Raw genomic sequence first — 144,179 nt, 5'->3', positions numbered from 1 at the left:
AGCTAAATGGCCAGTTGATTGTCAAAATGGTGAAGCTGTCGATGAACTGATTGACCAATCAGTTCCACACTTAAGTTGTTCTGGTTGTACTACTCATTGTGATTTAAAGCTTTTCCAACACAGACAGAAAGTAACTGAATTTAAATAAAAGTATTTATCTATCTAAAGCTTTTACTTTCCATATTCCAAGTGTTTCCTCAGCAACTCAACCCTAGTTTCTAAGTTAAGACTCACTCTGTGCACATGGTACACTGCTGACAGTTTTGTGTGATGTTCTGCTTGTCAGAGTTTTCAGAAAGAGGTGAGCAACCATCAGAAACTGACCGCCTGTGTCCTGCACAGTGGACAGCTGCTCCTCACTTGTGTCAACACCACCTCTCCAGGTAAGTGTCTCTGGTTTCACACTACCATGTATCAGCAAATATTGTTACTACTGTATTGCATAGAAAACATCAAAATTAATCTCAGGGTTTCTGTTTTGTGTCCTCTCTCCTCCTGTCCAGTTTTAAGAGATACACTTCTGTTGATTGAGAAGCAGTCTAGAGCTCTGGAGAGCCACAGGGAACACTTCTTCTCCTCCATCCAGGCTGCCATGGACAGTCTGGCCCAGCCCAGCAAGGTGGAGGACCTAGACCCTATGGGGCTGCAGAGGTCAACCCTGTGAACACTCAGTACGAGTGCAGTACATGTCTGTGTGCAGGGATATGATTCAATTCACTTATTTATATCTTTATTTTCCTACTTGCTCCCAAAGATTGTTTTTTAAAACTTTAATTTATGCATCGCAAAAGTCTGTTTTATACACACTAAGGATGTCCTTAAAAGTTTCATGAGAAAAAGATTCAGGACCAGTATATTATCTAAAGTAAACTAATCACTTAGAATACTGCAGGACCTTAAAGTGCTGAAATGATGTGTGAGGGATTAAGTTTTTTCCTATCATGTCTTGATATTGTTAGTGATATAATGCACTGTTTGTCTTAGTCACACTTATTGTCAGTGTTGACCCTGACCAATTTTAATTATTTTTAATGTACATTCCTTGTATGTGCTCATGTTATAAACACACAGTGCAGCATTAAGAATGAACTGGAGTCATCACTGCAGTAGCTGAAGAAATTGTCTTTCCTGATCTTTTGTTAATTATGGAGTCAGCACTGTAAAAAAAATAAAAGTTCAAAAAACAAAAAAAACATTCCAATCCACATGACAGTTTTCTTACACTGTATCACACTGAAAATCACAAAATACATTTTATTGTTTCAACTGTTTTTGTTGAGTTTTACCATTTAAATTAACTGTTATATCAAGGCACACAAGTATGCACATTTAAAAAGATAGTTCAAGATAATAGAATGTTTTAAATAAAAAAGTGAATTAATTAATTAAATAATAAATTATAATAATACAGATAAGATCGATAACAGTTGTGACATCAGTGTCCACGCATAAATAAAATAAAGGGAGACAGAAACGGGAGGGGGGGGGGGTTGGGTATATGGTGGTTCTCATTTAGTCAAGCTGTTCTAAGGTACTCTGAGAAAGATTGCCATACCTTGTAGTATTTTTAGGGACCGAGCCGAAAGGCAAGAGGGCGAGGACTCCAGAAGGGAGTCCTGCCCTTGCCTGGAGGCAAGGACCCTATTGTATTTGTGTCGTTTTTTATTATTATTCTACCGCCTCTTTGAGCCTTAATTTGTCCCCCTAAACCTGCTCCAAAACTCACCAAATTTGGAACGCACATCAGGTCTGGTGAAAAATTTGATAAAATGTAAAAACAAACAACGGCGAAATCTATAGCGCCACCTAGAAACACTAAAATGGGCACTACGCCTGATAGGAATGTCGTAGAAAGATCAAACCAAACCCATTTTTTTGTCTTATCAAGACCTACAAATCACGCGCTGACACCACTGACCTAAATCCAACAGGAAGTGCACAGTTTGCCGTTACATGTGGGATTTTCGATGATTATTCAGGCTTTTCAAAATATATATATTATTCCTGCATACTTTCAGTTACAGTCTCCATTCAAATGTCAAAATGTAGCCACAAGTCTCATCTATAGATGTGTGTAATTTGGTCTGGCTATGTTTTATACTTTTTGATCTGCGGCCCCACATGTGCACCCTGTTCCTCTCCCATTCAATCCTGAATCTCCATTCTGTCTCTGCAGGCTCTGTTGTCATGCTCTCCAGTCGTTAACTACCATGGCAACGACTGTGTGTGTGTGTGCAGCTGGCTCAGCCAGGTTCATTTGTGGTCTTAGTGTGCCACCCAGTGGAAAAAACTTGTCATGATACCTGATAAGGAAAAGGTGCCTCAGTTTTCTGTTTCTAGTTCAAGTTTATTGACTGTATTATTATGATTTTAGATATCTGTGCAGTCTGTCAACTATTTCACTGACATTGCTGTCAAAGTCTAGATCAAACACGAATTACATGAGCATGAACTACAAACATATCTACAGGTTTCACTGGAAATAAGTTCCTCTCCTGTTTGACTCATCAAAGTGTTGGAGGTTCATTTCAGTTGCTCAGTCTAAATGTAAGGTCTACAGATTGAAAAGAAATGTTAGGTCAGATTAATTCAATGTTTCAAAGGTTTAAGTTTAGACCATTTTTTTTGGCAATTCATAAATGATCTGGGCAAACATCTGCTTCAGTTTTCGTATGGAAGCATGCTGGTGGTGTTGGTTGTGGTGCCAGAAAGAACATCAAATTTGGATCAATTTATTGACTCCCAGTGCAATACAGAATCAAGTTGAATAGATCACAAGATACATTTGGGATGGCAGAATCTACAAATACATACTACAGTGAAAAACAGCAGTGTGTGGTACAAAATGTAGTGAAAGAAGATGCTGCTGGATAAGGAGATTGGTAGGCTATCATATGTGGATGAGCATATATAGACAGGTAGGAGATGTCCTTTGTCATTTGAGGGTTTGGCCAGCAAAAAAAAAAAAAAAAAAAAAATATATATATATATATATATAAATATATATATATATTTATATATATATGTATATATATATATAAATATATATAAATATATATATATATATTTATATATATATGTATATATATATATATATAAATATATATAAATATATATATATACATATATATATATATATACACACATATATATATATATATATATACATATATATACATATATATATGTATATATATATACATATATATATATATACATATATATATATATACATATATATATATATATACATATATATATACATATATATATATATATATACATATATATATATACATATATATATATATACATATATATATATATATATATATATACATATACATATATATACATATATATATATATATACTTTTCCATGATTTCTTTCTTCTTCTTTTGAATTTTTTTAAACCAATTCGTACATTGAGACATTAAACTACTTAAATTTTCATTTAAAACATTGGAAAAATCAAGGTGTTTCAAACAGGACTTTTGACACACATATGCATAGTACTGTGCAAAGAATTTAGGCACTAAAAAGGATTCTTTCAAAAATAATGTTATGAGTAGTTTTTATTGATCAGTTGACCTGATCCAAAGTTGAGTAAATAGCAGAATTTGGGCTCCGGGTGTTAAAATGTTCTCCTCTTCATGGATTAGAAGCTTAACATCTGAAGTGCCTAAAACTTTTATACAGCACTGTATGTACAGTACCAGTCATATGTTTGGACACACTTTCTCATTCAAGGGAATGGAAAGATATGTCCAAGGTATGACTGATACTGTTGTATATGTGTGTGTACCTTACTGCCTATGCTGGTGTTTGCGGCTGTGGCTCAGGAGGTAGAGCGGTCATCCACCAATTGAAAGATTGGCAGTTCGATTCCCGGCTCCTTTGGACATTTAAAATCACTTTGCATTGTGCACTTCATATAAGTGTAATAGTTGTCTACTTTGTATATCCCCTGGTGATCAATGTGCCATTGATGATTACTTGACCAAGTGTTGAAAAGGAGAGGTGTATCAGTCAGTTGTATCAATTAGCCAGAGCACCAAAGCTTCAAGACGCTGCTGATGCAGTTTCTGCAAGTTGCCAACAGAGGTTGAGACAAACACTCTAATTTCTCTTTTTCCTTCAAATTTTCTTCCTTCCTTCAATTATCTCTTGTCCCATCTTTTGTATTTCCCGCTTTCTTCCAGCCTACTATTCTTTGTTCCCCTTAACTATTTCCCATCCCATGTTTTGTATATTCTTTATCTTTTTCTCTCGTCCTGTTTTTCGCTTTTTGTGTCTCTCATTTCTTCCATTGCTCTTGCCTTGACTTTTTCATCTTTTCACTATGTTTGTCCATTCTTCTTTTCTGTTTTACGCAAGTAAATTTACTTTACCTGAGCATAGTTCTAACATTCTTGTACTTTACTTGGGTATTTCCATTTTATGCTACTTTATACTTCCACTCCACTACATTTATCTGAAAGCTGGTGTTAATGGTTCCGAACAGTACATAAAATTGTTGCATCACCTCCACCACATACATAGAAATACTGCTGTTAATGTTAATGCATTAGCAAATAATGGAATATCTTTAACAAGGGCCACGCTGATTTATAGTGTGCACTGGGGATCAGACCAGAGGCCTGTACTACTAAACAGGATTTGGGGTTAGCGAGGTAACTTCAGGTTCAACTCGGGGTTCTCAGTACTACGACGGTGGTTTACTTCTTACCGAGGTAAATCACCATGGTAACTGATGCTGAACGGCTAACCTGCTCCGGAGCAGGTTAAATTCAAGATTAAGATCCAAACCTGTCAAAACCTTGTCCTCTGACCAATCACATCACTGGAAAAAAAAAGTCATCATTCCTACAGGATCCCGACATGGACAAAAGTCCTGAGTTTACAATAAAGCAACAAGTTAAAAAAAAAAGATAAATATAGGCTAGCTAAATTTTTATAGGTCATTAGAAACATCGAGGCTTTTAATTTCCACTCAGCAGAGCTTCTAACAAACAGAGATCATTATTACTGTAGCTACACTAAACACATAATGATGATTTGAGCTGCATTTTAATTGTGCAAAGTATAGTTTATCCCCAGTCTGAAGCTCATTATGGATGACTATAGACTCCGATTTATCACTGCAGCTCAGAATAACATGAAAAAACGGTGTGATGATCACTGGAAATAATGAAAGATCCTCTTTTATTTAAAAAAAATCAACACTATTAATGTTCTTCAGTGGTTATAAATGCAACATTTGGATCAGATAGATCTCATTAACTACGTTTCCTCTCTTTGCTTCAGCAGCAGATACAGTCTGACATTATGTAGGCTATATTTTATTCTTATGTGAGATATTCAGAATGATTCATTCATTATCAAACCAAATAGCTAAAAATACTCACTCTGATGAATATTTTAATTCACACTTATTCCTGTTCCTTGTGCCCTAAACTACTTATAATATTTGGAAATCCAAATTTTCTGATTCCAGCTTCTTAAATATGAACATATTAATATTTTCTGTTTTTTCTAGTCTATGACAGTAAAGTGAAGATCTTTGGGTTGTGGACTGTTGTTTTGTACAAAACAAGACATTTGAGGACGTCTTCTTGGGCTTTGGGGAACAGTGATGTGATCAACATTTTTCACTATTTTATAGACCAAAAGCCGAAGACATTGATTGTTTTAGTTACTTTCTGTATTAGTAGCAGCCACATATCACCAGCAAAGTTGATTAAAAGATGTATACACTGAATGCATGTTCATCACCTCCATTTATATCAATTAACTCAAAAGTATACATTTAACTGAGTTGATCAGTGAGCCCACCAGAGTTGACGTCAGATCTAAATCATTACTAGACTGGATCCTCGTAACTCACCCTCATAGAATTATTAGATCTGGCGTTCTCTCTGACTGCTTCAGTGATCACTCAACCATCTTCTGTGTATGGAAAATTAAATCTCCTCGCCTTCCCCCAAAATGCATTAAAGTAAGACAAAGTAAGAATATCATCTTTGACAACTTCTTACATGATTTGATTGGGACAGATTTCAATTTATACCATACATTGAAGACGGCTGGAATTATTTTTATTCTGAACTCACACGTTATTGATAAACACGCCCCATGGAAAGAAATGAAGGTCAAAGGTCAACACTTACCCTGGATCAGTTCTGATCTGATTAACCTTTTTAAACAACGGGATAAAGCCTGGAAGAGCTACAGAGAAGCTAAGGATCAGTGGTGGCTGGTGACAAAAATGTTTGGGGGGGCGCAGTTTGATGGTTGGTGGTCCTAGGGTTAGTGTCAAATAAGCCGTAGCACCACTTCATACCGCAGCAAAAAAATAAAAATAAGAAAGGAAAACTAATCTAAAAACAACACAACACACTATAATGTCCCCTGGTTTGTCCCAGTATAGTATCTCTGACCCACAGAGAGAGGAATAAAAAATTATAATTAGACATGATAAAATGCCCATTTCACTCACATCACTTAAAGTTACCAGCAGTTAAAGCAGAGTTACCAATAAGGTAATATGCTTAAAAAGAGACACCACCTATATTTTAGTTATTGTGTCTTCAGTCCTGATTTCACTGTAATCTGTTAGTTGTTGCAATACCTAAACATGACAATAGATGGCGCATTAAGCACTATACACTGCTGTGATTAATCATAATTTATTTAATTTATTTTAATAATGAAATGTACCCCAAATCAACTGTAATAGTCAAATTACTTCCATCATTTCTTATCCTGCATTTATGCATTTTAGTTTTTTACACTTCATAGTTATGTCTTTTATAAAGAATATTAATAACAGCAATGCAGCTACTACCTGATCTTTAGTATGTCCTGTTGGAGCTGCTGGATGCAGCCACTGACTGAATCTATGTTCCTCTTCTGGAGCTTGGCATAGCAGAGGTCTACATGTGGCCAGATGTGGTGAAACAGCTGCAGAAAGAGCTCAGCAATGCTAAGTCTGCTAAAAACAACTTAGCTCCATGCTATTGTCTCGATGGCTGCAGCTTTCTGTTTGATTTTTTTCAGAGAGATGTTTTAGGTCTCGTTCCCCTGTCGTTGTCCACAACGTTTCGGTGCTGACACTTTGAAACAGCAAACAGATAAAGCAATAAAAGGAATAACTCACACTGCATCCAGCTAGCCAGCTCCGTTTATCATAACAGCAGCAGGAGAAACTCTCAGCTCCTCCATCACCTGCTGCTGCTTTATCCTCTTTCTCTCTTCTAGTGAAAGTCTTGTGAAATTATGTTTTTGTAAAGAAAATACAAATACTTCTTTAATTTCCGCGGCTCCACTTTAACGTCATCTCCTGAACCTACCGTCAGCAGGAGTTTGGGTGACAGCAGCTGACGGGAGGGCGTGAATGACAGCCAGAACTGTCCAATCACAGTAGATTAAAAAACATGAAACAACAACAATTCGCTGCCAATAAAAGTGGGCGTGTCCGGGGCGCACTGAGCTGCGCCCCGTGGGAAACGTGACGCAGGCCAATGAGAGAGCAGCCTCATGTCAAGTTTGAGGGCTTGCATTGACTCCCATTAGGCCGGCGCCCCGCATACAGGAAGTACATATAGAAATTAATAAAATACAATTTGGAATCGATTTATAATGAATGCTGAAAGGTGCTGAGAGACTAACAGGCGCATTTTACAAGCAAATACTTTTTATTTCATAATGATTTAGCTTTATCTAATTAATTTATATTTAATATGTTTAAGTAGACTTTCTCTAGATTATTGGATGGGGCGGCGCCCCAGCGCCCCGCAGTGACCAGCCGCCACTGGTTAGATGGTTACTCTCGTTTATGTTTTGCCTCATTGCATGCGACTTTTTTGCGGTGCGTAAAGCATACTTTCGTCCGCGCGTTTCCTCTCATATCATAGGCTACAGGTGTGTACAGTCACGGTGCTGATTTCTGTCGGTCGTAATTAACAACTCCAGATGTCCAATGTTTGGTTTAGTGAAGCCGGGTAACTGAAAGTTACCCTGGGTATGTTGAACTTGCTTCGTAGTACAGGCCTCAGGTTTTACTGACTGGAACTTCCTCTGTGGAAAGTTACACAGGAGGAGCCAAACTTGTTGTGAAGGTTTCTGGGAAGTCTGATCAGATCAGTGTTTTATTTATTACACAATATATAACAATTAGGACATCCTCTTTTAGAGAAGTGCTGACTCAAATGCTTCTTCTCTCCTGAAGTTCTACCAGCAAATTACTGAAAACATTGAAACTATGAGGGATTTCCAGAGTAATGCAGCACTTCTGTCCAGTAGAAACTAGGTCACACACTGGCAATTTAGGTAGAGGTTAACTAGCTAATGTAAGCACACATATAGCCACTGTGTAGTGGCCTAACCTTCACATAGTTGAGCTGTACAATACTTATCCATACAGCAAACACTGGTCCCAGAGTTCCTTTCAAAATGAATTCAGTTGCCTTTATTATGAAAACAAGAGAACATTGTATTTTATATCTGCAATTCTGTACTGAGATTACACAGCAATTTGTAAACAGACCCAATGTAACTGGCAGTAGTTTTGCCAAATAAAAGTAGAATAAATAATTAAAACAGGTATTCTACACATCTCACCAAGAATCGCAGACAGGTCTTTTCATTTCATACAGTCTGGTAGTACAATATTTATTTTCAGTTGAAGTGTTACATGTTGAGCAACAAACTTACAGTTGTCTTCAGCCACAAATTTAATGCAGAGATAAAGAGTCAAGACTATCCCAAGAATGTATTGAGGACTACAGAACTGGCAAATCAGATTTTACTTATATATATATACATAACATTTATGTACATATATTGTTGCACTAGATGCTGGACAGTGAGACACACTGTGGTGCAGAAAATAAAACACACTTTGAAATAAGGACAGAGCGAGACACACATGCTGATACAAACAGCAACAAAATCATTGAAGGAAAAGAGAAACAACAGAAAAGATCCATACAAACAGAACCCCCCACCACCACCACCACACACACACACACACACACACAGACAGACAGACAGACAGACAGACAGACAGACAGACAGACAGACAGACAGACAGACAGACAGACAGACAGACAGACAGACAGACAGACAGACAGACAGACAGACAGTTCTCATGAATCTGCATTCAGAGGGCCAAATAAAAGAATAGTCTCTGAGATGGATGATGGGGAATAAGGACTGGATCAAATGATCTGTAGAACTTGTCATCAATAACAGGACAGAATGACAACAAGGATGCTTCATTTATTTTTGGTAGTGCGGCTACATTATGTACAGTACAAATACAGGCAACTTCATCTTACACACAAACACATCTCACATACACATGTTGTGACTCATGTATTCCCTGTCCTGTCTAGTTGTGATGGGCCTTTGCTGGGACATAGTGGAATTTAGAGGAGGGTGGTGGCCAGGTTGACAGGCCTGCAGAGGGGGAGGCAGGGAGGGAGGATCAAAGTGGAAGCGGCTTCTCTCAGCAGCACCCTCCTGATGAAGGCTTGACAGTAGTGCCGGGGGTCAGCTTCACATTGGGCTTCTCCCCTCCACCAGCTGTGGCCCCAGGGCCCATCCTCTTCTTTATTTCAGCAGCCATGGTCATGAAGGCCTGCTCCACATTGGTGGCATTCTTGGCACTGGTTTCCAAGAATGGGATACCCAGAGAGTCTGCAAACTCCTTGACACAATGGAAGAAAGATGGCTGTATTACTGGCAGAGAAACTCTAAACATAAGATGACATCAAAGTGGACAACAGACGAAAAACACTGTCAGACATACTGTAGTGTAAATCTGAAGAAGTAGAGAAGTCAAATGATAAGTTGAGAGTGGAACCAGAGTACTGTGAGCTGATGTTGGAGTCTGTGTGTCAGTACATACTGGAGATGTAAAGCATAAAACAAGATACAGAGAATGGATCAAATTAAAATAACAACTGTTTGCTGACTTATGTTTTGGTGTTTTAATGTCCTTTTACACCTCTTTGATTCATGATTATCAGCGAGATCAAAAGTTAACATCCTGACGATGGCTGTGTTTAATAACGGCTAATTAGTCTGCATCCTGTGGCTTTGGGTAATAATTGTTTGGAGAGCCGCTCAAACCATGTAAGTTAGGAGTGGCCTCCTGCTTCATATGGATCATGATTTCAACTGGAAGTTGGCCACAGAGACAATATCCAGCGTCACACATGATTTGCAGCGCTCATCTCCAGATGCGCTGTTTATTATTAACAGGGATTTTAATCATTGCTCTCTCTCTGCCACCGTCCCCTCCTTCAAACAAATGGTGACAAACGAGGGGTGACAACAATTGACTTGTACTATATAAACATTAAGGAGAGCTTTGTTGGTCAATCGGATCAATCTCTTACGTCCAGATATTCGCCTGCGGTTCAGAAGCAGGCGAGCATGACCAAATCTGTTTGTGTGGTCGGAGAACACTTGTGAAACTTTAAGGGGGTGCTTTGACTGTACCGACTGGGCTGTGTTTTTAGATGATGGCAATGATATGGACAGCATCTCTGAAAAAGTCACTTGTTATATTAATTTTTGTGTTGAGTCTGTCTTTCCCTGCAAACATTTAAAAAACGTACCCTAAATAAACCCTGGCTGACAGGGGAGGTTAAAAGCTGCTATTAATAGGAAAACGGCTGAGACAAAGACACAATTAAAGCTATGAAAGCAATGATCAAAAAGGGTCAATGTAAATATAAGGAGAAAGTTGAAGGACAGATGTCCAATAGGAACACTAAGGGTCTTTGGAAAGGAATGAAAACTATTTCTGGCAATGGGACCAGTAATGTTAGTAAATGAGGCTAACCAATTCTTTGTCAGGTTTGACAAAGTTGATTTCTCTGCTTCTCATGAGAGCATCCACTCATCTCTTGAACAGAATAGTCATGAGGACTGTAGCCCAGCTATTTTTTCAGTGTGGATGAGGTCCCACAGCAGTGAAAGTGCCTTAATCCCAACAAGTCGGCAGGCCCAGATGGTGTTCATCCGCACACTCTGAAATTCTGTGCTGACCAGTTGTCCTTAGTCTTGCATTCTATTTTTTATATGTCTTTGTCTTCATCTAAAAACCCATTATTGTGGAAGACATCATTCATTGTTCCGATTCTCAATAAATCCAATGTGAGCAGTTCTCTTTCTAATCTGGGACCCATAGCCCTGACTTCTCATATAATGAAATGCTTTGAAAGGCTTGTCCTGGGTCACCTGAGTAGACCAGTCTCAGTATCCCTTGCAATTTGCCTATAGGAAGGGTGTGGGAGTGGATGATGCATTACTGTACATGCTGCATAACATCTACAGCCACCTGGAAACTACGGCTAGTTCTGTTAGCATTATGTTTTTTGATTTTTCTAGTGCTTTTAATACTATTAAGCCACATATTTTACTTAATCAATTAATTAATTCTAAACTGTATAACACAACTACAGCTTGGATTTTAGACTATCTCTTGTCTCATCCTCAGTATGTCAAACTTGATAATAAACAGTCTGACATCATTTTAACCAATACAGGAGCTCCACAGGGTACAGTTTTATCTTCTTTTTTATTCACACTGACTATAGGCACAGTCAAAAGTTATCAGATGACACTGCTCTTGTGGGTCTGCTTACTCAAGGCAATGACCTTGCCTCCAAAAGAGGTTGAATCATTCGTCAGCTGGTGTGATGCAAACTTTCTAAAACTGAATGTAGGAAAGTTGTTGAAACCTACAAATATCTTAAATATATATTAAGATATATTTTATAAATATTAAATTTGAAAAAAAACACTGAGGCAGTTTTCAAGAAGGCTCAGTCAAGACTCTTCTTCTGGAGGAAACTGAGATCCTTTAACATTAACAAGAACCTTTGACATGTGTTCTATCAGGGAATCTTGGCTAGTGTCCTTTTTTTATGCTGTGCTTTGCTGGGGAGGCAGAATCTGTGTTGATGACAAAAACCGAATCAACAAGCTGATCAAAAAGGCTGGCTCTGTGATTGGCATTAACCCAGACTCACTTCAAGTCCTTCTTGAAAAGAGAACGAGGTCCAAATTAAAAACTGTTTTACCCCTTGAAGGCCATCCTTCACAGTCTTTAACAGCCTAAAAAGCTCCCTCAGTGAACAACTTGTGATGCCTCAGTGTTCTGCTGAACGTTTTAGAAGGTCTTTTGTTCCAGCAGCAGTCAGATTTTTTAATGAACACTTGTAGTTGTTGTTCTGACACAATGCTGTAGATCTAGTTTCTAATGCGTTTCATTTATTTATTTACTTGATTGTATTGTCCGTATTGTTGTTTGTATGAGCTGCTGTTAGTGGAGGGGATAGCTTTTCTAATCTAATCTCATTTTCATTTTGCTTTGTTACGGACAACACATCACCACCTCTAGTAGGGCCTAACTTGTTCTAATAGTTTTTTGACATACTTTTACTCTCAAAATGATTCCTTTGGCACCAGTTACCCCAAGTCATATGTCACGATCAAGCCATTCTGCTTTTTTGTGCCGACGTTAATGTTTTTCAAAAAAATGAAACTGATTTTGCAGCAACTGCAGAGTTGTGCAGACGTGTATGGGGGGTGTGAGCGTATTTATTTGTCCTGTTGAACCTAACTACTGTGAAACAATCAGAAAATTTAATTTTTTACTGGTCTTGTTCACCCTGTCCTACCATGCCAGCGTTGATCTGGCTCTGTGACTATACCTCTGCAGCCAGCTCTGTACCTTTTATACAGAACAGTGAGGCAGAATAAAGACACAGCATTCCCACCTTGAATGGCCCACACAATGATTTATTGTAGTGTTTTTGTTTCTTTGTTTCTTTCTTCACTACACACAGCATGTTGGCCATGTCAGAACCAGGTGCTGTCTTCCTTTTTTTCTTCATAGTACACATAGCATGGCTATTTCAGCAAGGCACAGTCCACTACCTGTGGCCTCTTGTTAAAAAAATAAATTCCGAAAAAGTTAATCAGAAAAATATGGTGGGCCAGTTATTATTGCCACTGCTCTAACAGCATCTGAACAATATTTTCCCACATGTGACTTGCAGCACTGTATCACACAATTGTTATTACTTTCCAAAACAGACAATCAGGTGTGGAGGTGTCAGAGTAGGTATGGTTTTCACTCTCTTTGCTCAAGGCTTCCCTGAAAAGGCCCTACAACTAAAATAAGGAAATAATTCAAATATAAAAACTGTTAAAAGCATAAAAAGCCTATATACCACACCATATAGTTGGGACCAAAGGCCCAGGGGCCTTACCTTCGCTGTTGTGTAATCCACCACCTTCTTTGTTGTCAGGTCACACTTGTTCCCAACCAAAAGCTTGTTGACATTTTCACTGGCGTAGCGGTCAATCTCCTGTAGCCACTGTTTGACATTGTTGAAGGACTCCTGTTACAGGAAACAGACAAACATTAACACAGGAGGTTAAATATCTACTAAAGAATATCAGTGGGTTTCACACACACTAATTTAAGGCAGCTGTATATTTATGTTAAGGCATCGTTTATTAGCTCGACACTCTTTTTAAAAAATCATTCTGCCACTCAATTGAGTCACAGCTGGTGCCCCATTATTTTCTGTTCTGTTTGTTGCAGTAAGCTAATGTTGCTGCATAAAGGTACTGTTGATACCAGCTGAACACAACAAATGCCTTCATTTAAAGCAGTGTTAGGCCTTCATTGTGAAACAACCTTAGGACTACCTGACAGTGCCAGTGAGCTATGGTAACATTTTTAAACATTTTAGCACTTTTTGAAATGCAGCAAGGACACAGCAGGATAAAAACAGAACAGATAAGAAAACACTGAGGAGCAGTGTCACAACTTTACTTACAGTAAAACAAACAGCACTACACAAGAGACTGATGTTAGGTTCTGGTTTGTGAGAAAAGAAAAAGCTGGATCCATGCACAGGTGAAGTAGTCAGATGAATGGATGCCAAAGCATCATATAGCATTATACAGTGTGGTCAAACTTTCAATATGAAGTGAAGTGGAGCCATTAAACCTACATGGGGACCTGTAAATGCCCTCATGTCAGGATACAGGAACAATTTAACTGCAGTTTAAGTGAAGTTCCACGGCAGAAAATCGCTGTTTACATAAACAATCAAAATGCAGTGCAAAGGGGTTGAGAACACCCGCTTTTTTATTAACAACTAGACCACATTACAGGTACAAATCAACCTCCTAAGACAAGTATCAACTGACAGTGGGTCAAGTCCACCACCCGTAAGTTTTCTCCATGTGCACTGTTTTCGCAAAGCCAACGGCTTCTGAAGTGACACGCCACACAGCGTTACTTTAGGTAAGATATACGGTCAGTAGACTTAATTATAAAGTTGTGTAGTCAATGTGCACATCCGGATTAAAAAAGCAGGAGCTGGACCAAATAACTAAATCTGTAACAGCAGAAAAGAAGTCTGCACACTGCTGCTCCCAATGTGCTCCCCAGGTATACTCAAGTCTCTGAAGAAGAGCAGGAGGCTCGAAACGTCACTTGTGATATCCTATTAAATGATACCTGCATTGGGAGCTGCAGTGTGCCGACTTTTTTCTGCTAGTACACTTCAGGGTTCGTGTGCTAGTTTGCTAACTTTTCCCTGTAACTAGCAACTTTCAGTAGAATGTGTCTGTGGCTGTTGTTAAGGCAGCTGTATGTATATGTGTATGCACATACTCATACACACATACATGGATTTATAAGTGTGTGCGACGTATGCTGTGACCCACTTGCTGATTTTGAGCATATTAACAATATTATTAATAATTTGAAGAATTTCAAAATGCATTTGTGTAATCAAAATCATTTAGATGTGGAGGAGTGGTGGCATTTTATGCAATTTAATGCTTCTATTCACATGATGGGTATCAAATGAAGTTATCAATTGGTGTTGGTATCACTTAAAGGTTCTTGGATTGGTAGTGGTATCATTATTTTTTAAACAATACCCAGCCCTATGGATGTCACGATGTCAGATTTTAGTGTCACTATTATTGTGAGAGGAAAAATCACAAATATCACGATTATTTACACCAATGAAGGAAACACTGAGCATTTTTTAATTAAATGTTTTATTCACACACTGCAAATAAAAGACTTCAAGCCTACTTTATAGTACAAATCAAAAAGTCACGCGTCATCGCGTTTGGTCTGAACGTAGCTTATGACTGTATAAAAATAAGGTGTTGCTGCGATGTCTCTGGTTTCACAGTACCTAGCTGGGTAGGTGACAGTGTTGGTGTGCTCTCAGCATGGATATAAAGTCACACAACTGACAGACTGTTAACCTAGCATGCTAATCCTACAGTCTACCTGTACTAACAATGCAGGTGTTACTTTATTGTCAGGCCTTCACCCAGCTGATGTACCAAATGATTGAGACCAATATGTTGCCAATTAGTGTGATAAGCTCTGTTTCCACTGCAGGAACTTCAGGGTAATTTTACAGGGCTAGGGCCGTTGGTGCGTGTCTCCATTGCAAGAGTCCCTGCCTCAGGGTAGGTACTCCGGTCGCCTCTGTGACGTCACGGTCAGAGTCTGGTGGGTCCTATTTGAGTCCTACTCTGCTATGGAAACATAACAGCTGAAAGGACCAAGTGAGAGGACGTTCCTGTAAAGGTCCCGCCTCCTAGATTTTACCAGGAACATCTTGTTCAGTACCTTAAGTCCAGGTATGTTATACCATGGACAGCTACTGTGACTGAACACATTGAGGTGAGGAAGGATGAGCTAAAGGTCAAGCTAACCATGGCAGACAAGCTAGGTTTGACTACCAACAGTTGGATAGTGCTCACAAATGAAAGCTACATCACAACCTTTCTTGCAAATTAACCGGTTAGTTACCAGTTGATGGGTGTTGGTCTATCGAAAGCAAAATTAACCCAAACTAACATCCCTACCCATGGTATACCTCTGCACCCAGCCATGACTGAAAAAAACAAGTAGAATCCTCTTCTCTGAGGGAGGGATCCAGTAAGCCTCAAACAAACTCAGGAATGGTTTGTTTCACAGAAATGAACATGTCTTCCCACATGGGGGTTCCTGGGGCAAAATCTCATCGGCTAGTGTAGAACTGTATTAAACACAGAGTTTGAATGGGCAAGAGGTGGTGTGTTACACTGACCTGGTCTGTGACGTCATACACTACAATGATACCATGAGCACCTCTGTAGTAGCTGGACGTGATTGTACGAAACCTCTCTTGACCCGCCGTATCCCACTGTCAAAGGAAAAAGAGGGAGCACAGTTTATGACTTGCTGTCTGCTTACATTGAGGAAGACAAAATAAATATCCCTAGATATTACGCAAATTTAAATTTGACCATTTCACTGGACATGCATCGAATAAGATAAGATGAGATATTCCTTTATTAGTCCTTATTAGTCCTATTGGTCCTTACCTAAACGGTGAGGAAATGTGCATAATTGCAGCAGCAAGTGGATAGTAAAAATAGAAAGAGCATCAGTAGAAAGAATAAAGAACATTAAATAATAAGTACACAAGCAATAAGAGAAAACAATAGTAGTAAAAAAATATATAGTTAAAAAAGGAAATTCAAGTTTTTAGTGCTTCCTCATACAGGGCTGATAGTGGAAAAAAATTCTGAGCCTGAACTTTTTTCCGTGCTCTAGGAGGTGGGGAGGGTTGGGGGGTGCTATGCATGCGGCACCATTTTAACACAACATATATAACATTATTTGAAAATTACCCTTTTAACCATCTCGCCATTTATCTGCCATATTGTCACATTGCTCTTAGCATACTCTGACTACAGATTATACTACAGCAATACAAAGAAAGGTCAGTAGGTGGCAATTAGGGGTCCAACGGTACAGGTAACCCACGGTAAGGTCCGTACCTCGGTTTTTGGGCCACGGTTTTGGTACGTGTTTTGTGCGTAAAGAGAACAACTTTTTTTCTCCCAAAATGATCTCTTTATTTTGCTTGTCAGCAAAAACTGCATTTCGCAGTAAACAAATTCTAGTATCACCGATGTACTGAATAATGTAACACTTTTCTTTCAAGTTAACAGTGACTAAACACAACACTTTCAAATGGCAAACTGCCTCTTATGCCTTGACTACTTGTACACACTATACAGTAGTATAAAATATGTATGAAAAATTAAAACACTGGGTGTCGGGGAAGGGGGGGTGCGGGATCGGGGGTGGTCTGGTGGGGGGTGCAATTAGTCTAATGAGCTGCAACACAGAGCTATAAGGACGTTGTGCTCTCACACGCACTGCATTGATAGTCACGCACAAATTGCAAAACCGAAAACCTGCGGACCGATCGGTTCAATATTTTACCGAGTACCGTTGCAACCCTAGTGGCAATAGTACTCCAAAGTAGAAAAAGATTTGATTAGTAGCCTAACCATTGACTTAAGGGCATGAACAAGGACACTGATTCACTTTTTTAAACATAAGTGCAAAATATGCACCATTTAATTTAAATACAGTTTTGAAACAGTTACAGTGCAACAGTGAACTGTAGATAATACTGTAATCCTAAAGTTGTTTCTTCAAAACAACTAAAAGTTAAGTAAATGACAGGAAATCTACAAATATCTAAAAATAGAAAACTAACAAATATAGTTTACGACCATTCAGTTCCATTAATAATAACATCTTTGGTGTCTTCCCCTGGTTTTATAAACTTGCGGTCCATCCTGTGAGTTGTGGTGCGTCACTAGAATTGGGATCACTTTCTCTTTTTTTCCGGCATAGACACATTTATTGACAGTATAGAGACAGGAAATCATGGGAGAGAGGGGGTTTGACATCGAACCGGGGTCTGCTGTGTACATGGTATGTGCTCTTAACCACTCGACCACCTGCGCGCCTAATAGGGATCACTTTCGATTATCAAGATCCAAGTCCTGCCCCCGCCCTACTTCTGATTGGCTATTGGCCTATTGTTTGTGTGGTTGAGAGTGAAAGCTGCGCTTCTCTTGGATCCAGAGTCAGCCACGCCGGTACGCTGGAGATCCAGCACGGTGCCATAATACTATCAGCCATGCTAATAGTATTTTATTCTTGTAAGAGTCTAAATGCCTCCCAGGGTGTTCAAATTCTCCACTAAGAGCCTTGATAACAACTACTTAATGCAGCATTCATAGTTCATCACAATAATGTACTGTCTTTACAGTCTTATTCCTATTAGTTCTAAAGGAGGTGTCTGGCCATATTCTATGTTTTTCTTATTGAACACAAATCCTATGTGCTGACTCAGACCAACAATTAATTGATCTAACAAGTATTGTGTGTGTATCAAAGCCAGATATGTTTCATTCCTCTGTGCCATAGAGCTCCACTGTTGTCCAAACCCACATCAGTGAGCCACACTGGGCGACGTGTTCCTTCATCACTATCAATAGTTTATTTTGACTCAATACCACACACCTTCTGCCGGAGCACCAAATATGGATTCATCTGCTACTGAAAATAGTCACCCAAAAATGCACTATTTAATCCTAATTCCTAATTGTTTTAGGAAATTATTGAGCCTTTTATATTTGTGAACCATTTTTTAAGATCTATATATTTGGGCTTGGAGATGAAAGTCACATACAGGCCAGGGAAGTTAGAAGGTATTACAAGGCAGACTAACACATTGCTGATTTTGGTCTCTTGCTAGGGTTCGTTGATAATAAGAAAACTATAGAATACAGCCAGACTGATCCTTTGTATGTTTAGAAGGAAAGAAGACCTGGCTGTCTGGGTGAGCCAATGTTACAGAGGGACAAAATTGAAATCATATGTTACTTACAATCTGAAGTTTAATGGTCTTTCCATCTAGTTCTATAGTTCGTATTTTGAAGTCCACACCAATAGTGCTAATGTAACTTTCTGTGTATGTGTCATCCTGGAGAGAGAAACACAGTCAGAGTTAGAAAGCTCACACATCCTGTTCCCTTCCTGCTTCACTATACACACACATGAACAGTACCATCAGTCATTACTAACACTAGTGGGAAACAGCCACATTGTTGGTAGACTCAAGGTTTTAATAGTATACCAAACCGGTCAATGATTTTGTTATAGGCAAGTTAACAGCTTGAGTTTGCACATGTGAGCAATATATCATCTGAACAATAAACTGAATAGTTTCTTATTCAGATAGTAAGAAACCCGGTTAAGATAGTGAAAATATAGCGGTGACTACTGAGTGCTGTCTGCTTGGGATGGAAGATAGAGACATTCTTATATTTTAAAGAATTACACATTGAAGCCCATTACACAACACAGACAATTTAGGTGAAACTTACTGCAAATCGGAGAAGGAGGCAAGACTTTCCAACACCAGAGTCACCAATCAGGAGCAGCTTGAATAAATAGTCACTGCAAGGGAATGGCACGGGTTAGCAAAGTTACAAATTACCCATTTGACTTCATAAATAGCTGCCATAGTGACAACCTGAGAACACACAGGCACTATACACTTCAGGCCACTTGAGTCTAAAACCTTATACTTCTTAGATATAATGTCTGTTTCAGTAAGACACAAATGCAGATGCTCATTACATCATTTGTCTGCATTTTACAAGAAAAAGAAAACAGTCAGGACAACAAACACTGCTGAGCTCAGCCACATTTTCAGAAGGAAGTGCAGGAAGCTGGCAGGTCATGTCATTGGACACATGAGGCGGAGTTGGAAGAATGCAGAGGTTTTCTTTTCTTGGCCATATGTGGTGCCCCTCTACTCCAGTTCTGAGTTTAGTCTGATCCATGTTTACTGAATAACAGCTATTATTAAGTAGGAAATTCAACTGGATTTTAATCACAGAGGCTTGCAGTGGTTTCAGTTTTCGCCAGTTTTGTTCGTTTCTGTTTCTGCATCCCTAAAAGTCTGTGCTCCTCATGTGGTACTTCCCAGCAACCCAAACACAAGGGCTGATCATTTCTAATATCAATATTACGATCCAAAATGGAAATTTTGTCCATCTGTTGTGTGTCCCACTTCCTGACTAGTCTTTTTGTGATGAGTCATCAAGAGAGGAGAAAAGAACAAAATGTCATTTTAGTTTGCTGATTGTTTCAAAATAGTTTCTGACAAAAACCCTGTAACGGCTTTTAAACATCAGCCACAAAACTGTGTGGGATCTCATTTGAGCAAAAGTTAGGTCTCAGACAGCTAAGGTTGCAAAGCGGCGGAAACATTTCTGGAAACTTTCCATGGGAAATTACTAGGGAATTTTAGAAATATTCCCACTTTCCATAGGAATTATGGGAATATATGGGAATTTATGGGCATTAACTGGAAATTTGGGGTAATTTATACAAACTGTATCAACTGTATACAAACATTCCAGCAACCCAAATATATATATATAGATCTGAAGCCTGGACGATCCGCTAACTTTGTTTTTTTTACATTATAATAGAAAACAAAGTTTCAGCATCTTTGTATATAAAGACTGACAAACCTATCTAAAGAAATCACCTCTGGCTGTCATTCTGCTCCAATTTACAGCGCGTCAGTCCGTGGTGAGAGAGGAGCAAAGCTGCATTCAAATAAATAGTCATCTGTCTGTTTCCAAAATGAAAATTATATTTGCACTTTTGCAGAAGTTTTACTGGAAATGTCAGGCTGGATACAGATTTTGCCTTAACTCTCTTATGTTGGCTCAGCACTGATGACATCGCAAAATGAGACAAGGGATGTCTTTTTAAATTGTATTATTATTCTTGTCTACCTCAGCAGCTAATTCTCTGATCTGAGCTTTCTTTTCTTTCTTTCACCTCCTTTACTAGTTTCTTTGGCTCTAATTTGTGCCAATAATGAAGATTGAATACGTAGTTTCCGGTAAGCGTATTCCGTCACTTCCTGTTACCGTCTGTGTTACTGTTTACTGTTAGCGTTAGTGTCTCTGCTCTCTACTCCGCTAACTTTTATATATTCTTAATTCCTGTTGATACTTATTAATTGTACACTTAAGCATACGCTTGTTTGGTTTAAAGCGCTTCTTGCTTTTCCGATCTCTTAAAACCCACAGTTTTAAACTTCTGTTGCTTTAGCTCTATTGTTAGCTCCGGTTAGCTCCACAGCTAATCTTGGTTAGCGGTTAGCCATGGCTTCTCTCCCCTCTTCTCACTCTTCTGCTCTATCTTGCTCGGTGTGTCACATGTTTAGCTACTCCTCTGCCTCCTTTGACGGTAATGATACTTGTACTAAGTGTAGTCTGTTTGCAGTCTTGGAGGCGAGGCTTAGTGAGTTAGAAACGCGGCTCCGCACCAAGGATAGCCAGTTAGCTCCAGTTATTAGCCAGGCCCCAGTAACCGGTGCGAGCCGTCCTGCAGCCAGTGTTAGCATAACTGCTAATCCCCCGGTAGTTCTCAAGCAGCTGGGAAACCAGGGCAGGTGGGTGACTAATCGAAGGAAGCATAGCCCCAAACAGAAGCCCACGGTTCACCACCAACCACTTCATGTTTCAAACAGATTCTCCCCACTCAGCAACACACCTGCTGAGGAACAGACTCTGATCATTGGTAGCTCCATAGTCAGAAACGTGAAATTAGCGACACCAGGGACCATAGTCAAATGTATTCCTGGGGCCAGAGCGGGCGACATAGAGTCAACTTTAAAACTGCTGGCTAAGGATAAACATAGGTACAGTAAGATTATCATTCATGCCGGTGGAAATGACACCCGATTACGCCAATCGGAGGTCACTAAAATTAATGTTGAGTCGGTGTGTACATTTGCCAAAACAATGTCGGACTCCGTAGTTTTCTCTGGGCCCCTGCCTAATTTGATCAGTGATGACATGTATAGCCGCATGTCATCATTTAACCGCTGGTTGTCGAGGTGGTGTCCAGATAATGATGTGGGCTTCGTTGATAATTGGCAAACTTTTTGGGGAAGACCTGGTCTGATTAGGAGAGACGGCATACATCCCACTTTGGACGGAGCTGCTCTCATATCTAGAAATATGGCCGAATTCATTGACCCAAATCCATGACAACCCAGAGTCCAGACCAGGAGACAGAGCTGCAGTCTTACACGCTTCTCTGTGCTTCCACTAGAGCAGTTACCCACCCAATTACATATAGAGACTGTGTCTGTCCCCCGACCTCCTAAACCAATTAAAACAGCTTTTAATAGAAGAGCGATACATAAAAACCTGACCAAAATTAATACCACTCCAGTAATGGACCATCAAAATAAGAGAGTTAAATGTGGACTCTTAAACACTAGATCTCTCTCCTCTAAAGGTGTATTAATCAATGATATAATATCAGATCATCATATTGACTTATTCTGTCTTACTGAAACCTGGCTGCGTCAGGATGAATATGTCAGTCTAAATGAATCCACTCCTCCCAGTCATATCAATACCCACATCCCTCGAGACACCGGCCGAGGAGGTGGAGTTGCAGCCATTTTTAACTCAGACCTAAAAATCAACCCTAGACCTAAACTTAATTATAAATCATTTGAAAGTCTTGTTCTCAGCCTTTCTCACCCAGCCTGGAAAACTTTACAGCCTGTCTTATTTGTTGTAATCTACCGTCCTCCTGGCCCGTACGCCCAATTTTTATCTGACTTCTCAGAGCTTTTATCAAATTTAGTCCTTAGCACTGATAAGATAATTATAGTAGGTGACTTTAACATTCATGTGGATGTTGAGAATGATAGCCTTAACACTGCATTTATTGCATTATTAGATTCAATTGGCTTCTCTCAAAATGTGAATGAGCCAACTCACTGTTATAACCACACCCTCGACCTTGTTCTGACATATGGTATTGAGGTTGAACATTTAATAGTTTTCCCTCATAATCCTTCTTTATCAGACCACTACTTAATAACATTTGAATTTTTATTACTGGACTATACACCACTGGACAGACATGTTCTTACTAGATGTCTGACTGATGGTGCTGTCACTAAATTTAAAGAAAAAATTCCATCAATGTTGAGCTCAATGCCATGTATCAATACAACAGAGATGACTTATTCTGATTTCAGTCCCCCCCAGATTGACTGTATTGTTGATAGCGCTGCAGACTTACTGAGAACAACTCTGGACTCCATCGCTCCTTTAAAAAAGAAGATAATTAAACAACGGAAAACAGCTCCTTGGTATAATTCCCAAACTCGACAATTAAAACAAATTTTACGAAAACTAGAAAGAATATGGCGTTCCACCAAATCAGAAGAATCTCACCTAACCTGGCAAGACAGTCTTAAAACATATAAGAAGGCCCTCCGTAACACCAGAGCTGCCTACTATTCATCACTAATAGAGGAGAATAAAAATAGTCCAAGGTTTCTTTTCAGTACTTTGGCTAAACTGACAAAGAGTCATAACACTACTGATCCATGTATTCCTTTAACTCTCAGTAGTGATGACTTCATGAGTTTCTTTAATGACAAAATCTTAACTATTAGGGACACAATTAATCACCTCTTGCCCTCAATAAGCACTGATTCATCCTCTAACATAGGAAACTCAGAAACTGCTTTTAAACCTGATATTTATTTAGACTGTTTCTCTCCAGTTGACCTTATAGAATTAACCTCAATGATCACTTCCTCTAAACCATCAACCTGTCTTTTAGACCCGATTCCAACTAGGCTGCTTAAGGAAGTCCTTCCCTCTGTTAGTACTTCCTTATTAAATATGATCAATCTGTCTTTAGTGACAGGATATGTACCACAGTCTTTTAAAGTAGCTGTCATTAAACCACTTCTTAAGAAGCCTACTCTTGATTCAGAGGTTTTAGCTAACTATAGGCCCATATCGAACCTCCCCTTTCTCTCTAAGATCCTCGAGAAAGCAGTTGCTAATCAGCTGTGTAACTTTCTAAATAATAACAGCTTATTTGAGGATTTTCAGTCTGGATTTAGAGCTCATCATAGTACAGAAACTGCACTGGTAAAAGTTACAAATGAGCTCTTAACTTCATCAGACAATGGACTTCTCTCTGTCCTCGTCCTGTTAGATCTTAGTGCTGCCTTCGATACTATTGATCATCAAATCCTGTTAAAGAGACTTGAACATTTAATTGGTATTAAAGGAACAGCATTAAACTGGTTTAAATCCTATCTGTCAGATAGATTTCAGTTTGTAAATGTCAATGATAAATCCTCCATGCAAACAAAAGTAAAACACGGTGTTCCTCAGGGTTCAGTGCTTGGACCAATACTATTCTCCTTATATATGCTTCCTTTAGGAAATATTATTCGGAAACACTCAATAAATTTTCATTGTTATGCAGATGATACTCAATTATATCTATCAATAAAGCCTAATGAAATCAACCAGTTAACTAAACTACAAACATGCATCAAGGACATAAAGGCCTGGATGACCTGTAACTTCCTGCTGTTAAACTCAGAAAAAACTGAAGTTATTGTGCTTGGCCCTAAACACCTCAGAAACACATTATCCAATGATATAACTACTCTGGATGGCATTACTTTGGCCTCCAGTACTACTGTAAGGAACCTAGGAGTTATATTTGACCAGGATCTGTCCTTTAATTCCCACATAAAACAAATGTCAAGGACTGCCTATTTTCATCTGCGTAACATTTCAAAAATCAGACATATTCTGTCTCAAAATGATGCTGAAAAACTAATCCATGCATTTGTTACTTCTAGGCTGGATTATTGTAATTCATTATTATCAGGCTGCCCTAACAAGTCTCTAAAGACTCTCCAGCTGGTCCAGAATGCAGCTGCACGCGTTCTGACAAAAACTAGAAAGAGAGATCACATTACTCCTATTTTAGCTTCACTGCATTGGCTTCCCATAAAATCAAGAATAGAATTTAAAATCCTTCTCCTCACTTTTAAAGCTCTTACTGGTCAGGCTCCATCATATCTTAAAGAGCTCATAGTACCTTATGTACCTACCAGAACACTGCGCTCCCAGAACGCAGGCCTACTTGTGGTTCCTAGTATCTCTAAAAGTAGAATGGGAGGCAGAGCCTTCAGTTATCAGGCTCCTCTCCTGTGGAACCATCTCCCAGATTCGGTCCGGAGGGCAGACACCCTCTCTACTTTTAAGAGTAGGCTTAAAACTTTCCTTTTTGATAGAGCTTATAGTTAGCCAGCTCCTAGTTTATGCTGCTATAGGCTTAGACTGCCGGGGGACTCCTACCTCCATGATGCACTGAGCTCCTCTCTCCTCCTCTCTCTCTCTATCCATCCATCTATATCCAATAACATTCATGTACTATTAATGCATTCAGTAACCTACACTTCTTCCCCGGAGTTGTCTGTGCTTTCTCATCTCACAGGCAATCTGGGCCTGTAGACGTCCGGATGACAGATTCCAGTCCCGGACCTTCTAGCTTCAATGTTTATTTTCTATGTGCTTCTCTCTCTCTCCTATTCTTCCTCTCTCTCCCCTCTACCCCAACCGGTCGAGGCAGATGGCCGCCCACTTTGAGCCTGGTTCTGCCTGAGGTTTCTTCCTGTTAAAAGGGAGTTTTTTCTTGCCATTGTCGCTAAATGCTGCTCATGTGGGAATGTTGGGTCTCTTTATAAATTAAAACTTGAAGAGTACGGTTTAGACCTGCTCTATGTGTAAAGTGCCTTGAGATAACTTTGTTGTGATTTGGCGCTATACAAATAAAGATTGATTGAGATTGATTGATTGAATATTAACCTTCTTTTCACATTCAGAAGGGCTTTGCGAAGTTTTCAACATGCAATGTATTACAGTCATGTGGTTCTGAACTGAATAAAATAAAATACTTGTTCCCTGGTCTTTGATCAAATATATCTATTTGAAGGTAAGCAATGCCACATTTGTAGGATTGATTTATGTTAATTTATGTCTACTTTAAACAAAGAACTGTATCAGATTACATCATATCCCATCAAATCATACTGAATCGAATCGTATCATATCGAAATCCTATCAAATCACACCGAATCATTCAATTTTAAAATGTATCGTTTCTGAATGGTATCGTACTCCATGTATCTAGATACGTATCAGATCGTCTTATATTGGAGAGATGCGCAGACATGCATGAAAACTAAAACAATTAAAAAACAACGTCATTTTGACTGATTAGAATTTTAATCAATTCTTTCATTGAACAACAAAAAAATGAATGTTTAGTAAAATAAACATATTTCCTTCTAGAAATCATGTGTGCATGTGATGGAGGAATACCCCTGCAGTAAGTAATGTGCTATGTGCATGTGATTGAGGGATAGGGGAGATATTCAACTGGATTTGCACTCAATTTGGTTGTTTTAACCTAGATTATGCTGCAAAATGGGGTTTTACATTAAATTACATTTAAGTTCCTGGTTATAGGCTAACATGCAGTTTGGTAAATTTCCAGTTTAATTCCGTTAATTTTCACGGAAAGTTTCCAACTTTGCAAACCTACAGACAGCACACTTTTGAGCGTTTGCCAGTCTAAAATATGCTTCATATCCACAGTTGTTGGGATGCTGGGAACCCCAAGCTTTTTGTTTCTCGGACTGAAACTTTGGGATTTCACAGTCTGACATTGTATTCTACTATGAGAGATGCTTCTGTAAGAGCACTGTTCAGGTATAGGACAACTCACATACAGATAGCATACACCAAGCACACAACTAGCATTAAGTCAGGGCATTCTGAATTACATTCAGATTAATCACCCCAACGACCCACTTTAACACATCCTGCAAAAAGGCAAGCATAAGCAGCCTACAGCCTGCAAAACAGCTCTAAACTACATCCTGCTCCACTTGCAATTATACCCACATAAAAATAGGCAATATAATGATAACACTTAACCTCCCAAAAACATACAGAGGCTACAGCTCCTGTTGAATATCTAGTTTGTCAAGTGTTCAGCCTTCTTCTGTATCTAACTGTTGCTACTGATTCTCTGCAGTTCTACACTCTGATAAACGAATACTAAGCAGAGGTCTAAAACAACAGGTAATACCATTTTCTCTCTATCTCAAGGACATCTCCTGCAAGTTATGGTATCCTGGAGTGAAACCCTGAGCAAGGACATAGACCTCTTGTGAAAATGGAAATATATTGTACAGCATTCTATGTAAACAGGTAGTTACTTGTTTACATAGAACGCTGGTGTCCTGCTTAACAGATCCCAGAAAGGAAACTTAATATTCTACTTCATTAACACACAGCCTGACAATGACCCATGTCTTTCCATCTGTAATAACTGTGCAGCAGAAATCCTACTAATGTGCATCACAAGCAGAGGAACAGCAGCAATTTGCAACTTTATTCTCATGCATCAGCTGAGCCGGGAAGCCTTATCCTGCCTCCCTAAACTGTCCCCAGTTCCTCTTCTTTTCACTGTAACAAATTCCAGTCATGCCCCATTCGTTAAGCCTATGACTGTGGACAATGGCTGTCCCTGTGCAAGGCTGACAGCTCACTGCTCAACAGAACTCTGACAACAATATCAAGTTGACCAAAAATAAGAATACTTTAAAAATCTGGGATTCAGCATAATCAAAGAGTCAAGTCTTTGTTAACTTAAATGAGATGTGATGCCATGTGTTTCTCTGACCTCTAAGGCCTTGTTCAGACTGCCAGCACAAATCCTTTTTTTGCATATCCAGATTGAGTTTAGAGATTCTGGACAGCAAGATAAAAAAAACAACATGAAGTGCAATGTTTGTAAATCAAATCCAAGTTACATTTGGAGGTGCTTTCAAATGCTATTCCAATCGGATTTCTACAGATGCATGTCAATCTGGACGCATTGGATTTCAAAGTGTCTTCTGTGTCTGAGCAGAATCAATGCTGCTTTCAGATTGATAAGGAGGAAAACACAGAGAACAACAGCCCATGCTGGCACTTTAGGGGGGGGGGGGGGCTTCTGTACAGGTGAAGCAGGAATTTCTAATGCTTCCATGTTGGAAAGCTGCATCACAAGTGTAAGTAGTTACTGACGACTACATTGTTACTATAACGACACATACAGATAGGTGATGAGACACACATCTCATCTGATCACTTGCAAATGATGTCTGTCCTAAAGATCTGATTTGAGAATCAAATCTGATTTGCCTGCAGTCCAAAAAAGTCCAAGCAATTTAGAAATTCATACAGACACACAATGAATTGCTCATAATGTCAAATATAAGTGTATTATTTAGCATACAGAACTCTGCTCCAAATATAACGTGGGATAAAGAAAGCCAACATTTGATTTAAACACTGACTCTCATGGAGCAAAAAGGTCTTGGACCTTGCCATGAGTACCAATGAATTATTCATATTTAACATTTGTAGCTTAAAGTATAGCACTGTGAAACAGCTTCCCAAATCAGAAAAAAGTCTACTCCAAAACTAGAGTCCACTCATCAATGTATTAATGGAAAGCCACAGAAAGATAGTAAGCTGAATTAAGTGATTACTCAACATTGCTATGGTGAAATCGTGCGTTTGTCCTGTGGCATGTGACCTACACATGACTAAGAGGGGCTGCTTTAGCTCTACAGGACAACAATGTGACTAAAAACTGAGTCATGCTCAACTTCAGGTAATGCATAAACCCAGTTACCTGGTCGCAAACAACGGGCCACTGCCGCTCCATTATCTGTTTGCTAACACAGGGGCTATCAAATGAACCCCCACATAATAAACCATCACCACCAACCAAATGATTAAGATGTCATCAATCAACATTTCTGATGAAGGGATCCGTGATGACTCGGTCATATTCATTATAATATTATGAATTCAATCAGCCAAGTCTAACTTCTAACTTGTAGCTGATTATATACAGAAATCAAAGGCTGAGCACAAAGACAGAGAGACTCGTAATAACAGATACAGACAGCATTAGCAGTGAGCAAAGTGTCTTTGTCTTGTATTTACATTTAAGCCGCTGCCCAACAGCTGCCCAACAGCTGGCTAACAATGTTCCTCAAGAGGACTGGAGGTACACTTCGAAACGTTAGTTTATAAAAACACAGCTATCGGCTGATTACTGTTCAACACCAACATACAAGTGCTATACCGAGATGTTCACAGCAAGTTATCTCAAGCAGGCATGAGGCTAACGTCAGCTGATGCTAGCAGTTGACTTAGCTCAACTGCTAATATTAAGTTGTTTGCCAATAGCTAATTTACCTATTAGCACATAGCAAACCTCAACTAGCTAGTCAAAATCTATCCATGTTCTTTATAGCGATACTTACTATTCAGGATTCATTGTTGATTCGTTGTATAGTGGATCCTGTCTCGTGGAATGTCTCTTGTCCTGTGTCTGCAGATAAACAGCGCTGCCTAGCTAACACTGCTCCCAGAAACAGAACCTGAACCACAAACACGGCCGCCGGCTGGTTGTTGCTCAGTTAAAATCCAAAATGGCTGCAGCTCCAACCAGGAAACAGCTACCATTAGCTAGATGGTTAGCCGAAGCAGGAATAACACAAAATACGCGGCTATATTTAACAGACGCCTAGTCTTTCAGAAGAGACCGTGTAGTCGCTCTCTAGCCGTAACCCGTCAGCGGATAACCAGGGATGTCAGTGGACGTTTCCCTCTCGCCAAGTGTGTCGTTACTGCAGACAGCGACCTGTCAAACCCTCACAGGGATTACGTCATTTAGTGAAACGTGGCAGATAGGAGTCAGCGGGCGCCCTATGTCAAGTTACACACAACCCACAACTTCTGGTTAAATACTTCAATATAAACCACACGTGTGTTCTTAGCAATCCACGTATGCTTACAAGCGACTCTTTTATTTTTAAGACATGAGCACATTTTCCGGTCATGTTGTATGCATGAAACATTTGCTGAGTAAGGTAGTTCACCAACCCAGCTTCACTGTTACTGATGGGTACCTAAATGACAATACATTGGTCCGTAATCCCTAACAACAGATATGAGTGTAAATCAAATACTTCATTAGAGATAGTATAACACTCCAAACAAGTGGGCAATACATCCAGAAACTTCTGTCCTGAGTTCATGTCATGAATCATGTTCTTGTCACCAATAGGCCTACTCTAAGGAAATTCTGATAAGGGCGACATGGGCAGCCGCCCAGGGCGGCATGTTACCTGGGCGGCACAGAGTGTGCACACCAAAACACATACACTGGTGAGTAGGAACGCTGGTTGCTGAAGTCAGCACATGTAAACAGGTACACATATCATGAGTCATGAGTCAGTCTGATCAACGGTAGCACTGTTTTTTTGTTTTTTTTTTAAACATCCCACACACTGCCATTTGTTTTATTTAGTCACAATAATTCCAGTCTACCTGACCTTCATGTCTGATAAACGTCACTTTTTTTTAAATTTTTTATTGCACTTTCCTCCTACACACCTGCCACTACTCAGGTGGGCTGGGATTTATTTCTTTAATTTTTGGAGCAAATTATTTTTTTCAATAATACCTAAATAGTTGGTAGATAACAAAACATTGTTCCAAAGATGTGAGCAAGTTTTTTTTTCTCTGTTGTTGTTGTTTTTTTTCAGTTGAAAAGTGCTCCAAAGCATCTTCATGTGGAGAAGTTTTCTCAAGGGCCTCTGTGAGCCAGACTCAGTGAACAGCCTGGCAGCAACAACTTAGTGATAGGTTATAAATTGATAAGTAAAGAATAAATAAGATTTCTTTTTGGCCTTAGATATAGGCCTAGTAGCATATGACAAGACACTGAGGCTCCCATCAAGTCTATTCCCTAAGCCAATACTGAGGTTTGTGTGTGGATCCTATGTAAGATAAGTGGTTTATAAAATGGAATGAAATTTATATGTTTACAGGAAGAGGGAAATATAGTAGAGGTGGGATAAAGTAATTGTTTTACAAGTTACTCGTAACTGACATGTAGGCTAGTCAAGACAGTAGACAGTTAAGTCCCAAGTTAAGTCCTAAACTTTGCATTTGGAGTCCTAAATAAATCATTATGCACCCTTCACTAAATTTAATGCATGCAGTTTTTTTGTAATTTTTGTAAACAGAAAACAGATTAACATTTCCAAGTAAAATAATCAGGTGTGCTTCCAAATGATACATTATTGTAACAGAGTCACAAGAATAACACACCTGAGCTGAATGTTTTTTTGTCAGCCACAGTGGAATCTTTATATCCAAATATATAATCTGAGGTTACATCTTCTGATGTCTGTCTGTGCTGGTCTACAATGAAAAACACACCTCAGCCTCCTGCTCTGCAACATGGCTGCTGTCTCTGTGATTCAAAGTATACCTGACTTTTTGAATTACTTGAGGGGGATATCGAGTCATTCCAAGTCAGAAGGCCAATGTCCAGGTGTTGTCGTAAGTCATTGGTGTCAAAATCCAGTTGGAAACAGTTTTAATTTTGTTAAGTCAAGTCTTAAGTCATCAGATGCATGACTCAAGGCTGACTCAATTGTTGTACCCGAATCCATACATACTGTCATACTGTCATACTGTCATACTGTCGAGACAGTACAGGTAAGAAGTGCTCATGTTTGTGTGTTTATGTGTTGAATGTCTCAATATGAATGTGCAAGGGAGAAGAGAAAAAGAAAAGGAGACAAATGAAAGAAAAATAGTTCAAATGAGTGTGTAATAGTGTAATAGATGGCCAGAGGGCATCTGACTCCAAATCTCCAAAGCATCACCACAGCATGCCCAGAATTGTGAATTGCACTTGGGTTTTTTCAATTGCTTAAGCACTATTTTGAAAACAGTGTTCATTTGTCAAAACGCCAAACACAATTCACACAACCACAACCAGCAGTAGCAGAACACCTCAGATCTTTTGCAAAATTAAACACTTCATTCAAAACTATACGATAAGTTATAAAAACCCAATATGGCACACACATGCTTCATTTGAAATGATTCTGTTTGAACCAGTAACAAACTGCTACGCTCAATATTAAACACTTTTAACATTTCTTTTTTTCTAATTATATAGAGATATTATGTATCTGTATTAGTACATGAATAAGTGACCAAATTCAAGACCAGCACTGCACACTGCACACATTTATTTCTCTCCCCATAGTAAAATCAGTCAATATATCCATGCATTTCCAAATGTTGCATTTTCCAGTGAAAATCAAAGCCGAACATATTGTATTTAGAATATTTGTGGTGACAAAAAAGAATACCACCTAACTGGATCTGGCCGTAGCACTAACAGATTCTTCCCCCACGGCCCTCTCACAAGACGGTGAGGGAAGAATTTTCTTGAAATGCTAATCCATCCTTGCACAGATACATTTGTCCCAGATGACAATGTATCTCATCTGCTCTGCATACATTTGGTCTTGCTGTGACGATGTTGTGTAGTCTGTCTAAAACACATTGAGTATGTGGGGCGTGTTGTAAGGGTCTAGGTTGGCATGGTGTTGAAAAACCCCATTCTGCAAGATAGATAGATAGATAGATAGATAGATAGATAGATAGATAGATAGATAGATAGATAGATAGATAGATAGATAGATAGATAGATAGATAGATAGATAAACCCAAAGGAAATTAAGGCATTCAGTAGCCAGTATTAAGTCAGGTCGTACACTCAGTCATTCCAAAAAAGAAGAAAAGTCAGTCATCCCTCTCCTACAGTGTAGAGTTATAAAGCTGGATGGCCCTGGGGACAAAGGACCTCCTCAACCTGTCTGTTGAGCATGACAGCGTCCAGTTAAAGTGCTGTGCAGGGGGTGGCAGTTACAGTCCATTATTGACAGCAGCTTGCTCAGGGTCCTCTTTTCTGCCACTGATGTCAGGGACTCCAGCGCAATGCAAACAACAGAGCCAGCCTTCTTCAATTGCCCAGCGTCCCTCTTCCTAGTGCTGCCTCCCCATATAGTAATTTACCATCATGATGGCCCAGAACATTCAAACTAGCTCTGTGGCCAGTGCTTTTTCTCCCTCTTCTTGTTAACACAGCCTCATCTATGAAGATAAATTCATGTGGGATTGCATCAGCATCAATTTGCAAAACTCTCTGAAACACACAATATCGTTCAATATTGACCAAATTTACATGTAAATGGTTCTGTGTGCAGTGCAGTGAATTATACAATATTTACCCTGGATTATGCATCCAGGGTCCATGGATGCAGGACCCTGGATTATGGTTAGGTCCCTGTCCAGACCAGAAGGGGCGGTAATGAAAGCTGAAAAAAAGGAAGCAGTAGAACACTTTACTGCGCATGTGTAAACGTCTGTAGTTTCGGGCGCGCTGATTCAAAACATGAACAAGATGGAGTTGACTTCTGCGCTGCAGTCTCTGAAATTAAATGAAATTCCTGCAGGTAAGATTGTTATTCATTATACTGTGATAATGAATTGTACGGTCAAAATAAATTCTGATATTTTAGGCCGCTAACGTATCTAACTTTATGTTACCTGCTAATATCCTGGCTACTAACCATATGACAACCAAGATGCTCTGCCCGTGTAACACAATCCGCCTCGTGTATTTTGTTTAACATAATACATGATGCAACTCCCTGTTTTATTATCAGAGAAAGGTGAAAAGAGTAATGTGTTGTCATCAGCGGCTATCATTACATTCTATGAAAACGGATTAAAATAATCAACTCTGTGACGTAAGTGTGGCAGTTGGTACAGACTTGACATGGCTCTGTATTGTTTTCAACCACTTTTTCTATTTTAGTAGCCTCTTAAACGTGAGTTTAATGACAGCTCTCCCTGCAGCTCCTCACATTAGGTTAAGGCACATTGAGCAACTCTGATAAAAAAAAAAAAACATTGTTGCAATAAGGAATCTAACATTTCATCCTGAAAAACGTTTACCAGTTTTTATTTTCTCCAGTTTGTGAACACGGTCTGTGTGACTCCAGATCACTCCAGTTGATGTAATATCTGTGTTGTGATTTCCAGCCTGGGTGGATGCAATGTGGGATCTGGAATTCACAGAGAGCAAGCCACTGGATGATCCCATAGAAGACGAACTCATGGCCACTGGAGACCAGGTCTTCAGTAACGTGTACCAGAGTTTACTGGCTCATGCTAATGACCAACAATCTGCAGGCACAGATAAAGCTTCACAGGTAAAACTGATCTACACTCTGCTCTCCTGCTGCGGGGAAGAAAATAAATTGCAGAGTGGCTGTACTAATAATTCAACATGGACTAGTGTAAGAAGTTTAAATCAAGTATACTTTTTTATTACTGTCTATTTTTGAAGACATGCTGTACATTTCTAGACTGTTCCTGGTGTCATTTTTTCCCAGTTCACTGTAAATTCTACTTAAAGGCAAATAACTTAAGCACCTTTTTAACTCATGCTGATCTATCTTTATTTATTTATTATTAAAATTAAAATGAGTATATAGCAAAAGTTTTAGGCACAAAAACTGAAGTGAGGATGCTTTACGGATAATGTAACAAGTAGTTTTCATTAAACAATTAAATTGAGAACCAAAGAAAACTTGAATCAGTATTTGCTGTGAGCATGCTTTGCCTGCACACAGTTTTTCAAATACTTAGCAGGTTGGTTGTTCCTTCATCTTAGAGAAGTTGACACAGTTCGTGTGTGGGTTCAGGTGTCACAACCTGAATTTTTATAAGCGAAGATGCAAGTATGCAGAGGGCCAACCCTGGGCTCCGGCTGGGCCAAATAACTTCAACGTGAACCGATTAATCAGCGAGATTCCATGTGGCTTTACCGAGCGACCAAACGGTTCATAAGAAGCTAGTATAGTAAAATACTTACTCACTTTACTCATTGTGACAAGGGAAACCAGCACAGGAATGACAATTACCAACAAAACCCATATGTATTAAAAAACCTAAATCATAGAGAAACATTTGAATTTTGGGAAAAAAACTTAACAGCAAATTGATAAGTGTGAGAGTAGGCTACCACTCAGCAGTAGTGCCAGTGCTCAACAGAGTTTCAGCCATCTGCACCTCATTAAGACATATTTACGCTTGTGCATGAATGACGCCAGACTGTCTAATCTCACTTTGCTGTGTCTGGAGCAGGACATAAATACTGACAAGAACAAAGTGGTTGGCAGGTTTGCCACCATGAAGGCAAACCTGCCTCTCCTTCATCCTCCTCATCCTCCTCTCCTTCATGATATGTACATAGTTTTTTAACTGAGAAACTGAGAAAGTGCACTTGGCTGTTCAACACCACCACTGTCAATCAGCTGTCCCTCTCTGCCTGTCAGCACAGTGCTGTCTTTGGTGCTTTATATGGTGCCTTATGAAACTTCAGTTTTTTTTAGATTTGTTGGCTTATGAAATGGCAGTTCCCATTCTTGCCCAGGCAACAGAACTCGTGCATAAACTATTTGATAGCACCTCATATTTTCCATTACTTTCAAGGAAAGTGTGTTCGTGCCAATAAAATATAATCTTTGTGATATAATGGCTCATAGGAATGGCCCTGGGTATATGTATCATGAGTTGTGATTGAGGTCTTCCATACTGTATATTTTACATTATTTTGTAAAAGCCAGTTACATGTTGGCTGTTGGTTTTGTTTTTGCAGCTTGTTCCACTGCTCTAGTAGCCAGGATAAATTCATTTTGAAATGGTAATGGTTTAATGATAACTCTAGTAACATTACATTCATAAGAAGCTGGGGTCACCTGTGTTTGAGCAGTAAGTGTCCATTCAAGTTGAAACATGGTTGGGCAATTACCTTTTGATTGTTCATTCTTTAATCAAGCAATTGAACTTGAGTTAGTGTCACTAAATCTTGAAACAAGTGTTTTTATAGTGAAAAAGATTGATTCTGGAGGTATTGCAACTTGTTTTTACCAATAAATAATTGAATGTAAGATTTCCTGACTTATTAAGGCATTACGACATATCCATGCTAAATTTAAGAATATACAGACTCAAAGATTCAAAGTTCAAAGGTAGAAACTGGTAAATAACTTTTAAAACAAGATAAGTAATCTCATATTTCCTGATCTTAGATTTTAAATCTTGGCAAGAACAGAAATAATTGCAGTGTGTAGTCCAGTAATAAGAATTAAAAAGTTATAAAGTAATGGTTTAATACAATAGGATTATTTGGAAAAACAATTACATTTTCAATTTTGATACCGTATGCCAGAACAAGGTTGAGGGTGTGGTTAAGACAGTGAGTGGGTTCATTTACACCATAAAAGAGGTTTGATAAAAAACTTTTAGAAGTCAGATAATAATTCAGAGTACAGGCCAAGTGTGATGTGGGAACTTGAAGCCTGTAGTACACATGTCCAGCAGTCCGACTTCAGAAGTGAAAAATATTTGCATATTCATTATTTTTTATTGAGGGAGAGGAGGATCTTAAAGAGGCTATTGATTTCTTGTGTGTGGCAAAAACATATCAGACACAACAATTATTTTAGTATATTATAAAACGTGTCTGGAGGACTTTGTCTGTCTTACCTTGAGATTTAAGGAGATGTCTTTAGCTTCCTATTTCTCCTGCTTTTCTTCACTTTTAATTCACACATATGTAGTTGCAAGTTTATCTGCATGTGTGTATTATGTACAAATAATAGTTGTATTGTTAATGTGGAAATGTGACCAGTAACCCCTGACTGTTTCCCATGTTGCACTGCAGAGTATCTGGGCAATGCTGGTGGAAAATGGGGTTTCTGTCAAGTCTCTGGTAGCCGCGCTGTCCTTCTTTGTCCTGGCGGGGAAAGCCAAAACGGCCAACATCCAGCAGAGGGTGAACGGCCTGCATGCAGCCTCGCTCTACCTGCTGCTGCTGGGAATCCCTGGTAAGAATGTGCTTGTAAATCTGGGGAAAACACATGGAGGGAAGTCTGCTCAGCTTCAAAGTGTATGTTTACAGTTGATGAAAAATACTTAAACAAAAAAAGTCAGTTTTGAGGATATTAGGTGTATTTCATTAAAGCAAATTGGATTCAACTATTCATTTGAATAGTAACAATATTATATTAGTAACTGTGAGTGGAATGAGCTTAGAACTTTATTCATTCCCAGTGGGTAAATTCATATGTTACAACAGGAAACAAACCAGTCTAAAGAGGCAGGAGATAGATAAAGAGCTCAAATTATACATACAGCAAAATAAATAAATGTAAGCAAATGACTTAGAAAAGCTATAGTATTTTTTTGTGTGAGAACATAATGCAATAATACTGTATATGTGTATGTTGCCTCCAGGAAGCATTGCTAACAAGGTTCTACATGAGATATTGTTGGACACCTGTTTGGATATGACCTCTCACTGCTGGCCTCAGGACTCTGGAAAGAAGCGCAAGAAGGACAACCTGAAGAGTTCTCAGGCAGATGGCAAACGCTCAAAACCACACCGAAAAGAAGCCCCAGAGGTATCAGAAATCACCATAGCAATATCATAGGATATGATTATAACTGAGTTGCAAATTTAAAAGAAAACAGTAAGAGGTGAGCAGCTATCACTGTAACCACTAGTATCTATGTATTTCTTTAAGTAACAAAATGTAACTTCACTTGCTTGGCTTGAACGTTTTCTTGATAAAGGTTAGCTGTAGTAGTCAGGGTATCTGGAAATGAAGGTGACTGAGTGTTGCCCTCAGATAGAAGTGGAGGAGGACGAGGAGGACGAAGAGGAACTTCATTTCTCTGGTCCGGACCTGATGAGGATGAGAGACGCTGTGGTTCTCCTGGTTCAAAGCATCCTCAGACTCCTGCAGACATTTCCACTTAAAAAAAGACCACAGAGTGCCAGCAGCTGCACCCAGGTACTTACTGGCTCCATCGTTTTACCCGTTCTATACCTTACTGCAAAATTCTGCCTTCATATCTGACCTGTTTGTTTTTTGCTGAAGATTTTCAGTAAGCTGCTTTACTTTGAGCCGGCCATTGGAGAACTAACCTTTTCTGCTGGACAGTGAGTTTAAGTGTTTTTGCTTTTCTCTCTGTGTTGATGAAAAATGTATCCAGGAGGTGGAAGAGCTGACAGTTGTATTGTTTCTGTTCAGGGATTTCACCAAGCTGAGGAGCGTTCCTGAGATGGCTTTCTATGGCCTGCAGCTACTCTACTCACCAAAACATGGAGACCAGAAAGAGGTACTTCCAAAACCTCTTGCTCAATGCAGTAATGAATAATCCTGGTCCATGGCGGTCTAGTAGCAATGTCTTAATTTAAACTGATGTGTCTGTTGTCTAGTCCTTGCAGAGGATTTTCCACCGGCTCCTCTACGTGATCCTGATGATGAATAAAGGCAACAGAAGCAAACCCACCCTCCTTATACCCAGCCAAGCCATCCTTGCTATCCGCAACCAGGCCATCCATTTTGTTATGTAAACAGTGTTTTTATCAAATGTCAAACCAACTAGTAGATTTTTCCCCCCTAAATCTTAAGATGGTGTATAGAGATTTTTAACAATATAAAAGTTGAGAGTGGTGTTCATTCTCGACCTTTTGAATTTTAGTTCATGAAAATAATCTTAACCTAAGGCTCATTTACTATTTTTTTTACAGAGCTTTCGACTGCATCTCATGGTCGTAGTCTGTGAATAGAACTGAATCAGGTGTCATCATTATCCTTTTAGTCACAATGTTTAATGTATTAACAAGAAGGATTCACTTCAACCAATTCGGACAGTTGCATTTTGCAATCCAGCTGTCAAGTCATGATGACGGCTGGATAATGTAAAATGATGACATGAAGTATTCCAAATTATCGATCGTTCCTTTTCTGTTAATCGAGTCTTAAGATTGGAAGAACATTTCACATTAGCATATCTCCTACTGGTTCAGAATTGTATTATATTACTTACCCTTTATATGCACACATCATGAACAATACATCACTTTTCACATGATCCAGGGCTGTAACTAACAATTATATTATTATATGTATTATTGAAGAAACTAAAGATAATGGTATAAAACGCCCATTGCACAAGGTGAGGTGTTCAGGTTGTATGCAACAGAATGTTAGGCAGTTTTGCTTAATTGTTAACTATCAAAATTGTAGACACTTTTCTTTCAGTCAACTAATTATTCACCTCTAACATGATCTGTGTTTGTGATTACAGTTATACTGTGGATGAGCTGAAGGAGCCAGCAATGCCTTTCTTACAAATTCTTCTGCAGCATATCTGCTTCCAGGTGAATCCTCCAGCAAATGCTGATCCACCTCTGCTCTGCAATGGCCTTGTGAAGATGTTATAATATGTGTCTGCTGTGTATGTTTAGATGGTGGAGAAAAGTGAGTTTCGAACTCACGGAGCTCAGGCTGTGGGTATGCTGACATCTCAGATGGCAAGTACAGACTACGCCTGTTTCGTCAAGTGGCTGTTAAACTTCTCCAGACACTCAAAGGTAACATTGTTTAAAAATAAATATTTTAATAACTTTTATTCTCAAGGCAAAATCCATGTAATTTCTTAAATTATTTAAAAGATGTGTTTCAAACAGTTTTCTTAAACTTTATATAAACATAATCATTAGGTCAGTCAGTTACAGAATGGTACAATCACATTAACCTTTATGCTTCTTTTTCTTCCTCTAATCTAAAAGTAAATGTCATACATTCCTACTGTTTATGTTGTTTACAATATCTACCCATTGATTCAGTGTGGGAGGCTCTTTAAGAAGCCAGCATCTTGTAATTGCCATTTTGTTTGTTACCATGACAATTTTAGCAAATATAAATAAGTAAATAGAAGTAGTTCCTAAGTAGAAGGACAGACAAGTGAACTCAAAAATTGAATGGGTTTACCTGATATTGATATTTTAATGTTTTTCCAATTGGCTTCATATTCAGGATTACACCAAAGATTAATGGTCTTAACTGTGCTGCTATATAGTAATTCCTCAGGCATGGTAGGGCCATCTCCTCCTCCTTCAGTTTGAAAAAGCAATAATTGCAATGAGTATAATAATCTGGCCATGATATTCATCTTGATAGTCATTATTCGGTTGCCAAAGTAGAGATTGAGTGAGTCCCACCTTTCAAGGTTGTCACTTATCTTTTGGTTAATGTTTGTATGGTTATTGTAGAGCTGTGAAATGTCTTTTGTCCTAAATAATGCTTTTAGAATTTCATTTAAAGTTCTAACTGTTTTTTGAATTTCTGTGAGGGATTAACATAGAATACCAAGACTTGTGCTTTCTCAATAGTACATAACCTTATAATCTACCATACATTGTTAGGAGGTTCATGAGTAATGGTATACTTGCTGCTAGTGATAAGAACATTATCTGTGTACAGACATCTTGTATTCTGTGCCTGTTATTGTAATACCTTATAAGTTGAGCTAACGGTTCAATGAATAGGTTGAAGAGTCCTGGACTAACCAGGCACCCTTGGTGGCGTCTTGTTGGATAGGTGACCATTAATCTTTATTCTGGCAGTTGGAGATTTACATAGTTTTAATACACTGTATGAATTTCTTGCAGAAACCAGATTTTTCCATGACTATAAAAATACACCAACCCACTGAGTTAAATGCTTTTTCAACGTCTAGACTCACCAGGATAGCACTAATTTGTTTTCACGTTTTATCTGTTCTATAACACAAGTGTCAAACTCAAGGCCCGTGGGCTGAATCCAAATAAAGGTCTATGCTGCTTTAAATGAAAGGGATTTATGTTGTAATAACACAGCAATGGGTTTACACATCAGACATCCCAACTCTCCTGGAAGTTCCTGGAATCTCCCGCATATTGATGCAGTTCCGCAAATTCAATTCAATCTCCCGGAATCTGGAGCAAGCGAGCAAGAGCGCGCGTTAGAGAGTGACTGAGTGTGTTTGTGTGACTATCATTGCAGTGCATGTGAGAGCAAAGCGTCCTGATTGGTCTGTGTTGATACTAGGGCTGGGCAAAACGATTATTCTCTACTTACTATGTAATTTCTCTAATTTCCAAAAGTTTATTTTGTAAGTCTATCACTCTTTGAGTTTTTATTTTCTTGGTAAAGGTAGTTGTTGATATAATTTTACCTACTGTCATTGGGTTCACCTGTCCATTATCTCCAAATATGATTGTAGTTCTTTTAAAAAAAAATAATTTCTGTTAATTCTGGATAGTTCATCTCCAGTTTATTTTTGTGTTCGCTATCTATATGTTACTTTAAGTACAGACCTGAATGGTCTGAAAAGTACCTTGTGCCAATCTTGCATTCTTTTAATATTTTTCACAAAACATGTTTTTTTTTAAAAAGGAGCCTTTATATGGTTGAAATCAAAATTGCAACCCCACATTTGCAGCCTCTTTAGTAAGAGGAGTTGTATATTCTTAATAGGGCTAAGTATCGGATACCTTTTTTTTTTTTTTTGCTATCAATTATTTTTATTTTCAAAAGAGAAGGATACAATGCATATCACAACAATGTTGACCACAACAGGTTGGGTTATATTAACAGAATGCTTCTCTTTATCCTCCCCTCCCCAAGTGGCGAACCCCCCCCCCTAGTAACCTTTAGGTGGGGAAAGAGGTGTCTTATTCGAGTAAAAGTTTACCCTGGAGGTGATATCCATTTTTTTTTTTAGAATATTTTATTTAAGGTTTTTCCAGTATAACATATAAACATGACATATTAAGACATTGACTTTAAAACTAGACAAATACAAACAAAAATAAATAACAAGACAGAAAATATAATTAGGGACAATACATACTTCAAAAGCGACTACACAGACCATTTAAAAAAAAATCAGCAAAATATTAATGAGAGATACCGTTAATTAAATTGTGATGCAAGAGATAGATAATACAACCAAAGTGACATGAATCTGTACATGGGCAATAAAAGGAGTCAGTCACTCAATCAGGTGGGGGGGGGGGGGGGGGGGGGGGGAGATTTTCTAAGTGGGTGATAACAGGCTGCCATATTTTATGGAAAGTATGTATTCTGTTCCCTAGTGAGTATGATATCTTCTCCAAAGGTATACAATTGATGATTTCTGAGAACCACAGTCCAAGAGGCAATGGGTGGTGAGACTTCCACTTCAATGCAACACATTTCTTAGCTATTGCCAATAGAGTCTCTGTCAGTTTAATAGAGTGTTTGTGTGTAAGATTAGATTCTGTAAGGTTGCTCAGAAGGCAAACCCCTGGATCCACTGGGAAAGTGACTCCAAGTATTTTGGATAAGAAATCACACACACCCTGCCAAAAGTCCTGTAGTTTGCTGCATTGCCAAGTGGAGTGGAGAAAAGTACCCTCCGCTGAGCCACACCTGAAACAGAGGGGTGAGATGCTGGGGTTGAACCCGTGCAGCTTGGAGGGAGTTAGGTATGTCTGGTGTAAAAAGTTGAACTGAATTAATCTATATCTTGAATTTAAAGTGCAAGTGACACCGTTTTCACACAGGTCACTCCATAGACTGGGATCAATCTCTATGCCCAAATCCTTCTCCCATTTTAGTCTGGATCTTTCTGATTTGGGAGTTGACAAGGCGGATAACAGGACTGCATAAGCCTTAGAAATTGTTTTCACCATAGGTTGGCTCTGATGAAAAATTAATTCAATAGGGGATAGCTGGAGAGTTTCCCATTGGTTCTTTAAGTTGACTCTTACAAAGTCTCTTATTTGTAAGTACTTAAAAAAGTCCTTATGAGGTAGTAGATATTTCTGTCTCAGCTGATCAAAAGACATAAAGGTTCCTTTTTCAAAGAGATGCTCCAAACGAACAATGCCCTTTTGAGGCCACAATTCAAAGTGCTTATTTTGGTGTAGAATGGGGATCAGTCTGTTTCCCCATAGGGGAGATTTAAGAGATAGAAAACCATTTCGCCCCAACATCTTATGTATTTTAAACCAAGTTTGGACAGAATGAACGATGAAAGGGTTGCGAGTCGTTCTTTTAATTGACTTTTCATCCCATTTATATACAATATCAGACGGAATGGGCTCATTCATTTCAAACATCTCAATGTCTAACCAGGAAGGAGGGCTGTTGTCATCAAAAAGCTGAGCCAGAAATCTTGATTGTGCTGCCATGTAGTACAACCTAAAATTAGGAAGTTTCAAGCCTCCTCTTGCATAGTCAAGGGTGAGGTGGTTTAGGGAGACCCTTGGAGATTTATTTCTCCAGATAAATCGTCTCGTTAATTTTTCCAACGAAGAGAAAAAAACAGAGGGGATGTGAATTGGGAGGGATTGAAATATATATATAAAAATTTAGGTAAGACGTTCATTTTTACGACGCTGATGCGGCCTAGTAACGTAAGGGGCAGATTCATCCAATTGTTTAAGTCATCCTCCACTTTTTTTAACAAATTCAATAGGTTCAGTCTATATAAATTCTGTAGATCCTTATCAATGATTATACCCAGGTATTTAAACCCTTTTGGTGACTCTTTAAAGGGGAATTTGTGTTGAATCGAATTGTAACAAAGATTTGACAGAGGTAAAACTTCACTTTTATCGAGATTGATTTTGTAACCAGAAAATGAACTGTAAACTTCTAAAATATTTAGTAATTGTGAAAGGGAGTTTTCCACTTTAGTCAAAAAAAGAACGATATCATCCGCAAAAAGGGATAATTTATGAATATGGGGACCAATTTTGAAGCCACTTATCCCGGGGTCAGCTCTGATGGCCTCATCCAGTGGTTCTATGGCAATTGCGAAGAGAGCTGGGCTGAGGGGGCAACCCTGCCTATTGCCCCTAAAAATAGGGAAGCAATCCGAACTAATCCCATTAACTGAAATTTTAGCCTGTGGGGACCTATACAGAGATTTAATTAAATCAATAAAATGATTGCCAAAACCGAATTTATCTAGAACCTTAAAAAGATAGGGCCATTCAAGCCTATCAAAGGCCTTTTCGGCATCCAGGGAGAGTGCAATGCTGGGTATGTTGTGTTCTTGAGCAAAATGGATTATGTTTAAAAGCCGTCTTATGTTATTAGAGGAGAGTCTATTAACTATAAACCCAGTTTGGTCAGAATTAATTAGTGAAGGGAGGAGTAATTCCAATCTCTTGGAGATCATCTTAGTTACTAATTTATAATCAGTATTCAGGAGGGAAATCGGCCTATAGGAGGCACACTTCGATGGGTCTTTTCCTGTTTTGTGAATAACTGATATGATAGCCTGAGAGAAAGACTCCGGAAATTGTTTCCTTTCACTAGCCAATTCTAAGACCTCCAATAATAGAGGAACTAAGAGGTCTTTAAATTCTTTGTAGAATTCGGGTGGAAACCCGTCTTCTCCCGGAGATTTGTTTGAAGGTAAGAGTTTAATAGCTTCAAATAATTCAATCGCAGAAAATGGTTTGCTGGAGAATTCCCTATCTTCATCGGACAAACATGGGAGATTGAGTGGAGAAAGGAATGAGTCAATAATTGATGGATCGTCATTTGACTGGGCAGTATACAAATCACTGTAATAATTCTTGAAAGCAGTGGTAATTTCAGCAGGGTTATTAGAGATTTTGCCTTGGGCTATTTCTATTTCATTCACTATCCTCTTGCTTTCTTCTGTTTTCAATTACCAAGCTAGCACTTTACTTGGTTTTTCTCCTAGCTCGTAGAATGTATGTCTTGATCTTATGATGGATTTTTCAGTTTGATACGTATTTAAGTTGTTATATTCAATCTTTTTATTTACCAAAGTCCTGTATAGTTCTTTGTCCGCTACTCTCTGATACCTTTTTTCTAGTTCCTGAATTTCCAGCTCAAGGGAGTGTAGCTCAGAACAATATTTTTTTTTCAGCCCTTTCGTGTATGAAATAATTTGTCCTCGTAAGTAGGCTTTGAGAGTATCCCAAAAGATAAAGGAATTTGGGGCCGTGTCTCTATTGGTTGCCACGAAGAAGTTTATTTGGTTTCTTATAAAGGCACAAAAGTCTGGCCGCTTAAGTAGCAGGGGGTTGAGCCTCCATCTGTATGATAGTTTCACTTTATTAGGAATGGATATGGATAAGGTCAAAGGGGAGTGGTCACTCAACAGGCGAGCTAGGTATTGAGTATCCAACACTCTATGGCACTGCTGTGTAGAGAGTAAAAAGTTGTCGATCCGTGTGTGGGTGCCATGAGGGTGTGAGTAAAAGGAATAGTCCCTTTCTCCTGGGTGAAACCATCTCCAAACATCTGTTAGGTTGAGATCTTTCATAAAAGAAGTTGTTAGCTTAGCTGCTTTGGTTAGGGAGGCAGGTTTGTCAGAGGATCTATCTAGAACAGTGTCTAGGCAGAAGTTGAAGTCTCCCCCAACTAGAAGCACACCAGACGCCCGCGCCACATGGAGAAAAACATCTTGGATAAATGTAGGCTCGTCAAAATTTGGAGCATAAATATTCAATAGTGACCAACATTCTGAGTACATATGTCCCTGGACTAATACAAACCTACCCCTGGAGTCGACAACTTTATTAGTAGCAACAAAAGGAAAGTTTTTGTTTATAAGGATTGCAGTCCCTCTGGCTTTGGTGTTGAAAGAGGAAGCAAACACTTGGCCAACCCAGTCTCTTTTAAGCTTTATATGTTCGCTGTCTGAGAGGTGTGTTTCTTGCAGAAACACTATATCTGCATTGAGCTTTTTCAGATAAGTGAATACTTTTTTCCTTTTAATTGGGCTATTCAGTCCTTTGGTGTTAAATGTTACAAACTTAATGGGATTCATCATAGGATACTAAACGTTTTGTTGTAGTTTTTGCCCATGCACCACAAAACAAAAGTACACAAAAGTAGTTATGTAAAAAGTCATAAGGAAATGTTGGCATCTCTTGAAATGAAACAAAAACAAAAAACACAGAAGTATACATCACATAAAACATGTAAACAATTACCCTAGAGTCTGCCTCCCCAAATGAGGCAAGCTACATCCCCCCAACTTGACTATTTGTCTTCCAACTAAGCGACCTCGCTGCCAACTTACACATCAGGGTCCCAGTCTCTCCCTTAAATGTTAACATCTTATTATAACTATGCATATATAGCAATATCTGTAACCAAGAACAAGCAACTGGGCAACACACCACCCAAAGTGGTCCAAGATACCCATAACATGAGTACAGGTGAGAAATAAAAAGTTTATGTCAGAAGGAACAATCCGACCTTAACAACAAAGTAGGTGGGAGTCGGGTGTTAGTAGCTACCCTCCACACGAAACTTAGAACAAAGAATCTACTGGATTATAATAACACCTAGTGATTGTTAACTGAGACATCTGTCCAAATAGGCTGAAACATAAGGAGATGAGAGAAACATAAAAAAAATAAAATAAATAATAATAATACTAATAATGGTAACATATAAATACCACTCACCCCAAGTCAGTTATGAATATTGTTACCTTGATGTTATGGTCCGTGACGACTGATATGAGAAGAAGCAGCCGTGTGTGGTGCAGTGACCATGTCCGTGCACCTCGAGTGCCAAAAAAGGGGGGAGTGGGGGTCACAGTGTCCAAGTTTAGGTCACGCGCGCGGGGAAAAGGCTCCCGCTGTATCCCCATCATGTCAGTAGTAGTGAAGATAGGTGCGCGTTGTCATCCAGACATCAAACAGATGATTATTTGAATCGATCACTGCAAAAAGCTTTGGCTCCGTCAGGAGTGTCAAAAGTTATGTTCTCTCCATCGCCGAGGGTGATACGGAGGCGAGCCGGGTGCAAGAGTCTGAAGCGTACGCCTTTGTTGTACAGCTGGGCTTTCACTCCATTAAACGCGGCACGTTTCTTTGACAAAGCTGCACTGAAGTCAGGGTAGACTCGCAGGATGTTGTCCCGGTAGCGGAGCTCGTGTTGCCTCGCCCATCGCAGGGCACGCTCCTTATCCTGGTGCCTGTGGAAACACACCAAGATTGTTCTGGGCGCGTTACCTTTTGCGGGCTTGGAGAGAAGTGATCGGTGGGCTCTTTCGAGATCGGGGGGCTTGGTGAACACCTCCGGACCCATGACCTCCATCAGCATCTCGGATGCAAACTGGACAGGATCCCGCCCCGATTCACTACCTTCAGGTACGTTTATTATCCGTAGGTTATTTCGTCTTGATGGATTTTCTAAGTCGTCCAGTCGTTCCAGGAGGTTTGTGTTATCCACCTCCAGTCTGCGAATGACTGCCTCTGCAGCGGCCAGTTTGTCGAAGTTGTCGCCTGCGGTGGTTTCCACGCGAGCAAGACGATCTTGAAAAGCGTCGACTGTCTGTTGGAGTGTGTCCACGGAGGCTTGAAGGGGTGAGATGGAGCTTTGAATCAGGGCAGACATATCCTCTCTCAGACTCGTGCGCTTTTTGTCCAGCTCTGCTACTAGCGTACTCACGGAGAGTTCGCCGCCGTTGTCACCAGGAGTCGCAGGGTTAGCATTGTTGCTAGCCGACGCCATCGCGGCTAACTTGCTGCTGATGGAGCTCGCCCTTGTGGAATGTGGCGGGTGACCGGCTGGGTGTTTCTGTTTCGAGTTGCTCATTTTGTCGTCGAATTTATTCTGATTCGAGTAACCGTGCTGCGTAGTGGGATGATGTAAGTAGATAGTCACAAATGTGCAAAACGGGAGAGACCTCAACCACGCGTCCTTCACCTACGCCGCCATAACCGGAAGTCAGGTGATATCCATTTTGATTATTGACACCCGTCCTTGTAGGGAGATTGGGAGACGAGACCATCTTTCTAAGTCAGTTTCCACCCGATTCAAATGCCCTGGAAATTCTTATTAGTAATGGAGGAGAGGGAGGGGAAGATGTCTATGCCCAAGTATTTAAAGCTCCTAATCACTGGTACCTGCGTTGGCAATGTGGATGGGTCGAGGGATGAGTTAAGGGGCATCAGCGACGACTTGGTCCAATTTATTTTATAACCCGAGAGTGTGCAGCTTGACAGGTTTTTATAAACCCAGTCTGATCATGGTGTACCAATGTAGTCATGTCAGTCTCAATCCGTGAAGCCACTACCTTAGTGTAGTTTTTAATTTCTGAATTCAAAAGTGACAGGGGCCTGTAGTTGTTGCAAAGAGTGGGGTCTTTGTTTTGTTTGGGGAGAATTAAGTTACATTTTTGTTGTATCGATATTTTGGTTCCTGGCTTCAGAGAAGGATGATTGTTGTTGGTGCTCTAAAAAAGTAAGCCTTGATTCAAGATCATCTATTCTGGCCAGCCATTCCCTACTAAGATGTGAAGCGAAAGCTATTGTGGTGTTCCTGATAAAACCTTTCAGAGCGTACCAAAAAATTCAAGGGTCGTTCACAGAACCAATATTCTCAGTCACAAAACTGCTCTCTTCTGAAGTAGGCACAATATTCGTCATTTTTAAGCAGTGTTGTGTTAAAATGCCAGGGTGTAGCGTGTTTGTTAGAGTAAGTTTGACTAATACTACTCTATGGTCGAATAATGGACTGGGAGACAGCACTGCATTATGTAATTCGGAGACCACAGTAGAGGTTAGGATGTAGTCTATGTGCGAGTAGGTCTTGTGTCTATTAGAGTAGAAGCTGTATTGTTTGGCTGTAGGGTAAATAGCACGGAATACTAAGCTAAAATCTGCTATGAATTGGGACAATGAGGCTGATAGACAGCTCTGAGAATGAGAGCAGTGGCCCGAGGAGCCTGTGCGGTCCAGAACTGGATTTAGTATTGCATTCATATCTGCGCCCATAATTACATCAAAGTCCTGCATTTCAGACAAGTTGGTGAAAAAATTAGGTTCGAATTGGTTAGGTGCATATACCGAAATAAACACTATTTTACGGCCAGTAATAATAGATTTTATGTATGACATGCGGCCGTCTTCAGTGCCAGAACTATCGAGGATGGTTATGGATAGAGAGTGTTTCAAAACAATTAACGAGCCACGTGTTTTAGAGTCGGTGGAAGCCGATGCAGCGACATAATACTGTCTGTTGGCGAATCGTTGAACATCCAACGCTTTAAGATGGGACTCCTCAATAAATGCAATGTCAATATGGTTTCTGCGGAGAAGGTCTAAGCAGGCTGCACGTTTGACTGGGTCGTTCAATCCATTTGTGTTCCAGCTTGCTAATGTAGAGTTGTCATGAAAAAATTATAAAATTAGGCTGGGCAGAATGAGGTGTACTAGTATTCAGCAAAATCACAGTATGTAGGCCTGCACTGCGAACACATTCAGAAATAATTATGACTGTACAATAACAACTGTAATAAGAAGATCCAACCCATCCCAATGCCCTGTCGCCACTAACCCCAAAACTCACACTGGAAGACAAGTGAGTTGAAAAGTAAACATCAAAAGAAAAAAAATTCCCCAAGAGAACACCCCCCCCCCCCCCCCCCCCCAAAAAAAAAAAAAAACATCAGACCCCTAGAAAGTGATTGTTTTGTTTTTGCGATAAATAATATAACTGAACCGCCACTGAATGTTGAAACAAATCCTGTTAACAGTTATATATTTTTAATTTTTAATTTTTCTTTATTATTTATCTTTTATTTATTGTTCCAACAGCTCAGGTCGATTGACTAACAGAAAATACCTGTTTTTGTGTAGCATACATGTGTATGTTATTTTGTTAAAACATCTAGTCGGGGGCAACACCACATATAAACACCAAAAACGATCGGTTTTCTATCGCTTATTTGCCTGTCACGTCTTATTCTAGTAAGTGAACCAACAGCTTTTACCTGCTGAGATCTCACAGTCAAAAGTAGGAGATGAGGAAAGGAGCAGGGGAGATTGACCTCAGGTCTGTACACTGAAAGCCTGAAGTAGGAGGAGCGGGGAATCTAGTGCAATTAATTTGTACGGTAGCCTAATGATGCAAAAATTAAAATCAGTCACACTAAAAGTAAATAAGTTCATGTACAGTGCATCCGGAAAATATTCACACCCCTTCACTTTTCCCACATTTGGTTGAAATGGATTAAATACTTTTTTTTTTCTCATCAATCTACACACCATACCCCATAATGACAAAGCGAACAAGATTTTTTAGACATTTTTGCAAATGTATTGAAAATAAACTGAAATATCGCATGAACATAAATTTGCTATGACACTCAAAATTGAGCTCAGGTGCATCCTGTTTCCACTGATCATCCTTGAGATGTTTTTACAACTTGATCGGAGTCCACCTCGTAAATTGTTTGGACATGATTTGGAAAGGCACACACCTGTCTATATAAGGTCCCACTGTTGACAGAACATGTCAGAGCAGAAACCAAGCCATGAAGTCAAAGGAATTGTTTGTAGACCTCTGAGACAGGATTGTATCGAGGCACAGATCTGGGAAAGAGTACAAAAAAATGTGTGCAGCATTGAAGGTCCTGAAGAGCACAGTGGTCTAAGGCCATCATTCGTAAATGGAAGAAGTTTGGAACCACCAGGACTCTTCCTAGAGCTGTGCACCCAGCCAAACTGAGCAATCGGGGGAGAAGGGCCTTGGTCAGGGATGTGACCAAGAACCCGATGGTCAGCTTTCCTCTGTGGAGATGGGAGAACCTTCCAGAAAGACAACCATCTCTGCAGCACTCCACCAATCAGGCCTTTATGGTAGAGTGACCAGACGGAAGCTGTCTACTCGATAGAAGACACATGACAGCCCACTTGGAGTTTGCCAGAAGGCACCTGAATCTCAGACCATGAGAAACAAGATTCTCTGGTCTGATGAAACCAAGATTGAACTCTTTGGCCTGAATGCCAAGTGTCATGTCTGGAGGAAACCAGGCACCTTTCATCACCTGGCTAATACCATCCCTACGGTGAAGCATGGTGGTGGCAGCATCATTCTGAGGGGATGTTTTTCAGTGGCAGGAACTGGGAGACTAGTCAGCATCGAGGGAAAGATGAACAGAGCAAAGTACAGAGAGATCCTTGACGAAAACCTGCTCCAGAGTGCTGAGGACCTCAGACTGGGGTGAAGGTTTACCTTCCAAGAGGACAACGACCCTAAGCACATAGCCAAGACAACGAAGAAGTGGCTTCGGGACAAGTCTGTGAATGTCCTTGACTGGCCCAGCCAGAGCCCAGACTTGAACCCAATTGATCATCTCTGGGAACACCTGAAAATAGCTGTGCAGCAACGCTCCCCATCTAACCTGACAGAGCTTAAGAGGATCTGCAGAGAAGAATGGGAGAAATACCCCAAATACAGGTGTACCAAGCTTGTAGCTTCATACGCAAGAAGACTTCAGGCTGTAATCACTGCCAAGGGGGCCTCAACAAAGTACTAAAGGGTCTGAATACTTATGTACATGCGTTATTTCAGTTTTTTATTTTTAATAAACTTGCAAAAATGTCTAAAAAAAAACTTTTTCGCTTTGTCATTATGGGGTATTGTGTGTAGATTGATGAGGGGAAAAAAAGAATTCAACCCATTTTGGAATAAGGCTGTAACATGACAAAATGTGGGGAAAGTGAAGGGTTTGAATACTTTCCGGATGCACTGTATTTGCTTTAGATGGCACTGATGTTAAATGCAATAAATACAATAAATGGGTTTAGTTTTGATTTGAAAAAGGAATGTCCAGGAATAAAACCTGTTCATATTCAGAGACATGTTTTTTTTGTCCTTTTTCTAATTTTTGCTATTGCTATTTAATAAAGCAAAATAATTTATTGGATTAATCGATAGCTGCAGCCCTAATTCCCACCACTAGGTGAGGCCCCTGACTAGTAACATACTGTTAGTGACTCACTGATGTCTTTTTAGAAAATAGGTTTGTTCATATATAGTCTACTGTTAGTATGTCCTGGAGATAGACCTAAACAAACATTTATCAGACCATCACAGGTTTAAGGAGTTACAGGGAAATTTTCAACTGTACAATGTTAATGTTGTTATTTAAATGAATATATTCTTCTCAACCCTAACCGTCTTTTAATTATTCAGGTTTGCAAGGCATAGCCCTATGCATTAGCCTGCAGAGTGAAGGGTTTGTAGTGGTAACTTGGCTCCAAAAACAAAAAAGAGCAGAGGAGGGCAGAAGAGAAAGGAGCCTGGCTCCCTCAATCATCAAGAAGTGTCATTTTCTTCTCTCCAGTGCGCTTTTGAAATCCTACTAGTGTCTCAAAGATGCAATGATAATTTTCCATATGAATCCTCAAGCAAATATGTTTTGTCAAAATCATATATGAAATTACTCATAATCTGCTATGTGTAGTGATGATAGAAATGTTCTTATGGTCACATAACTTGTGCTGTATTTAATGAAGAATTTAAGTATGAAAGTATGATTAAAGTACTCCATGGGAGCCTGTCACTACCTCCCATGGTAGATGAGTTATGCCCATTGTCTCCTCCATAGGCGTTACAGCGGGACCCACCCACTTTCTCAAATGATAAGTTTAAGATAACCTCACTTTTACCATGTCAATAATATATATGTATATCAGCCTATCCACTCAGTACTGTTTTCAGAGTGCTGTGTCAGTGCTTCATTATCAGTGTTGGGCACGTTACTTTGAAAAAGTAATTCATTATAGTTACTCATTACTTCTCCCAAAAAGTAACTGAGTTACATCCATGTCAAAGTAATTAATTACCAGGAAAAGTAACTATTACGTAAAATTGTTCAAATATGTCAAATGACTTGGCTGCCCCAATTAACAACAACTGGCCCAAAACACATTCAAAATTAAATTATGCTTAAGAAATCTACTAAAAAGAAGTAAATAATATATTTGTACATGTAGCAATTGAGTTTTATTCCTCAAAAAGCAATAACAATATAAACTTCTCTTAATAACTATGAACATTTCTACTGGAAATGAATAAATAAATGAAAAGGTCTTGTGGGGTGGGGGTTGGTCTAATAAGCAGCAACACAGAGCTATCAGGATGCTTTGCTCACACACGCTGCTTTGACAGTCACATAAACACACACACGCACGCAGTCACCTTCTACAGCGCACTCTTGCTCCCTCGCTCCAGATTCCAGGAGATTGTGACTCATTTGCGTCCTACTCTGTCTTTGGTTATGCCCCAAAGTGCAGCCAGTCTTTGGCAGGGAGACAGAGAGAGAAAAGCGCCTGTTCGGGCGAAAACCGCTTCAGTGAGGTCTGAAGAAGTAACGCCGCTTTTTTTTTGTTGCCAGTAACGGTAACGGCGTTGTTAGGGGGAAACAGTAATTCATTTGATTACTCGTTACTGAAAAAAGTAACGCTGTTCATTTATAACGCCTTTATGCCCATCACTTTTCATTATCAAATGCATTCTGGTTAGTTATTGAGAGAATGTCCAGATCAATGAAATTTCATTCCACTTTTTCACTGCTGCCTTACACCCAGGCAGATTCTCACACTGTGCTCGCACACACGCTTGTGTGTACATGGGCATCAGATGCTTCCGATGCCCATGCGAGGTGCTTGTTATCCTGCTAGCAAGTAGATATTCTGCCATTTGCTCTGCAATGTGGTATGTAACTTTGGAAGTGTATTCCTTTTCTCTTTTAACACTTTGTTGATTGGAATATATTCCTTCAGTTACATAGTCATGATGGAAAGACACTACTTTACCCTGAAAGGTGATTGGCTTCTTGAAGGGTTTTCTCCTTAGTTGTAAATTTCAGGAATTTTACAACAATAGATCCTTGTTGAATTTAGGGGGTTTAGCTAACTGGTATATAGCTAATCTTTACAGCCATCTGTGATTTTACACCGGAAATCCGATGCATGCTAAAGTTGATTAGTAAAGCTTCCTCTTTCATCTAAAAGGCAAATATAAAAATGAATCCAATAATATGGGGGACTGGTTTTGTAGATGGTGTGCAGGCTATTCTCTGTGGACGTGGTGATGGTTTTACTGGAGCACCCAGAGAGGAGGACGGAGGAGTGTGAGGACCTGGAGCTCGCCCGCTTCCTGCCACACAAGTTCCTGATCCAGAGTCTGCTGTTTGCTCGGCGGATGGACCACTCCCCCACTGTCCAAGGCCATGCCCTTGCTTGTCTGGCCCAGTGTCTGGAACTATCTTCCTTCAATGCCACCCGGGCCGTCCACAACCTCTTCTCCACCAGTAAGAAAACAAACACACACACACATATACACACACTGGACCTGAGTTTGAGCATCCAAGCATTTTTTCCTGTCACTTAAGAACTTCCCTAGAGTTAAGTTCTTATAACATGTTCACAGTATTTGTCAGTTAGAGAAGAAACACGTTTACTGCAACAATCATATAAACACTCCATGAATACATTGCTGCTTTCTTATAGTACTTATTAGATTCCACTAAAGTAACTTTTCCACTCTGTGTTTAGCTGGAACCCAGACCATGTTGGAAGGTGAAACCACAGAAGGTACAGTCCTTTGTCTCACTGGCTTTGTTCATGCTACCACTGCTCCCTCTCTTCATTTGTTCTCTAGCTCACTTGCCACAACCGTTCTCTCTGTCTTGGTCAGTTCAGAATTGCATTCTTACGTACTGCCCACATACTGTTATACTACAGCCAGGGCTGCCTTAACCTAATGTTAGGCCCCGGGGCTGAGAGGTTTTGTAGGCCCTCTATCCCCTCGATTTATAAAGTCTCATTTTTATAAAGTGTAATATCTAGGTAATCTACATCCAGTGGCGGCTGGTGACAAAAATGTTTGGGCGCAGTTTGATGATTGGTGGTCCTAGGGTTAGTGTCAAACAAACCGTAGCACCACTTCATACCTGGCAGAAAAAATAAAATAAGAAAGGAAAACCAATCTAAAAATAACACAACACACTATAATGTTCCCTGGTTTGTCCCAGTATAGTATCTCTGACCCACAGAGAGAGGAATAAAAAATTATAATTAGACATGATAAAATGCCCATTTCACTCACATCACCTAAAGATACCAGCAGTTAAAGCAGAGTTACCAATAAGGTAATATGCTTAAAAACAGACACCCCCACCTATATTTAGGGCCCGAGCGGCGACTGCAAGTCGCCTGGCGAAAGCCCTATTGAAATTGTAATGTTTATTATCCCGTCTAAAAACCCACCTTTTCAAACTTTCATACTCACTTTAATTTGTCATCCATCCTGCAGTTTTCTGATTGTATTTGTTTTTTATTGCACTTACATGTGTCCCTTTTGGCTCTTTTAATTGTTTTTTATCTGTATTGTAAGGCGACCTTGAGTGCCCTGAAAGGCGCCTTAAAAATAAAATGTATTATTATTATTATTATTATTATTATTATTATTATTATTATTATTATTATTATTATTATTATTATTATTCTTCCGACATTTCGTGCCCCAATTTCGCCCCTTTCCCAAATGCGAAAATGCTTATACTTTTGCACGGACGTCCGGCCTCATCCGAAATTCGATATTTTTGGGTGGTCGCACATGGTCGACGCAGAATGGCGGAATAGCGCCCCCTACAAAGTCCAAAAATGCCCATAGGGAATTTTGCTAACTTTGTCCTATGCTCACAAAATTCGGTACACATATGTATTATACCCACATATGCAAAAAAGCCTCTTGACCTCATGACCTCAACCCAACAGGAAGTCGCCCATTTTGGTTTTGATTTTTCCCGCCTAAAATTAACTCCTCCCACAGCGTTCGCCTGATCAAGTTCAAATTAGGTACGCAACATCTCCAGACCTAGCTGAGCTTAAGTTGATCTCTGCGCATCCGTAGGTCAAAGGGCGTGTCTGCCAGGGCTCAACTAACTTTGGCGTGCTCGCCATGTACATACGAGTGGCTCTCACGCCCACATACTTCATCCAATCAGCTTCAAACTTGCTGGACATGATGATGGCTCCGCCCTGAATGTCCCGATATATTAACTTCCCACGTAACTCATAGCGCCCCCCGGTGGTAACAGGAAGTTAACTAAGATTCATTAAAATTACATACTTTGCCCCATCAACTTAGAACCAGTTGGTGAAGCTACATTATGAAGACTGTGAAGCTACGAGTAATGGCGTCCGTGTGGCGATGCGGCGACCATCAATTCCTCGCCATGAAAATACGTTTGGCTTTTTGATGGCTTTATTGAACTCGTATCATCATGAAAATTGGTACACAGGTCCAGGGTGCCGACCTCAACGTCTCCATTCGCTCATAGGCGATCTCACTCGTGTCGCCCCCTAGTGGAAACAGGAAGTGCCATATTTTACATCATCATTGTGCGATTTCCACAAAACTTCACATGTGTAATCACTGTCCCACCCTGAACGCAACCGCTTGTGTTTTGTTACACTCTACTGCCCCCTGGTGGATGAACCATCAACCTCTCATAACTCCTTCATGCTTTGTCCAATTCACTCCAAACTTCACATGACTGATGAGTGGCCGCCCTGAACACACCAGACCACACCAGACCATATGTGTAACTACCTGTGACTGCCCCCTACTGGATGAACGAAACATTGCATTTTTGGCCTCCTTCCAGGTTTTTTCTCACTTTCTGCTTCACGCCACAGCCCCGCCATGCCTCAGGCCCCGCGGTGGCATGGGTGAGCGAGGGCCCGCCATCGCCGCTTGCGGCTTTAATTTAGTTATTGTGTCTTCAGTCCTGATTTCACTGTAATCTGTTAGTTGTTGCAATACCTAAACATGACAATAGATGGCGCATTAAGCACTATACACTGCTGTGATTAAGCATAACTTATTTAATTTATTTTAATAATGAAATGTACCCAAATCAACTGTAATAGTCAAAATTACTTCCATAATTTCTTATCCTACATTTATGCATTTTAGTTTTTTTAGTTTTTTACACTTCATAGTTATGTCTTTTATAAAGAATATTAATAAGAGGAATGCAGCTACTACCTGATCTTTTATATGTCCTGTTGGAGCTGCTGGATGCAGCCGCTGACTGAATCTATGTTCCTCTTCTGGAGCTTGGCATAGCGGAGGTCCACATGTGGCCAGATGTGGCCAGCTGCAGAAAGAGCTCAGCAATGCTAAGTCTGCTAAAAAGAACTTAGCTTCATAGACATTTTCCACTTAATGTCACTCAATCATAGAGGGACACACCCCAAAACTAATTATAGACATTCTGATAGGTAAGCCCACGGGCCATTGGCTATGGGGCCACGTGGGTCACCCCTAATTTAGTTCAATCAGCAGCCACATAACGTGCGATTAGAGTGATTGACAGAAAACCTGACAAGTTACAAAACAATATGACCTTTTCAGCTCATCATGACCCTGAACATGGGAGGCCCCTGAACTTCGGAGGCCCCTGGGTTTCAGTCCAGGTAAACCCTTGCATAAAGTGGCCTTGGCTACAGCAGAAACGAGTCCACAACCGGTACTTGCTACTGCACAGTATAACATTAAAAGTGAAATAAATTAAAAGGAGAGAAGAAAACACAGAGCTGATATGAAACCAGAGGTGAGTAAACTGGCAGCTATGCTTACAGTTACTGCAGCTGTGAGTTAGTCTAGGACCCCCTCGAAGACGTCTCCTCTCAGTGGTCTGAAGAGCACAATACCAGCACCTGTGAGCTACCAGCCCTGTTGTTGTAGATGGCGTTTAAGAACAAATAGTAACAAGCATAGCTGCAGCCTCTCATGTTTACAATCAGCTCAGAAGAAAGAAAAAAGAGGGAAACAAAGATCCCCAAAACATATCCGTGACCATACTCAGCAGTATGTACTACCTAGTAGGGGTGTGCATCTCTCCAATATAAGACGATCCGATACGTATCCAGATACATGGGGTTCAATCCGAGTCAGGAACGATACATTTTAAAATGGAACGATTCGGTAGGATTTGATATGATTCGATTTGGTAGGATTTGATGAGATATGATACAATCTGATACCTTATTTTTTTTTTAAGTAGTCATTTTTATATTTTACATAAAAAATGAATATAAGTCAATCCTATAAATGTGGCATTGCTTACCTTCAAATAGATATATTTGATCAAAGACCAAGATCAAGTTGTTGTTTTTTTGTTTTTTTTTACATGTATGAGTTCAGAACCATGTCACTGTGTTTATTACTGTAATACATTGCTTGTTCAGAACTTTGCAAAGCCCCTCTGACAATGAAAACAAAGTTAATATTCAATCTTCATTATTGGCACACATTAAAGCCAAAGAAACGCGTAAAGGATGTGAAATAAATAAAACATTTAGAGAGGGTTCTGTGTAAGCTCAGATCACAGAATCAGCTGCTGAGGTAGAAAAGTATAACTGTACGTTCAGACCAAAAGCGGACAGTAAGCCAAAGCCGCCCTGTCTGCCCCACTAAAGTCTCTTTTGTCGTCTTTGTCGCCCTTTCGTTCTTGCTTCTTAATTTAAAGGGGCTGCACGTCACTCACATAAAAAGCCCGCCGTGCAACAACTGCTGTAGCACAGCTCATTCATTTACCAGGATTGACATGGATGAGAGAGGGATCATTGCTTTTGGTGCTTTATACTGTAGGTATGATAAGTCTGATATGTTGATAAGTCTGCAGCCTGTGAGATGCAGCACAGAGCGTTTATTAAATCAGCTGATGACACCAGGCTGCTGCAGTATATCCACACACACACCTCTACACTCATCAGACTGGTTGTTAAAAAGTAACTCGCATTGCTTGTCAAATGCGCCGTTATAATAGCAATCTCTAAAGTGACAGCGCTTCTGGATATTAGAGGGAATGGGAGACACTCACCACACTCATTAACAGATTAATACAGATGTTTTAACTACAGGTGCATATACTTTTATTGTTGATAAAATCCCTAAGTGGCAGCGGAGCGTCTTTCCTCCAGAAGCAGACGTGGTTCTGAGACCAATTCTCCACAAAAACACCATAAACTCAGTCTGTGCTGCATGTTTTGATGTCTCCTCCCGTCAGGTCACCGTGCATGCAGCGGCACCACACAGATAGGGCTGTCGGCATTGCGGACCGTCTGCGAAGCAAAACCTACTACAACTTCATTAAAAAAGTTAAGCTTCAAGCTGTCGCAACACATTAAATATTATACAGTACATTACAATATGCAAAGTGTTTGCCGTATGCAAGGACGAATGAATGAACACAACTGGCTGCAACTTTTATGGCGGGTAAAGCAAGCATGCAATATTTTCTCTCCTTTATTACAAACATATGACACATTTGATAGGAACCCAAGTTACGCGGGTTGTTTCGCTGGTACTCACTTGACCAAGGGACGTCAGCAGATCTAGCTATTCCCATTGGTTATTGCATGGCTATCCTCTTTGTGCGCTCTGACGCGTCATAAAATGTTAAAACATTTTAAACTTTTTTTTCTCCGCCTTGTCCACTCGATCCGCTTTTGCAGCTTTCTCCGCCTTTTCCGCCTGGCTCCCGGCTCCCAATAGAAAGTGAATGACTTCTGCATGCCAATTGGAAGATTGGCGGTTCGATTCCCGGCTCCTCCAGTCTACATGTCGATGTGTCCTTGGGCAAGACACTTAACCCCTAGTTGCTCCCGTTGCTGTGCCAACGGTGTATGAATGCGAGTGAATGGTTAGTTTCCTCCTGATGTGCAGGTTGGCACCCTGCGTGGTAGCTGCCTGCCATCAGTGTATGAATGTGTGTGAATGAGTTGTAGTGTAAAGCGCTTTGAGTGGTCGAAAAGACTAGAAAGGCGCTATATAAGTACAGTCCATTTACCATTTACCATTTGTACGCTTTGTACGCTTTTGGTCTGAACGCACAGTAATAATACAAAAAAGACATTAGACTTTAAAAAGACATCCCTTGTGTCATTTTGTAATGTCATCAGTGCTGAGCCAACATAAGAGAGTTAAGGAAAAATCTGTATCCAGCCTGACATTTCCAGTTAAACTTCTGCAAAATGTGCAAATACCATTTTAATTTTGGAAACACAGTCTGGTCTGTAAATACTGAAACTTCACAGTAACTAGTGTTTGAAATACTTCCTATCAACACACTGAATCACCACCTGCCTATGAACCCTTCTGCTTTTCTTTTTATTTCTCCGTAAAAGGTGCAGCATTAACATCAATAATCAATTTTCTTCAACCGTAAATGCAGCTGGAGTGCTGTAGTTCGTTGTAGTTCATAGTGTGGATGCTCACTGCTGTTTACAGGACGTTGTAGTTCATAGTGTGGATGCTCACATCGTTGTTATAGTTTGTGCTGTCTTACACTCTGATCAACACATCAACACCCGTGTCTGAACTCTTCTGCTTTTCTCCGTACAATGTACAACAGTAATATCAATAATTACATTTCTTCAGCAGTAAATGCAGCTGGAGCACGCAGCGCATGCCTGACACCGCTGTTTACAGGACGTTATAGTTCATAGTGTGGATGCTCACATCGTTATTATAGTTTGTGCCGTTTTACACTCCTTACATATTGCAGTGGTTTTATATAGTGTTCCGTTCTTCTTGTAAAATCCAAATCTCTTCCAAACTTTGGACTTCAGACTTGAAGGTGCATTATGTCTTTCCCTTGCAAGCAGAGCGCTATTTTAACGTCCAGAGGTCTGTGTACTGATGGACTCACATCTTTTAAATCAAAACTGATTTTTACGGGCGCGCAGGTGGTCGAGTGGTTAGAGTGCATGCCGTATACGCAGCCAACCCCGGTTCAAATCCCGATTGGAGGTCCTTTGCTGCATGTCACAACCCCCTCTGTCTCCCATGTTTCCTGTCGGTCTACTGCTAAATAAAGGCGTCTATGCCGACAAAATCTTCAAAAAAAACAAACAAATTCAAATCAGTAATTTGTTACACCCCTAGTGCCTAGTACATGAACAATTAAGTTTGCCATTACCGGCTGACTGATCACACTCAATTATACTCAAGCAAGACAGTCACATGTGATTGCATCACATGACAGAAGGCCGGTCTCACCCGGCTAGGTTCCTCACATCTCCGAAAATTATCTGAAATGTCCAAACATTTCTTATTTGGATAAACTGAAGACATATTGGGAATCTAAATGATTACTCTCCCACCTGAAAAAAACAAAAACTTAAAGTGAAATATTAACAGCTTTTAATTTGGCTCATATTCTATGCCATTATGCAGTCTGAAGAGACGCAATGCATTTTAGGGCAGCTGAGCTCTTTTTTTTTTAAATGCCAAAACTCTGAAAGTTATACCTAAGTTGGAATAAACCAGTATTTCAGCTCAATTGGACTGGGCTGGCACCAGCAGTTTCAGCAGCAAAACCTAACTAAATAAAACCAAAACTAACCGTGTGAATAGATATGACTAGTGGTTAAATTTGATATTTGCTTAAGGTAAATTATACAAGGCCTAAAATCTGACCCAGCTTTCAGTGGTAGCTCTTTGAACTTTGATACCTAGGCTTGTTTCATTGTAGTTCATATTGTTTGAAGTGGTGGTGTTTGATAGATGTGACTATGTGCTTCAGGAAGTCTTAGTTCCCAGCAGACTCAGAAAACCTACCGCACTCTACCATTCAGGACTGTGGAGATCAGCAGCACTGACAGCTCAGGCTGTGACGGTGAGTCATTAAAATCATTTTTTTCACATGCGATGGGTGTTGGGCAGCATTTTGTAAATTGAAGAAAGTACCTTTCAAGTACACTGGACTTTTTATGTATGCACTCAAAGTTTGAGATGAACTTAAGGAGATTTAAGTCATTATCTTATATTTTCAATACAGCAAAAGAGAACCTGGCTCTTCTTTTGCGGCGTGTGCAAGACTCCAAGACTAACGTGAGAAAATCGTCACTACAGGTACTTGAAACTACCAGACAGCTTAATATTTTAAATCCAAAGGATAATACATGGAATGAGTGAACATTCACAGTACATACTGTATGTTATGCAGTGCGCTTGTGGTGAACAAAGAGATAAAAGGATAACATTTAACCTCTTTGCTCTTCTGTCCCTCTTCAGGCCCTAAAGGGTCTCCTGAAGCATGATGTGATCCCTATGAACTGGGAGAACCTGGCTATGCTGTCTGAGCGCTGCAGAGACCCAGCTGTGTCTGTGAAAAAAAAAGCACTGCAGTGTGTGGGAGAGCTGCTCGCTGTGAGTCTTTAAAAAAATATTTTTAAGATTCTTTTCTGGCATAGACACCTTTTATTGACAGTAATGAGACAGGAAATCATGGGAGAGAAGAAGTGGGACATGCAGCAAAGGTCCGCCTGCCGGGACTTGAACCGGGGTCCGCTGCGTATGTGGCATGTGCTCTTAACCACTTGACCACCTACATGCCACTGTGAGTCTTAACCAGGCGGGTAGCTCCCGGTCTGAAAAGCGAAGCCAATGCAGAAGTGCCTTTTCATGGCTAGCAGGGGTCGACTCCACTGGTTGCAAAAAGAAGTCCAATTGTAGGAAAATGACACTACTTCTCGCTTGATTTATTATCGCAGTAAACAGTTTTCTAATGAGTTTATGGTCTCTATTGTTAGTTGTTTTTTTTCATTACAGCATAATGTTCATTCTATAAATTGTGGTCTTACTTAAAGTAAAATAGACAATAAAGCAGTGTATGCTTTAGGGTGTAGCTACACTGTGATTGGCAATCGTTGCCATAGCGACCATGTTGATTACATAATGTAACCATGGCTAAAAATTTAGTTCAGTGGTTGGTTGTACTAAAACACCCTCTAAGTGGTTGATTGTTCAGTATTCCTATCAAGTATATTTTGTTTTAAAGGTGAAAATTAGCATTAGCATCATCACAGTTGACCATAGACTGTAAATGCACTGTGCTAACCAAGCTAGCAGCCTAGCACCAGTTAGCTCCATCCTCTTGTCCTAATATGGTCAGTTCAGCTCCAAACATCCAAGATGTCAGTAGTCAAATCGAAGATGGTGACAGTCAGATCGCTTCATACATTTTTTTTTTTTATAGTCTGTGGTCTCAACCAACAGCTCAGAGAGAGAGAGAGAGAGAGAGAGAGAGAGAGAGAGAGAGAGAGAGAGAGAGAGAGAGAGAGAGAGCTCAAACACTAACAATAAACATCAGAAACAGTGTAGGGTTAGTGTCAGTATTTATTGTATTTATTTATATTTTTTCTCTTGCTGCCTAAAGTAACAGTTTCATTCTAATTCTACCACCAGGCTAAACCAGAATGCAGTATGGTGCAGAAGGCGTGGCTGCATGGTGTTTTGCCAGCTGTGGTGGACACTGAAAATTCAGTTCAGGAGAAGGCCCTGGAGGCTCTAGACCAGGTCTTGCTCAGCCAAGTCAAACTATACTCTGCCAGCCGCCACCTGGATGCCAATCAGAGGCTGACCTGGGACCTGCTTGGCCTGCTCTGCAACGAGTGCCAAGGCCTCAGGTTGGACCAACTTCATTTAGTCCAGTTTGTGTGCAAATTTAGTAAGCCATGTTAACCATCAACAAGTGATAAGGTACATAAGGTGGTGCGATTGGTCTAATAAGCTGCAACACAGAGCTATAAGGACGTTGTGCTCTCATACGCACTGCATTGATAGTCACTCAAACACACACACACACGCAGTCACTCTGTAGCGCGCGCTCTTGCTCACTCGCTCCAGATTCCGGGAGATTGTATCTCATTTGCAGGCGTCAGGGAGCCGCTGTCAATATGCAGGACACTCCCGGAACATCCGGGAGAGTTTGGAGACAGTAAAATTTCTGTCAACAGTTTTCACTCACTCGTCATTGTATTCAACAGTGAAACCGAAATTAACCCACACTGGAGATTTGAATGAAGCTGGTGCTTCTTCAAACTTTTGTCTCTCAACTTGCCTCTTTGTTTTCTTTACTCTGTTTGAGTTGCACTTTGAACCCGGCTTCAGTTACAACAGTGTGAGAGGGGGTGGGTGGAGGCACAACAGTGATTGGACATTAACGCACGGGGAGGGCTTTTCACCTGCCTGGACAGGCACACACACACCACCACACACACACACACACACAGTGGCCTGTAAAGCATCAATGCAAAATGAATTGCAAAACCGAAAGCCTGCGGTCCATAAGCAGAGCGGGCTGAAAAGTTCAATATTTTACCGTTGCATCCCTAGTTCATTCATGTGTCCCTGCCAGTGTGCTTTTGCACATCTGCTGCTGTCAGTCGGTGAAGTTTGGTCTATAAATACTGAAACATCACAGCAATTAGTGTCCTGAGATACTTCTGAACAACACACTGAATCAGCACCTGCCTGTGAACTCTTCTGGGGTTTGAGAACCAATCAGCCAGGATGGTGTCTGATGGAGTGTCTGATAGCTGTCAATCACTGCTCACGCAGCCCCCTCCCCCTTCCTCCTCAGCTCGGGAGAGCGGCTTCAGGAGCGTAGAGAAAGTAATGGTGCAGCAACAACAATCAGCAGGACAAGTATGTATCATGTATTACCGATTCATGCGCCATGTTGTTTACCTGGCCTCCTCAGTCGCGTGCAGGTCGCGTGCACATACATGGTCGCGTGCCGTCGCGTGCACGTCAGCCTCCTCTGGGGGACGGACTTTGGAGAGGGAGGGGGAGGGATCTGAAGTTGTACTTCTTCAAATTTGATGCTAAGTCCTCAAAGTTACCAACTGCAGCTTTAAATTAATCTCCAACAATTTCCATAATCAATCATTTTGAGTAGATTTTAAGAAGAACATTTCCAAATTCTCTGATTCCAGAATATTTTAAGATAAGATGAGATAAGAAAATCCTTTTATTATTTCCACAGCGGTGAAATTTACAGAATTACAGAAATAAAGTGAACAGCAAAAATAGAAAGCACATCAATTAGAAAATAAATAACAATAAATAATAAGCAAGTCAACGAGCAATCCGGTTTATTTAGTCCTCTGAAGTGAACTGAATAACTTTGGGTTGTGGGCTGTTGGTGGGAACAATGCAAACATTTGAAGACATGGTATTGGACTTTGGGAAATACTGATCAAACAACTAATAGATTGATCAAGAAAATAATCAAAAGAATAATTAATAATGAAAATAATCATTAGCTGGAGCCTACAGCAAGCAATTCTGCACACTTATATCTTCATTGGAAGACATACATTTGCTAGATTTAACAAAAACAAAAACCCATTTTTCATTCATTATAAGTGCCTTCAACATTAGATAATCTGTTAGCACCACAGCTACAGCAGGTGCTCTCTGCTGTCTCACGCTCAGCCTGTATTAACATCTGCTTGCTACTGCTGTGGAAGATGCTACTTTACAACACCGAGCAACTGATTGCGCCATTAGCAAAAAACGCTCCTCCGTGTAAGCACGGCGAATGCCCGCAGGTCCTCGTATATTTAATTTCATGATATCCACACAAACTACACATCAAAACTGATTCCAGCAGTAACTCGCTGACCAAAACTCGCGGAATAAACCGTCAAAGAAAAATCCAAACAAACTTCTCATTGTAAATTTACAACTACAAATTATGTCATACCTTCACTGTTTTTATGGTTAAGGTTGTGTCTGGTCACATAATATTCCTAGTAACAGCTACTCCAATGTCTCTGGATCATTTTGAGTTGATTCAAGCCAGTTTTCATGTATTTACATGGCATGGGGGATGAATTGCAGATAGTCTGCCTCGTCGTCCCCAATGCCAACACAGTCTTTGTCTCCATCTAGGGGTTGAACTGTGCTAATGTGACAGATTTATCCAACTGCACTACTTTCTAGAGGGCGTGGACTTTCATTGGAGGGGTCAATCGTCCAAATTGACCAATGGGTTACCGAGATATTGATGCTCTTCATGAAAATATTGCTTGGATTAGTTGATTAAACATATCTCTACTAAAATCTCTCTAACTTTGCAGTGCTTTTCTTTATTAGCATGAGACTTGGAACAGATAATGTTCAGATGTAATACTAATGTTTCTAGAGTTTTTTGGCTACAGCAGCATAATTCAGAAGGTTTTATTCACTCTAAAAGTGTAAATATTTGTCAGGCGAAAATTAAATATTTCATTTATGCTGTGTTCAATCTTCATTTAGTCTGACCCAGTAACACATATGCTGATGCTTTCACCTCTTCATGTATATCACAAGTGTTACCTTTATTATGATACCAATATTATTCATATAGATCTTGTAGTTGCAGAGATATACTATATTGGGTATGTCATTTTCGAGCAGGACCCTGAGCCAGAGGGCTAGGGAGGAAGAGTTTTTCGGCTTTTGAGTCACAAAAGGAAAAACATTGAAGCAACTGAGAGTGACAAGGATATGGGAGTCAGAAGTACTGTCAAACAGAAGCTTCTGAGCTTCAAAGCTGACTAGCTTTAGCTGCTTGATAATGAGCTAATTATTAGAATAAGATGTGTTAGAGTTGGGAGATGCCTAAAACATACAGTACAGTAGCTCTCTAGGAGCAGGGTTGGTGACCACTGGTTTACTGCAACCACTGCCTGTAAAACATGGCATATAGTAAGACTCTCCACCTTCTGCTGCAACTGGGTACAAGAGAAAATCTACATTTTCTGACAGTTGCACTACACATCCCTTGTCTTCTACATGAATGTATTTTTAATAGGTTAAATATGGAACATAATCTGAATGTCAGCAATAAATATAAAAGTAATTATGTTTACACCATACCCCTGCTGTTGCTGATATAGTTTTCCCGGTTCTCCAGCCAATATTTCAGCCGGGCCTTCACCATCTGGTCCACACAAAACAAGTTTACACAAACGTTCATCACCAACTTGATCTCTCACACGGAGGCTGATCATGCTGCAGGGGCCTGGCTGCTGCTCTCCAAGGTTGTCGCTTCATCCCCCAGACTGCCTTACAGCAAGATCTTGGATGCCTGGGACAGCATGGTCAGGTGAGACTAGCAATATTTATTTACAGCACTAACGTTCAGCTTTCATGCATTTATTGTTTAATGATCCAGAGAAACTGTTTTTTTTTCTCTTTCAGTTCAAAGGACATAAGTGTGACAACCTGCTGTCATATCCTGTGTGTAATGGGAGACATTGCTACTCATCTGAATGAAGATACCAAGTACAGGATAGTTGGTGAGTAATGAAAAAATTCACAGGATTACTCTGGAACCGCCTGCTTTAATCTTCCTCTCTCTGACCCCAGATGATCTGATGTCTTGGTTGAAGACTTTTACTTTGCCTCTGGAGGTGATCAGCGCTGCAGTAGAGACTCTTCATCAACTTGGCAGCAGCGAAGATGTCAAACAGACTCAGGTCAGAAATCTTACCTTCTCATTTTACAACTGCTGATGTAATTATTCTTATTAGTCTTCTATCTTGTATAGTTTATGATTAAAAATATTAAGGTACAATTTAGGACTGTCCCTAAATATTAATAGCTGGCTTAGACTTTGGTATTTGAATTCATCATTTTGTGGTTCATGCTGCTTCTTATTTATACATATTTTCTGTTCTCATGAATATTATTAATGATATTTCTTTTTTCAATGCAACTATTATTATTAGAAAAATGCTAATCACAGCCTGCAGCACCCAGTTACAGTAGAGTCCATCATAGCAAAGCACCTGCCCAACGCTCCTTTAACAGTCTACATGAGTCTAAGGGCGCACTCACAGTCGTACCGTGCCCAAGAACGTTTGCCCCCTAAAGTTCCGGATTATTTGGCTAGTGTGAGTGCAAGTGTACCGTGCTTGAGTATGGTACACTTCCCTGGCCCAGTATGGTTGGAAGAGGTGTGCTCGAGCACGGTACACTTGGTCACGTAAGCGCACTAGGGATTCATATTTTTCACGAAAATAAGACATTTTAAATCCCGGGAAAAGAAGCCAATTATCCCGGGAAATCACCGATTTTTAAAAGGCAACACTAGCTGAGTCCTGGTCATTTCAAGCAACACTAAATGCAACGTGCAGACAGTATGCATATATGGGTTCCCAATCCTACAATTTTTTGTGTATTATTTTATCATTATTAAGGCAAAAGAACTCAATTCATGTCCATCGACATTATAATGAATAGGCTACAGGCTTAATATTAGTTTGCATCCAGCGTGCTGCGTGGACTTCATTACATCTGCTGCACCGCTGCTACCACAATTATGAAATGCTAAGTTTATTGTCAGTGACTGTGACCTTCATAAAAGTAATATTTTACAAATCTGCATTATATAAACTAACGAAATTCGTTAAAGTAAGTCATTTGGCGGCTTCAAAGTCATTCAGTTAAACTAAGTCTATTCCTGCAAGCGTGTTTTAGTGAATATATTTCACCAATGTTATGTGTTTTTTTATTTTTAAATAATAATATTTCCCCCCGGTTCCTGTCTTTAAATTTCCCGGTAATAGGGAAATGGTTTTGATTGATTTCACGGGTATTCCCTTTCCCGGGATTAAACCCTAGTACCTAAGAGCACACAGTTACGTAAACAACGAGCAACGTATGTGTCGGAGGCAACTGTGCTTGAGTACACTTGGGTTTGAGGTAATGTGAGTGCGGGCCAGCGGGGGACAGGGGAGGGGGGAAAATCATGCTTCAGCACAGTACAGAACAACTGGCCCTAGTGTGAGTGCGCCCTCATATTTTACCTGTTAGATTCTTGTTTATGCACCTTGGTATTATTTCAGTTTTAAAAGAGGTTGTACTTGTGCCTGGTTCAAAAGTAGTTTAGTTGACTTCCCTAACGCTTAGCACCAGAGCTGAGAATATCTAAGTTGGAGCAGGAGACAGATGCTCTGCTCTACTTTGTGCTGTCATCTGTTTCCATCACCCCTCTCTGTTTTTGTCATTTATGTATTAAAGTATTTTAGAAGAAAGACCCCTTCACTGATTCAACTGAAAAAATGGAGTTAAGTCAGGGACTTCTTGATTGATGATTAGAATCATTGATTAAGGGGCAGCCCTTGAACAATCTAAAATGGAAAGTTTGGAGCGTCAATAGGCTACAACAGATGAATGAGACCTGGCTGATGTCTCACATGGACCACATTGTATCATGAATGACAAACAAATACTTAAATATGCTTGTGAGGCTCCACCATAAAATAACAGTTGTAAAAAATACTTAACAGTAGGGCTGAACAATATCAGTATTTTCAAATCACAGAACACGACTGAGCCCTAATTACCACAGAGATTTCTCTTGCTATAGTAGAATGTGTTTTGTTTTCCTCAGGCTTTTCTGAACCAGCATTGTGGTGAGCTGGTGTCGGTTTGTGAGGCATATTTATCCAGCATCATGTTGAGTGAAAACGGAGCCGAGAACCTCAATGAGGAGCTGATGGTGAGAACTACTTTAACGTACTTTACAATGCTGGTTAAAAGTAAGCTTTCCATTTCCAACCTGTTCTTCTTGGATAAACACCAGTCCAAAGAATGGTTAGGATTTTTCTTTGTGATTTATTTGTCATTGACAACTACTGTTGTGGTTTTGACACAATTCCCATAACCATGTGTGCTTGTGGTAAAGCAACTATCAAAGTCAGGCTTTCAGAATACAATCTGGGTCACATTGTTAGTTGATGCCCTTAAACTACCACTAACCAGGTGGGTTTTTGACATATGTTCAAATAACCAACCACACTGCTGTATGTCAGTAAGCAGTAGTAAGTAACTAGTTATGCATTTGCATAATGCTCAGTATGAACCAGCAGTCACACTACTTTATTTATCAAAATCAAAGCCCAGGGTGCTGCACTATCCCAGGTCAGTATCTGCAGAGCTGTGCTTTTGATAAAACTGAAAATGTTCTGTTTTCCAGGTTAAACACCTCCATGCTCTGGGTGTGGCCTCACTCCACTGTCCTGCCAGGGTGGGCAAGAGGACAGTCTTGCTGGTGGAATCTGTCCTCACCACACATTCTGACAAATTCACAGGTAGTAGAAGTGGATAGACATCTAAGAACAGACATGGCAATCAAATCTACAGGATCCAAAATAGCTGTCCACTGTGCTTGTTTGACTGAGAATTCTACATTCCTCTCTGAGATGGTGGAAATCATCAAGAATAGTCTAGAGCTCCTTTAATTGATTAGTCAATCGATAGAAAATGAATTGGCAATTATTTTGATAACTAATTATTTAGTCATTTTTTTGTGAAATGCTGGTTTTAGCTTCTCAAAATGTGAGGATTTTAAACCTTTCAAAGCTTTAGACTTTGAACTGTTGATCAGATAATACAAGACATTGCCATGAACTCCAAGAAATTATAATGGGCATTATACAGACAACACAGTTAATCAAGAAAATAGCCTGCAGATTACTCAATAATGACAATAAATGTTAGTTGCAGCCCTAGCGATGTAATTTCACTGCAGGAAATGTATGTGTCATGGAGGCAGGTCTTTGCAAGTCCTGTGGAACTATCTATCAGATTCTACACAACTTCCTCTGGAGCCACATTCATGTATGCCACCTTTCCACATATGCAGTGGTACCCTGCAACATCTATAACACACTTTGATGTGTTTATTGGTGGAATAGCCCTTTAAAGTGTCTCTACTGATTATTGAATTGCAGTTATTACTTTCTTAAATTCAGTTTTGAAGGTTTGCAACTGGTTCATGCCAGGGTTATCACAGTTAACTGAAACTCGGACTAAAACAAAAGTTACGTATGTAACTACGGTTCTAGGAATCCTGGATGACCGGTGCTTCAAGCACTGTTTCCATCTCGCGCGTGCTCAGGTCGAATGCTTATACCAACAAAGTCATCTATGATCCCGGTTAACCCTATATCTTCCGGTGACATCAGAGGATCTGTCCCTGCAGAATCTTCTCGCGAAACAGAGGTGGTGCTTCAAGCACTGGATGACCCATAACAACAAAGTCATATGCCAATACATACCTCATTGAGAGAAAGCAGTAGAGTCGGGCAACAGGACCATACCCAGTGGATGGGTAGTGGCCACATTCACATGATAAAATCTGGAGAAGGTATTTGGTGATGCCCACGATGCTGCAGCACATATGTCCTCCAGGGGCACGCCACGCAGAGACAGCCCTAGTAGAGTGGCAGGGGGTGACCACTTCTTTTATATGCGTGGGTGATGACATCCACGATCCAGTGCGACAGTCGCTGTTTTGGAGAGAGCACAGCCTTTGTTAGGACCACCATAGCAGAGGAACAGCTGTTCTGACTGTCCTATGCTCGTGGTTGGAGTTACATAGACTCTTACAGCAGTCGTAACCTGTCCTCCCCTTTAGGAAGGGGGGGTAAACTGTGCCAGGTGGATAGGTCAGTTAAGATTCGACAATGACAGAACCTTTGGAAGAAAAGCCGTATTCGGCCACAGAGTGACCCCTGAGCCATCTGAGTTCCACCTCAGACATGAATCACTCACAGACAGAGCATGTAGCTCCCCAACATGCTTCGCTGAAGTGATGGCTTTGTCTCTCTTTATTATACAAAGATGTCTTCATCAATTGTTATTTAACAAAATAACAAATATTCAAAGGAAACTTATCACTAAGCCTGGTACTCAACCAGCTGTAGAGACCAACCGATGATGATCCGAAGGGGTGTCTGTGGCAAACCGCAACAAAACTCTTGTTGCAGCCCTGGGTGGGTTTGCAGCTCTGACAAGTTGTCACAAGGCTTCCGGCGACGAATCAGCAGTGAAGTTCACGCTTAGTTTAGCTAGAGCTGAGTGACGTGCGGTCTACCTGCGAAGCGAGAAGATGAAAAGGAACAGTTCCTCTGATGTCACCGGAAGATTAGGTTAACCGGGGTCATCAGGGGTCACAGGTGACTTTGCGCGACCTGGAGACATTCAGTGCTTGAAGCACCGCCTCTGGCGGTCAGTAAGGATGAACTAAAATTTGCAGTAAAAAAATGTTTTAGTTAACCGAAATAAAAATAAAAATGAGAGAAAATTTTTTAAAAAAAAGTAGTAAAAACTACAATGAACAATGCAAAACTAACTAAAACTAAACTGAATTGCAGATAAAATCAGTTTCTTTTCTCCATCCATTTTTATTGTGTCTTGTTCAGTTTGACTTCTTGAAAAAACTGGCTGGCTCCAGTATTTGGCAGCATAGTGGATGCCAGCTGCTGCATAACGCACAAGAAGAAGATGCCTGCCGTTCAATTTACAATTGTTCTAGAAAGAAGTAGTTCCAGGTAGAAAACGAAAAATGTGGTGATGAAGAGTGATGAGAAAATTTGAAGGATACAATTAAAAGGGAAAAATCCCACTAATTTGAAAGTCCACCTTCAAAGCTCTCACAGAGAAGCAGGAGACACAACCTAACATCACAGTCAGAAACACAGCAAACCTTACCTCATTGTCAGACATTATTTTATCCTTTTCAGCTTCTGCAAATCAAGGCTTTCCTCCTAATACCTGAAAACTAAAACTAATGAAAATTTCCGAACTATAATAACACTGGTACATGCTGACAGTATTCTAATCCAACTTGATGCATTTTATTAATAATTTCATAAAGATTAAACTCACCTCTGTTTTATTGACCAATATTAGTTGTAGTAGGAAAAACAGTGTCTAAGAAATGTCAGAAAAACTTGATGTTAACTGTTTATTGGTCTTTTCTGTTATTCACTGACAGACTGCCAAGAGGAGCTGCCAGCCTCGCTGCCTCTGTCCCAGTTCAAAGCAAACTCTCTGCCTACCAGAGTCAGAGCACATGGAGTCATCACTCTAGGTAAACTGTCCTCCCACAATTCTGTGTCTGGCTCGCCTGTTTCTGTTTAAGTAATGTATTTGTTTGGTTTTCAGTGAAATCCTAGTGTGATAATAACTGATAATGTTACCACTCTACACATTTCTGTTGTCCAAAAGAAAAGTGAGAAGAAGAGGCTGGTAATGTGATGTATGACATGACTATCAGGAACCATGTGGCTTCCCTCAACTCTGGGGTTAGTCATCATGTATTCATGTTTCATCTGCCTTTGTCTGTCTTGGTCAGGTAAACTTTGTCTGCAGCATGAGGAACTAGTTCAGAAGTACCTGCCAGTGTTTGCCAGGGAGCTCGAGGTTGGCACGGAGGTTGCTGTGCGCAACAATTTGGTGGTGATCATGTGTGATCTGTGTGTTCGATACACCAACATGGTCGATCACTACATCCCCAACATCTCCATCTGTCTGCGAGACAACGAAGGCGTTGTCAGGGAGCAGACTCTCATCATGCTGACCAACCTGCTCCAGGTGAAAATTACTCTACACTTTACACATTACACATTATCATTAAGAGATAGAACATATGTATGTATATATATATATATATATATATATATATATATATATACACAGTCCCCTCCAAAAGTATTGGAACAGTGAGGCCAATTCCTTTATTTTTGCTGTAGACTGAAAACATTTGGGTTTTACATCAAAAGATGAATATGAGACAAGAGATCAACATCTCAGCTTTTATTTCCAGGTATTTACATCTAGATCTGATACACAACTTAGAAGATAGCATTATTTGTAACGGAACACCACATTTTTAGGTGAGCAAAAGTATTGGAACAGAAATACTTAAAATAGATTAAAATGAATAAGACTTAATATTTAGTTGCAAATCCTTTGCTTGCAATAACTGCATCAAGCCTGTGACCCATTAACATCACCAAACTTTTGCATTCTTCTTTTGTGATGCTTTTCCAGGCTTTCACCACAGCCTCTTTGTTTGCACAGGTTGTTGTTTGTTTTGGGGGGTTACTCCCTTCAGTCTCCTCTATAGCAGGTAAGATAAATGCTCTACAGGGTTTAAGTCTGGAGATTGATTTGGCCAGTCTAAAACCTTCCACTTCTTGCCCCTGATGAAATCCTTTGATGTTTTTGCAGTCTGTTTTGGGTCATTATCTTGCTGCATGATGAAGGATCTCTCAATCAGTTTGGTTGCATCTTTCTTTAAATTGGCAGACAAAATGTTTCTGTAGACTTCTGAGTTCATTCTGCTGCTGCCATCATGTGTTACATCATCAATGAAGATTAATGAGCCCGTCCCAGAAGAAGCCATGCAAGCCCAAGCCATGACATTACCTCCACCGTGTTTCACAGATGAAGCTTGTATGTTTGGGATCATGAGCAGATCCTTTCTTTCTCCAAACTTTAGTCTTTCTATCACTTTGGTAAAGGTTCATCTTTGTCTCATCAGTCCATAAAACTTTGTCCCAGAATGTTTGAGGCTTGTCTCTGTACTTTCTGGCAAAATCCAGCCTGGCCTTCCTATTCTTGTTGCTAATGAGTGGTTTGCATCTTCTGGTGTAGCCTCTGTACTTTTGTTCATGAAGTCTTCTGCCAACAGTAGATTCTGATACCTTCACTCCTGCCTTCTGGAGGTTGTTGCTGATGTCACTAACATCTGTTTTAGGGTCTTTCTTTACAGCTATCACAATGTTTCTGTCGTCAACTGCTGCTGTTTTCCTTGGTCTTGGTCTGTTACTAAGTACACCAGTGGTTTCTTTCTTCTTCAGGACATTACAAATGGTTGTACTGGCTATGGCCAATGTTTGTGCAATGGCTATGATTGATTTTCCATTTTCTCTCAGCTTCACAATTGCTTTTTTTTTCACCCATAGACGGCTCTCTGGTTTTCATGTTGGTTACACCTCTAACTATAACTAAGTCTGCACAGGCAAAACCCAAATATAAAACTGAGCGTAGACATTCAGCGCTATTTATAGTTTGAATAATCAATGTAATAGGACACAACTGGGCAACAAAACACACTTGTCACTCACATGTTCCAATACTTTTGCTCACCTAAAAATGTGGTGTTCCGTTACAAATAATGCTATCTTTTAAGTTGTGTATCAGATCTAGATGTAAATACCTGGATAAAAAAGCTGAGATGTTGATCTCTTGTCTCATATTCATCTTTTGATGTCAAACCCAAATGTTTTCAGTCTACAGCAAAAATAAAGGAATTGGCCTCACTGTTCCAATACTTTTGGAGGGGACTGTATATATATATATGTGTGTGTGTGTGTGTGTATATGTGTGTGTGTATATATATATATCTATATTAGGGCCGAGACTCGATTTAAAAAAAATTAATCTAATTAATTAGAGGCTTTATAATTAATTAATCGAAATGAATCGCATAGAAATATTTGACCTGAGAACAGTGAGAAGTAATTTTTTTCACATGGATTTTTAGTATCATTGAATAATGACTGAATACATAAGCTTAAGCAACACAAATATTGTTTATTTTTGTTCAAGTCCAACAGACCAGTGCAATTTTTGCCATTAAGTGTAGCAATAGCATATTTAGAAATATAGTACATTTCAGAAATTAGCTAGCTACCACACTAGCGTCCACGCTAGCTGCTATATGTTTTGCATTGAGGTGATACTTGAGGCTCGATGTGCTGCGGTGATATGTGAATTCCTTGTTGCATAGCTTGCACACAACCATGCTCTTATCCACACTTCCATCCACGGGGCCAACCAAAGCGGTCTCATCAGCTACTTTGTTCATGTTCACTGTGGTTTGTTGTTGTCTGAACTACGCTAGTTGGTGCTCCAGTATAATCGGTCCGCCTGAAACTCATCCAGTGAGAAACTGCCTGTGAGGTGTGTTTTTCTACTCGATGAGCATGTATGTGGATTGTGTATTTCACCGGAGCAACCTTAAACGGCGCTAGGCTCACATTTAAGGTTGTGTTGAGTCAACGCTGCCTGTTTCAGTTGTGTGTCTGAACCAGTGCTCACAGGTACATCAGCCCTTTCCGGTGCTAATGGTACCTTTCTGCAGTGGCTGGCATGGATCCAGGTTGCCCTTTCAGCAACTTTGATGGCGGTGTGTGTCACAAGCAACACCTGGAATGGGCCAAGCCACCTGGGAGCGTGCTAAGACATCCTTCGTAGGTCCTTGACCACCACGAAGTCACCTGGTCTCAGTTGGTGTAGAGGTCCTGTGGCAGGCTTGGGAAGATCTGCTGCTACTGTGTTTCTGATTTTGGAAAGGTTAGAGGACAGGTTAACACAATATCTCAAAGTAGCATGCTCACAAAGGTCTGTGGATGGGAGTGGCTGCCTTGGAGGAGAGATTCCTACAGGAGGAAGAACTGCAAACAGGATTTCAAAAGGACTGAGTCCTGTTCTCGTTCTTTTCCTCATTCTCATGTACATCAGTGCCAGTGAGAGAGCCTGTGTCCAAGTTAATTTGGTCTCTGCACAAATCTTTTTTAGTGTGACATTTTGTCTTTCCACTGCGCCCCCACTAGCTGGGTGATAAGCACAGTGATTTCTCAAATCTATACCAAGATAGTTACTTAGTTGGTGGATTGCTTGGTTCACAAAATGTGATCCGTTATCACCGGACAGTCTTTTCGGGATTCCCCATCTAGGGATAATTTCTGTCAATAAAGCTTTTGTGACCGCACTAGCATCTTGTCTGTTTGTTGGGAACACCTCCACCCATTTTGACCACATATCTACCATAACAAGTGCATGTTTCTTTCCTTGTGATGGGCTTAACTCAATAAAATCCATCATAAGGTGTTCAAACGGGGCTTTTGGTTGTGGATGTGCTGCCAATGCAGTAGGTTTAATTGCTCTGCCTGTGTTGTGCAGTGCGCAGATTACACACGCTTTACAAAATCTTTCTGCATAGGATGTAAATCCTTTTGTGAACCAATATGTTCTCATCATCTCCATCATTCCACCCTTTGACACATGATCAAGTCCATGTGTCAATTTACAAAAATGCGGGTAAAAATGTCCTGGAAGGCAGGGGCCATTAGGGCTGCACCATACACCTCCATGATCAGGAGAGCATCCACTCTGTCGCCAAAGGCGTTTCTCCTGTGCAGTAGCAAAAGTTTGGACAGAAATTAGGTCAGGAGGAGGCACATGTGTGTCTGAGAGGATGATGAGTGAGTGAGAGGAATCAGTCAAAAGAGGGAGGGAGGCTGCACATTTAGCTGCAGCGTCCGCTTTAGCATTACCTTTGGAAATCGGGTCAGTGTGGTTTGTCTGTGCCACACACTTGCAAACAGCTATGGCTTTGGGTAGGAGAATGGCTTCCAACAACTCAGAAACTAAGCGGTGATTCAAAATCGGTTTTCCATCTGATTTGAGGAAATGTCTATGCTTCCAGAGTGCTCCAAAGTCGTGCACTACACCAAAAGCATAGCGTGAATCAGTGTGTACTGTGACTGTTTTACCTTCAGCGGCCTTACAGGCTTCAGTCAATGCAATGAGCTCAGCTCCTTGGGCAGAGAGTGTACATGGAAGAGGGCCAGAAGACACAACATCGGAGTCAGTGACAATAGCATAACCAACTCTGTTCATTCCGGTTGAAGGATCACGTGATGCTGAACCATCTACAAAGAAAACAAAGTCAGAGTTAGGTATTGGAGTGTCCTTCAAATCAGGTCTGGGAGTACATTGTACACACTTACTCCGCCTGACAGTCATGATCCTCTCCTTCACCAGGAAGTGGTAGAAGAGATGCTGGGTTCACAGAGACGTTCATAACATAACAAGGCATTCCAGGTGGTGTCTTATCAGTGCCTTAGTGGGAGTCCAGTCCACAGCACTTTCCCACACTATGAGAGAGATACACAAGCTAACAAAGCCTAACACAGGTTAACAGAATACTGAAATTTATATGGATCTAATGAATATTATTTCTCCACTACACGTCACAGTTACCTGTCTGAGGATTAACGTTGTTAGGGCGAAGCCTGAACGAGGAGAGGCATTTCCAGTATTTTCAGATGTCAGCGCCAAAATTCGATGACCTATTTGCGAGAGTGGCCCGCAAGAGCCTCCAGGGAATCATCGGAACCCGGTTGGCATCGCTCAAAGGTTGGCTTTGACTTTTAGATATCTGTCAACTGGTATCAGCCAGCAGGCACTCTCTGCCTGTTATAAGATGGGCACAAGCACCGTCTGTGCCATTACAGAGGAGATGTGCTGTGCCATCTGGGATGCCCTTCAGGCGGACTTCGTGGCCTTTCCATCGGGGGGGAGTGGATGAAGATCGCGGAGGACTTTTGGAGGCAGTGGCAGTTCGCCTTGTGAATATTTTAATTGTAAGGTTTTTTTTTCTGTTGTCCTGATGGCTGCTGCTGATGTGAACTACCGCTTCATATATGTGGATGTTGGCGCATACAGGCGTGAGAGCGATGGAGGAGTGTTGAACCGCAGCACCCTTGGGTCCAGTCTGGCAGAGGGTAAACTCCCTCTACCTGCTACTGCCCTTCTACCAGGCACTACAACACCCACTCCTTTTATTTTGTTTTCCTGGGGGATGAGGCATTTCCCTTACAGGAAAATCTTATGCGACCCTACCCAGGTGAGAGAAAAATAATTGTGCAACGTGGCTTCAGCCTAGGCTATCAATCACATTTCATAATTTTTGAAGTAAGTAAGTAGTACCCTAAGTAGCTTATTTTGTTCATAAATTATTTGCCCAACGAATAAACAAACAGAAAGTGCGCATACCCATTGCCGCACTGGGCAATATCTTACAATAAATAAATAAAATTAAACCATACAATTAGGCCTATGTGTTAATTTATGTTGTTAATAATTCATTTGTCTAGTTTCTGCATGACACATATTTTCCTTCTAATTGAAGGCCTGCCGGATAGGAAGCGCATTTATAACTACCGACCGGGGAGGGTGATGGAGGGGATGAGGTAGAATACTGGAATAGGGATGAGGCGGGGTAGGGGACAGATAGGGCATTGACGCTTTCTTCCTCCTCCTCATCGTTTCCCTCATCTAGTGCCTATACAAATATAAAACGTACAAGTGTACAAATATGTGGATACATTACATAGTCTACGCTTAAAATCAAACATCCATCTGTTTGTAACCCTATCTCCTGATAAGTATTTTCAGTATTTATTTATTCATTAAACATATATGATTTAGTTTAACTGAATGGCTTAGAAATGAATTAAACGAATTTCGTTAGTTTAAATCATGAAGATTTGAAAAAAAATACTTTTATGATGAATCACAGACAATAAACTTGGCATTTCATAATTCTGGTAGCAGCGGAGCAGCAGATGTAACGAAGTCCACGCAGCACGCTGAATGCAAACTAATCTTAAAACTATAGCTTGTTCATTATAATGTTGATGGACATAAATGATTCAAAATGTCCTGTCATTTTTGGGAATTTTTGGCCTGCACAAGTTCGCATAGTTTCTCCTCTTTACCCGCCATGTTTCAAACAATCTTCTTCTGTTGTATAACAAAGTGGTTAATATTAAGTGCATTACATGCATTACCACCTCCCACGGCGACGGGTGGTATTACATGCGTCGCTGTGTCGCGTATCAAAAAATCTGACTACACATTTTGAGACGCAGGCACGCATCATGGTGGCCCATGCGTCGCGATGCGTCACTTTGCATTTGCGTGCCTTTGTTGTGTTAACATCACATGGCGCTGTTTGCATTCGTTTTTCGGGCTCCGCTGTTTTTTTCTGAGCAGGTTCTGCCTCAGATGTTGTAGATTTATGTTTTAACCAGCGGTCTGTGTTTGTCTCCTTAAACTTAATATCACTGTTAGCTTGTCTGTGTTTGTTTCCTTAAACTTAATATCACTGTTAGCTTGTCTGTGTTTGTTTCCTTAAACTTAATATCACTGTTAGCTTCTCTGTGTTTGTCTCCTTAAACTTAATATCACTGTTAGCTTATCTGTGTTTGTTTCCTTAAACTTAATATCACTGTTAGCGTGTCTGTGTTATGCTAGCGGGAGGTACAGAGAGAGCTACAGGTGTGTTCAGGGTCGAAGTCAGACAGTCGGACATAGCGGTTCCGGCCAGACGTCCTGCAGTAAGCACCGCTGCAGACGTTGGTTGAACATTAATATACATCGGTGTAAATGTCTGCGGGAAATATAAATGTTGGATTTGCAGGAATCAATTAAAATGTGCGCAAACTTGATCTCTCTATCTTTTTTCTTTTTCTTTTTTTTTGAAGACGTTAGTTAAGGCGGCAGGCGTGTGTTGCTTAGGCGGCCGCCTAAGCTGTAAAGTGCTTTAGAACATATTATTGGTCAGACATTGTTTTTTTTGTTTTTTTGGTTAAACGCTAGCTGTTGCCTCTGGCTGTTGCCTCTGAGGTGTGGCCGGTCTGCCCCGTAGTTCGCTATGATTGGTTTCTCAGGTGGACGTGAAACTTCTGATGCGTCTGTGCATCAGCATAGAACTGCAGCATATAAAATGTGCCCTATGGATGATTCTACGATCTCCCTGCTTTGTCAGATCGTCGACCCGTTCTAATCCCTCACGATCTAATATCGTCATATTGCACACCCCTACCTACAAACATATCTACAGGTTTCACTGGAAATAAGTTCCTCTCCTGTTTGACTCATGAAAGTGCTGGTAGTTCATTTCAGTTGCTCAGTCTAAATGTCTGAGGGGAGGGAGAGAGAGAGAGATTGTGTGTGTGTGTGTGTGTGTGTGTGTGTGTGTGTGTGTGTGTGTGTGTGTGTGTTTGTGTGTAATGTATATCTGATGGACCGTTTGAGTTTTTATAATGTTAATAAACAATTTCTGAAGCCCATAAGGTGCTAAAATAAAATACAAACCATTTCTGAACATTTATACCTCTGACCCCCACTGTGGTTATACAGACTGAAGTATGCCTTATTATTGCCTGTAAGAGCAGCAATGGTCAGTGGGTGAAATATAATCTTGTTCAGCAGGAGAACAATTTTCTGTATTTTTTGCTTCTGTGTTACTAACTACTAACATGAAGTAGCTTGCACTTGAAGGCTGGCACACTGACCCTCAAGATTCAATATGCCAGAGACCTTCTACTTGGATTTAACAACCCCACAAGCAACAGATCACCTTTTCCTGAAGGTGTTTGACCTATGGCAAAAAGGGCCATACCAGCATGCCTCTCTGTAAAGTGAGAAAGCGATGTAGGAGAAGAGGAATCTGGGAACATGCAAGACATTAACCCTTGTCCCATATTCCCCTGATTTCTATCATATTGGCCAATGCCAACGTCCCTTCGTAACAAAATCAGTAAACTCCAGGCCCACATTCTCTATCTACACTAGTTCAAGGAGTCCTGCATCCTAGCACTGATGGAAATGAGGCTTGGATGGAAACATAATGTAATGAAGTCTTTTAGAATTGAATGTGACAAAAATCAAGAATATGTGCATTGATTTCAGACATCACGATCCAACTACTGCAAACAGTTCATGGACAAGATGTTGACATTGTAGAATTGAGTGACCTTTGACAGGAATGCCGATATGCTGAGTAAGAAAAGCCAACATTTTTTGGTCTGTGAAAGTTAGCCAAATTCAAGGTTGACAGACCCCGGTGATATTGCTTCTTAAATCTTTAACTGAGGTAGCTTTTACTTTTCTTTCATTTGCTGGTATGCATCTCTCAACCTCAGACAGAAAAACTTGAGGGGTGATGAAGGTCGGTATCAAAACTATTGGCACTCAGAAGAACAGCTATTTGAACTGTACAATAAACGCAGAAGAAAGCGAAACCATCATAAGGGTTACCACCCCTTGAATGAATTTAAGTTATGTTCCCGCCACAGACCACCACCAGTCAGAACTAACCCTCTGCCATTTCAGTGCTTAACTCTGTAAAATACAGGTTGCATCAGCTCATCCCCAACCATTGCTGTTTCTTTTCCTTTTTTTAAATAATATTTTAACTTTTGTACTTTATGTGTTCACCTTTTACTCTTAACCTACTTTGTGTGTTTTTTATTATGTGGTGGACAAATAATGTAGTAAAGTGGGTGTGTTATCTAAGTCAGGAAGACTGCAAATAGATCCTTCTCTTAGCTGCCTCACAATCTTGCAGCACTCGTGCAAGAGGGGGCAGGGGTTGTAGAAGTATGGAAGCCTAGCTGTCCATGCCATTTCTGAGTTGCATCTGAATACAGAGCAAAAACCAGACACGCTTCTATAATGATTATACTTTTGATCTGTTGAAGCACCAAATTCTGATTAAAATTGTTTTTATTTAGTACCTCAAATTTTTTAAGTGTAATTTACACTGTAGTGGTAACAGTCCTGTACTATCACTTTAAGATGTTGCTGTTATACTGCTTCATCAGTACCCTATTCTCAGTCTGTGATGTCTGAACTAAGAGAAGTTGCTGCTGGTTTTGGTTTGTACAGGTGTGTCTCACTCAGTGTCTGTTCCTTACTGGTTACTGTTTTATATCAGTTACATATAGCATGATTAAAATTCATGTTTATGATTTAGCACAATTATTATTATTGTTTGAGCATTACTTTTTTACATTGGTTGTTTTACTTACATATAAAATGTCTGAACTGGGAGAAGGGATAGACAATGGATGTGTAGTAGCTACCAGATTTATTTAGTCTTTGTTGCTGGTTTGTACAGGTATTTGCTTCAGCAGTGCAGAATACAACACAGATAAAAACAGATGTGCAGTCAACTATTTAAAGCTCACCCCAGCACACCTGTTACATTTGCGAAATGTATTAAGTCTTTCTTTTTTAAATGTTCCTTTTACAAGGACATTCAAAAGCCCCATCATCTCAATTTCATGGGCAATTTTACATTTTTAGGGGAATTTTTTGCCTGTAGTTTTTCAGAAATTTCCTGACACAGTGGAAGCTTCCTCAACCTGACCTTTCAGAACCGATTGGGCTTAACAGGAGGGAGGCCCCTAAGTGTGTTTCCCCTAACGAAGGACAGATTGCTCTCAATAAAGGCAAATCAACTGCTTTACAGCAGTCCAAAACAGATTCCTGTAGCAACTGATGAACCCTGCCTTTCTCCTTCATGCTATTAGGCTGTTGTGTGGGAGTTTCACAGAAGGGTATGTTTTCATTGTCTAACTCTAACTGCCTTTGTTCTTTTTTCCAGGAGGAATTTGTGAAATGGAAGGGTTCCCTCTTCTTCCGCTTCATGGTGGCATTGGTTGATCCAGTGCCTGCCATTGCCAGGTAAATCACACATGGAAAGAGATTATGACTAAGCGACTAAGTTGATCATTTTTTAATATAATGGACAGCTGAATTTAAACAGTTGATAAAATACAATAGGCACCAAAGTTATGGTAGTGTTGAAAAATCAGCAGCTACATCCTGTTCTGTGGATGTTTAGTACTATTGATGCTTGTTATGTAGAGTATTTTTATTGTTACTTTGTGGTAAATCAAGTGAAATTATATTGATGTTATTACTCAGCTAATATAGTTAATAGGTTTTCATGTCAAGGTAGCACGTACCAGCACACAATGACACTGGTTAAACCTACCTCTTTGTATCATTATTCTTTTGTCAAAGATAAAGATTGTGCATCCCAGTGTACACACATTTTCTCCATATGGTGCAAAAACACGCAGAGCTTGGATCTAATATCATCAAACCTCATAAATACATGTACCACAATATCAAACCTAAGCACACCCTGTTTCTTGCCCCAGTCTATGTGAATACTGCCTGCTCCACCGGCTGCTGAAGAAGAACCCAGAAATGTTCAGCCAGCACTTCATCGAATGTATCTTCCACTTAAACTCCTATAGCAAACACAAGTCCTACAACAAGTTCCCTCAAAGTGAAAGGTAGGATATTGGGAGATTGAGCTCCGACTTCAGACTTATTCTTTGATTTTTTTTAAAAGATGACACTTTTAATTAGAGAGTGAAAGTTTGTATCCTGTACTCATACATAGGACTAGAGCCCGACGGACAGAGGATTTTTTGGGCCGATATGGATATTGGGGAGTTAAAAAAAATTATATTAATAATATCGATACATTTCAATGTATTTCATATATACAGAAACACATATTTGTTTTGTTTTTTGTTTGTTTGTTTGTTGCAATGATCCAAATGTGGTTATCAAACACTTGTGACATGGATATGTAATGGAGGCATGATATTTTATCTTTTGACAATAAACTTTATTGTATAAAATGACATCTAAGCACTGAAACAATAAACTTCTCTAGGAATTTAATGATCAAGAATAGCTATAAACATAAATGTATACATAAAATGCTGACTAGTTAACTTTGGAAGAAAAAAAAAATTATAGGTGCACATCAGACAACATTTACACCAATACAGATGTGTGATAGGCCCATATCTGAGAGGTTAATTCTCCTGTCAGTGCCACTGACATGGAACTGGAGTTGGTCCCCGGGCGCTGCACAGTGGCTGCCCACTTCTCTTAATACTCAGGATTAAATGCAGAGACTGAATTTTGTAATGTTTAAAATCCTTCGGCCAGCCGAGCACACATCTCAAAAGTTTAAGTCCAAACAGCCAAGCAGATACCACCTGAGGAGGCATCGAAACTGTTGCTTAATTGTGCTAAAGACACACTTTCGAGCATCAATAAGACCCTGAGTCGCCCGGAACAACTAAAGTGACTATGCAAGATCTACAAAGTTCTGTAGTACAGGTTTACACAGATAGTTTCTTATGATCCATGTCTATAATCTAACTATATGATAACTACATAGTTCATACATGTATGATACTGTTTATTTGTATAATGTTGAAGGCTAAAATTTGCCACTACAATTTCAATAATAAATGTACTTTTAATTAGGCTTAGACCAGCTTGCCTTTACGCAGGACCATATGGAATATTTGTTTAGACATTTTTGTTTGTTGATTTATACATTTTTTCCTAAATCTATACAGAGAAAAGGTTCTATTCTCCCTAAAGGGAGCCCAGCACCGCGAGAAGCGTTTTCGGATTTACCGCTTTCTGTTGGACCACTTCACTGATGCCCAGCGCTTCAACATCACCATTAAGATAAACGACACTGTTTTAGGTGAGCAGACAGTCAGAAACATAATAATAATAATAATATATCTAGAGATGATTCTCTGTGAATTATGGACGGTCAGCAAGCACCATTTTGGGCTTAGAGCAGCATTAACTTGAAAATAATAACTTATACCCTCTCACCTTTTCCTATTCCAGCATGCTTTGCAGACAAGGAGCTGCCTCTGGATGCAGATGGTGCTGAAATTTTATCAGAGACCTTTAACATCTTAAGTCTGAAAGAGATGAAGCTGCAGGCCATATCCGTTCCAGCTGGGGGCATCCCAGGGGAGGAACCAGAAGAGGAAAACGTGGCCACCATGGCCAAAGCTGTCCTGCAGGCTGCACAGAAGAAGGTGGTGTCACAGGTGGGTGAAGTCAACACCAGGTACAATACAAGTTTGGTTATATCAGTTTCCTGGTAGAAAGTTCCAGCTATCAATTAACATGATTAAAATCCAGTCCCTGCTTTGATTCACAGGTCCAGAAGAAGGCCTTCATAGAGAACACTGTTCCTCTCATCATCAGCCTGAAGAGCCTGCTTGAGCAGAAACACTCACCTGTCCTCAGAGACCTTATGGCCTACCTCCAGGTGACACAGCCTCTCTGCATATTCATTTTATTGCTGTGTTGTATTGGTGTGCAGCATGACAACATGCACTATCATAAAAACAAAATGATGTACATTTATCAAATATTATAAGCCCCACAAAGGCAGACTTTATTGACTGAATTCCTCAAGACCAGAATCTAATGTAGCAACAAGAGAGGTTAAGTTATGTTCATATGTCTGCCAATCCATAAAAGTAACAAATGTACATCTTGAATGTTGTTCAAAAGCTGTCTGCCTTTCACCAACTCGGCTTACATGGCCCTGAGTTAAGGAGCCCTTTTAAGGCTGCGTCCCACATTTCTGTGACACAAGGGTGCTGTTACCATCAGGTGACAATGCAGGACTACAGCAGCGAGGTGAAGGAGTTTTTCTCTGGAGACGAGCAGCTGGCAACTGAGGTGGAGTTTGCTTTGAAGACAGTTGAGAAGGACAGAGAGATGGAGGAGCAGATGGACAAGTGTAGCCTGGCAGGAGACTTCAAAACTCCCATTGCACAGGTTAAAGCACACAACACACACAACCAAACTCTGATAGTGTTACTCATCACTCATAATCATGATTTTCTTTAGTTTGTATTCAATTTTGCAGTTGTCACTATTTAACAACAATACTCAATAATCTTTTAAAAGTGCAGTGTGCAGAATATAGCAGCACCAAGTACAATGAAATTGGCAGAAATGTAATATAATATTCATAGGTATGTCATAATTAGTATATGATCACCTAAAAATAAGGAATGAGCCCTTATATCTACATAGGGAGTGTTTCCTCAGAAGCTCAGAATGGGCAAACTAAACACTGGCTCTAGAGAGGGCCTCTTGCATTTTACATAAGTTTTGTGACCACATGGAAGGGATGGGAGAGGGGCATTCAGTTGTTTGCAACCTGCATCCCCACTGCTAGATGCCACTAAATCCCACATAGTGGTCCTTTTAATGCCATAGTTCCATATACATTTGCATTCAGTTGTTACACAATATTGTAGTTGATTTTAGAATGATGGTATGGATGAATGTTTTAAACAAGTCATTGCTAATACTATATTGTTTTTTTTTACTGTTTGACTTGATTACAATATTTAATTAAAAGTTGTACTAAAATATAATAGTTGTGTAGTAACAGGCCTGGAAAAACCTTTAATCAAGGAGAGTGTGTATCTAAATTCAAGGCCTTAATTATCTTGGGGTGTAATTTTGTGTTTTTCAAAATGAAGTCTGGTTTCTGACAGGTCTACGGCACTTTTCATTCTATTTGTTCAATTGTTAATTGTAAAAATTATCTCTCAAGTTTGAATCGATTTAAGAAGAAATACAATATCAACGTTAAATTTCAGATGTTTTGTTTTTTGTTCTTTTGTAAGTACTATTGCATAATGTTTAAGAAAGAAAGAAAATGTTTTTACAATCAGATGAAGTTATGTTCTTACATTAAAAATAAGTGGTGTCTGAGTACTTTCACTGCCAGTGAGGTATCATGGTGATTCTCTTCTCTGCAGGATTCAGTCTCAGGCTCCCCTGTCAGATCCAGGCCCCTCATTCCATTTCCCTTTGCCACTCCTCAGCCACTACGTCCACACCCCCTGTCTGCCAGACAGGTACACACTGACAGGTAGGTTTACATCACAGCCACTGTCCAACAAATGTGCCTCATGCTGCACACTATTGTTTTTCTTTGATCTACAAGCTTTGATTATCTGTTGCGCCAAGTCCAAAGACTTCATGAGTCCCAGTGATGACCCTTTTCTCTAATCAGTGAATCTGTCATTAAGAGTCATTAAGAATAATAGTACAAATACAGAGAAGAAAAATGGGGATAGGGTAAGATGAGGAAGGACATGCAACAAAGGTGCCCAGCCAAAACTGAACTGGGAACTTCTAAACCAGCATGTTTAAAGTTAAATAGAGCCCAGCTGATACATCCGTCAGCCAATATTGACCCATCTCAGATATATCGGTTAAAGTTATGTAGGCAGCATTTAATATACACATACATATGTTTTTTGTTGGGTTTTTTTTATAGCTAAGTTTACTGTTTCAGTGTTGTTTTATACAATAAAGTTTATTGTTAAACTATAAAATATCATGCCTTTATAACAAATGTCACACAGGTGTCTGATGACCACGTTTGAGGGATCATTACCAAAAAAATGTGTTTATGTAAATTCTGTATACGATTATAAGTCAATATATTGATATCTGATTTTTTATTTTTTATTTTAACTCTAATATCGGCATAGCCCTCAAAGATCCAGTATCGGTTAGGCCCTAGATTTAAATGTGTTTTCCACCTTTCAGGATTACACTGGTCATTTCATTTCAGGAAAAATGAAAAACATGAAGAGACTTCAAATTTGCTTTAGTCAGGTTTTTTATCTCAGTGAGCATCTGCTTTAATTGTAGGTGCATTGTTGTGTAGTATTTAAAGGACTGGTCACTTAGAACTCCATTATCACACAACAATAACTTAACTCTAAAAACAGATAAGTAGACACAATTTTCAATGTAATTTATGTAGCAATTTTGAATGTTTAAATTTATAAGCTCTCATTATCAGGGGCACCACCTCCGTCTTTAGGAAGAAAGACTTTAATTTATTCATTTATTAATTGAGTAAGTTTAATAAATCAATACATTTTTATAAATCAGTCAAATGTTTGAATCCGTTGCTGTACGGCTCAGTAGATCCCCTGTATCACTTCAAAGAATAGACAAACACAATTTAGTGAATTTTATGGAATTTTTTGACTACACACTACTAATAAATAATGTATGAATAAATGTAATGATGAGTTTGCAATACAATATGAATTCAACAGATTATTACTCAATATAGTGGCATGAATGAAAGATGATGGTGAATGATGAATTTAAATGAAGGATATGTAATTATGTGGAAACTAAGAAACATAAGTTTTACTGAGTTTTACTTTTAGAGCAATTTTAATTTTAATTAATCACTCAATCTGATATCAACCCTTGATTAATGTAATATTTCGAAAAGCTCTTGCGGGTTGATGACAGATGGAGGAAAAATTCCGATTTGACTCGTTCACTGTTAAATAACTTTCTGAAGAGATCTCAGTGCTGGCCACACGTCAGAATCCTCAAAAATGTCCAAAAAAGGCTGAATGCAAAACTTAATGAAGTGCTTACTTTTAAGGCCTTTCTCTGTACGTTTGCTGACGAAAAATATGAAGAGAAGAGTGAAGAGAAGATGGTTAGAGGGCAGGGATGAAGCTAAGGAGATGAAAAACAAAAAGCTGGTTTCTAGTGTGTCAGATTCATCACAGCTACTTTGAGGATCTAATTTCAAGCTTTCTACCGCAAAACTTTTCATCATCATTCATTCATTATTTAATCCTGATTATAAAATGCATACTATATATAATACAGTAATGTAAACAAAACATCAATGTAACACTTTCTCACATTAAGTAAACGTTCTCATACTAACATTTGTGTTTATGAAAGAAGAAAGTATAATGACAGTTCTTCAAATACACATTTATCTGTGATGGTTGTAATAGTTGCAATAATGGAAGTTTTCTTTAAGTAATTGATGTTGATATAAGTTATTGATATTGGTTTTAAAACCAAGATGTATTTGTATAAATACTAAATAATAAATAAATAAGACACACAGAGGGAGGAAGGAGACACCAGTATATCTGTGTAATATTACTTTTATGTAGTTCTGTCGCTTTGGGTTTCTTCGCGGAATGTTAATTGATCTTTGTTTGTCCAAGAGAGACTGTGTCAGTCTCTATATCAAACCTGGTCCAATTTACTAATCTCAGGGTCAAAGGTGACTCTGACCAGATGATCTGAGTCGTACTGACATTCATTACCCAAAAGTTTTAAGCCTGTTCAGAAGGATTGAAAAAATAAATTGTTCAAAAGTTTAACATAAGGATGTTAACTGTTAAAATTAGGATAGCTGGCAAACTCATTTTATTATACTGTGGAAATTCTACTGTACATTTTACACATGATTTGAAGTAAAAGCTGGGCTAGTGCTTATAAATTACTTGGATAAATAATTAACAATAACGGATCGGAAAAAGGCCACCATTTGTGAGTTTGTGTCTGTGTACCAGTTATTCATGTTGTGTGGACATAAATCTGTTTACACAGTCAAATTAATGCAAGTCAAGGTCATTTCCTTTAAGTGATGGAAACACAACTCTGTATGTGTGTGCATGGTTGCAGGCGTGTGTACGTCAGTTCGAGACAGGAAGAACACGCCAAGTCAAAGTCTACCACTCTGGAAAGAACAGGTAGGACACACTTAAGGGTTAAACTATAATTTACAAGAAGCTGCATTTACTACGATTTTCAAGAAAAGTGAGCTGAACTTGCACTGAGTGCAGTGAGCTTCAGTTTGGTGTTGTGTGTGTTTATGTTGTGTGACTTTGTTTCCAGTGATGCCTAGAGGAGCTGTGAACGACAGAGCCATCAGCACACCGAAAGGTACAAGTCCGCAGCATTGTTTAAACTTCTACAATACGTCCCACATCCTAGCACGTGTGGCCTTTTTCAATTGGCACTTTTGGCTGCCAAGTCAAACCATGCTGCATTGAAATGCATTTTTTACCTGTTTAAATGCACTGAGTCATGCCCAAGATGGACCATCCCTGAAGTAGGATCAAAGTGCACCTGACCCGCTTCCTCAGGTTGCAGTGACATAATTCGGGGAAAACTAACTTCCGGTTTAGCCCACTGCTAACTACACTGTAAATTTTCTGCACTTTGTTATAGTTATTAGACCAGATTAATCAAAGTCTGATAATAAAATGAGTCACAGGGGTTATCTACTGTTTTACAACAGTTCCTTTAACCACTAGTCAAAGGCTAGCTGAATAGCAGGCTGGAGGTTTGTCCCTGTTCTCAGTGTTCGTGCTGAGCAGCTGCCATGATTCACTTCATATTTACTGTGCAGACACGAGACTCATTACCTAACTCTCAGCAAGAAGTCTATTTTCCAAAATGTCTGACTATTTCTTTAAAGTTATATATCTCCTTTATTTAAAAGAGAGCTTAAAAAACTGATTCACTTAAGAATCGTGATTGTTATGTCCCAAGAATTCTGATTTGATTCACAACTGTAAGATATCAATTGTCTAAATGTTAACATTGACTAAAACACGCACTAGTGTTATATTTGTAGTTCATCTTCAACAAAGGTAATCATTTGGGCGCTTTTTATTTTTACTTAATGACTCAATAATTGTCTTTGGAGAAGTGTGATTTTATATATATATATATATATATATATATATATATATATATATATATATATATATATATATATATTCCATCACTCTGCAAATGTATGTTAGCTGAGAGGAAGTGAAGCCTCGGTAGACTGGTTTGGGTCAGTACTCTATGGAAATGATTCCAGTCAGAGAATCTTTAGGAGGAGAGTGTTTGATTGCCAAGCAATGGGACATACAGCTGGTGCAGCAGAACATGGGTGTTTGTGTGGTCTGAAATAAACAAAGGAATACATTCTATTAAATCCAACATAAATCCAGTTACACTGTGTATTAAATGATTATATCAGGAAATAGTATATATTTCAATTATACACTGATGAACAGCACTGATAAATAAAGCAGTACAAAATATTATTAACACAATAATATATTTGACCTGTAATTAACAGTAATACACAATAAACAGCGTGGTTACATAACGTAAATCAACATGAACAGTATGGTAACGTAACTCTCATCACACAGCAGTTAAGCTAGGCGGTCTGTTGGAAAATGTGCTAACGACAATGTAACATAATAAAGTAAGATAAGTAAATAAGGTCCACTCTGCAAACAATATTAATAACTTAAATATCAGACTCACATGTATTTGCCTTCACGCACACATCAGAGATTGATAACCGTCACAATAACTGCTCTTAAGCAGTTTGCAGCAGAAGGGAAAACTCCGCTCATCAACTACTTGAAAGGCGAGTGCGTGAGAGAGATAGTCTGGGTGTGTAACGTCACCTTATGGAGAGAGCGAGTAGTCTTTCGGACATTAGCAGCATAACGAACAAGATTAAATCAATTTAATCAACTCTGGTGGGGTGAGGAGAATACATTGGTGCTCAGTCCATTTCACCTCAAAAACCCTGCACCCGTGTAGCCTATTGTACAGTGATGGATTTTTGAGTGGGTTGTTTTGCTTTGCTTTGCTTTGCTTTGCTTGCTTGCTTGTTTTTGCTTGTCTGCTTTGTGCTTAGGGACCGAGCCGAAAGGCAAGAGGGCGAGGACTTCAGAGGAGTCCTGCCCTTGCCTGGAGGCAAGGACCCTATTGAATTTGTGTCGTTTATTATTCTACCGCCTCTTTGAGCCTTAATTTGACCCCCTAAACCTGCTCTAAAACTCACCAAATTTGGGAAGCACATCAGGTCTGGCGAAAAATTCGATAAAATGAAAAATAAACAATGTCACACTCTCTAGCGCCACTTAGAAACACTAAAACGGCCACTACGCCTCATAGGAATGTCGTAGAAAGATCAAACCAAAACTCAATTTTTTGTCTTATCAAGACCTGCAAATCACGCGCTGACACCCCTGACCTAAATCCAACAGGAAGTGCACAATTTGCTGTTACATGTGGGATTTTTGACGATTCTTGGCCTGCTACAAACGTTATCTTGTCCGAGGGCGTTCATCGTGGCGGCTTCAAACTTAAATAGCTGACTGAGCACACCCTGCTGCACAAAAGTTCTGAACAACTGTTTCATTACTCGTCCGGTTTGGATTTTGGAAGCCCTCAAAGGTCAAGTGCCCAAAAACCCTCGCCAAAGCGCTCCCATAGACCAGGGGTTCTCAAACTTAATGGGGTCGGGGACCCCTAATGGCGCAAAAGATTTTGCAAGGACCCCCTCTTAATCACAACACAAATTTAGGCTTACAACTTACATCATATAGGCTTAAAATCTGTTCCGGCAAATACATTGGAACATTTTATTACCAGAACATGTTATGTTGATACCTCAATAGTTTCAAACAGAATCATTTCATTGCATTTTGGCCTAACTTGACCTGTAGCAAACTGTTTAAAGGACCCCCTGGCAATGGCCTGGGGACCCCCGGGTGTCCCCGGACCCCACTTTGAGAACCACTGCCATAGACAATGAACGGGAGGAGAGTCTATCTCCAATTTGACCCTAAATTTGACCACCTAAACATGCTCCAGGACAGACCAAATTCAACACGCACATCAGGTCTGGCCATAAATTTGATAAAATGGAAAAATTAACCCCAAAAGTGCCAAAATCGGCTGACTAGCACCACCTAGAAACAGTAAAACGGCCACTACACCTGATATGAATGTCGTAGAAAGTACAAACCAAAACTCAATTGTTTGTCTTATCAAGACCTACAAATCCCGTGCTGACACCACTGACCTAAATCCAACAGGAAGTGCACAGTTTGCCTTTAAATGTATGATTTTTGACGATTTTTCAGGCTTTTCAAAATATATATATTATTCCTGCATACTTTCAGTTACAGTCTCCATTCAAACGTCAAAATGTAGCCACAAGTCTCATCTATAGATGTGTGTAATTTGGTCTGACTATGTTTTATACTTTTTGATCTGCGGCCCCACATGTGCACCCATGTGCCTCCTAAGCAACACACGCCTGCCGCTTTAACTAACGCCGGAACCGCTGTGTCCGACTGTCTGACTTTGACCCTGAACACACCTGTAGCTCTCTCTGTACCTCCCGCTAGCATAACACAGACACGCTAACAGTGATATTAAGTTTAAGGAAACAAACACAGACAAGCTAACAGTGATATTAAGTTTAAGGAAACAAACACAGACAAGCTAACAGTGATATTAAGTTTAAGGAAACAAACACAGACCGCTGGTTAAAACATAAATCTACATCATCTGAGGCAGAACCTGCTCAGACAAAACTAATGACAGCACCATGTGATGTCAACATTAACAACGTTAATCCTCAAACAGGTAACTGACGTTACTATTAGGGATGCACCGAAATGAAAATTCTTGGCCGAAACCGAAAACCGAAAATGAGGAAACCAAGGCCGAAAACCGAAACACCGAAAGAAATTATTATGCCAATTATTAGTACCATTGCATTTATGGCTATGACTGTGTACTAACCTCACTAAAATCAAGGCATTGCAATTCAAAGAATAAATCAATTACAAAAGTATGAAAATATTTATTTAGCAATGACATTACAACAATGCACAATATAAAATTAAATTAAGTTAAAAATATCACTTAGTGTTACACTTGGTGGAGGGTTGCGATCGGTGTAGGTCTAATAAGCAGCAACACAGAGCTATAAGCACGCTTTACTCTCACACACGCTGCATTTATAGTCACACAAACACACACACCTTCTACTGTGCTGTGTGCTTCTCCATCTCTAAGCGGGTTCTCTGCATCCATCGCGGCCCGGATCATTTCTGGTGCGCGCTGCTTTAATCCCACATCCAGGTAATGATCTTTATAACGTGGATCAAGTACAGTCGTGATGAAGTGCAGAGGATCCAAATAGATCTCAGTGAAACGTGTGCTCACAGACTCTAAGAGTGTACTACACTTTAGTGCTGCAATTAAAGGAATAACGTCTGCTACAGATGCATCAGAGGAGCTGATCTCTTTAGTTAGCTGTTTCGGCCGTGTTGTTTCAGTGATAAAAGTATTTCGGCCGAAAACCGAAAAAATGCGCTTTTGGGCCATTTTCGGCCGAATATTTGCGGTGGCCGAATTTTCGGTGCATCCCTAGTTACTATAGTAACTAGGGATGCTAGTAGTTTCAGGCTAACCGGCTCAGAGTATATGAACGGCTCCAACTAAACAGGTGATATTAACGGCGCAATGTGTAAAATGCTGCGGTGCTGCGTGTTTTATCAGCTGATGTTACAAAACGTCAATATTAAGTCACTCAGATGTTTCTCATTCAGCAGACCTGAAGAGAGAGAGTGACGCAGATTCAACACAAACGTGATGCTACTGAAACTGAATATCACTACTTAACTGTCTAATACTATATAACTTATAATTACTATAAAATATAGTTCAGAGAATAAGTTAACTATATAAGATAGACTCAATGGTTTAACCTGTGTAATCTAATGTAATCCAATACAGCAGCTCTGCTATAAATTCTACATTTATGAAGCTTATACATTTTCAAGAAGGTGAAAATTCTGCTTTATGTTCATTATTGAGTGATTGTGGTGTATTAGGATGCATTATATTGAAAAGTGTTCCTAATATTTTGTCCACTCCATTAACATACATGAGGAGGGCAAAATATTAGGAACACCATTCAATGTAATGCACCCAAGTACACCACCACCACCACTTAGTACAACCTCTGTCAAAAAAGTGATAATTCTACTTTGTTTATTACAATGTCAACAAAAACTGAAAATGTATAAACTTCAAAAAAAGCTGAATTTATAGCAGAGCTGTTGTATTTGATTGAATTATATTGCACATGTGTTCCTAATGAAGTGCAGGTGACTGTAGTTCAGAGAATAAAACTACTAAGTGTATACTAAATAACTAATTACCAGTGGCGGCTGGTGACAAAAGTGTTTGGGGGGGCGCAGTTTGATGCTGTTTCAAACCAGCTGTAGCACCACTTCATACCGCAGCAAAAAAATAAAAATAAGAAAGGAAAACCAATCTAAAAACAACACAACACACTATAATGTCCCCTGGTTTGTCCCAGTATAGTATCTCTGACCCACAGAGAGAGGAATAAAAAATTATAACCAGACATGATAAAATGCCCATTTCACTCACATCACCTAAAGTTACCAGCAGTTAAAGCAGAGTTACCAATAAGGTAAAATGCTTAAAAAGAGACACCCCCTATATTTTAGTTATTGTGTCTTCAGTCCTGATTTCACTGTAATCTGTTAGTTGTTGCAATACCTAAACATGACAATAGATGGCGCATTAAGCACTATACACTGCTGTGATTAATCATAATTTATTTAACTTATTTTAATAATGAAATGTACCCAAATCAACTGTAATAGTCAAATTACTTCCATCATTTCTTATCCTGCATTTATGCATTTTAGTGTTTTACACTTCATAGTTATGTCTTTTATAAAGAATATTAATAACAGGAATGCAGCTACTACCTGATCTTTAGTATGTCCTGTTGGAGCTGCTGGATGCAGCCACTGACTGAATCTATGTTCCTCTTCTGGAGCTTGGCATAGCAGAGGTCTACATGTGGCCAGATGTGGTGAAACAGCTGCAGAAAGAGCTCAGCAATGCTAAGTCTGCTAAAAACAACTTAGCTCCATGCTATTGTCTCGATGGCTGCAGCTTTCTGTTTGATTTTTTTCAGAGAGATGTTTTAGGTCTCGTTCCCCTGTCATTGTCCACAACGCTTCGGTGCTGACACTTTGAAACAGCAAACAGATAAAGCAATAAAAGGAATAACTCACACTGCATCCAGCTAGCCAGCTCCGTTTATCATAACATCAGCAGGAGAAACTCTCAGCTCCTCCATCACCTGCTGCTGCTTTATCCTCTTTCTCTCTTCTAGTTAAAGTCTTGTGAAATTATGTTTTTGTAGAGAAATTACAAAATAATCTTCTTTAATTTCCGCGGCTCCACTTTAACGTCGTCTCCTGAAACTACCGTCAGCAGGAGTTTGGGTGACAGCAGCTGACGGGAGGGCGTGAATGACAGCCGGAACTGTCCAATCACAGTAGATTAAAAAACATGAAACAACAACAATTCGCTGCCAATAAAAGTGGGCGTGTCCGAGGCGCACTGAGCTGCGCCCCGTGGGAAACGTGACGCAGGCCAATGAGAGAGCAGCCTCAGGTCATGTGCTTGTCAAAAGTTTGAGGGCTTGCATTGACTCCCATTAGGCCGGCGCCCCGCATACAGGAAGTACATATAGAAATGAATAAAATACAATTTGGAATGGATTTATAATGAATGCTGACAGGTGCTGAGAGACTAACAGGCGCATTTTACAAGCAAATACTTTTTATTTCATAATGATTTAGCTTTATCTAATTAATTTATATTTAATATGTTTAAGTAGACTTTCTTTAGATTATTGGATGGGGCAGCGCCCCGCATTGACCAGCCGCCACTGCTAATTACTATATAATATAGTTCAGAGAATATCTTATTGGGGGGAATTCCCTCCTTAAACGTCCTATTCTTACCGCAGATCGTATTTTGTCACTTTCCTTCAATTTAAGATATTCTCTGTAGTCTGTCAACTATTTCAATGAAATTGCTGTCAAAGTCTAGATCAAACACGAATTACATGAGCATGAACTAAAAACATATCTACAGGTTTCACAGGAAATAAGTTCCTCTCCTGTTTGACTCATCAAAGTGTTGGAGGTTCATTTCAGTTGCTCAGTCTAATGGCGCTTTTCCACTACACAGTTCCAGCACGCCTCGCTTCGCTTCGCCCCGACTCGGTACGGTTCCAGAACAGATCTTTTCCATTACAAAAAGTACCTACTCAACGTGGGCGGGGTCGTCATAGCACGGCTCCGCGAAACTGCCGTGACTTCGTTTTATACGCGACACAAAACACATAAACAATGGAGGACATTGAGGCAGTGGTGTACTTGCTGCTGTATGAGGCTTTCTGTCACACACAAAGCAAGAAAATGGAGCCGTATAGCTGTAACTATGGTAACGCTGCTGCCGGTATTTAAAAATGCCGGGTTTGATTCTTGTGTGGGACGGCTCATGACTCTTCCAGCGACAGCTCTTCTGACCAATCAGTGGCCGGCAGTGTGTCGACGTCACATTTTAGTACCGGCTTGGCTCGCTTGGAACCTCACCAGAGCAGGTACTAAAAAAGTACCAGGTACCAGGTACTATCCCTAGTGGAAACGCAAAAAAAACGAGGCGAGACGAGTCGAGCTGGAGCTGCCCGGGTCTGAATGCGTCTAAATGCACCTGAAGGAAACCTTTCCGCTTCACCGGGGCCAGACATGGGCAAGGGGGCGAGGTCCCGCCCAACGCTGCTCGCAGCTTTAATTTTATATGCATTTGACCAAAAAAGTGGACAACAACCCACCAGTTTGAAACCACTGCACTAGAGGGGTTGCAAGGGGTAAATTATCCCTCCTGACATTGTGCGAAAAGCGGGTTTCACTCCTGGACAGGTTGCCAGTCAATCACAGGGCTGACACATAGTGACAGACATTTATATCAGAGTCCTGCACGGGTTCCGTTTTGTAAACCTACACCTGACCCATTGTCCAGCAGCATCACTTATTAAATTCCAAACCGGACCCGAACCGCATTGAATAGAACCGAAATCCGACCTGCACCCTAATTAAAATCAGTCCACTACATCAGATACAAAAAACTCTCTACTTCCTGTTCTTTTTCTTAACTCCTCAGGATCCATTTCAACTAGGTTGAGTGCAGTGTAAGCAGATGTGATTTTTTCTTTTTTTTTTTATGAAAGCTGAGAGTTCTGGTAGGGTTAGGGCGCATGCACAAATAAACTACATGATTAAAAAAAAACTTTTATCATGAATTGGGGGCATACTGTTGTGGATGTGAAACTAAAAATGTATATTTTCACATTTGCACTCTGACAGCTACAAAGATGTCGAGATAATAAACAACACATATTAATCCCACTAACATCTGCAGCAGTTTCCTCTTTTATTCACATTTTAAATTGCATAAAATAATTACATTCTTTTAACAGACATTTCAGTTGAATTTTTGTCTTGACAGAGTGATGACGGGTTTGTTATTTTGTTGTTGTGCTACATTATTGACAAGCGCTTTATTCTTCATCCTCACTCCCAGATGTTCTTTCTCGCTGTGTCATAGGGGTCAGTGTCAACTTAACTTTTGATGAGGCAGTCAGCGCCATCTTCAGTGACCAAGGAACAAGTAAGAACTTCAATAAAAAATCAACACTAAATTCTATGGGGAAAATAAGTTTGAAGTTAGTGTTCATTGGCGGTTTTAAGTTTAGTTTTAGATTAATCTGTGTCTTCTTTGTGCTCGCAGATCTTGACAGGGAGACCAGTGTTGTTCATGTGCGGTCACCTGAGCAGCAGCAGTAAGTAGCACCACTTTTTTCATTGTTCCACAGGTCTGCTTCTGCAAGCACCATTTCATGTAGGCTAAGGGAGTGTAGAGTACCAATAATGGCATCTAAGTAAACTTTTTTTCTAAACCAGCATTTGTGAATAAAAATTCACATAACCCTCATCATGTTTGGTCTTGTTTGTGTTTATGCAGGGCATAAATATGATATCTTTTTTTCAGTCTGGTTTATTCATGGAGAACTGTTATTATTCTTTATAAAGCTGTATAACAAAGAAAACTAATAGATGGACCGTGGTCCGGATCAGGACCCAGAAGCCGTCCTATTTGGACGGCTTCTGGGTCCTAGGATTGTTAAATTTTGTCCGAGCGTTTCTATTTTAAGGGGCGCAGCTTCTCCAGCTATTACAGTAAAAGTGGAGCAGCCCTGAGAAACTCACAGACCACTGTGCATAGCCAATCTGCTCATGTGACGCTAATCAGCCAATCAAATCTGTGCATTCAGACATGTGGAGAGACTCCACTGTCAGTGAGACACACAGAGAGAAAATAGTTCATATGACTTGAGATGTTTTGTTATAAAGTTATTAGATATGAAATTAAGTTTATGGCTTAAGTTAAGTGTAAAAGTAAAAAGGGATTATTTTTTCTTTTTCTAAAGCTAAGCTATGTTTAAGAAGCACAATAAAAAGCTTTCTGAATTGCACTTTATTTAAAAACACCACCTTATTTGATAATAAGAAAAGAAAATGTATTTATCTTGTTCTTTTTTTATTCTTATTTTAGTTATTTTTATTATTTATTTAAATCCCACAAGTTGAGTGTAAGTATTAATGAATGTTGTTGCCTTATTCTAGAATTCTACTGTATTTATTTGATAGTCTACAATATACCCACAAAACACAGATGCTGATGTAACAATGCTACTTGAGGAAATGTTCACAACTTTGGACCTCAGTGAATTTGAATTGAATACCCCTGCTGTATAATATCCCATGTTTAAGATGTATCCTCTGTTTTTCAGAGAGGCTGGTCTGAGGCAGTGGAACGTGCAGTCTCCTCTCCATAAGAAGAAGTCAACCAAAGTTTAGTTGACAAAAAGCTTAATTTTTTTGTCTATTTTTTTTCTTATCACTATTACCACTTTTACTACTCCTTAAATATTCATTTCCGTCGATGTTTTCTGTTGTGTATTGATATTCTATCATCCTTATCTTTCATAATGGTGTTTTGTCTTTTTGGTAATAAAGATGACCTTGACTTCAGCTGCAAACAAAATCTCTGTTCTCTGCGGAATTTTCCTATTTTTGTGGCAGATTGGTATTACTATTATAGGTTTGTTATTTCCCAGGTCTACAACTTTGGAAGTCAGATTCAGTGAAAAGGTTGCACTGCTTAATGCAAGTAATTTATTATAAATCAGTAATTTTTCCAGTGTTCAAAAGTCACCCTGATCATATTTTGGTTTCGAGAATTGCATTAACACTAACTATGTAACTTTTACTGTTAATAATAATAATAACTTCAATTTATATAGCGCCTTTCACGATACCCAAGGTCGCTTTACAAGAGTGGGAGTAGGGGGGTAAGGGCAGGGTGGGGGTTTAGGGAGGGTAGGCAAGAGAGAAGAGGTGTGTTTTGAGGAGCTTTTGGAACTGTGACAGAGAAGTAGCGGAACGGATAGGAGGGGGCAGGGTGTTCCAAAGGGTAGGGGCAATTGCACAGAAAGCCCTGTCACCAAAGGTCTTGAGTCTGGTGCGGGGAGTGCAGAGTAAGTCCTTGCTGGTGGAGCGCAGGGACCGTGACTGGGTGTACGGGTGGAGGAGGTCAGTGATGTACTTGGGTGCCAGTGAGTGAAGTGATTTGTAGGTGAGGAGGAGGATTTTGTAGCTGATGCGTTGTTTGATTGGCAGCCAGTGGAGTTTCTTGAGGATGGGGGTGATGTGCTGCCAGGGCTTGGTGTGGGTTAACACCCTGGCAGTATTAAGTACATCTTACTAGTCAGTATCAAGTGTAACAGTAGATGTAAGCAGAGAGTAGCACACAGAGCACAAGGCAGTAGCAACATGCACTAACTAAAATCCTGACCTCTAGCCACTAGAATCCAAAAAAACATTAAAAAAATTAATTGAACCAGACCAGACAGGATTTATATTAGGACGTCAAGGAACAAACAATATAAGGAGAGCCCTGAATATGCAGGCAATAGCGGCAGGGGACAAACAACCATCAATGCTTCTCGGCTTAGACGCCGAGAAGGCATTTGATCGAGTGGACTCAAAACGCCTAGATCCTACTGCTCCCCCTTTCCAAAAACTCAAGATAATGACAATTTTTCAATATATAGTACAATATATACCAAATATGCATTTTTATCTTTAAGTATATGTATATTCCAAATTCCATTCCTAAACCTTTCAGTGAATATTTCCAAGTTAACTCACAATTACATAAGTACAATACTAGACAATTGACAAAACTTCACCCTCCTCAGTATCGTACTAGCCTTGGTCAATTTTCCTTAAAATACAGAGGTACAATACTCTGGTATGATCAATTTAATAGTTCCATACAGTTCTCCTCTTTTAACACATATAAGAGCAGTTTAGGGGCTGCTCTGATTGCTCAGTTCACTAAGTAGTACACACACTCATACACAGGCGTGTGTGCACACACACACACACACATTTCTACACTTTTGTTTTATTTAAATGTTTTATTTTTAATATTATTATAATTTTGCTTTATTTTTATGGTAATTATTTTTTTTCTTTTTCTGTTTCATAATTACTTGTTTTTAATTTAACTTGTGAATTGTAATATAGGTAGAAGCCCTTTATAAGCCCTTTTGGGTTTCTTGCCGCTAACTTGCACCTTACTTTTGTTGCTATTTCTTTATCTTTTTCCCTTTTGTCTTATTATTGTGCAAAATAAAAAACTTCAAACTTCAACTTCAACTGGGTATTTCTGAAGCAGACACTGATAGAAATGGGCTTTTGGAGGGAATTTGTGGCCTAGATAAACCTATTATATAAAGAGCCCAGCTCCAAAGTTAGAGTTACTGGTCATTGTTCTAGTTTTTTCAGGGTTGGAACGAGGGGTGAGACAGGGAGATTGATTGTCACCCGTCTTATTTGTTCTTAGTATTGAACCTCTGGCAGAGGCGATACGCCAAAATGTACAAATTCAAGGGATAGCAGATGAAGGAGGTTCAATTCACAAGATAGCTTTGTTCGCAGACGATATTTAGCTTTTTGTAAAAAAAAATCCACTTCTTCCATCCCTGCACTTATGAATTGCTTACATAAATATGGGTCAGTGTCTGGATACAAAATTAATGAAAATAAATCCGAAGCCATGATGACTTCAGGTACCTGGCCTACACAGCTGAATAGCATTGTCTCTTTTCGCTGGTCCAAACAAGGATTTAGATATTTGGGAATAATTATTATACCTAACCCCACTCAACTGTTTGAGGCAAATTACAACAAATTAATTAAACAAATAAAAAATGATGTGACACGTTGGGAAGTCCTACCCCTGTCTTGTATCGGCAGAGTAGAGACGGTAAAAATGAACTTACTACCTAGACCCTCCCTATTACCCGCTTCCACCTTAAAAATGTTAGATAAACTAATCTTAACATTTATATGGCAAAAGAAGAGTCCGAGGATAAAATTCAAATCTCTTCAACTACCCACAGACAAGGGAGGTTTAGGTCTACCAAACCTCAAAAGTTATTACTGGGCTGCAGAAATAAATGCAATAGTTATAATTGAAGACTCTACATGGAAGGACATATGTCCATAATTCCCTTATGGTAGGCTGCCATAAGGGAATTAACAGTCAACTGTGGAAAGAGTTTGACTGGAAGGTAAAGATCAGATTTCTTAATACTCCCCTTTTTATCTCTTCATATGTGAAAAACCCCAATGTGGCACTATGTTGGCGAAAATGTGGAAATATTGGCGACACCACACACATCTTCTGGGACTGTCCAGTACTGCAAGGGTTCTGGGGTGATATTTAAAAGGAAATCGATATTATCCTGGAGATAGATTTTACTCTAGAACCAATGTTGTTTTTGTTGGGAGTTATACCCAGAGATATATATAATGCAGACCAACGATATGCACTGAGATTCTCTTACTAGTAGCGAAGAAAATGATTACAGTGAACTGGAGAGAGGTAAAACCACTATAGGTCAATGGACCCAGAGACTGAAAAATGTATATATGATGGAGCGAATGACGGCTAGTCTGCAGCTCACAATGGACACTTTCATGCAAAGATGGACTTGTATTTCAAGGTACCTGGGTGTATAATAGATGGGACGATGTGATGGAGTACTTTTGGGAGTTCCTCTTTGGAAAATCATGCTCAGCTACCATCTATAGATATTTGCTCTTCTACCTATCACTGTCAGGGATGTTAATATTGTTAATATCATAACTGTAAATGTTTTCATTTACATTACCTTTGTATACATGTGAGAAATGTTGGGCCAAAACCAAATCTACTAAGCTCTTCGAAAAGGTATGACCACTCAATGCGGTCAAAAGCCTTTTCAGCATTCTGGTGTGTCTGAAGAACGATTGGAATGAAGTATGCTGAGGGCGCCGCATATTAAAAAAGGATTGCCAACCAGTAGGGGAGTGACGAGACGAAACGCGACAATATTTCTTGTCGGCGTGAATTTTGTCTTGCGAAGGGGCGCACCAAAAAGAAAAAAAGACGATTGGTTTTCTGTCGATCATTCGCACGTCATGTTTTCTTTTTTATAATGTCACGTGTGGATCATTAACCTTGTTACAGCTTCTACCTGTTGAAAAGATCTCAGTCAGCAGTATGAGATGAGGAGAGGAGAGGAACAGTGGTAAATTGACCTCAGGTCTCTACACTGAGACTGAGGTAGGAGGAGCAGGGAATCTAGCGCAGCTATGGAAGCCTGATGATGACAAAAGTAAAATGAATCACACTACCAAATTATAACACAATTTATATGTTGTTCTACTTTACTTTTATTTCTGTGTTTTTTTATTATCAATATGTTATAATTTGTGATAATTGGATTCTTTATTTAATTGATATGTATATATTATATATATTTATATATATATATATATATGGTATTTTATGACTGTATCTAACTTTTGTATTTATGGTTGTTATTTCCATAAATACCAAAATGATCCATCTATAAAATGGATACTATATGGGGAAACCTTTTACAGTGCTGCATACTGCATACTGCATATGATAATTATATATTTAGAAAGTAGAAAAAAGTGATTAATTACAAGCTGATTAGTTCAAACATTTCAATTCAATTTCCATTTTGTGAATTTTAAATAAAAGAACAGTCATGTATTTCCTCATTGAAGTTTTCTTAAAAATGTAGTTAAAATCTTGTCTCGATCTCGTGAACCCAATATCTCGTCTCATCTCGTCTCGTGAGCTGAGTGTATCGTCACACCCCTACCTACCAGGTATGAAACCTGTTTGATCAGGGGAAATGAGATCAGAGATGACAGTTTCCAGTCGGTGTGTTAACATTTTTGTGATAATTTTGTAGTCATAGCAAAGAAGGCTAATTGGACGGTACCCACTGCATTCTAGGGGGTCTTTGCCCTTCTTTAATATGACTGTTATTATAGCCTGATTCATTGTTTCTGGCATTCTCTTTGTGGATAGAATGTCTGCATATAGAGAACCTAGTATAGGTGCCAATTTGTTGGAAAAGCTTTATAGAATTCAATTGGTATCCCATCAGGGCCTGCTGCTTTACCGCTTTGCAAAGAGCTGATGGCTTGTGTAATTTCCTGACACGTTATAGGGGCATCAATAAATGTTTGTGCCTGTAGTATTAGCATTAGCCTCAGATGTATAAATATCTGCATAATAATGTCTGAATTGGTCACTAATAGCTGCTTGCAGCTTTAATTCATTTTTAATTTGATTCATATGTACATTGTCATTCATATATGTGTGGTAGCCCCTGCCATCAGTTTATGAATGTGTTTGGATGGGTGAATGAGTTGTAATGTAAAAGTGCTTTGAGTGGCCGTAAAGACTAGAAAAGAGTTATATAAGTAGAGTCCATTTACCATTTACCATACAGTATATGCGTACATATGCATCTATGAAATAAACTAGCTGGTACTGTCATGCTATGTACGACCATACTGTACAGTTTTCTTCTTCATATATCAAACTGATATATGAAGATATATATATCAACGCTTTCGCAGCTCTTTTCCTACTGACTCTACAGCACCACCTGGTGGTGGAATTTATACAACGCTTAATTTATGAATGAACCAACTGCAATGCAAATGAATCCATTAGATGAAAAAAATACAAACCTAGATGATTTTTAAAATGTTACAGATCTTAATATACTTCAATTCTAAAAATACAAGTAACACTTTTTTTAATTAATTTTGAAATCAAACATAACCATCACCGCCAAATCATCTATCTTTGTCACAGCTCTTCCTTTCCCTTCCTCTTCTGTCTCAACCTATAGGGGAATTATCAGTTTGATGCTGAAATATTTCTGTAAGTCAATTGGAAAGCCATCCGGTCCTGCTGTTTTTCCTGCCTTCCATGCACCTATAGCTTCTGAAATTTCAGCCATAGTTAATTGTTTAGGTTTAGGAGAAAGGTTCTTGTTTTCAAATATAGAGCAGGCAGCTGTATATATCTGTGACCTTCTTCTTCATCCATATCGCCAGGAGGTCACTGAGGTCTTCTGACCAGCATCTTCTGGCTGTCACACTCTCTTGGCTGAAGACAAACAGTGACATGTCTTAATCGCTCTTTGTGTGTTTCTTTTGGGGTACCCTTTTGTCTGTGTTGTGTTTTGTTAGCAACTTTAAATTGTGGCTTTTGTTTTTATGGATTTTTTTTTTGTTTCGTGGTCTTCTTCCTAACTTACATTTGTGTCAAGAAATTGGTGAATTTTATGTTTCTGCGATGATCTTGAAGATACAAAGATAAGGGGAATCAGAAGTTCTTTCTCAAGGCAGGCGGTCCTGAATCATCAGATAGCATGAAAGATATAATTGTGATGATGCCCAGCGACCGAGAGGACACATCATATATAGTATGTCAGGTATTTCCCAAGAAGTAACCTAAACAGAATATAATCTAGGCATATGGGACCCTGCCAAGTATTTTTGACCAAAGGGTTATCATTTTACAGTAAGTTAAGAAACCTACCTACCTTTATAGCTCAGAGTGCACATTCTTGGCTGAGGCCAGGACAACATTTTGGCATAAAATGAATTTTTTGAAAAGCTCAGCAAGGTCCTGGTCGGCCCTTTGACGGACATATATTCAGATTCTTATGGTAGAAGTTGTCTTCCTCCTACTTCAAACCTTGTTAATATATCACTCATCTTGAAAAAAGGTAAACCTGCAGAATTGTGTGGCTCCTACAGACCTATCAGGTTGACAGCAAGCTGCTTTCAAAACTCCTCTCTAGACGGCTAGAGAATTTGCTGCCAATTCTTATCAAATCAGACCAGACAGACTTCGTTCATGGCCGCTACTCGACCAGCAACGTGAGAAGGTTCCTGAATATTATACAGTTTTCTACTTAGCATAAACAGATGGTACTGGCTGTCATCTACAAGACATCCCACAGGCCGGAGGAACCCGTTGCCAGAACACCGGTGCGAGGCCGGCCGGCAGAGACCCTCCAATGGCGGGTCACGGATTGCAATCGATCAGTGTGACAAAAGACGAAGAAAAAACACAGTTAAAGAGGCCAAAACCCTCTTTAAACAGCCCAATGAGCATCCCATGGAGGTCGGCTACAAGGTGGGTTGTCGGCGACGTTCTCTGGAGCTTTACGTTTCCGAAAACTGGGTTTCTGAAATCGTGCAGATGGTAGCTAATCCATGTACTTCCGTAGTAACTTATTTAACGCCAATGTTTTTTTCCAGCAACTACAGGAAATGTTTAATATTCCCAGGCAACACTTTTTTGGATACCTGCAGATAAGACATCTTGTATCTTCCTAGGTTATCCTTTCTCCTGCTACCTTCCCTTGTAGTGACATAGAGAGGTTTATTTTGGAACATCAACATGGAAAACACTTCATGGGGGTATTCCAGAAAGCGGGTTATGTGAAAACTCAGAGTAAGTTAACCCTGAGAAGAGGGAAACTCTGTGTTATCCGTTCCAGAAAGAGAGGTAACTGAAACTCTGAGTCAGTCACCATGGTAACTGACTCTGTGAACATAACCTGCTCGCTGGCAGGTTTTCTTTAAGAAACCCGGAGTTTCTACCTGTCTCCTCCCACCTGAAGCAAGCTGCCAGACATGGGTTGTCCGTTTCTTCGCAATCCGATAGATATCGAGGCAGAATTAATTCGCAATGCCTTATGTCGGGAGATGTACTCAGGGCTCAATTGGATGTGCTTTCATTCAGAGATGAATATCTGTTAGAACGGTATCACTGTTCATTACACTCAATCCTTTCTTAACATTGTCCGGCCATATCTGCCTTCTTGTTAATCTAATTTTTAGGAAGTATTTTATTTAATATTCATGTACACATCGTCACATGTTAGTCTTATAATCAATGACTCCAATATGTATTATATGTAAAATTGTGTTAAATAAAAGTGTTAAAATCGTGTAAAATGTTAATCTACTAAGCAGGATATTAGATGAGAGGACAGTGTGTTAAGCAGCTTTCTGTTTGAGGTTTAAATTACTACATGTTGAAGTAGCCACTGAATTAATATTTACTTTGTTTAATAGCCTACGTCAACTATGAATAAAATCAAAGCGAGGTACAATCATAGCCCAGCAAAATGTGCCTTACTTTTCTGAATTATGTTTTTTTATTTCATTTTTAGCTGCTTCCAAATACGTTACACCACTTTTTCACCTGTATGCTACAATTTTAAGTGAGGTAAGTTAAGTCAGTGGAGTGGTGCATTAAAACTTAAGACTTGACTCTCTCTACTTAGCGTCTACAGCGGTGTTACTTTTTGTGAAATATATGATCATATTCGCCACAGGCCTGCAGGGGGAGCTCCAGTTACAGCGAGGTGACGTAACTCGAGCTTTTTTTCTCAGTAGTTGCCATGGTGAATCAAGGTATCGGGGCTCCGTTGATGATGGCTTTGTATAGTGGTCGCGCTAAACTCAAGGTTAACATACTCAGAGTTGATTTACCTAATTCAGATCAGCTGTTCTGGAACCGGATACTCAGAGTTTCCCATCTCAGAGTAAGTCAACTCAGAGTTCTGGGTTAGACTCAGAGTTTGTTGAACCTCCTACCTGGAATACCCCCCATATCATGCTTCTACTTGACTCTCAGCTCCTGTGATAGGTACGACTTACCAAATATCTCTTGTAAATGGGAAAGAGATTTAGGTACTGAATATATTGAAGATGACTAGCAGATGGCTATAGACCTGATCAGAGTGACACTTACTTGTAACAGACTAAGGGAGACTCAATACCATATTCCCCATATGCTTCATATCACTCCTGTTACCTTGTGTAAAATGGATCGTTCGCTTTCTCCTCTATGCATCAGATGTCATTCTGATAGAGGGACATACTTTCATTGCTTCTGGGAGCGCAAACTAATTTCCAGATTCTGGACATTTATTTCTCAAGTGATTAGTGGGATATTTAAGAGAAAAATTAGACCGGATCTTGTTGTTTTTCTCCTAGGCCTGCCTTCCAGAAAATTACATCTCCTGGCATCACAGTAAAAACTTCTTTAAAAGCTCCTTTTGATTGCTCGTAAACACATCTTGCACAAGGGGATTAAAGCTTCTCCAAGTGTTACCCTGTGGCACAGACAGATTTTTAATACCCTGCTCCATGAAAGGTCACAGGCAGTTTTAAGGGGAAAAGATGAGATGTTCATGAATGTACGACCATACATTCATGAACATCTCATCTTAAATTAAGTTTTTCAGGTCTGCTGGTCAAGGGAAGGTGACCACCTCCCTTAATTTTAAAGGGAAGGCCCCTGTCTGAATGGAAGACACCTCTCGTAGCCCCAGTCATGGGACACGCGCGACATGGTTACTGAAACTGTCGTTAGTAGATTGGAATGGAGACAATGTTTTGTTTAACCCCATTTGTTTAGTCAGTATATTTATCTCAATGTTGAATATGTTATTTTTTTAAATTAAAGTATATATTGTATTTCATGTTTCCTTATTATTGTTATTTGATCTTACTCAAGTATTGTCAATATTTTTTATTATTATTTAAGTTTTATTTATTTTATTTATGTCCTTAGTTATTTATTTTCGTATTTTTCCTCTGTTTGATGAGTTGTATGGCTGTCTGGGGTGGGGCCATTGTATGTTGTTCTTTTTGTTTAAACACAGTAAAAAAGCATTTTTTTAAACCAACAAATATTCAAAATGGTGGTGGTAAAGGAAAAGTCAGGGAGTCATCAAAGTCAGTAGTTTACATCCTCTGGGAAACATTTATGCCTGTACATAATTTCATTGCAGTCTATCCAAAATGGACCCACAGTTATTGCCATACTGCTAGCATACTTATTAGTGCAGCTTTAGAGCAGAGTTTCTGATTGAAGTTCCAGATGTTCATTTGCATGTTTCCATCAGTGTGTGAGTGAGCTCCAGATAAAGTGACCTACCTGTATGCAAAATCAGCCAGCCCAAACCCTAACATATTCAAATGACTGTCAAAACATGGGCCAACTATTTTTCCAAACACAAACGAATGAAGTCAAAGGTTTCCATCATGGTGGAAAAGATGAAATCTCATTTGATTCTGTTCTTCACCTGCATGCATGCACATGCACGCACACACACACACACACACACACACACACACACACACACACACACACACACACACACACACGCACACACATTTATAAACATTTATAGGAATAAAATTTCATGTTTTATGTTGTTTCAGTTGGATATGTCCATGACATGAAATTGTTGTTAAAATGGACAAACATGTTGTAATGATTTTCTGGTAAGAAAGCATGGCCCCCGATGTGTGTTCAGTCCAGAAAATTTGACCAGCATTTTGAAATGTGCCGCTTTTCACCAAAGATATTAAAGATGTTTTTTCACAGGCTGAGAAACTCTAACTATGATAAGTAAAATGGACGCCTGGTGTTATCAGTGCTATATTATCTTGAAAGTATATATACAGAAAATATTTTAAATAAAACTCACAATGTGTTAGTCTGTCTCTCAGTACTTCCTAACGTTCCCACCCTGTCTGTGGCCCTCACACCCAAGCCCATTGCTTTTAGCTGAAGACATATAGTACCAGTCAAATGTTTTAGAGGCCTTAGAAGCGTGGAGAAAGATTATAGGACAACATTGTGCATATGGGGATTAGTTTTACTGGTAGATGAATCCTTATTTGGTGCTTTAAGGTGTTATTCTGGCAGCAGGACAGTGTGTGTGGGATTGAATCAAAATCAACTACTACAGAGTGTGTGTTCATGGTAATGTCACCCAGTGCAACACACACACAGTACTTAGTGGGATCAATTTATTGCTGATATAGGTATGCACAAAGGATTCGTTGACAAGAGAGAAAATATATAATATCACCATATTTATTGTTTAAAAATATAGTGGACAGTTGTGAACTAAAATAGCATAATTTAGGACTTAAGAATGTGCACCTCAGAGTAAAAGGATTTGTGTGTTATGATACAGTTGTGGCAAGACAAAAGATCAATATAAGATTTAACTTATTTGAATTTAGCAAGCTCAGGTAACCTTGCTAATTTAATTGACCTGGTCATGACACACACATTGATCCGACTGCTACACCACTATACCACCAAGTATATCCTAGACATCCGAATACAAAGTCTTCCCCTCATGGTTCTCCCAGGTAACACACATTCTGGGTCTGTGGGCGATCCTGGTCACATCCAGTTCAGGTTTACTGTAGTACCACTTGGTGAACAGCTGATCCACCTGCTCTTCCTTTGTTATCCCATGAAGTCTCTCCTCCTCCTCCTCCTCCCACTCCTCTTTGGAGTGCTTATTGAAGGGTGGATGGGGGATATGGAGTATGGTGTCCTCCCTCATGTCCTCAAAGAACTGCACCACACATTTCCGGGCAAAGTCTCGAGCATGGAGGATGCAGGTTTCGTCAAAGACCTTCTGCTCCACATCGAGGTAGTTGCTCCAGTAGCGCGTTTGCAGGAAGGTGGAGTGGTCATCGAAACAGGGTTTGATGAGGCGTCCCAGTGCTCCCAGTACAATCAGCAAAAGGAGGATGGACCAGCCAACTGCCTAGAAAAGGTGAGGAAGGTTAGCTACACAAAGTCAACTAAAGGTATGAGTCCTTTGGTGTAGAAACTGTGATGAGACCACAAAGGGCCATCAATCAGTAGCACCACAAGTCCCTAATACTCTTAAACATAGGTGTGGGTGTAGGCAAACACAATAACAAAAGCCTGATCACCTGACTAGTATGACTACATTTCCTTACAGTTACAGTTATCAGAGTTATTTTTGAATATCCTATAGTCCTCAATTATTAAGGATATATTTGGCTTACTTTAATTTAGGTGTTTTTGGTAAATATACTCATTTCTATATGCTATGATACCAAATCTGGGAACATGGTGACATTGCTACAAGGAAGTCCAACAGGACAAGAAATAGGACAAGAGTTTATCCAAACAACTTTATTTGGTGTTTTCACTAAAAGTGTACACACGGGAAATGCTGAAGCAATAAGTGGCTCTTTGATAATTTTACTATTCACCTTCATTTTCTCTTCAAATAAGTTTGACTAACCTGGAGGTTTGCTTCCAACCTGTCTGACTGATCATCTCATTGCTGTGTCTGTTGCCCAACTGGACATGTTTTACTGTCAACTTTGATTTTTATAGATATGTCTCAATAAATACATTTCACGCCATACAAATTTCTGCTTTAAAGTAAAGACTGAAGACTCAACAGTCAGTCTAGAAAATATTCATTATGGTAATTTAGCTGTTAATCAGAAATTACAGTACAGAAATATCAAAAATATGTTTGAAGTCATTAAGAAACAGTGTCTCCACTACACCAGAGATGTAGATGTCTGTATGGGATGACTGACCTCTGATCCTGCCTCTATCTGTGGACATGTTGCTATGCTGCTAAAGCAACATGTGTTTTTATCAACTGGTATTGCTATCAATGGCTAACCTGGCTAGAACTGGTTTTCTGACTTCTGACTGGAACAAATAAAACTCAGGTGTGACGCCATTCCAAGCTTCGACTTCCAACTTCCGAGGTAAATGGAACGCAGCAGTACCCCTTCAGATGCATACCACTTACTCAGGGCCCTCATTAAGATAAAAGTACAAGGATCTGTTTCTTTGTCTGTGTGTGTTTGTGTGCGTGCGTGTCCGCACTTTATTTTGACTTATTTCTACATTGAACAATTCTGATAACATCAAGACCATAGTCTTGTACACACATTGAATCGTCTAGTAAACATAAAAGTGAAATACACCAAAATATGCCTCATATTTTAGATTCCTCAAATTAGCCAGGTTGCCTTTATGACTGCTCTGCACGCTCTCAGCATTCTCTCAACCAGCTTCAAGAGGACATCAGTTGGATGGCTTTTAATAAACAGGTGAACCTAGTCAAGAGTAAGTTGGTGGAATTTCTTGTCTTCTTATCGCATTTGAGACCTTCAGTTGTGTGTTGTGCAGCAAATAGCCCTGTTCCACTACTGTAGTAGAAACTACAATAGATTAGGTTTGTTCTTTGCATATTGAGAAGAGCTGATGTCCCTGTGTGTATGCTATTATACAATAATAATTGTTAATTTTTTTGTTAATTCTTCAACCGAGCAGTGTTTTGTGTAATATTCATTTAATTCATGTCATGCTGTATACAATATTTAAAGCAATAAAAAAGGTTTAAACGCTCAAAGAGAGAGAGAGAGAGAACTGGCTTACTTGTGAGTAGCAGCGAACATAACGAGAGACTGCTTTACGGAAAGAGCTATTACTGAAGATGATGTCCTCCTTACACGGTATTTTTGCCATGATTTTGATCACATCTAGTCCTGTGTTGTTGGGCAAACCTGAGGAGAGATACCACAGTCATTAGAGAGACTAGTACTGTGCCACTGAAACAGTAGAGGATACTGAAAATACTCACTGAATATGTACAGTATATATCTACTGTATGTAGAATGTCCTGTGTGTTTGCATTTACCTGAAAAGAGTGCAGGGTCAACACTCACACTGAAGGCACAGATGAAGATCTTTCCATCCAGCAAAGTAACCAGGATCCACACCATCGGTGCCAGCAGGGCCCTCTGGATCATGGCTGAGAACAGATACCTGCAGGATGAGATGGGAGCAATATTTGTCCTCTAAGCCTCACAATCTCTACAACTTCTAAAAATACAGTTGCCTCCGGTCTGTGGCATACTGTTAGCAGCATATACAGGAAACAATATATTCATTTTAGCCTACCCATTTTTGTAGAACTGCAATGTAGTACTGAGTCTATGGTGTTGATGAATACTACATTAAAAGGAATTAAACACTTTAGAGGAGCGAAGATGAATACCACCCTCATGTCTGCATTAGGTACAGAGTCAGGATGTGATTAGTCTAGCTTAGCCTAAAGACTGGCAGTAGAGGGAAACAGCTAGCCTTACCCTGTCCAAAATTCCAAAAGAAGAAAGAAGAAATACATATTTGGGCAGAGCCGTGATAATCAAGTGACGTCTGGGCCATAGTCACTCTTGCCCCTGATGATCTCACCTTTAACTGAGTGACGTCTGATAACAGCCCTTTGATCGTTCCTGCCCCTTGAGGATTTTAACATTTGCTACAGTACCTCCTCCTGTTTTTGCCCCTCTCATTTAACTTCGACATCTGACAGTCTGGGAACCACCTCCCCCCTGACTGAGATGGCCCTAGTTCCTATCTGAATGCAAATGGCCTCACTTCATGCTCCTTTGTTTTTTTTCACTTGCTTCCATTTCTTTTGCTCTGAGTTAGTCCACTCACCAATGTCCTGGGATATCAATAAACACCACCATCACAGCAAACTTTGAACATGGACTTGAGCCACAAATCATGCCTCTACAAACACCTCTAAAACGTACTAATTTATTTGTTTTCAACCTGGTAGTTATTTTATTTTCTGGTTGATTTGAAATTAAAAAAATATTTTTTGAAACTCACAATCGATCAACCTATCATTACTATCATTTGCTGGGATCAGTTTTTAAACAGTTTTTCTCCATTCAAAAAAGAGATTTGAAACTGAAAGTCCAAATTTTGATATTGTAATTTTAAAACTTTGAAAAAAGCAAAAATATTTTATTTTGAATAAATTATTTATTTTCAAACAAATCTTACATTTTCAAATCTCATTTTTTTTTTTAAATATTTTTTTGAGTTTCAGGTCTCTGTCTTTGTTATGGGGCGTTCAGACCAAAAACCAAGTCTACATAGAAAATCAATGTAAATGGCGCGAATGAAGTGTCTGAAGCGGCACGAATAAAGTTAAAAGAATTGAATTTTTCAGGCGACATCGCAGCGACAACCAATCAGTGGCAAGTTTCTCCCGACGTCACAAGAGCGAATGAAGCGATGATCCAAAAATTGATATTTTAATCAAGCAGCGCGATACAAGCGATTTTTTTTCGCGTCAGACACTTTTGGTGTGAATGCAGCTTTATGCGGTCTATCATGCACAAAAACAATAAAATAAAAGGATTTGGATTAAAATTAATAATTTATTCAAAATAAAATAATTATTTTTGTTATTTTCAAATTTTTCAAATTTCAATATGAAAACTTGTTCTTTCAGTTTTTAATCTCTTTTTTCGAATGAAGACAACATATGACCTCGATTTAGCTACATAAAAAGCCCCCATCATTCTAGTCTACACTCAGACCACTGCACCTTAGACACAGCGTAGAGTGGATTGTTTAATCTGTACTCAAACAGAAATGTTTCTTGACTAACTACAGTTCATCCTTCCAACAAGCACTTCTGTAAAACATTTTTATCCATTGTGCGGGTTGCCAGATTCATTTGGTGGTTGAAAATGTTCAGGAAAACGCATCATGAGTTGTTAATGGATTGGAAATTTTGGACTCACTTAACCACAGCAGGATTTTTGGATCTTTTTCCAACAGGTCTCATCCACTCATCCATCATGACGCCTGTATGTCGATTGACCAGGACACCCAAAAAGAACAGTATGATGGGTGGGACGATCATCACTCCCAGAGAGTACAGTTTGTTGTACTGAGGAAGGCATGGGCAGTTGAAGTCAAAGCTGGTGTAGAGCTTGACGCTGACCAATGCCAAGATGATACAGATGCCATTGGAGATGGACTCAGAGTTGGACTGGAAATACTGCAGGACTAACTTCAGACGCTCCATACTTTAAATTATAGGTAATGTTCAGGGTAGAAATAGAAACAGCAAGGTGGTCCAGCTGCTACTGTCTTATTGCCATAAGACTGAAATAACTCCAGTAGTCATTTACAGTTTCACAAAATGCTTTAGCTCCTGTAAAAATACTCTTTGTGATGAAAAGTCTGTTTATGCAGTCGTATTATTTGAATTCCTACCTCACAATATGAACCTTTCCTTCCTGAACAAATCCACAGCTTAGCATTCTCACTTCACAGCATCTGAGCGTCTGTTGGAAGGTATTTGTAATGAAATAAGTTCTGCAGTGTTCCAGGGAGAGGCTGAAAATGCATGAATACACCAGACCAGTTGACAGAATTGTGTGACCACACCCCGTCTGTCTGTTTAAGCAGCACTCACATCAAAGGAGCCACAGCAGTAGTTCCTGGTAGAGCTGTATTGTATTTATGACTGAGGCTGAAACTCAACCCCAAAGCATACAGGACTATACAGTAGATGAACCAAACTTTGGGACTGTTTGGGAACAAAATAAATCTCACAAAGCCTGGCAAAACAGTCTTAAAACATATAAAAAGGCCCTCCGTAAAGCTAGAGCCACCTATTACTCATCACTAATAGAGGAGAATAAAAACAGTCCAAGGTTTCTTTTCAGCACTTTGGACTGTGGGACCCGTTTTCATTTTTTATCAAAAGAAAAACAATACAATAAATTATTTTTTCACTCAGCTCAGAGTCATTGGCCTTGGCTCATTTGCTGTGAAGAACATAAATCAGAACACATTTTCAATGACCACACACTGTACACCCCCCTACACATTCATATTACATACAAGATGTTCGGGTCCCCGGGGCTAATAAAAGTGTGGAAATTAGAGCTCCTGTGTACCTTTACTTTGTCCTCCTACGGTCTTGGCCTGCTCTGTGTGTCTGTGTGTGTGTGTGTGTGTGTGTGCTTTGTAGTTCTAATGAAGTTCAGAGAAATAAAATGTAATTTAAAATCCTTCTCCTCACTTTAAAGCTCTTAATGGTCAGGCTCCATCATACCTTAAAGAGCTTATAGTACCTTATGTACCTACCAGAACACTGTGCTCCCAGCATGCAGGCCTACTTGTGGTTCCTAGTATCTCTAAAAGTAGAATGGGAGGCAGAGCCTTCAGTTATCAGTCTCCTCTCCTGTGGAACCATGTCCCAGATTGGGTCTCGGGGGCAGACACCCTCTTGGTCGAATGTTTTCAATCTTATATCTTTTAAGTTTGAGTGTCTTGAAGCTGTCATAACCAACAAAGGCTTTTGTACAAAGTATTAAATACATTTCACTAAGTGCGTTCAATACTTTTCCCCTGTTATTCCATTGTATTACACATGACTTAATTTCTGAATTTATTTACTTTGGTTTCTTTGTATGCTTAGGTTGTTACCGACATCTGGTGAAAATTTCGTGGCAATAGCACCTTTAGAAATATATTTACTGAGAAAACTACGGGAAAATACTTGTAGTAGAAGACAAGTCATAAGGTAAGGCACAAACAAACCATTGAACACTGCTGACTTACTAAGAAATAAGAGTCAGTTCTACTACCATGTGTCTTTCCTGAGTTAACAAAAGTCATTGTACAGATGTCCATAGGCATTTTACAGATGTTAAAGCACACAACACAATAAATCTCTCGCATGTCAAAAAGACAAAGCACAAAAGTTGTCAAATTACAGTTTATTATTACAAAAACACACAATGGAGAACATGTATGCTTCACCTGCATGAAAGTGCTTTGCTTACATTGTTTAGATGAAGATAATTGGTTTTGAATGGCCATATTCACTAGATCATGTCATTACATCTTGATTTTGTCAGTCAGGACAGAAAAAAGTCATGTATGTGAACACCAACCTCAAAGTGAAGAAATCATCCAGAGACTTAAAGGGACATATTGGATACATGTAGTACTCAGAAGTCTGAACACTTTCTAATGAAATATTCTGCTTGCATTTAACGTAGGTTCAAGAATGTATTCAAGAAGTGTTGTGGGTTTCATTGACAGGTTCTAGTGTCCTATAATAGTACGAATACCAATGCAGTTTTCCCACCTGCCAGGGAATATATGAGATGAAAAATTTGGGCAAAACAACTTTTGTTTGGCACAAAAATAATTAATCTCATTTTCAGTCTTAAACCCCATTGTCAGTCAAATCTCACGTTCAACACAAAAAGCGGAAGAACAAAGAGTACTATCAAGGCAGTTAAGAAGGTAAAAAACAAAATACACTATTTAAGTCCACAAATAGCAGTTTCAGGATATTTTACAGCAAGTCCTCTTTAGTTTCAGTCTGTACTACAAGTGACAGCAGTTTCAAGCCGTCTGGGTGCAGTTTTAACCCCCCCCCCCCCCCCTCCCTTTATGAATGTCAGAGGTAATACAGATACACTAGATAATGCTCATATAAACATTTATTGGTATTCATGGGAGCATTATCAAATGTGCAGACTCAATTTATCCGTTTTTCACATGTTCTCCCGTGCAGCACCTAGCACCTACCACTTGGTTGTGCATGCTTTTGTAAACCTTTTGGGATGTCAGAGGAAGTCCTCTCAGGTCAATGTGATCTCTGACGACTCTTGGGCGTCGATCACTCTGAAGACTCCCACCTTCTCTTTCTTCATGCTGGCCTTTTCTTTGTCTGAAAATGCAACACTTTTCCTCAGCTTACCAGTTTAATAGTAAAAAATACTACAGGTACAACCATGGCTAAGAGAAAGAGACAAAACATCACCATTTCTATCAGCAGGTAGGTATCAATGTAACATGAACTGTACATTTACTGCCAGATTAACAGCTTACTGCTCAACTTTTCCTCTACTCTGCTCGCATTCACCATCACTTTTCTGCTGCTCACTCTCTCGCTCTACCACAACACTCACTACGCACTATTCTATTCCTTGAATGAGATACGCTACCAAGAGTTTCTCAGGCAATGACACAGAGGTTGACTCATGTTTTGGAACAGCTCTGTACATTATTGATTTCTGAATGAAAGGATATTTGGTGTTATTTTTGGCATTAAAAGAAAATCATTTTTGGTCTGACAGGGGGTTCTTCAGTTTATCCAGCTTCATGTGGAGGTAGTCTCAGTTCCTTGTGCACCACAGTTATACATTTTTGGCACGATTCCTTGTTGGAATGATTATGCTTTGTAGTTCCTCAGTTAAATACCTGTGTCTCGTTACTACCTGCAACTGTTAAGTCAAAAAGGGCTATTAGAGACAAATACTGTCACATTAAATTCCTTGGGTAGATACCATGATCATTTTTTTTCTCTTTCCATTTCACATTTTGTTAAATAAAACTGACCCATCATTTTTGTATTGAATGACTTCTGGCAAAGAATGAGACAGTTTTTCCTTTCAGTAAAGTTCTGTAGCTATATACAGAAGAGAGACACCATACCATATGGTTCACCTTAGTCTGCTTGAGGAAACAGTATGTTGTAACTATGTGTCGAGCAAACTGTGAGACATTCTATGTCAGAAATGCAAATCCTGTGAACTTGAGGAGCACCTTGACAAGTTATAACGGTTATATTTCCTGTGGTAGAACAGTAAAAGCAAATACTGTTGACATAAGAGCCTAATATCTCAAATGCTATAGTAAGGCCTGTGTTGCCCCACAAGTTTATTTATTTATTTATTATTTAGACTGCTTACCAAGCAAGTCACTGCGATCCAGCAGAATCTCCAGGTCCTTGTCACTAATCACCTTCCCTCTTGATGCTTTCACCTCCCTGACAGAGACAAAGGTTACAGCCAAATAAATACTGGCCCATTTATAGTTATTTACATCTAGAAACATTTACATTTGTTGTAATGGAGCAGGATTTCTTACTTCTCAGTGCCTCTGGCTTTGAGCAGATCCTTCAGCTCGTCCAGATCAATGCAGCTTTTAGTTTGGTTCAGCTCTGCCCTCCCACCTTTGAACTTATCTGTGGAGGAAAGCAAAAAAAAAGAAAGAAAAAGATTAATATTCTACATTTGGGGAATATTTCAGGCCACCAAACCAATGTTTGCAATATAATTTGAGGTGCAACATCAGATGAAATGTTAATGAAAATATACTGCTACTGCAGTGCATGAAGGACTAGTTAAAGACAATGAAAGCCTAAAAATTTGAAGTCCTGGTATCCCATTTTGGTGACACTCACTCTTGTGGATGACCATCTGCTCCAGCTTCCTCTTGGCTGAAGCTCTCTCAAGGATTTTTTGGTCGATGGTGTTGGCTGTGACTAGCCGGTACACCACCACTGGTTTGGTTTGTCCAATGCGGTGACAGCGGTCCTGTGCCTGCAGGTCTGCCTGGGGGTTCTAACACGGGAAGGAGATATCACTACACGCTGATTAAAACTATAAGTGCACACTTGTAAAGGTAATATTTCAGCTAGCAGTATGGCTAAATATCATTAACCTGCTGCAGCTCTATGCTTGGCAGTCTTGAACTGTTGGGCCATCACTTTGGTCCAGACTCAAATGCCTGTCAACAACTATTAGTTACTTTCCCATCACTTAGTACAATTCATAGTTCTCAGATGATGAATTGTACTAACTCTGGTGATACACTCACGTTCATCTATGATACCATGAAGATGGCATTTTAGTTTATCGAAAAATCTCAAACACTATGATTTGCTGTGAAATTTTGCAAATACCTTAATTGACCCATAGAATGAATTTCAATCACTTAAATCTCTCAATCAATCTTAATCTTTCATCCAGGACCATCATTAGGGACCGAGCCGAGAGGCAAGAGGGCGAGGACTCCAGAGGAGTCCTGCCCTTGCCTTATCAAGACCTACAAATCACGCGCTGACACCCCTGACCTAAATCCAACAGGAAGTACACAATTAGCTGTTACATGTGGGATTTTCGCCGATTCTTGGCCTGCTACAAACGTTATCTTGTCCGAGGGCGTTCATCGTGGCGGCTTCAAACTTAAATAGCTGACTGAGCACACCCTGCTGCACAAAAGTTCTGAACAACTTTTTCATTACTCGTCCGGTTTGGATTTTAGAAGCCCTCAAAGGTCACGTTCCCAAAAACCCTCGCCAAAAAGCTCCCATATACAATGAATGGGAGGAGAGTCTAATGCCACTTTGACCCTAAATTTGTCCACCTAAACATGCTCCAGGACAGACCAAATTCAACACGCACATCAGGCCTGTCCATAAATTTGATAAAATGGAAAAATTAACCCCAAAAGTGCCAAAATGGGCTCTCTAGCGCCACCTAGACACAGTAAAACGGCTCTAGCACCACCTAGAAACAGTAAAACGGCCACTACGCCTGATAGGAATGTCGTAGAAAGATCAAACCAAAACTCAATTGTTTGTCTTATCAAGACCTACAAATCCCGTGCTGACACCCCTGACCTAAATCCAACAGGAAGTGCACAGTTTGTCTTTAAATGTATGATTTTGGATGATTTTTCAGGCTTTTCAAAATATATATATTATTCCTGCATACTTTCAGTTACAGACTCCATTCAAACGTCGAAATGTAGCCACAAGTCTCATCTATAGATGTGTGTAATTTGGTCTGGCTATGTTTTATACTTTTTGATCTGCGGCCCCACATGCGCACCCTGTTCCTCTCCCATTCAATCCCACATCTCCATTCTGTCTGCCAATGCTCTGCAGTCGTTAACTACCATGGCAACGACTGTGTGTGTGTGTATGCAGTTGGCTGAGCCAGGTTCATTTGTGGTCTTAGTGTGCCACCCAGTGGAGAAAACTTGTCATGATACCTGATAAGGAAGTTTTTTGATTCTAGTTCAAGTTTATTGACTGTATTATTATGATTTTAGATATCTGTGCAGTCTGTCAACTATTTCACTGACATTGCTGTCAAAGTCTAGATCAAACACGAATTACATGAGCATGAACTACAAACATATCTACAGGTTTCACTGGAAATAAGTTCCTCTCCTGTTTGACTCATCAAAGTGGCAGTTCATTTCAGTTGCTCAGTCTAAATGTCTACACAGACAGAGAGAAAGATCGTGTATGTAACGTATATCTACTTATTGCAGTGTCCAATAAATGCCCGGGTCCGAATGCGTCTAAATGCACCTGACGGAAACCTTTCCGCTTCGCCACGGCCCGACGTGCGCAAGGGGGCGAGGTCCCGCCCAACGCTGCTCGCAGCTTTAATTACTATTTAAATTTGTCCAATACTGCCTCAGTTATACTTTTTATTTAGCAAATGTTAGCAAGCTAAGAAGCTAAAATTGGAATTAATACAGTCTCACAGAGGTGCTAGCATGACTTTAGACTCTTAGTCTTGTTCATCTGCACCCACCCAGTCACTGTCGAAGATGATGACGGTGTCAGCAGCGGTCAAGTTGATCCCAAGTCCTCCAGCTCTGGTGCTCAACAGGAACAAGAAAACTTCTGGATCTTTGGAAAACGTGGTCATCTGGAGGAGAAGAACCACCTGATGATGCATTGTTTAAAAAGGCAGCCATCTAGAGTAACCTCCATTTTGCTGTTTTAAACTCACATTTTCATCCCTGTCGGCATAGGACATGCTGCCATCCAGTCTGCTGTACTGGAAGCCCCGCAGATAGCAGTAATCCATCAAAATATCCAAGATGGACGTCATCTGGCTGAAGATCAGGACCTAGACCACAACAAGCACACAGTCACATGTATGACTTGTAAATACCTAGGCAATGAATACAAACCTGCTATTGCCTTTGCAATAGCAGCATGGCCTCCAGAATGTTACACACAGAAGTACCACATCTGCCAGAAATCTTGATAAACAACTTTTATGCGGTTACATATAGGAATGCTCGATATTGGCTTTTCTGCCGGTATCCGATATTGTCCAACTCTTAATTTCCGATACCGATATCACCCGATACCGATATGTGCAGGCTTTTTACACCAAAACTATTAGGTAACAACATAACATATCTCCTATTGTGGAATTAACACATTATGCTTAATTTTATTGTGATGCCCCACTGGATGCATACATAAATGCAACATTAGCTTTCCAAATGTAAACACTGTCTGTGCAAAATAAGAGAACACCTTCAACTTGAGTTATGGAAAAAAGTGCCAATATGGCACTGCCATATTTATTAAGCTGCTATGCAGTCATTGCAAATTTACTATCTGTAGGACACACTTGGAAATAGTTCCAAACCACAGACATAAGTCCCGTTTCTGGAGGCGGGACCTTTACAGGAACGTCCTCTCACTCGCTCCTCTCAGCTGTTGTGTCTCCAGCAGAGTAGGACCCAGATAGGACCCATTGGACTCTGACGGTGACGTCACAGAGGCAACTCGCCAAAAACATAACAGAAAATGACAATGAGGTAAATCTCGTTTCTGGTTTGTGTAGTGCGGTGGACGCTATTAACTTTTTAGCCACGGTTAGAGACCCACGAGTCTAGCGAGTAGTTGTTGTCATACGTCATCAAGCGCACGCCGGTAAACGTCCCATGCTGCGTTCATGCAGACTCGGAAATGCTGAAGCCTACAGAACAAACATTGATTATAAAAACCTGATACCGATACTTCCCGATATTACATTTTTAAGCAAATAACGGCTGATAATATCGGAGGGGCGATATTATCAGACATCCCTAGTTACATATTTAGCTACTGGTGCTGTGTTATACCTTGTGCCCCCGCTTCTTCAGTGCAGGGAGCAGCCTGTCCAGTATGAGAAACTTCCCAGAGCTTTGCACCAGCTGCTCATCAATCTGCAGGGATGGCAGTGGGACATGTCCAGTATGTGAAGAAGTGAACATTTCACAAGGGAAAAGAAGAGAACATCATTAAATGACAGTCATACCAACTGTCTCATCATGGGTTTCACTTCTTTACTTTCAACACTTTCTGTTTTATTTATAAATCAGACAGCACATATTGTACCATTTTGTGGTTCAGAGTGACCTGTAAGTGCTGGCACGAACTTTACTGTAGAGATTTAAATGCAAGTGAATGTTACCTTGAACTCCTGTGTGGCGGGGTCCAGCGGGTATTCAACCAGGTATGGGTGGTTACAACATCTCTTCAGCAGCATGAGAATGTTCTGCATTTTCAGATTGATCTGCGCATCCATTGGGCTCTGGACATCCAGCACAGGAGGGGAGCTGAGAGGAAATGTAGGCATGTTAAGAGCTACAGGACATCATTTTTGTAGAGGAATGTGGGGACATGGCAACCGGCACTTTTAAACATATGTTATTGTTAAGAAATGTAAATATTAAAAAATTAAAAAGATAAATAAATAAGTTAATTCATGGTCAGTTAAAAGGGCAAAGTATTTACAGTTAGAAATGTTGCTATTTACAATATTTACATGACTTAAGAAACAAGAAATGGTTATTGTTGTGTTTAACCAGAGATTTAATTTCTTTTGAAACTACTACTTTTATTTTGATAGTGAAAACAGGAAGTAGTGAAGTAACGCGCTAAGATGTCGGCTAAAGGTGTACTGTTTATCATCCTCTGTTAATGTTTGTAAGAAGCAGCAAATCCGCAAATGAACGCTGACTTTGACAGTTATACGCTTTCCTCCTTGAAAGAGCTCCAACTACAGTGTTTCCCATACATAGACCAATGTGTGGCACAGCGCCACAGAATCTACACCGAGCACCACGAATTGATTCTGGGTTGTTTTAAAAAATATATATAAATATCGTTCCGTTCATTCATCTCCACATAGCTCTCCACACACGCACGCACGCAAGCAAGAGCGCGCACTAGAGTGACTGTACGCGTGCGCGCGACTATCAATGCAGCACGTGTGATAGCACAGTGTCCTGATAGATCAGTGTTGCTGCTTATTAGACCAATCGCACCAAAGTCTTCTAAAGTGTAAGAGCAGTTCACACTACATAAAACTAGAAAGTGTGTGCTGCATCCTGCCGAGGGCTGTATGAAGCGCGCGTACGCACGCGCACAAAAAAGATGGGTTTTCTATCGCTTTTGCGTCATATCAATGATATAATGTCACCGTGTGGATCATTAACCTTGTTATTTTGTTAAAGCTATCAGACATTAACATTTAGTTGTTTTGTTTAAATTATTATTTATAATTTAATATTACTTTAACAACTCAGGGACGTCCAAGCAGCAACGTGTTGTTTGAGCAATTTTTTGCAATGTCAATTTGAAATAATGTTTTGTTTTAGAATGAAGGGGTGGAAATTAAAAAAATATTATTTTATCCGATTCATCGAAAAAATTAATCGATTATCAAAATAATCGTTAGTTGCAACCCTATTATTTTTCAAACCTAGTGTTGCTAGGTTACCGACACACAGCATCGCTGCTACAACGGCAACGCCCCCTCCCCCTGGTCAGAGCCCCTGCCCCTCAAAAGGTCTCCGTACGACCCTGCACCACACATTGCTACCTGGTCTGTGGGAAACTGAACTACACAACAGTTATAATATATATTAACAACTAAGAGGAACAGAGGAACCAAATAACTGAGGTTGACAAATGTTAATAACAAAGTGATATGTTACTAAGATGAAAAATTCCTACACATTTGGTTTGGTAGAGACGTGATAATGAAATGATGTCTAAAGATGGCTCCTTGATCAATCCTCCCCTCCTCCAACACAGGAGTTCAACCTGTGTTGGCCCTTCTCAGTGTTAACATTGACACCTGAATGCCCGACAACCACTTTCCCCTTACTAAGATGGCCCTGGTTCCCATCTGAACGCAAATGCCCTCCCTTCCTGCCCTTTTGTTTCTTTTCACTGGCTGATTACTGCCTTGACCTCACTGTATAAAATACTTCATTTTCCTTTGCTTTAACATATGCAATAAACATCCAGCACCACAGCAAACTTTGAACAAGTATTTGAGTGATTTTTCTTCAACAAAACTGAAGTAATGAGTAATAGCCACTCAAAACAGGTATCACAACTTTATAAAAAGGATTTTAGTACTGACCTCTGTTCTTGCTCCTTTCTGACCCTCTCCAAATACTTCTCCAGGTCGTACGGTGTGTCTTTTTCTTCGCTGTAGTCCACCACATTTCGATTACGGCGCTTTGGCCTACCGCTCGATGTCAAAGCCACAGGAGCCTCCGTCTAAACACAGTAAATTTCAATCACCAACTGTAACGTTTATTAGATCTATAATAGATAATCTATTAATTGATTAGGTGTTTTGTCAATTAGGCATTTTGTCAAGCAAAGATTATGATGACTTTATGGCTCCAGCTCCTCAAATAAACATTTTCTGCTTTTTCTTATCTTACATAGTAAGATGTAAATTAAACATTTGAATGGTTTGGACTATGACAGCCATTTTCTGGTATCTGTAAACCAAATGATTAACCGACTAACCAAGAAAATAATCTTTAGCTAAAGATAAAATTAGATAATCCTATATTAATGCCACTGCAGGGAAATGTGTAGTGTTACGGCAGCAAGATACAGTATATTAAATAAGTAAACAGACTTGCATTGATATTGCACATGAGTTATTTGTCAGATTTAGTGTGTTCGGTCTACTAGAAGTAGTACTCATTGTAAAGTTTGACAGCCGCAGGAAAGAAGAACCTGCGGTTTCTCTTCTGAAGCAACCAGTGCTCTCACAGTGGGGGGTACAACTTTGTGATGTTACCTTTTCCTGGCCCAGCATCTTGCTGATGGTCTTATTGACCACAGCAGTGTAGAAGGCTTCCTGTTTGGTTGTCAGAGGGGCGTAAACAATGATCTCCTTCTTAGGTGGAACCTCCAGTGTCACATCTGATTTCAGCCTCCTAAGCAAGAACGGAGTCAGAATCTGAAGGGGAAAATTAAAAAAAAATTAATTAATAAATAACAAAATCAATAATCAATATGATTAGTCTATTACAATAAATGTAATACAATGTTTTATGAATACTTAGGGAAAAAGTGTAGCTTAACAGCATAATGCAAATAACTCTAGTCCATCATACTAAACATACATCATAAACACTGTCTCATGACTGCACTTTGTAGTAATTTTTGTAGGACTGACCTGGTGCAACATGCTTAGGATGTTCTGCTCACTTTCAGCTGCCACTACGTTCTCCGCCTCACCAAGGTTGTCAATGTCAAACCATGATTCAAAGCTGTACAGTAAACATGTCAACAAGAGGTTAAACAAACCAGATGCTTTCTGTCCACATAGGTACATTTTACTCGTTATTGGTTACCAGATACCATACCCAGCTGCAGCTCATCATGTCCACATATGTATTTACTCAGTGGAAAATTAAGACACATGATCACGATCTACAACCCCAATTCCAAAAAAGTTGGGAGGTAAAATTTAAATAAAAACAGAATGCAATGATTTGCAAAATCTCACAACAGAACATAGAAAACGTGAGAAAATGTACTATTTTAAGAAAAAAATAAAAGGCAATTTTGAATTTGATGGCAGCAACACGTCCGAAAAAAGTTGGGACAGGGCCATGTTTACCACTTCTGTACACACCTCTTTTAACAACAGTCTGTAAACATCTGGGAACTGAGGAGACCAGTTGCTGGAGTTTTTAGAGAGTTTTTTTGTCCCATTCTTGTCTGATATAGGATTTTATCTGCTCAACAGTCGCGGGTCTCCTTTGTTGTATTTTTCAATTCATCATGCACCAAATGTCTTCAATTGGTGAAAGGTCTGGACTGCAGGCAGGTCAGCACCTGGTCTCTTCTACTACAAAGCCATGCTGTTGTAATAAATGCAGTATACCTTTTAGCATTGATGGTAACTTTCCAGATGTGCAAGCTGCCCATGCCATAGGCACTAATGCACCCCCAGACCATCAGAGATGTAGGCTTTTTGACTGGGCACTGATAACAAGCCGGATGGTCTCTCCTCTTTAGTCTGGAGGACTCAACATCCATGATTTCCAAAAACAATTTCAAATTTCAATTCATCTGACCACAGAACAGTGTTCTACTTTGCCTCAGTCCATTTTAAATGAGCTTTGGCCCAGAGAAGACTGTGGCGTTTCTGAATCATGTTCACATATGGCTTCTTCTTTGCATGATACAGCTTTAACTTGCATTTGTGGGTGGCACAGGGAGTTGTGTTCACAGACAATGATTTCTGGAAGTGTTCCTGAGCCTATGCAGTGATTTCTAGTACAGAATCATGCCCGTTTTAATGCATTGCCGCTTGAGGGCCCGAATATCATGGGCATACAATATAGATTTTTGGCTATGTCCCCTGTGCACAGGGATTTCTCCAGATTCTCAGAATATTTTGATGATATTATGTACTGTTGATGATGAGATATACAAAGTCTTTGCAATTTTACAATGAGGAATGTTTTTCTGAAATTGTTCCACAATTTGTAGATGTAGTTTTTCGCAGATTGGTGAACCTCTGCCTATCTTTACTACTGAGAGACTCTGCCTCTCAGATGCTGCTTTTATACCCAGTCATGTTACTGACCTGTTGCCAATTGACCGAATACGTTGCAAAATGTTCCTCTAGCTATTTCTTTTTAGTACCACTAACTTTTCCAGCCTTTTGTTGCCCCGGTCTTCTTCTTTGAGATATGTTGCTTGCTGATTTTTCATGAAATGTCTCACTTTCAACATTTGGTATGTTTTCCATGTTCTATTGTGAATAAAACATGGGATTATGAGATTTGCAAATAATTGCATTCTGTTTTTATTAAGATTTTACACAGTGTCCCAACTTTTTTGGAATTGGGCTTTGGAAATGGGACAGTCATGTCTGAAGGTTCGAATGTGTGTGTGATACCAGTGATCTTGCAGGTGTATTTCATGTCACACAGGTACATTTCTGTTACTATGATCAGGACTGTAGTGGAGGGTAAAACAGCATTCATTTCAGTTTACACCTGATTGGCTGTTCAGTTGTGAGGAAAAGGGTTAGAGGGTTAAATTTCGTGGTTGCAGTGCCTAACGATCTCAGTGAAAGATAGTCTGTTGTTGAGTTTGACAGCAGTTGAGGCACAGTATTCACTGTAAGACTACACAACAACAAAACTCTGTTCCATTTTCTATGTTAAAGAAACTAAACAGCACTGCATTTGTTTACACTTGTACATTTCCATTCATCATCATTTTCTAGTTCTGCTATACGGTAGCAGGGTTTCCCGCAGCACAGGTAACTGACGTTACTATAGTAACAAGTTTCAGGCTCAGAGTATATGAACGGCTCCAACTAAACAGGTGATATTAACGGCGCAATGTGTAAAATGTGCGGTGCTGCATGTTTTATCAGCTGATGTTACAAAACGTCAATATTAAGTCACTCAGATGTTTTTCATTCGGCAGACCTGAAGTGAGAGAGTGACGCAGATTCAACACAAACGTGATGCTACTGAAACTGAATATCACTACTTAACTGTATAATACTATATAACTTATAATTACTATAAAATATAGTTCAGAGAATAAGTTAACTATATAAGATAGACTCAATGGTTTAACCTGTGTAATCTTATGTAATCCAATACAGCAGCTCTGCTATAAATTCTACATTTATGAAGCTTATACATTTTCAAGAAGGTGACAATTCTGCTTTATGTTCATTATTGAGTGATTGTGGTATATTAGGATGCATTATATTGAAGGTGTTCCTAATATTTTGTCCACTCCATTAACATACATGAGGAGGGCAAAATATTAGGAACACCATTCAATGTAATGCACAACCACCACTTAGTACAACCTCTGTAATAAACAAAGTAGAATTATCACTTTTTTGATAATGTCAACAAAAACTTAAAATGTATAAACTTCAAAAAAAGCTGAATTTATAGCAGAGCTGTTGTATTTGATTGAATTATATTGCACATGTGTTCCTAATGAAGTTGCAGGTGACTGTAGTTCAGAGAATAAAACTACTAAAGTGTATACTAAATAACTAATTACTACGGGTGTGACGATACACTCAGCTCACGAGACGAGACGGGACACGATATTGGGTTCACGAGATCGAGACGAGACGAGATTTTAACTATATTTTTAAGAAAACTTCAATGAAGAAATACATGACTGTTCTTTTATTGAAATTCACAAAATGGAAATAATGCAGATGCATTTTGAAATGTTTTAACTAATCATCTTGTAATGAACCACTTCAGTTGTACTTTCTAAATATATAATTATCAGATGCAGTATATTCACTGTAAAAGGTTTCCCCATATAGATATTTTATAGATGGATAATGTTGGTATTAATGGAAATAACAACAATAAATACAAAAGTTAGATACAGTCACAAATACCAAAAAGTAAATTATAAAGAGTAGAAAAAAAATTCTGATATATAATAAATACAAATTAAATAAAGAATCCAATTATCACAAAATATAACATATTGCTAATAAAAAACCACAGAAATAAAAGTAAATTGCATAAATCCTGTTTCACATAAATACACAAGTAGAACAACATATAAATTGTGTTATAATTTGGTAGTGTGACTCATTTTACTTTTTGCATTATTAGGCTTCAATAGTTGCACTAGATTCCCTGCTCCTCCTACTAATTACTATATAATATACTTCAGAGAATATCTTAAATTGAAGGAAAGTGACAAAACCCAATCTGCGGTAAGAATAGGACAAGGTACAGCCTACAGTCCCCCCGGTCTCACCGCTCCCCACCACCTTAACTCACACATTTTCTGCGGGAAACCCTGGGTAGGTATATCTTTGAACTGACCAGTACTCTGTGATCAATAAGGACAGAAATTAAACAGCTCCATACCTCTTGAGGTCATCAAAGACCTCTGGCAGGAGGAAGTTGAGGAGGGACCACAGCTCAGCCAGATTGTTCTGCAGCGGTGTTCCTGTCAGCAGCAGCTTGTTATCGGTGGGCAGCATCTTTAGCTCTCGCACCAGCCGGCAGTTAAGGTTTTTGATCCTGTGGCCTTCATCCACTATCAGGTACTTCCATTGGAAATTCTGGAAAGATAACAGACATGGCCTGGCTTCTTTTAAAATAGTCACAAAACCAGTGAGGTTGAGACCTACTGGTAAACTTCTACCGGTGCACTGTGGGGTTTGCCAGCTGCACCAAGAAGGACCTGAAGGCTCTAAAAAGACTCAGATTCAGTCACACTACAAGACTGAGAAAAAGTTTCTTCCGCCAAGCTGTTAAACCAATGAACATGGCCTGGGCCCTACCACCCCTCATCCATGTATACTCAATGGAGGACTACTATTCTAAACTTTAAACTGTGTGCCTTAAAATTGTTCTAATTGTTTACATATGGCCTACTGTTATAACAAAGTATTGCCGCTGTCTGCCGCATTTGCACCTTTTATATTGCACTTAATGGGCATAGTAATGCTTAAAGATGAGCAGTGATCCTACCTGCAGGAATTTTCTATCAATCATGGCAATCTCGAAGGAGGTGACAACCACAGGACACATACTGAGGGGCCCCTGAGGCCTGCGGATCTGGTTCTGCAACTTGGCCCTCTCTGGCTGGGACCCGTGGTAAAGCAGCACAGACACCTAGGACAAACATATGACATGTTCAGATTGCTCAGTGGTCATATGACAAACCACAGCAAGTTAATCTTTGTATTTTTCAAACTAAATGTTAGAGAAATTATTTCCTTCTAAAGACACAGCAAACCCACCTAAAACCCATTTAATTTCCACTCACTTCAGGAGGCAGACTGACAAGAAAGTACCAGGATTCAGAGGAATATATCCTTTAAAGTCATAGCATGTTGTAAAATTTCAAATGACCAAACTTGAATACAATCAATTTCAGCACAAATAATATTGTTATTGTCTATCCGAGGGCGTTTAACATTAACCAGTGTTTCCACCAGGCACGGCTGCACCGTGATCTGGCTGTGCCATAGTTTTGCTCCGTCCTCCGTGAAGCATGCTACCTTACCGGGAGACCATGGAGAAGGACTATCGGACTGCCTTGAAGTTCTGGCAAACCATCAGGCGACTCAAGAGGGGGAAGCAGGGCTTAGCCCAGGCTGTTTTCAGCAGGGGTGGAGAACTGCTGACCTCGACTGGGGATATTGTCGGGTGGTGGAAGGAGCACTTCGAGGAACTCCTAAACCCGGCCAACGTGTCCTCTGTGGAGGAGGTAGAGCTGGATGAGCTGGGGGGAACTTCACCCATATCCCTGGCAGAGGTCACTGAGGTAGTTAAACAACTCCTCAGTGGCAAGGCGCCAGGGGTGGATGAGATTTGCCCTGAGATGTTGAAGGCTCTGGACATTGTTGGGTTGTTATGGCTGACACGCCTCTTCAATGTTGCATGGAGGTCAGGGACAGTGCCTATGAACTGGCAGACAGGGATGGTGGTTCCAATTTTTTAAAAAGGGGCACTGGAGGGTGTGTTGCAACTATCGGGGATCACACTACTCAGCCTCCCGCGAAAAGTCTATTCCAGGGTGCTGGAAAGGAGGCTCCGTCCGATTGTCGAACCTCTGATTCAGGACGAACAATGTGGAGGAGAGTGTCCAGTTTGGAGACCTCAGAATTGCTTCTCTGCTGTTCGCAGATGATGTGGTTTTGTTGGCTTCAACACATCAGGACCTCCAACAGGCACTGGGACGGTTTGCAGCCGAATGTGAAGCGGTCGGGATGAGAGAGAAAAGCCTGCAAATATCGGTATCGGGTGATATCGGTATCGGAAATTAAGAGTTGGGGAATATCGGAATATCGGATATCGGCAGAAAAGTCAATATCAAGCATCCCTAATAAAAATATTTCATCTTCATATTTTCATCTGTTTCTAACATATTTTTAGTTGGAGAGGGCAACTATAGACTATTAAGGCATACACGTTTTAATAGTCAGGGTTACTTTTAAAGTAAGCAATGCAGGAAGTTTGATATAAGAGTCAAAATGCAAAAGCACTTAAATCACAGGTGTAGGTAACTGCACCAAAAACTTCACACTTCTTCCTTAAACGTTCCAGATTTGAATGGTAAAGGTGGTTTTTGGGATGACTTAGTAAATAATTTACAAAACACAATTATTTGCCTTATGTTTTGTTCTTTAGACCTCTGTGAGCTTGATAAGAAGTGTGACAGTCACATCAAATACATGCATCTCAATAACCTGGTGCTTACCTCTGGTGTGAAGCGCTTGAATTCATTGATCCAGTTCGGCAGAGTGGACAGAGGGGCCACCACCAGGAAGGGGCCCATCACTTTCTTTTCTATCATCATGGCAATGTGTGCGATGCACTGAATGGTCTTTCCAAGTCCCATCTCATCAGCCAGGATTCCATTGATGCCATTCTCCCACAACATCTGACAGCACAGAGGAAACAGAGGCTGCTGGCTTACACTCAACAGGAACATGAACACCATCAATCAGTGAAGAGACTGACGGGGCCAGTTAGAGGCTATAATGATTATGTAATATGCAACAGTGAGTTATCATGTGAGTGACAGCGCGTGTGTTTGTGACTATAAATGCAGCGCGTGTGAGAGAAAAGCGTCCTTATAACTCTGTGTTGCCGCTTATTAGGCAAACAAACCACAGAAGTGTGTTAACCACCCTGCCAAATTTGAATGATTAAAAAAATAAAAATAAAAAATAAAAAATCGCCAAATATATGAAATTAGGCTTCAAAGTTGTTTAAAAGTCAGCTTATTTCTCTTCTCCCAAATGCTGTGGGAGTGCCCGCCGAGTTCGCTGAAACCCCGCCCCCTACCAAGTATCACCTGGGGGGTATTCCAGAAAGCGGGTTATGTGAAAACTCAGAGTAAGTTCACCCTGAGATGAGGGGAAACTCCGTGTTATCCGTTCCAGAAAGAGAGGTAACTGAAACTCTGAGTCAGTCACCATGGTAACTGACTCTGTGAACATAACCTGATCGCTGGCAGGTTTTCTGTAAGAAACCCGGAGTTTCTACCTGTCTCCTCCCACCTGCCAGACAGCAAGCTGCCAGACATGGGTTGTCCGTTTCTTCGCAATCCGATAGATATCGAGGCAGAATGAATTCGCAATGCCTTATGTCGGGAGATGTACTCAGGGCTCAATTGGATGTGCTTTCATTCAGAGATGAATATCTATTAGAACGGTATCATGTTCATTACACTCAATCATTTCTTAACATTGTCCGGCCATATCTGCCTTCTTGTTAATCTAATTTTTAAGAAGTATTTTATTTAATATTCATGTAGGGCCTACACATCGTCACATGTTAATCTTAAAATCAATGACTCCAATATATATTATATGTAAAATTGTGTTAAATAAAAGTGTTAAAATAGTGTAAAATGTTAATCTACTAAGCAGGATATTAGATGAGAGGACATAAGTGTTAAGCAGCTTTCTGTTTGAGGTTTAAATTACTACATGTTGAAATAGCCACTGAATTAATATTTACTTTGTTTAATAGCCTACGTTAACTATGAATAAAATCAAAGCGAGGTACAATCATAGCCCAGCAAAATGTGCCTTACTTTTCTGAATTGTTTTTTTATTTTATTTTTAGCTGCTTCCAAATACATTACACCACTTTTTCACCTGTATGCTACAATTTTAAGTGAGGTAAGTTAAGTCAGTGGAGTAGTGCATTAAAACTGAAGCATTGACTCAGGCAGCAATTTTCTCCCATGCCGCTTCTCTCTCCTTAGCGTCTACAGCGGTGTTACTTTTTGTGAAATATATGATCATATTCGCCACAGGCCTGCAGGGGGAGCTCCAGTTACATTGAGGTGACGTAACTCGAGCTTTTTTCTCAGTAGTTGCCATGGTGAATCAAAGTATCGGGGCTCCGTTGATGATGGCTTTGTATAGTGGTCGCGCACGCGCTAAACTCAAGGTTAACATACTCAGAGTTGATTGAACTAATTCAGATCAGCTGTTCTGGAACCGGATACTCAGAGTTTCCCATCTCAGAGTAAGTCAACTCAGAGTTCTGGGTTAGACTCAGAGTTTGTTGAACCTCCTACCTGGAATACCCCCCTGTTAATCAAAGTCACCACCTCTACCAGTAAACATGGGCTGTGTTCGAAACCGCATACTTTCCTACTACTCGTACTAACTCTGACGTCATTTGAAGTATGTAGTGTGTTTCAACTGCGTAGTATGCGATTTAGAGTATGCGAGAAGTTCCCGGGTGGTTTACTAGATTCGCCAGAAATGTGGAGTATGCATCAATAGCTGACAGCTCACACTCATATTACCCAACATGCAACGTAACTTCTGAAACAAAAACCAAAATACAAACATCACAGATCACCACCTCAGTGGTTTCAAGTTAGTTAGTGCGAGGGTATGTTCGCTTCCTGTTTTCAAAATAAAAGCAACAATTCTATCGTTATGGTTTTCTTAATAATAAAAGGTAACGGGTGTTTTATTCTGTGAAAATGACCGGAAGTGCGTTACTCGCTACGTCTAACTTCAAATTCGCAGGAACAAAACTTTAAACAGGTGTTATTTGGACAAATTAGCGTCACATTGTGGATCTAAAGGGCTACTTTCTCGCTTGAAAAGGTTAGAAACGTCGATCAAATGAAAATCCAATTCAGCCTGCTGATTTCAGCTCGGGGAGGGACGAAATGCATTGTGGGTTATCGTGTAGTTTACTCGAGTGAAAACGGTCTGCTTACTATCTGGTCGTTTAGTGTGTAGTGTGTAGTATAGAAGTATGTAGTATAGAAGTATGTAGTATAGAAGTATGTAGTATGTAGTATGCGGTTTCGAACACAGCCATGAACACAGTCTGAGAGCTTTCTGCTGCTAGCTCAGCTGCTAGCTTGGCGGCTAGCTCAGCTAACTGTAGACTGTAGTAGTAGGGTTAGATATTAATAATAACTCGCCAGTAGGCAGGTTAACCACTGAGGAGAGCGGACTCTTGATCTTATATAGTAGGGGAGGGACCAAGGTCACGCGGATACCCCACTGCGTCACGGGGTAGCCCTTTTTTTCAGGCTCAGAAAATGAGGAAAAATGAAAGGGTGAGAAACAGTTTAAGGCTCCATCACCACAATTCAGTACTGCATAGTTATCAGCCTTTTCACATGTTTTCTGTAACCATTTTCCAACATGTATAATATGTTTGGAAGTAAATCAATGAATTGACTTTACACAGACTTTAATACTTACTGCAACATTGTCACCAGTGTTTTCCCATCTAATTGAGGATGTCCCCTGTCTGTGCAATCAATACAGTTCTCAACATCTTTTGTCATCAATTACTTTGCTAATATTTGTCAAATACTGAAGACAACTCTCTCTCTGCCATCATGCTCCCAATGTTTTCAAGCGAAGGCTAGTGGAAGTAAATGTACACGCATAGTGAACAACAATTTGTTAATCAAAACTATTTTATTAGAATAAAGAATTTTTTTTTTTTAAAGTAGCTTGCTGGACTTTAATGAGTAGTCGGCTGTTTAGCTGGCACTCATGGAAACCTCTGTGCTTGTTGATTGGCTCATGGCCTAACTGTCCAATAACATTTATTTAAACTTTCAAAGAACTTCTAATATTAGTTTGTGTCCTTGAAGTGAGCAACCTTCACTTTCTGAAGAACATGTAACATTATCAAAAGCTCCTCTATTACTAAATGAAGTGAGACTGTTTTGTTAACTTTAATCTGTTTCTGTTTTGTGGTCAGAATGTGCTCACCCTCAGCCACTCAATGCCCTCGATCTGATACCACCTCATGACTCCTCCAGTGAATAGCTGTGGCTGCTGGGCAGGGACTGGCTGGCCGTTCACCTTCCTGTCAGGGTGCAGGAGATGCTTGGCACTGTCTCGCACCGCCTCTGACAGACGATTCTTGATGTCCTGGTTGGAATCGCTCATCTTCTCAATATCCTCAGCTTCTAGTTTCTTCTGGGTGGGTGCCACATCCTAATATCAAATATTCGACATATATATATCTTCACTGTATCCTCATTATACAGTTTTGAAAAAAATAAATAAACGTAAAATGAACTATTACCTTGTCCTCAATCTTCACTTTCTTTGCCTGCGACATGATTTCCTGGATGATGAAATCAAGTAGAACCCGTATAAGCAGACAAGAAAATGACCGAGCCACAAAAAAAGAACATAATGAATGAAACCTTACTTCTTTTGACATGACATCTGCAATTTTGTACTCATCATCCCTCCTCCTCTTCTTTTTATCTAGTTATATAAGAACAGAGACAACACTTAATATAGGGTCTTATTTGGACTTAAAAGCTCACTAAAAAAGGCTTTAAACTTGTACTATTAATTTTACTAATATAAATATAGGATAACATTACAACATCTGACTCACCTTTTTCTGGTTCTGCATTGCTCGTGTTCTGCATGAAAAGGGCAAAAATAGTACAATGGAGGTTACAAGAATATTGAATCCATCCATTTTCTATTGCTTATCTCGGGCCAGGTGGCATTACTGTACGTTCAGACCAAAAGCGTCAAAAGTAGACAGTAAGCCAAAGCCGCCCTGTCTGCCCCGCTAAAGTCGCTTTTGTTCTTGCTTCTTAATTTAAAGGGGCTGCACGTCACTCGCATAAAAAGCCCGCCGTGTAACAACTGCTGTAGCACAGCTCATTCATTTACCGGGATCGACATGGATGAGAGACGGATCATTGCTTTTGGTGCTTTATACTGTAGGTATGATAAGTCTGATATGTTGATAAGTCTACAGCATTACATACAGTACATTACACTGTGAGATGCTGCACAGAGCGCAATGGCATTACGCACAGCCTCACTGTTTATTAAATCAGCTGATGACACCAGGCTGCTGCAGTATATCCACACACACACCTCTACACTCAGACTGGTTGTTAAAAAGTAACTCGCATTGCTTGTCAAATGCGCCGTTATAATAGCAATCTCTAAAGTGACAGCGCTTCTGGATATTAGAGGGAATGGGAGACACTCACCACACTCATTAACAGATTAATACAGATGTTTTAACTACAGGTGCATATACTTTTATTGTTGATAAAATCCCTAAGTGGCAGCGGAGCGTCTTTCCTCCAGAAGCAGACGTGGTTCTGAGATCCATTCTCCACAAAAACACCATAAACTCAGTCTGTGCTGCATATTTTGATATTTGATATGTCGGCATTGCGGACCGTCGGCGAAGCAACGCGGCATCCAATGGTAAACCTACTACAACTTCATTAAAAAAGTTAAGCTTCAAGCTGTCGCAACACATTAAATATTATACAGTACATTACAATATAATAATAATATGCAAAGTGTTTGCCGTATGCAAGGACGAATGAATGAACGAAACTGGCTGCAACTTTTATGACGGGTAAAGCAAGCATGCAATATTTTCTCTCCTTTATTACAAACATATGACACATTTGATAGGAACCCAAGTTACGCAGGTTGTTTTGCTGGGACCCACTTGACCAAGGGACGTCAGCAGATCTAAATATCCCCATTGGTTATTGCATGGCTATCCTCTTTGTGCGCTCTGGCGCGTCAAAGCGGCCGTCAACTTTTTTTTCCCAGTTGGGAGGAGACTGGTACACCTCTAAAGGAGACTGGTACACCTCTAAAGGGGGGGTCCAGGAGGCATCCTGACCAGGTGCCCAAATCACCTCAGCTACCTCCTTTGGATGGGAAGGAGCAGCAGCTCTACTCCTAGCCTCCCCAATAGGTTAGGAACTCCTAACCCCATCTCTAACGCTTAGCCCAGACACTCTCCAGAGGAAACTCATTTTGGCCACTTGTATCAGTGATCTCATTCTTTCGGTCACTACCCAAAGCTTGGGACCATAGGTGAGGGCTGGAACGTAGATTAACTGTTAAACTGAGAGCTTCGCCTTCAGGCTCAGCTCTTTTTTCACCAGGACAGTACGGTACAACACCTGCATCACTGCTGATGCTGCACCGATCCGCCTGTCAATCTCACACTCCATCTTACTCTCACTGTGAATACGACCCCAAGTTACTTGATACTCCTTCGCTTGAGACAACCAAGCTCCTCGGACCAACCCTGAGAAGGCAATCCACCTTTTTCCGGCAGAGCATCGTGAATGTTTAATGCAGAGCAAAAATGTTTTGTCAGTGAACTTTTGCTCACCTTCTTTGTCTTCTTTTCAGCTTTGTCCTTCCTGAGTTTCTCCTGAAATCATTGATGGAAAAACACAATGTGGAGTTAGTGGCTACAGGCCCATTCCTAAACACCTCACAAACAGCCAGTGTTGGGAAAGTTCACTTTCTACATGAAGTAGTTCGAAGTTCTGTTTAGAAATTTTAACTAGTTTAGTTCATAATTCAAAATGTTGAACTAAGTACACAGTTCCAAAAATGAACTAGTTCATAGTTCTTTTTTATTTCAATATGTTGCTGCAAGCTATTATTTTTCAAAATGACTGCCACAGTCCATATAGAACCACAGACAGCAATTATTTTATCAGTTTTAACAATGAAACGTGCGTCAGATTTAGTGCAGTGTTTCCCATACATAGACCAATGTGTGGCACAGCGCCACAGAATCAACACCGAGCACCACAATTTGATTCTCGGTTGTTTTTTAGTTAAACGCAATTTTGAAATATAAATATCGTTCCGTTCATTCATCTCCGCATAGCACTCTCTCATCTCCTTTCCTCTCCTCGTACACACACACACACAATCTGGAGCGAGCAAGCAAGAGTGCGCACTAGAGAGTTAGTGTGCGTGTGTGACTATCAATGCAGCACATGTGATAGCACAGTGTCCTGATAGATCAGTGTTGCTGCTTATTAGACCAATCGCACCAAAGTCTTCTAAAGTGTAGGAGCAGTTCACACTACATAAAACTACAAAGTGTGTGCTGCATCCTGCCGAGGGCGGTATGAAGCGCGCGTACGCACGCGCACAAAAACGATCGGTTTTCTATCGCTTTTGCGTCATATGAATGATATAATGTCACCGTGTGGATCATTAACCTTGTTATTTTGTTAAAGCTATCAGACATTAACATTTAGTTGTTTTGTTTAAATTATTATTTATAATTTAATATTACTTTAACAACTCAGGGACGTCCAAGCAGCAACGTGTTGTTTGAGCAATTTTTTGCAATGTCAATTTGAAATAATGTTTTGTTTTAGAATGAAGGGGTGGAAATTAAAAAAATATTTTATCCGATTCATCGAAAAAATTAATCGATTATAAAAATAATCGTTAGTTGCAACCCTATTATTTTTCAAATTTTACCCCCCGGACCCCCTAGTGTTGCTAGGTTACCGACACACAGCATCGCTGCTACAACGACAACGCCCCCTCCCCCTGGTCAGAGCCCCTGCCCCTCAAAAGGTCTCCGTACGACCCTGCACCACACATTGCTACCTGGTCTGTGGGAAACACTGTAGTGCTGCTGCCTTCATTTGTTTTTGCCTCCATACATTGCATTTCGATGACGCATGCGGCGGTGCGACTCTGTGGTGGCTGGTGTTGCCAGGTGTTTTTTCCGCTACATATTAAGGTTGTTTACGTTGTGTTTTAGCCGGGTTTTCTCTCTTGAACGAAGTTAAACTGTGAGAGAGAGCCGTTCACAAACGCCAGAATGAACGCGTTCACAATAACGTTCATCAGGCAGAAATACAGTACATTCAGTTACGTTCGCCCAAAATATTAACAAGTTCATGAACGATTGTTCATTGAACGCATTCAGGAACAACACTGCAAACAGCACAGGTATATATACACAGGTTATATATACAGTTACCGCAGTACCTCATTCTGTTGTTGCTCCATTTTAGTCAACAAGAACTTCGAGTAGATGTTGCTCTTCTGAAGCAGATGCTGCAGTCTCTTGAATCGCATGTCATGAGAGTCTCTCTTCCAGGATTCCCGTGCCTTGTGGTGAGAGTGGCAAAATAATCAGACATTAATGATTGTGTTCCTATATTAGTTCTGATACAATATCTGCATTTTAATACCCATACCAAAAAGGACTAAAAACTTTAAAATGTTTTTCAACAAACACATTTTTCCATTTAACAAAGAAATCCAAACTTTTCAAAATGATGTCTGTCCACAAGCAGCTAGAATTTAGTCTTAATAAATAGGCAAACTTTTGATGTAGTCGGGAACTGTTCTAACAACCAGTTTATACATTTGACATTCAACAAAGCATTCAACACCAACAAGTACCTATTTCAATCACTAACTAAAAAGCATTGAAGATCAATACTCAGCTCAAGACATGATAGAGGGAAAAAAAGAAAGGAAAGAAAAGGGGGGAGAGGAATTACTTAGTAACAAACCTTATTGATCATCTCCTTCTCTTTCTTCTCCCCTTCCTCCATCAGCTGTTTCTCTTCTTCCTCCATTTCCTTGGTGATAACCACTTCACATAAAAAAACAACATTGATCATGAAGCTGAAGGAGTCAACATAACCGTCATCTTCATTATTAAGTGGCATTATATAATTGATATGACTAACTTTTAAATGCATTTTGGCTTAAAGTAACTGGATTTTGTCCTCCATCACTTCCATTGAAAGCACATTTGAAGGAGATCTTTTAATAGTCAGTATGGTCATACTGACTAAGGAGGAATTAATACAGAGAGGAAATTCTTGTTACTGTCCAGGTTTCTTCAAACTGTGAACCTAATGTTTAATGTCAGTATAATATGGTTCTATGTTAGTGTTGGTGAGGAGATTAATGCAAGTACAACCTGTGATAAACAGTCCCTGATTATGTCAACCTTACCAGTGTGAGTGTGATGTGTATTTGATTTACTGATTCAAAGAAGCTAAAAATTCAATGCAGCAACAAAAAAACAAAACAAAGGACTGCAGTTTCTTTATTTTCCAAGATATTTGTCATGGGGGCTCACTATCAGTGCCAACATGAGGAAGTAAATAAGAAGCAAGCCATCTCCTACACCAGGGAGCAACTCCTTGACATCAAGTAGCACAGAGTTAGTTACACCAGAGATCAGAGAGCAAAGGCGGCTCACTCACTAATTCCAACAAAAGGAGCCAGGACTGCCAGGGGGGAATATAGAGGAAGAGATGCAAAACAAAATTACCACTCCCAACTTTTCTTGCAAATGTTAGATCATTGCTGAACAAGACCGACACACCAAGATCTGATTCCTGAGAGAAAACAAGGGTGCTTATATCTTGTGTTTCACGGAAACCTGGCTGCAGGATGACATTCTTCAGTTAAATGGATTTCTTGGACCAATACAAGCGGACAGAGACTTGAACATGGCGAAAAGAGGTGTTTGTTTCTATATTAATGAACGCTGATGCTCTTCTGTGCATGTGAAAGACAGAAATTGCATGGAAGAACTGGAACTGTTGTCCATTTCCCTGTGACCATTTGGGCAGGTGATTCTATATCAGCTAACACAAACAGGACATCTCAGATAATCTATCAGAGTATTGAAAATTTAGAAGCTGCCTCCCCATCCTAGGAGATTTTAACACCTGCAAATTGAACAATGTGCTGCCCACATATGAGCAATATGTCTCATATAACACAAGAGGAGAGAAACAACTAGACTTGTGTTATGGTAACATTAAATAAGGCTGACACATCCCCCCAGAAACCACCTGTAGGCATCTCAAACCATTTTGCTGTTCAGCTGCTGCTTACCGATTGACAAAAGTTGAAGCAAAGAATGGTGAAAAATACATCCGTTCAAGTGTGGAGCAATGAGGTACTTCAGAGCCTTTAAGGCTGCTTCGCTTGCACAGATTGGGAGGTTTTTATCCTGGGAAACTCCCATAAACAGTCTGTTACAGCAGTGACTTCATATATCCTGCTTTGTGAGAGCGTGTTAATTCCTACAAAAGCTGTTAAGTGCTACCCAAACAACAAGCCATGGTTCACAACTCACCTGAAAAAGCAGTTCAAAATAAGCACAGAGCTTTCACTAACAGGCATTGAGCAGAAGCAAAAGCCTCACAAAAAGTATTAAAGAGGGAGATAGCCCAGGCCAAAAGATACTACAAAACAACAATATGAGACAGGGCTGGCAAGGACTTTCTGCTCTCATGGAAAAAGCCCCAGCCAAGAGAACCATAGAAAGGAAGGAAAGAGGAGGCAGCATTTGTGACCGACCTAGACTCACTCCTCTGTCGGTTTGATACTCAGGACCCCAATGTAACAACAGAGGCTGAGAAATGAACTCTACCAGTAGATAAAGGAGGGGTGGGGTCAGCCAATTGCTATCATGAAGAGTAAGTAGTATGTTCAACCCTCAATCCACAGAAGTTCATCTACAGGCAAAAATTGCTCAGTGGAGGATACCGTAATGACTGTATTACATACCACCTACAGCCACTTAGTTAGGCGCATATGTCAGTATCCCGTTTTTGGATTTCTCCTTGGCCTTTAAGAGCTCCAGGTTGATCCATCTCTTACAGAGGCTGAGGCACCTGGATGTAACTCCTCCCATCCTCCACAGCTTTTACCAGCTTTTTACCTAGTTTCCTGCACAAACAAACACCCCAAGAGGCCCCGGCCCCCTCTGCCTGTAACAGCTGCTCATGTTGCACTGATATTCTTCATGCATGAAGGACAGCATACACGTACTACCACACTCATTTCATTGCTCATTGCTTTTCTTTTAAAATCATGTTTGTCTCTTTAGAATAGGTTTTTGTATTGCAGTGTTTAATTTATCTATTTATTCATTCATTGTCTGTATAGTACTCACCTGAGCAAAATGAATTTCCCTTAATAATAAAGAATATATATATAATTTAACCTTAAATGACATGAAAGTGACTATTAAACCTGATTTAGCTCAAGACAACCCCACAGTGAACTCCTCTGATTTGTCATGTTACTGACCCGGTGCAGCTCCAGTCTCCATGGATGTGCCCAGCGGCTTCTCGGACTCATCCGGTTTGGGGCATTGAGGAGAGGCACTTCGAGTTTCTTCTTTCACGCTGGCAGTGAAAAACAAGAACAACCTACAATTATTATATATAAAAAGGGAACTTTTGTTTTCAAAATAAACACAATCAGGCCTTCTCCGGCCAGCTCTATAAGGTAAACGGGCAGTACGCATTTTTATTTTGAAAGATATGAACCAAAGGTGCATTTCATTCTGATTTCCTTACCATTTACCGTAAATTACTTTAGGACATTTATATTTAACACATACACACATATATATATAAATTAACATATAAATGTTAAACATTTATATGTTAATTTATATTTAACATATAAATGTTAAACATGTATATGTTAATTTATATTTAACATATAAATGTTAAATATAAATCTAAATGTGTGTGTACACACACACACACACACACACACACACACACACACACTTATATTTAACATTTAAATTTAGATACATTTATATATAACATGTTGTTTTACACGATTTTCTGTCTTAAATGAAAGAAAAATGAGCTAAAAGTGAGGAAAGTTAGCTAAATATTCAAAATATATCAGCTATAAAACTGTAACTGAAATTTTACAATTGGCCCACCCCATACAGTCTCCCTCCCTGTCAACTTTTAACTTCAGTGTGTGTGTGTGTGTGTGTGTGTGTGTGTGTGTGTGTGTGTGTGTGTGTGTGTGTGTGTGTGTGTGTGTGTGTGTGTGTGTGTGTGTGTGTGTGTGTGTGTGTGTGTGTGTGTGTGTGTGTGTGTGTGTGTGTGCACCCGCTCTGCGCACCTGCACTCATCATGCGGTATCATCCTCTACTCGAACCATCATGGATCAGTGAGTTCATTTTCCTCTCGTTTCTGCTCTGTTTAGTTTGGTACTTTAAAAGTGCACAGTAGTATATTTTTCTTTATTGTAAAATGTGTTTTAAAATTGTAATCGTGCTAAATAATCCCAATGTTTACTACATGTACCTGTAATTAGATTACGTATTTTTCTCTGTAACTGTAGCGGAATAACGTTACCTTTTTTTGTATTCTAATTACGTAACGCCGTTACATGTATTCCATTATTCCCCAATATCCTTTCTTCGTCCTGTGTACAGGGCGATCAGTAGTAAAACATGAAAATTGGAATATCCATAGGGACACTAGTCCCCTCTGTAACACATACCTGTAACTAAGTGAGTGTGGATCTAGTATCCTTTCCCAGTCTTTGCTCAAAATTACAATGACTCATACTATCGCTGACTTTGACACTGCCTTGTTTCAATAAAAACGATTAAGTTAAATTATTTCACTTACCAGCTCATTGTTGCTAACAGCCAAGCAGACAATGCAGAAAGTAGTTCAAGGTTTCTCCTCAAGTGAAAAACTTATCGTGTCCTAAAGTAATTTACGGTAAATGGTAAGGAAATCAGAATGAAATGCACCTTCGGTTAATATCTTTCAAAATAAAAGTGCGCACTGCCCGTTTACCTTATAGAGCTGGCCGAAGAAGGCCTGATTATGTTTATTTTGAAAACAAAAGTTCCCCTTTCACGCCGGTTTTCTACGTCAATTCGCCTTACTTGACGCAGCGAGGGGTTGTTGTTATGGGTGGGGTTATGATTCCCTTTCGCGCCAGTTAGGACGAAACCACTGCTTGTAAAACAGGGTTGATTCTATTTTAGAGTGTAGATACTGCAGTATTTTACCGATTAATACGAACGTCGGAATACAAATAACGAGTGTTTAAGTCATTACATATGAAAATGAACTTCCGTTTACAGACTACAGAGCATTTCAGTGAACACAGAAAAACAATTTAACAACGTAGTACCCCCCTGACTGGGAATATGTACCTAATCTCATCTGATATTTCCCGCGAATGTAGATATCAGGCAAAGGTTTATCTATATTCATATATAATGGTTTAATACGGCTTTATTCTGCCGCTCTAATGCGGTCATCATGTTCCACGTCGGTTGTGAAGTGTTTTTCACAAATAAATTACGAGGGTTGA

General features: G+C 39.7%; 5 protein-coding genes across 6 annotated transcripts in view; 2 read left to right on the top strand and 3 right to left on the bottom strand.

Moving 5' to 3' along the window:
• cep68 (centrosomal protein 68) overlaps positions 1-1,148 on the top strand; it is a 10,418-nt gene extending 9,270 nt beyond the window's left edge. Inside the window, exons 7-8 of the mRNA XM_062430580.1 lie at positions 287-383; positions 504-1,148. Coding sequence (XP_062286564.1) covers positions 287-383; positions 504-664 — 258 coding nt within the window. The 3' untranslated portion in view covers positions 665-1,148. The remainder of the gene's footprint in view (positions 1-286; positions 384-503) is intronic.
• A 7,274-nt stretch (positions 1,149-8,422) lies between these two features.
• Positions 8,423-29,574, bottom strand: LOC133991859 (ras-related protein ORAB-1-like). The gene is made up of 6 exons (XM_062430447.1): positions 29,188-29,574; positions 19,310-19,382; positions 18,811-18,906; positions 16,162-16,257; positions 13,294-13,425; positions 8,423-9,713 (listed from the first exon to the last, which is right to left on the bottom strand). The coding sequence occupies exons 1-6, from the start codon at positions 29,199-29,201 to the stop codon at positions 9,513-9,515; spliced, it is 612 nt and encodes a 203-aa protein (XP_062286431.1). The 5' UTR covers positions 29,202-29,574; the 3' UTR covers positions 8,423-9,512.
• A 3,541-nt stretch (positions 29,575-33,115) lies between these two features.
• On the top strand, positions 33,116-99,244 carry ncapd3 (non-SMC condensin II complex, subunit D3). Of its 2 annotated transcripts, XM_062430254.1 has the most exons (35): positions 33,116-33,249; positions 33,842-34,011; positions 36,531-36,693; positions 37,103-37,269; positions 37,498-37,662; positions 37,750-37,811; positions 37,903-37,990; positions 38,091-38,224; positions 38,966-39,038; positions 39,126-39,251; positions 53,542-53,794; positions 54,039-54,077; positions 61,085-61,177; positions 61,340-61,413; positions 61,576-61,710; positions 62,749-62,969; positions 66,248-66,439; positions 66,535-66,632; positions 66,703-66,812; positions 68,732-68,839; positions 69,317-69,431; positions 72,122-72,217; positions 72,482-72,720; positions 82,379-82,458; positions 82,941-83,078; positions 84,168-84,301; positions 84,454-84,662; positions 84,776-84,886; positions 85,237-85,404; positions 86,403-86,515; positions 89,116-89,183; positions 89,329-89,376; positions 97,756-97,818; positions 97,939-97,990; positions 99,002-99,244. In XM_062430254.1, the coding sequence occupies exons 1-35, from the start codon at positions 33,189-33,191 to the stop codon at positions 99,066-99,068; spliced, it is 4,233 nt and encodes a 1,410-aa protein (XP_062286238.1). In that variant the 5' UTR covers positions 33,116-33,188; the 3' UTR covers positions 99,069-99,244. The 2 variants fall into 2 exon arrangements, with proteins under 2 accessions (XP_062286238.1, XP_062286237.1); XM_062430253.1 differs by lacking the exon at positions 99,002-99,244 and having other exon boundaries at positions 97,756-98,126.
• Positions 99,245-109,813: 10,569 nt separating this feature from the next.
• Positions 109,814-114,391, bottom strand: calhm3 (calcium homeostasis modulator 3). The gene is made up of 4 exons (XM_062430934.1): positions 114,105-114,391; positions 112,196-112,323; positions 111,934-112,061; positions 109,814-110,263 (listed from the first exon to the last, which is right to left on the bottom strand). Exons 1-4 carry the CDS (start codon positions 114,389-114,391, stop codon positions 109,814-109,816), a joined length of 993 nt encoding a protein of 330 aa, XP_062286918.1.
• A 2,358-nt stretch (positions 114,392-116,749) lies between these two features.
• On the bottom strand, positions 116,750-143,559 carry hells (helicase, lymphoid specific). Its single transcript, XM_062430129.1, has 23 exons — positions 143,480-143,559; positions 142,118-142,219; positions 139,574-139,688; positions 139,041-139,163; positions 137,404-137,445; positions 135,631-135,658; positions 135,436-135,494; positions 135,307-135,348; positions 134,988-135,215; positions 131,474-131,656; positions 129,739-129,882; positions 129,130-129,326; positions 125,415-125,508; positions 125,034-125,195; positions 124,356-124,495; positions 122,394-122,538; positions 122,062-122,145; positions 120,930-121,049; positions 120,729-120,845; positions 118,580-118,739; positions 118,264-118,360; positions 118,086-118,162; positions 116,750-117,061 (listed from the first exon to the last, which is right to left on the bottom strand). Exons 1-23 carry the CDS (start codon positions 143,485-143,487, stop codon positions 116,973-116,975), a joined length of 2,556 nt encoding a protein of 851 aa, XP_062286113.1. The 5' UTR covers positions 143,488-143,559; the 3' UTR covers positions 116,750-116,972.
• Positions 143,560-144,179: the final 620 nt, after the last annotated feature.

This window comes from Scomber scombrus, chromosome 12, assembly GCF_963691925.1.
Source record: "Scomber scombrus chromosome 12, fScoSco1.1, whole genome shotgun sequence".
NCBI lineage: Eukaryota > Metazoa > Chordata > Actinopteri > Scombriformes > Scombridae > Scomber > Scomber scombrus.
The sequence above is the reverse complement of the archived record's forward strand: the minus strand, read 5'-3'. Positions and strand labels throughout refer to the sequence as shown.

What these genes read in the sequence shown, in the direction of transcription:
- hells (XM_062430129.1), bottom strand. An exon ending in AGGGCATTGAGTGGCTGAGG is followed by an intron (nt 131,657 to 134,987) that starts GTGAGCACATTC and finishes CTGTGCTGTCAG; the next exon opens with ATGTTGTGGGAGAATGGCAT. An exon ending in TCATCTTCGACAGTGACTGG is followed by an intron (nt 118,740 to 120,728) that starts GTGGGTGCAGAT and finishes TTCCCGTGTTAG; the next exon opens with AACCCCCAGGCAGACCTGCA.
- LOC133991859 (XM_062430447.1), bottom strand. An exon ending in GCCTCCTTCTCCGATTTGCA is followed by an intron (nt 18,907 to 19,309) that starts GTAAGTTTCACC and finishes TTCTCTCTCCAG; the next exon opens with GATGACACATACACAGAAAG. An exon ending in TGTATGACGTCACAGACCAG is followed by an intron (nt 13,426 to 16,161) that starts GTCAGTGTAACA and finishes TTCCTGTAACAG; the next exon opens with GAGTCCTTCAACAATGTCAA.
- ncapd3 (XM_062430253.1), top strand. Translation starts at nt 33,189, where the DNA reads ATGAACAAGATGGAGTTGACTTCTGCGCTGCAGTCTCTGAAATTAAAT. An exon ending in TGAGAAAATCGTCACTACAG is followed by an intron (nt 61,414 to 61,575) that starts GTACTTGAAACT and finishes GTCCCTCTTCAG; the next exon opens with GCCCTAAAGGGTCTCCTGAA. An exon ending in ACATGGAGTCATCACTCTAG is followed by an intron (nt 72,218 to 72,481) that starts GTAAACTGTCCT and finishes TGTCTTGGTCAG; the next exon opens with GTAAACTTTGTCTGCAGCAT.
- calhm3 (XM_062430934.1), bottom strand. Translation starts at nt 114,391, where the DNA reads ATGGAGCGTCTGAAGTTAGTCCTGCAGTATTTCCAGTCCAACTCTGAG. An exon ending in TGACCCTGCACTCTTTTCAG is followed by an intron (nt 112,062 to 112,195) that starts GTAAATGCAAAC and finishes ATCTCTCCTCAG; the next exon opens with GTTTGCCCAACAACACAGGA. An exon ending in ATGTTCGCTGCTACTCACAA is followed by an intron (nt 110,264 to 111,933) that starts GTAAGCCAGTTC and finishes CACCTTTTCTAG; the next exon opens with GCAGTTGGCTGGTCCATCCT.